Genomic DNA, 121639 nt, shown 5'->3' with positions numbered 1-121639 from the left:
TTATGAAACAGTGTACATCCAGCTGGGAAACAGTGAAAAATCAACCTCATTAATTATTCAAGGCCCAGTGCATGATGGGAACACCAGTATCAGAAAAGTTGATTAATTTTACTTAATTTTATAACGTTGATATTTACGCTTTCATTTCTACACGCTTGAATTGAGTACTAATATAGAATTTACTTCGTTTTAATTCTTGTCTGAACTAACTTCTTCATGTAAATTACATAGTTTTTTTCTGTAGTATTTACTTCACCACAATAAATCACTTTTATCAGTGTGGAGTAGTAGATACAAACCCATACTTCCTTGTCAAATTGTTCTCACTTTTAAAATGACTTCAAGCTTTATAATGTTTTACATGTAATTGTAAAAAGGTGATTATATAAGAGTAAAATATTAAAGTCCCGCTGTAGTTAATAATTGTATCTCATAAAACTCATCTTCAAAAAAAATAAAAATTCATGCCTTAAAGCTACACTGTGTAGGATTTTCTCCCATCTAGCGGTGAAATTGTTTATGACTACCAACTGAATATTACTTTCTAGCCCCTCCCATTCCGAGGGCGTTTTAAGTCCTACGGTGGCCGTATTATTTTAAATCTGCCTGCAGTCGCGAGTAATCTCCCCTTCGCATTCGCATTCCACCATGCGAAGGGTGAAGCTTGAATTTCCAGGTGTGTCCCTCTTTGGCACATGTATTTTCAATATGGATGCGCAACATGGCTTCCGCCATTCCAGCGACTCACTCGTATGTATTCTAAATTGCAGATTATACACTTACAAGAATACTTAATTAGTTGGTTGAAGTTATTACACATTAATGAGAATGTATAATTTTGAAAGAACAAAGTGTTTTTTGCTAAAAATCAACTTAAAATATTACACAGTGTAGCTTTAAAATAGCTTGAATGTAACTACACCCTTCCTTCATTTAATATACGAGGTTCTATTAATATGCAAATTAGCCCCGTCACACGTTGACCTGATTGGTTAAAAGGTAGTTTGTGAAGTCAGAACGTTTTTAGACTGTCTTTGATTCACTGCAGTTTTAAAGAGAAAATACTCAGCAATTGTATTGACTTATGAATTTACACATGGTTGGTCTTAAAGCATATTAAAAACACCACATAGACATAAAACAACATTAAAAGCTTGATTTTCAAACCGGGTGACTTTAAAGTGCCCCATTATGCTATTTTAAAGGTTCCTAATTTTATTTTGGAGGTCTCCTTCTACAACAGATTTGCATGCATCAAAGGTCAAAAAACGCTTTCATTTTCTCATAATTGTACATTGCACATCACCACATTTTTCAATGATTATCAAACGACTTGTCAATTCGTCTCTCAATTAATCCCTCCTTTCTGCGATCTATACTCTGCTCTGATTGGCCAGATGGCCCCATTCAATACAGTCAGAAAATAATATAAAAGAACTACTAAAACCTTAGTGACAGGATCTGAACAGCAGTGCCAAAGCTCACACAAATATTCCTCAGCTTGGGAAAATGCAGATTACTCACTGTGCTTTCTGAAAGGATCATTTCCATCTGCCGTAATATGATGTATTATAATATATCTTTGACATCAGCAGGATTTGTGCATATGATGGACTTCTTCAAAAAGGACCATTTGTCTTTTACAGCTTGTTAAACAGCCTTGTCTCTGATTGCAAAACTTTGTGTGAACTATGATGACACATTCTACATTTAATGAGTCAGTGAACGCCAGCTGCAATTTCATGATAATTATTGCAGTTTAGGAAATTGGACAAAAATCCAAGCTTCTGGCAAAGAAACTATAGCTAAAAGGGACATTCAATAAAAACATAAAAAGCATCTATTGACAGAATATAGCTACTTAAGAATTCATAGATGAAGCAATGTAACATAGGCTACTTTTACATCAACTTCTATTAAAAAAATGCTGGTACAAAATGTACAACTTTTACACACAGGTGTGGCAGCCATTTTTACGCTAATATCTCCCTTGATAATCACATTTCAAGTAAAGTGCCACACTAGATTATAAAGACAAACATTTTTATTTTTCCATGACATTTAATTTAGTGGAACCATCTGTTTTGTTGTCATTTGTCTTGATTTACTGTTGAATGATTCTCTGGCATGGTGTATGGAGAGCAGGCTAAACAATATTCTTGCTTTTCCCCTCATTCACAGAGTATGCTTTTTGGCACTGGCCATCCAAGTTATTATTATTCTAAATTTGGTCATCTTCAGAAAATAAGCATTCAAAGATGAAATGCCAAAATATAAATCCTTCAACAATCAACCAGCAAACAGAAAACAATTTCCTCTGTTTCATATAACAGAGCAATTTCTAAGAAGAGACCAAATAAAAAAAAAAAGTGTCTAATCTAACAATAAATAAATAGGCCTAAATAAATGTATATAGTGAATTAGTGTGAGAGGTAAGAGGCTTGTTACTGTATGACTGACGGAGACACCAAAGATAGGCCTATACTTGTGTGATGTGTTGCAGAAATTTGTGTCTGTGATCTGTCCTCTAGTGGTTGTGTTTTGCAAGTGATTTTTTTTTTTTCATCAAGGAATATATATAGACTTATACATATTTATTTATACAAGTCAAAATTAAGCCTACATGCATTAATGTGTTTTCAGCCTATTTTGGGGGAGAAAAAACATTAATATATTTTGGGTTTATTTGAACCTTATTTTCAGTATATTCTGGCAATACTGAATACTGAAGGTGACTGTGTCCAGGTCTACATTAATACATTGTGTTTAAAATCACGTACATACATCAATTGTATATTACGCAGGAATTAAACAAACTCTAAAGGTAAAAGCTATAATTAGCCTACATATTAAACATTTGCCTTGACATGTGTTTCCTGTAATATCATGAGTCACTGTCGTTACGGGATATGTTACGGGATATGTTGCGGTCTGCCCCACTGGGTGGTTATAGAGGAAACACAACAGCTCGCTCGGAGCGAGGCCCAAATCACCGATTGCTTCATTGAGACGCATTCAAATCTCAGGTCTTGTTTTGCACACTAAAACCTACAATTATTTAATTATTTAATTTTCAAAGATTTTGATGAAAAAAATTAAAGCATTAATCAATAAAATTCACCCCATCGGTCGATATAAGACGATTTAAAAATATATTTCTTGTAATCACAAACGGTTGTGATTGGTCCACCAAGATCAGCGTCGAGAAAAGTATTAGTTACCACGTGACAACGTTGTCAGGGATCTATTTCAGCAGCAGTATGGACAATAATCTACACCTCCATAATGATACTGAGAAATTGTGCATTGACCTAGAATTTAAAATAAGCATTTAAATTAGTCAAGTTAAAATAATTATTAATAAATAATATCTTATCCCCGCCCCTTTCAAAACATCTGTGTCGTGCTAATAGCCATTCTGCGTATTTATTCTGGTCTGTCCGGTTAAAGTAAAAGTGCAGCCCACTTGGGCGGATCTCAAGTTTATCTTTTAGCATACTTTCCCTGACATGTTCCATTTCCATAACGCGCAGTAACCATGCAGTGTTTTACCTTCACAGCTCATGTACTTTGCTGTCTTTGTCTTTGGGGTACGTACGCGATATTCTTTTAATTAAGTAGAAATCTGTTTTACTTCTTAATTCATGTAATTATAAAGCATATTTGCGCTGAAATATTTAACCGGGCGTTTTAGTCTATTTTAATAATTTATTAATGTAAAGGCAATTTACATTCATGCGAATGGGATACTTATAGTAATATAGCGTCTATATTGTATAGTGATGTAGGAACTTTTCTGTCCTTTAAGTTGATTTTAAAGAGTTTATTATCTTTATTCTTGTTGTTAGCAAATCCATTAATATTTTAGAATTTTTATTAGAAACTCTCAACTTATTATTTTTTTAACGTCATTTATCAAGGATGTTGTAAACTCTTGGATAGTGCATTTGTGAAACATTGAAATGAATTTTGATTCTTCATCAGGATGTGTTGCAGAGAGTATCCATACTTTACCTCACGTAGAGCAGTTTGATGTGGTGAGACCTAAAAGACTGAGCAAGGTAAGTAAGGTACATCCGTTTACCTGGTTCTTACAGTTACAGCAGCAAGAAATGCCTAAAAAAACAACAACCTGTTTAGTTCTTAGATTTTTGGAAAAGCAACAGTGGAGTTGTGCTGTTTATGTATGGATTAACATATCAATCCTATGCAGGTACAGTCTGATAAAAGTCCACAAAGCCATGAAATGTATCCTGATAGACTTACATACAAATTATTCTTTGGCGGGGAAAATCACATGATTCATTTGGAAAAGAACAGGTGAGTGTTGCTTTTGGGTGTATTATATTTCACTTGAAGTTTCTCTCTAAGATGTCTGTACATTTCATTTAGATGTTTAATAGTATGAAATACACCATTGTACTCTAAAGTCGGCCTAAACAAATGTTTACTGTGGTTTAGGCAACTCATTGGACATAATTATACTGAAATATACTATCAAGATGATGGATTGATTGTGAGCAGCAATCCAAATTTAAAGGTAACTTACTGTAATTGAACAATACCAGAACAGAATACTTTTCATACTATTTATGCAGTATATACTGTAGTATTTTCTAGATCCATACTGTAGATAAACCACTACCTTTACCAACATCTGCACTCAACTCCATTTCCCACGTGCTAAAAGAATTGGAATTAATTATGTATAGGATTTTAAACATCTGAATTTCTAAGATGATGATCAGAAATCGCTTGAAGAATTAAACATGCGAGGTCATGTTACAAGCAATGTAGCAAACTGTTGTTCACATTCTTTGTAAAATAGTATATACATTGCATAGTGTGTAGTTCCTGCTAGTATTCTATTATAAACATGTATTAAAGTCACATAGGATTGGATGAAGTGCCCTGATATAAGCTTAGGATATAAATATAACTTTTGTATCATTTGTATCAGGAAAATTGCTATTATCATGGCCATATTCAGGATTTGGAAGATTCCTCAGTCAGTGTGACAGTCTGTTCTGGAATCAGGTATCATGCACAACGCCATGCTCCTATTACATCATGTTCATTACAGGACGCTTTTCATACATTTCCTAATGGATAAGCAGTAGTATTAGATGCCATGTTTGTATGCTCTTGAACAGCAGCATTCTGTCTTCTGTCCGTAGAGGTTTTGTTAGGGTGAAAAAGCAATTATACCTGATTGAACCCCTGACCAACCACACTGATGGAGATCATGCGCTCTATAAGCACCAACATCTGAGGTGGAAGAGAAGCTCTTGTGGTGAACCAAACACCGCCATTTATGAGCATGAACCACCAGTGGCTGTCCCCTTAAAGTCCAGCAGACAGGTAATAACATCTTCTAGCACAATTCTAGCAAATGTTCTGCGTATAAAATAAATTATATATAGATTCTAAAACATTGATATATCCTCTTAGAAAGTGAAGCGTTTTCACACTCCAAGATTTGTGGAATTGTTTCTTGTGGTCGATAACACTGAGGTAAGAATTTTACCTTAAATTTTTAGTTTTTAAGTATATATCAACCGTTATGAGTTTTTCAATGACTGATGGTGGTGCAAATATGCAGGCAATAAAATCTTGCTGATATTTAAAAAATGCTGAAATGAAATAAACACCTTTTTTACAATTTACTCAAAAAAATGAGTAATGGCTGAAAAATGTATAGGCTAATGCCAATAATAAAAAAATGGTCAAATATTGTCTGTTTGATTGGCCTAGATAATATATTAGTGAATCACTAATATTTATGCCTTATAGATTTTGACATATTTCATACTGAGGCCAGTAGTGCTAGTCACGATACTTCAAGCAAAAGCTGAAAGTAAATTTTCCAAAAAAAGGCAAACAAATTATTGCTATTTTTTACTCTTATAGTACAAAACCTATGGTTCTAACATGGACATTATCCGAGCCAGGATGCTGGAGGTTGCAAATCATGTTGACAAGGTATATATTCATATATTTTATTCTAATATATATTCAAACCTACAAATATTAACTTTTTTTGATTTACAATATTTGAACATTTCTGGATTGTGTAATGCTGCTGTTACAAAGTCACTCCAAAGGGAGTTATTTATTCTTTATATCAGTAAGCACTGTTTCTGAATTTCCTGAAACGCCTCAATTGTAATCTTGAGTTTATTTCTGGAAATGTACAAGTCACAATATTCCTTATTTAAATAATTCCCAACCAAGGTATACGCAAAAAAGAGCCTGGTTGAGTTTCGTTAGTAGTGTGTTGAAACTTACTGTTAAGGTAAGGGGCGTGACATTTCCCAAACACGCTCAAAGAGCTTGACCAATCACAACACACAGGTTCAGCCGTCCAATCAGAGCACATTGCGCTTTTCGGAATGAGGGGCTTTACAAATACAGGAACTAAACAGAGCGTTACTGACAGCCTGGGAAGAGAGGAGCTGCAACAATATGAAAAATAATGTGTTTTTTTTATATTTTGAAAAAGGGCATAATTGGTCCCCTTTAATAAATGTCATAAAGAAATATAATAAGCACTTTATTCTTTTCTCAGTTGTATCGACCCCTTAATATCCGGATTATGCTAGTGGGACTTGAGGTTTGGACAACACAGGACCAGTTTGTAGTCAGTGTGAGTTCTGATGACACTCTTAGTCGGTTTATTAAGTGGAGAAAGAGCAATCTGCTTAAAAGGGTCAGGCATGACAACGCTCAGTTTGTGACGTGAGTATATGATCTAATTAACCATTTACTCAGCTGGATGACTAAGACCTTCACTACACTATAGCATAGCAGAACCTATAGCGTACTTTAATATAACGCTTACAATAAGGTTTCATTTGTTATCATTAGTTGATGACATTACATATCATGAATTAGCAATAAACAATACTTCTAAATAATTTATTAATAACATATTTAATGTTAATTTCAACATTTACAAATACATTAATATAATTATCTAACATTTGTATCTGTTAACATTAGTTAATACAATGTGAACTTACCTGAACAAACAATGAACAATTGTATTATTAACTAATATTATTAACAAAGATTTATAAATGCTGTAAAAAATATATTGCTTAGTTCATGTTAGCTAATGCATTAACTAATGTTAAGAAACAAGATCATAACGTAAAGTGCTACTGTTTTAGTTGTTGGTTTTCTTTTCTTCCAGTGGAATAGATTTTTTGGGGGACACAGTTGGTCTGGCAAACAAATTTGCAATGTGTGCGGAAAGCTCAGTGGGAGTCAATCAGGTATTCATGATCTGAGTTAGTAATGATTTTCTGGTAGTGAATTACTTCCTATATTTGAAAAAAAAATTCTTTAAAGACTTATAAAGAAGACTATATAAAGACTATAAAGATATTATAATTACATTTTATTCCTTAAATGGCTATATGCTGTTATTTTTCAGGATCATAATCAAAACTCACTGGGCTTGGCATCTACAATTGCCCATGAGATGGGTCATAACATGGGCATGTCCCACGATGTAGATCACTGCATGTGTGGTTCATCAACGTTCTGTATCATGACTGAGCGTGTGGGGTAAGCAGTATGTGTGTAATGTATTTTCAATGTACTGTTCATTTTTGCTTTATTTAGAAGTCAGATCTGTTAGTCTAGTAACTGCCTGCCATCTGTAGACCTACCAAACACTCACTACATAAGCAAATACTGATCAATGCCTAAGACCAAGAATTCCCTGGCAACCACTCATAACATCTTAGCAACCACATAAAAGCAAACTAGCGACAACCTACTATGCCCAAGCAACCACTCGGCAAACCCTTGTGAAAAAAGAAGTACACTTTATAACACTTTTGAAAAAACGACTTATTATGGAAGTAATATAATATACTAATATATTTAGAATATACTTAAGTGTAAATTAAATGTGATATTTTACAATTTGAAGGTTATTTACAGTTAAATTAAAATCTATTATAGTTTAAATATAAAATGCAATTAGTTGAACATAGGAGTGTTTTTTTTACCCACATTTAAGTAGAACTTAAGTACATCTTTATATATAATTTCATAATTAATTTTGTCTTTGAAATATGTTTTAAGTGTTCTGCTGACAAGCAATTATGATAAACCTAAATATACTTTAATGTAATTTCTTTTGAAACTTGTATGTCATGCATTTAAATATATTTGTAATTCCACATTTGTAATGATGAAGTTTAGTACAGTTAAAGCGCCATATTAACTTTAAATGTAACAGCAAACAAAAAATTACTGTTAAATTTATAATCAAGTATTTTATACTGTATGTGCTTTAGTATGTTAGTCAACGCGTAAAAAAGAAGTGGTTTTTTTTTTGGTTTTTTTTTTGGGAGCTGCTGTAATAAGTGAATTTCCCCGGTGTGGAATTAATAATGTCTACCTATCCTATCCTTAAAGTATGACAAAAGATTATTATTTAAAACACAATGATTTAAAATGTACTCTAAAGTAAAATGTTTAATTTGACAATTACGAAGTGCGCCTTTTAAAAGTGTACTTAAGTGTGTTAAGAAACTTCATGAAAACGTGAAACGTCATGTACTTCATTAATACATAATGCAGGCCTTTTATTTCATTAATATTATTTTATATGCAAGTAAATAAAAAAAACTTTAACACTACACCGTACACTACAAGCGCACATTCAGGACAGTTAAGCATACTTTTTACAAGGGTAGTTCTCGTACAAGTACAAGTGCATGAAACTCTATAAACCTTTAAGTTTCACCATGCTGAAAACACAATGTGAGGCTTCTGTTGGAGATAGATCGTAGTAAAAAACAACAATGTATGTGGACTGCTCTGCCTTGTAGCAGTTTAAAGTGTGCACTGTTTGAAAATGACATATTCTGAAATTGTCTATCTAGCACGCTGTTCCCGGAGATGTTTAGTGACTGTAGTCTAGAACAGCTGAGTGTGTTTCTAGACAACGCCAACCCCAGCTGCCTGCTGGACATCCCCAGCTCAGACAGACTCTACAGTGGGCCTGTCTGTGGTAATGCTTTCCTGGACCCTGGAGAGGAGTGTGACTGTGGAACAGTGGAGGTATTGCGCACACATCCTGTGTCTGTAGTGACTCAGTCAACCCTGGCCTTGAAATAATCTTCTTAAATTACATCATTAATGCATTAATGTAGGTTCACGTTTTGCCCACATCTGATATCTCATTGATGACTGTGATTTACCATCTTCTAAGGAATGTGAAAATCCATGCTGTGATCCCAAGACCTGCCGACTCACTGAAGGCTCACGTTGTGCTTACGGAGATTGCTGTGAGAATTGCCAGGTAATGTCCATGAGTGACTTTGTGTCTTTAATTTCACTGTAGAGCATTTTGGATAAAATGACTGGGATGAAGTAAGCTTGTGTGAGTAATGTAATACAATTATTCTGTGCTACTATAGAAAAGTTCTTCAAGCCCTTTTTATTACAAAATATCACTATGAACTTACACTATAGAATGACTTTATTAAAGGAATTATATGCACCTATGAAATTAGTCATGACTCTGATGAGACTCAAACCCACAACCTTTGAACTGCATCATTCTACACTCTAGAATTCCAATGTGCTATCCATTGAGTCTCAGCAGAACAAAAGCCAGGTTCAAAATTGGCCTTCTTTCGTAGAGTAAACCAAGAGAGAAAAGTATTTGGTAGAGAGGCACTGTTGGGATTTAAACTCAGCATCCATAAATCAGACTTGAGTGCTGCCTTTGACTTGTCATATAGTGTGTGGGAGGCATAATAATGTTTGCAAATGTCATGCAAGCTTTTGTTCTAAATGTTATTTTTGTTTTGGTGTGGGAGAAGGGGGGGAAATGCATTTTCCAAATTGCCAGAAGTTTAACTCCATAACCTTTGAAGGGCCTCATTGAACATTCATAGAGCCCACCTAAAATCCCCTTCATAGGTACCACTGAACCTAGAATCTCATGTTTACAAGACACACACTCCAACCAACTGAGCAATGGCACCAACTGTTGGAAAAAAAGGGTGACTCAGAAAAGCAAAGATCCAGGAAAGAGGTAAAAGTGTTGTTGAACAGTCGCTAGAGAGCTTAAAAGAGTTTGCAAATGTCAAACAGACTCTTTGCTAGATGTATTTTGGGTGGTGTAAGCGTGGTAAAATGCACTTATTTTTTTTTCAAAGTGACTCGAATGGACAACCTTTGAATGGCCTCTTTTTACAATCTAGGGAGCCAATGTGCTATACACAACTAAACACATAGCAAACACACTCTAAACAGAAACAAACCCAGACAATCCCTTATATTTCCCCCACCATCAAGAAGGTCCAACGGATGAGGGCGGGAGGGGGGCTAGAAGGCGCTGGATAGGCACAGGGGACAAATACAGAAGCCAGGGCGGAGCAAACGACAGGAGGAACCAGGACCCTAGCAGAAACCCCAGGACGAAAGCCCAAGCCAGAGTCGAGGGAGGGAGGCGCCATGGTGGAGTCCTGGCAGACAGAAACAGGGCAACGATCGTCCGATACGAAGCCGATGGTGATGGAGACCCACTAACACTGACAGTCCTGGAGACCAAGGCAGAGTCGTGGAGACAAGTGGCTGAGGCACTTCAGGGTGCCGGAGGACTGTGGCGGAGCCAGTGAACCTGAGGACTGAGGTGAAGTCAAAAGGAAGGTTGAGCTTGACGGAGCTGAAGGGGTGGAGGGACAAAGCACAGCTGAAGGCTCAAAAGTCCGTGACACAGGCAGAGCGACGACTGATCAAGGCGGAGTCGTAGGGATAAGGAAGCCCGGTGGAGCCGTAGGGACGATGATCCCAAGCGGAGCCGTAGAGGCGAGGAGCAACGGTGGAGCCAACTGGTTGACTGGCAGAGGTGGAGTGAAGGGGATGGAGGTTCTACAGTCGGGTCAACAGTCCAGGGCTGAGTTGGCGAACAAACAGTATAAGGCGGATCCACGATGCTTGCATCGGGCAAAGTAGGAGGAGACGAAGGGCTGGAGTAAGATGGACATGGCGGAATGGACAGACTTCTCAGAGACGGCCTTCTTGGCCGATACAATACAGATAGACGTCTCAACGTGGAACAGGCAGACATTTCAGGAATGGCTCTCTTGGCCGACTAGGAACATAATAAAAGAGCTGGATCTAATCACTTGCAGTGAACGTTTAATGCAAACAAACTCAAAATACACTTCTCAGGAAAACTAGATGCAAAAACACGGGAACAGAACAACCAAACTAATATTGACGAGATCACACAAAGAACAGAAGAAACACACAGCTTAGGGTGACCATACGTCCTGTTTAACCAGGACATATCTGGCCAGGATTTCGAGATCGCCCAAAATGCCCGGGATTCGGCTTTTGCTTTCTACAGTCACCATTCATTATGTTCACATTATTACGTTATTTGACACTGACACGTACGTGCCAGCTTTGCAGGTCATGCATTCTGATTCACACGGATCCCGATCGAGACGAAAACACAGGAATTTTCTTAGCAATGCTTACACGCACATCAACCGATCACTTGTTTAGCGTTCATGTAAACACTACATTCAGATTAACCAATCGGAATTAATTCAGTACTACTGAATCAAAAGGTGTACATGTAAACAAAATGAATGGCGACGAGAAAGCAAAAGCCGAATCGCGGATATTTTGGGCGATCTCGAAATCCCGGCCGGACATGACCTGGAATATGGTCACCCTAACACAGCTTAAATTGACAGACAAACCAATCAATGAAATCCACAGGTGTAACTGATAATCAAAACAATGAATAATCACCAAGTTAACCAACTGAAAAGAAAACAGATCTAAACACATAGCACCCTAAAAGAAACAAACCCAGAGTATTGATTCTTTGATCGCTGAATTTAATGCAAAATCAAGCAAACTCAAAGCAATATTAGGTAACATAAATCCATAAAGTGTCTTGCAGTAAATTTGGAATATGGAGCATCTGGTTAAATAGCATCTGGTTAACATCTGGTTAAATACAAGTGTTTTAAAAGGAAAGGTGAATTCCGGCCCATTTGAGTGAGGTACAGGGTAATATTTAATATTTTCGATTATCTTTTATTGTAACTAACTATTATTGTATTATTCTAACTTGTGCACTTTCAAAATGAGTGAGAGAGACATGGCTGCGCAAGTAATCCAATGCCTTTTTATATTTATTGTCAAGCGTGTGGGATGAAATGAACATTTCTAGAAGTTAATGATATGTGTTGTTAACATTAACTCTAGACAATGTGATAGTAGGCTGTGGTTCAAAGTTATTGTTATTTACAATTATTGTTATTTCTTTTCTCTCTTTCCATGCTAGATAAAAGATGCTGAAAGCTTGTGTCGAGCAGCTGTAAATGAGTGTGACGTTCCAGAGTATTGCACAGGGCTCTCAGAGCAGTGCCCAGAGAATGATTTTAAGATGAATGGCATACCTTGCAGCACTGGCCAGGGTTACTGCTACAATGGCCAATGCCCCACTCACCTCCAGCACTGCCAAAAACTTTGGGGAACAAGTAAGCATGAGTCCTAAACTTCTCCAACATCTATGTCATCTTTTAATAGACATTCCCTAGCACAGGGTTAGGGAACTAGGGAAATGCTGCTTACAGTTCACAGTAAATGCTGCTTCTCACAAACTCATGTGCATTGTGAGTTAACAAGCATTTGTGCACTAGGTTCATTTTTTTTTACTGTCACATTTGCATAATTGGCAACATTTTTGTGGACAGAAGTTTACAGCATTTCATCAATATTCTGCCAAAATAAAAGCTTAATGATTTGACGTTAAAAGCTCAAGGCTTTGAACTTTTAAAATTGAAGAATTTGAGAAATAAGTATTTGTATTGTAACTTGTAGTGTTTGTGTTGGTTCTTGTAAAGCGTAAACCCAATATGTACAGAAATTTCAAGAAAATGTTACAATTAATTACAAATAAACGGCAAGTAACACATTGAATTAAACAACATTTTTAAGGACAAAGACTGAAATAGTATTTTCTTGTAAAATGTACTTCATCGATCTTTATTTTATTCAGTACTTTGAAGAATAATTTTTAACACTGCAATAATGACGTGGTGTGATATGATACAAATGTCATGTATGATACGTACTGTATGAAATGTCATATCGCAGCTCAAATCGCAATATATGACCAAATATTTACAATATTAATTTGTGGCCAGGTCGAGCAGCCCTATATATAATAAAAATTATTTAATAAAAAAAAAAAAAACTTGCTAAAAAGATTAGATATTTTGTCTCCATGTCATATGACCATTCACCGACATCAGAAAACTGTGAACATGCAAATGTGTTGTAAAATTATTGAAGTAATAACTTCAAGTAATTTTAATAACCTTCCCTAAAGTAACCTAGGCCTAGTAAGTACTTTGTTCAGAAGCACAATCAGGGTTCAAATCTGGGTTGTAGGGTTGGGAGCTTAAGTAAGGAGGAGAGATTCCCTGATATGATTGTAAAGCACTTTGGGTGTACAGTAGTATATATGAAAGCGCTATATAAATGCCTCATTCATTCATTCATTCATTCAAAGTACTGTGCGCTGCACCACTGCTTCTAATTACCGTAGCAAAATAAATGCTTTTACAGTCTGAATTGAATGTGACAAAAGAAAGGTTGGCTATAATGAGCTGATTCTTTTACCAAATCTCCAAAAAGGACCAGTTATTCATTCTTCAAAACTAAAATAATTGATATTTGCTTCAATGATTTGTCTGATTTTTTCACTAGGTTCCAAAGTGGCTTCTGATGCATGCTTTTTTCTAAACACATTTGGAAAAAATGATTCTCACTGTGGAAAAACCAAAGATGGCTACAGAGCCTGTACAAAAGAGTATGTGATCTTTTATAATTTTCTATGTAAAATAGCTCACAAAATGACTTTTCCAGCATCAGTATTTGTAGCACCCGGTGTAGTCCAAACTGTACATTTTGACATGATTTACTTTTTTCCTTATATAGAAACATGCTTTGTGGAAAGATATTTTGTGATGGAGGAAACGAATACCCTGTTACCGGTCAGAAAGCTGTCATACAAAGATTCAGGAGCATTTGCAACATAGCTGGGGACCAATCAGAGGAGGACGCCCTCAGCATGGTTCCTACTGGCACAAAATGTGAACATAATAAGGTAAGCTTGTAAGATTTTTATCACAGCAGGTATTTCTGTCTTGTAGGAACAAATTCTATGAAATCACTCGGTTATGTTTCAACAGGTTTGCTATGATTATATGTGCCAAGACCTGAATGTTTACGGCAGTAATGAACACTGCTCACTGAAATGCAGTGGTAGAGGGGTGAGGTCAAACCTCCATTTCATTGAAACCAACAGGAAAATGCCATATTTATAATTCATAATATAAAAAGCCATACTTAGAGTGTTATTGTCTCTTATTTTACAGATGTGTAATCACAAACATCAATGCCACTGTGAGCCTGGTTGGGCACCTCCTTTCTGTGAAGTCAAATATTCTGAATTGCCATCCGGTAATCAAACTCAAACTCGCTCTTTTTTTCTGAAAAATTCATAAGTGCGTTTAAATGACCTGCAGTAATGTATCATTTTGACTAATTTTACTCTTGTTTGCAATTTCTTAGGACAAGCAAAGATCATTGGCATCTCAGTAGCAGTTGCAATCGCTCTGCTTCTACTAGTATGTGGAGTAGTGCTTTATCGTAAAAAAAGAAAAGGGATCATCAGCCACAAAACGTGAGTTGTTTAATTTGATTTGCTTTGCTAAATGTATCATGGTCATGGTCTTAAATGAACTCAAATTAACTTTTTTTCCCCAACCATTCGTATTTTTTAGTGGTCATAAAACCGTTCTGCATAGTTTTTTTGTTGACCTACTGACATCCTTCCAGGGTGTTTCCCTTCCTTTGGCCTAAAACTCTGGGATACGCTTCAGCATCCCCATGACCGTGATAAGTCAAGTCACATTTATTTATATAGCGCTTTATACAATACAGAAAAGCAGCTTCAAATTAATAAACAGAACAATAACAGTGTTAATGTTGACAAATTCATTAATTATGAAACAAATTAAATTTCACCTGTAAAGCAGCTCTACAGAATAAGATAATAGTGTCATTATTCAACTTAGTGACTGCGTTAGTTTTGCAAAGTTCATCAATTATGAAACAATTTGAATTCAGCTATAGCAGCTCTAGAGCCCACAATAGTGTCATTATTCATTACTAAGGCAGTTCAATGTTGGTTCAATAACTGTCAATGTTGCAAAGTTAGTGTTATTATCAAATGAGAACTAAATCTGAACCATACTGAGCTTGATAATGTCATTAGTTAAATCGATAATATTACAGAACATTAATAGTCTTTTAAACCCTAACTGAGCAAGGCAAAGGCGACAGTGACAAGGAGCCAAAAATGCCATCAGGTGACAGTAGGTGGAGAAAAAAACCTTGAGAGAAACTGCTCAGTCAAGGAGCCATTACTCTTCAAGCCTAAATGACAAGCGGTTTTGATAATAAATGGTTGGATGGATTTTTTTGGACCCTATGGCAGTGGGTATCATTTAGCTGTTTTTCTCTGGATATTTTAGACATCATCAAATGTGTGATAAAATAAGTATTGACTCATCATGATTTTGTTCCTCAAAATGTGTTGTGCCAGAGTTCTTAAAAAACTCTGAAAGTAACTGCTGTCAGATAACATGCAAGTTGCTGATTACAAGATTACTGAGTGTATCTTTAAAACATGTTATGTTAGTGTTACATCCAGCTGATTTCCTGGAAGTGCCTTGGAAACTCATTGGTCAGAATGTGTGGCTAGCTGTGAGTTTATGTAATTATAATCTGTCTGTTTATTTTACGTCTCTCTGTTTGTTTACAGAAAAGCTCCATCTTCAGGGCAGTTGAGCCTTCTTATTGAGAACAACAGTGCCAAGAAGGACCACCCTCAGATCAGCCAGCCCATATTCATGGGGACCACCGTAACTCAACCCTGCACCCCTCTAACTGCTAGAGTGGCTCCAGCCCGTCCATCACGTCCTGCCCCCCTAGTTAGTACAACCTTCATTATTATGCTGCCCATTCATTATTATCTTAAAGTAAAAAAATCTATTCTCACTGCATGAAATGTAGAAGTTTTTCCCCCATTTAAGACATTTGAATGTGAAATTAAGGAGGTAGGGTCAACAGTAATGTTACCATACTTATGGCTATTTGCATAATGTCTTGCATAAAGTGAGCCACATTGCAGCTTATTCTGGTCAGGAACCACCCATCTAGATGAAAATATACCTTCTGGCCAACATGTAATGCACCCAGTCACAGTTTTTTTTACATGCCATTTAGGGCTGGGTAAATCTAAAATTATTCATACAAGAATAATAGACTGCTGAAAAAAACTCTCCCAAAATCAAAAATTGTGTAAATTGTGAATGGACTTGGGATTTCTGTCTGTCCAAAAGTTTGAACTAGTACTGATTAAATCTTGAACAAGTTGAATATAAGTTCTGCTCATGGATATCTAGTTAATCACTACTTAATCAAACATAACTCAAGTATTGTTCAAAGATTTGAGTCCACAATTTTTACAGCAATGCTTTCCAGTTTTATACAACGGGCATATGGACAGACTAAAGGGTTAAATTTTTGTAGTTTCACATATCACGCCTTTCCGGGACAGGAAAGAGTCAAGCAGCCTTTTTGCTTTTCTCCAGAAAGATAAAAACAAATTTGTTCTCATTCTGCTTGCAGCCTCCAGAAAAACCAAAGCAGACTGCAGTTAAACAGGTAAGATGAACTGTTGATAGCAGAAATTCACCTTTGCTCTTCTGTTGAACATGAAAGGAGATGGAATATTCCCATTTAAATCTACTGTTAAAAAATAAATAAATAAAAAAACTTTACCCAAATTGTATTTTAAGATTAGAAATGCATTTCCTTGCACATTGTGTAAATTATTCTAGCATTTTTCTGTTTACAGCATATATTTAGCATATATTTAAAACTATATTTTAAATATAGGAATCTCCAAAATCATCACATGCACCATAAATGTATCATGAAAGTAGTATAGAGCAGTTACAGTAGAGTAGTACTTATTAAACACATTGTTAACATAGCAACATTTCCAAACTGTTGTAATCAGGGGTGTAAAATACTTGAGTGATTTTACTTCATTACCTAAGTGTTATTGCAGGGAATTTGTACTTTACTCAAGTAAAATTGAAACTGAATACTTGTACTCTTCCACAATTACTTTTCAGAAGAAAAAAGGATTCTTTTTACTCCTTTCATTTAGTCTTTCAAAGTAAAGACTGTCCATTTAGCCCTGTCTGTAGCTATGTTTCCATCACCCTGTAATGCGCATTTTGAAGTATCGCATCAGAAATGAGTGATGGAAACGCCGAATTTCGGGGGGAAAAATCCCTTAATACGCTCACTTGAAGTGGCTTTTGACTTAAGTTAAAGGGATAGTTCACTTTGAAATTAATTTTTGGTATGTTTTAGCTTACCTCAAGGGCATCCAAGATGTAGGTGTCTTTTTTTCCGCAGTAGTTTCAATTTTGATATTTTTAGGTCAAACCGTTCTTGTCTGTCAGTCAAATAATGCAGGTCTATGGTCACGGTCTCAAAACACAAGCACAGAGTCCAAATTAAAACAATTCCCCGTCGTCCAAATTAAACAATTCCCCATCGTAAGTACACATTGATGGCCTAAGACACGAAACGAGCGGTTTGTGTGAGAAAACGAACAGTATTTATATCGTTTTTACCTCTTATACGCAGACATGTCCGAGTGATCTGATCTGACGTGTACGCAGACTGTGCATAGATATATACACTAGATGTCGCCTTAAAGACATTTGTTCCAATGAACTGCCGTAGACAAGGCGACATCTAGTGTATATATCTATGCACCAGTCTGCGCACACGTCAGATCAGATCACTCGGACATGGCTGCGTATAAGTGGTAAAAACGATATAAATACTGTTCGTTTTCTCACACAAACCGCTCGTTTCGTGTCTTAGGCCATCAATGTGTACTTACGATGGGGAATTGTTTAATTTGGACGACGGGGAATTGTTTTAATTTGGACTCTGTGCTTGTGTTTTGAGACCGTGAGCATAGACCTGCATTATATGACTGACAGACAAGAACGGTTTGACCTAAAAATATCAAAATTGAAACTACTGCGGAAAAAAGACACCTACATCTTGGATGCCCTTGAGGTAAGCTAAAACATACCAAAAATGTATTTCAAAGTGAACTATCCCTTTAACGTGATTAATGGGAGATGACTAATTGGCTGTGTCCGCTGTTGGTGTTTTATTGACTGTTGGTTACTAGGTTTATAATACCACCATCGTCCTGAACAACTTGATGGAAACGCACCTAATTTGCATTTGTTTTTGTTTTTTTGCAAACTTTGAAAAGATTCGCTTCACGTTTGGATGGATTTTAGTACCTAGGTTTGAGTTTGGTTCTTTTTGCACTATTCCCAGTTCAGTTTCCTTTGTCTTTGTTCATCATTTGCCATGGTTTTTGATTTGCCCTCATGTGTCACACCCGTGTCTAGTTAATTATCTTGTTTAGTCCCTAGTATGTCCCTGTTTATTTATAGCCTTGTGTTTTCTTCCGCTTTTGTCAGATCTCGTCAGCTTTATGTGGTTGTTCTGTTCATCGTGTTTTGTTTCTTGAGCTCCTAAGAACTGTTAACCTGAATTTGTGTTCAGTAAAGATACTGCTTGCAAATAGACCCAGCTCTTTTATTTTCCACCTTTTTGCAACCCCTTGCTGACAGAAGATCTGACCTAACAAATGGATGTAGTTGCAGTTCAGAGCCTCCTCTCAAAGAGGGATCAGTCCCTCAAGGTGTACACACAGAGGTTTCTAGAACTGGTCCCCTTTGTGCAGCACAACAACATCAGCCTCTGCGTGTTTTTGAGAGATGGCCATAGAGGGACATTCCATCATTTCGTAGAGTGGGTGTTACATCAGTGTGGATTCCCCTACACAGAAGAGAGTGAGGAAGAGGAAGACCCAGCCGCACTTGTGCCCACAGCACACGCTGCATCAGCAGTCACGCCCCCAGTGGACCACACAACTGAGACCACTGCAGATTCAGAGTCCGAGCTTGCCATGGATAAGTGAACACCGTCTTGTGGTGCCATCTCAAAGAGGCACAATCTCTTTCTCTGACCTTTACCTTGACTGTTCCCTGCTGGTGGAATGATCTGCCTAACTCAACCAGAGCTGCTGAGTCCGTAGCCATTTTCAAGAAACGGCTGAGGACGCATCTTTTTCAGCTACACTTGATCAATTAATACTAACACTTTCTCTTCTATTCTATATCTATTTATAAAAAATAAAAGAAGTACATGTACTGCGTTAGATTAAACTGGAAAGGGTCATAGCACTTGCATATTGTTGTCCTATTATTAATTTAACTGCTTCTATTGTTCTCATTTGTCAGTCGCTTTGGATAAAAGCATCTGCTAAATGAATAAATGTAAAATGTAAATGGATAAAGAGACGAAACCCCGTGAGGAGGTGAAGTCAGAGCCCACCGTAAACCAAGAGCTTAAAGCCTAGTTTGACCAGGTTTGTGAGCTGTGGTCATTTCCATAAAGGAGCATACTGCAGAGGCCATGTTCGTCCCAGAGCCCGAGCCAGAAATGGAGTCTGACTAGGTGTGTGAGCCAGTCCCTGTGTCCGTTCCTGTGGGAGTTCTCATTAAATACAAGGGAATGGAATGGAGCCCCGCCCAAAGTATTAAGGACGATGTGGGACTTGAAAGGATTAGCACCAAGTCTGTTTCGTCACCCAGCACAATTCTGTGTCGTTGTGGATTCTCCCACTCTGCCTCCCACTCCCACCTCTTCTGCCTGTCCCGTATCAGCCAAGGAGGCAGTTTTTGAACTCACTGCCTGCTCTGTGATGGCCAAGGAGGCCGTCTTGTGACCCTCTGCCTGTGCTATTCAGTTTTTCGGACCTGTCTTCACTGGCTTCCTTTAGCCCTTTGACAACTCCTTCACTGGCTCCTATCAGCAGCTTGGATCCACCTTAGGTTTCCTGTTCGCCAGCTCCACCCTGGCGTGTCGTCCCTCTGGCTCCACCTTGAGCCTCCAAGCCTGTCACTCCACCTCAGCTCGTCGACCAGTCGGCTCCACCTGGGACCACCGTCCTTACGGGCTCCTCTGGGCTTCCACGTTGCTCCGGCTTTGTCTTGGTCAGTCTTCACTCTGTCTTTGCCATGAACTTTTGGGCCTTTGTCTACGCCTCAGCCTTCCAGCTCTTCGGTGTCGTCGGGCTCCTCCATCCCTATGGCTCCACCTCAGTCCTCAGTCACACCGACTCTGCCTCAGTCCTCCGGCACTCTGGCTCCACTTCAGCCTCTCGTCACCCCGACTCTGCTTTTGTCTCCAGGTGTCACCCGGTCTCTTCTGCTTTGCCGTTGTATTTATAGCCCTGTGTTTTGTTCAGTCTTTATCAGATCTTTTTGTTTAATGTGGTTGTTCTGTTCATCGTGTTTTGTTTCTTGAGATCCCGAGAGAAGCATTGTGCTGAGTTTGTGTTCATTAAAGATATTGCTTGCAAATAAATCAAGCTCTTTTATTTTCCACCTTTTTGCAACCCCTTTCCTGCATTCTGATATTGTTCAGACAAACGCATAGTCTTGTCAATTACCACTGAAAAGAATTTACTCATTCCCCAGTTTGTAAAAGCTAGTATTTTCGGTTTGATAATGTGACTTTTAATTGTGCAAAATTGACACATTATCCACCTTATGTAAAATTACAGTTAGGATATAGGATTTGTAACATATGTATAATGTTTGTGTAGTTGTTTATACATTTTCTCAGCTTGAAAATCCTCTGTGTAATTGTAGGGAATCAAGACGACTGCACCTCCTGTTCCACCATTTAAACCATCTTTAGCAACAGGATCCTGGAGAAAAGATCAAGTTAGTTACTTGCATTTACTCTGAAAGTGATTGTATTGTACGCTCAGTTTAAAACAGTTTATCCTGTAATGTTAATATAAGCTACACTAAAAATAAAGGTTCTTTACTGGCATCTATGGTTCCATGAAGAACCTTTAACACCCTGAATCTTTCCATTACACAAAAGGTTCTTTGTTGTGGAAAAAGGTTCTTTAGATTATTTATTTTCTAAATACTAAGAAAAAAATATTATTTTAAGAACTCTTCAATGATAGGTTCTTTGGGGAACCAAAATTGGTTATTCTATGGTATCACTGTGAAAACTCCCTTTTGGGATCTTTATTTTTAAGAGTGTAAAATAATTATTGCATTCACCTATTGGTAAACTAGACTTTTTACATTGCAGGTCACAGGTGATACAGTGAAGGTTGTGTTGAGACCACCCACTATTCCAAGAAGATGACCAGACGTGAAATCATCATGTGACTCATTTAAACAAATTACAGTCCTTCTTGTTCACTTTTATAGTGTGGGGGCGGCTGAATCACAAAGTGCTTTTTTAAACCATGCTTTTAAAAAACACATACACTGTTGTGCTTGGCCTTGAGTAAGAGCTGTTTTTTGTCTGTTAAAGTAGTATTTATGATGGTATATTTATGTAATACATCTTAATGTGTGGTTGGAGAAATGATCAACAGGTCAAAATGTTTTATACAGTAATTAATTTAATTGAGCATTTACAGACTGTTTTCACGTGTATGTATTTAATTCTGAATAAAAGTTATTTAACATATCCTGATCTGCCTTAAACTCAACTAAAGTATGAAACCAAAACAAGAAATATGTTCTACTGGTTTGGTCACTTGGGAAGTTTCAAAACTTAATCAGACATAACTTTGGTGTTCTGTTTCTAGTGTGCCACATGTTATAACTAGAGGCTACATTCCCTCTAGGTTTAATTGATTTTGTAAAAAAAAAAAAAATCTTACAATAACTTTTCTTAGCAAAATTGCAACCAAAAAAAGCGTAATTATCACTGTTAAAAGGTTAGAAACACACACACACACACACACACACACACACACACACACACACACACACACACACAATGAGCACCCATAATGCCCTCACAACCTTCTCTACAACTCCTGACCAGCCCAGATAATATTGTCCATGTCTGATCCTGTATTTATTTAGTGCAAGAATGTTTCCCTAACCTTTGAGATACGGGCTGTACACTGAATCACGTGTGCCTTTTTGATTCTTTGTGAAGTGTGATTCATTGTGATTCATAGGCGCAGCTGTTTAATTGTCCTGTGGGTGAAAATGGAAATACTGTACATCCCGGGCTCCTTTGGAAAGGATAAGTGATTCACTTGTCTGTGCTCGTCTTGATGTTGTGCTTAGATGCTTTTTATCTGAGTAAAAGCAAACATTTTTAAAGTTCATAAAACAGAAGTGTACAATACTTAAAGAAAAACAGTGGTATTATTTGTGGTTGTAAACTGTGCTGTTATCACAACTCTATCCTCATGTGATGCGATTCAGCTATTCTCTAATGTACAGTAACAAAGTCACTTGTATGTCAGCACTCAGCACTGAATTATAATTATCAGTACAAACACAGAAGATTTCATTACGACCAGTGACTCAAAAAAAAAAAAAACTTCTTCTGAACATTCATCAAAGAATCCTTAAAATGTTTTTTTATCGTGTTTCCACAAACATATGAAGCAGCAAAACTGTTTTCAACATTGATAATAATAATAAATGTTTCTTGAGCAGCAAATCAGCATATTGGAAATATTTCTGAAGGATCATGTGTCACTGAAGACTGAAGTAATAATGATTTTGCATCACAGGCTGAATCCGAAATCGCCCCCTATGGCATTATTTGAGGGGACAGCCATTTGTAGTGGTGTCCGAAACCGTAATGGACATTATCGAGTGCACTCATTCAATCCCACATTGCACCGCAATAACGAGTGCACAGCCGATGCACGCTCAACGGCTGTCCGAATTCGCTCACTTGTTTTCATTCACTCCTTCAAGTGAAGTGTGGACTAATGTAGGGAATACTGATTGAGGGTTAAGGGGGCGATTTTGGCCCCACGACCACAACGCATCCCTGAAGTGTCAGCAGAGGCTGTGTCAACTTGACTCTCCCCTGTGAAGGCCTCATCGACACGACAGCCATCGACACTGGTCCTCAACAAACCCGTCTCCATACCCGCGTGATGACTCCGATCTTTAACCAGATGGAACTGGATAATATTCGGAATGTTCCTGTAATGCTGCCTGAATCATAATCATTCACTGTTCGTTCGTTGGTCAGAGGAGAACTTGCCCCCCGAGGTTTTTTTTATCCATTCTGTCATCTGATGGAGTTTTGGCTCCTTGCCACTGTCGCCTTTTTTTCCTTTGGGTTTTGGCTTGCTCAATTGGGGACATTTAACTTAATATTCAACAATATTATTGATCTGCCTGCATTGACACCTTAATATGAGAACTGAACTGAGCTGGACGATGACATCACAGTTTTCTCCAGAGCGGCTATTTATAAATGAACTAAAATTACAACAATAATGAACCATCACTGAACTTACTTAAGCTGGACTGTGACGCTATTTTCTTCTAGAAACAAACTTTGTTGCATTATTTTCCTATTATCTATGTAAAGTTGCTTTGAAACAATCTGTATTGTAAAAAGCGCTATATAAATAAAGGTGACTTGACTTGACTTGTTCTCTGGCAACGATTACCTCATGTTACTCTCCTTCAATCTCTAGTGTCTCTCTCGTGTTCTCCAGCGTCTCCTTGGATCCTTCGCCATGTTGTAGTTGTTATTTAGCAATGGGGTAGGATAAGGGATGTAGAATATGGTCATGTAGAAGAAGGCATTAATATCTGCTTTATACACAGCCAATATGCTTGTAATATGCAAATAAGCAAAGTTAATAGTGAGAATTGGTCCCCCAAACTAAAGTGTTACCCATTTAAAAATGTTATATATTAAATGTTAAATACTAACCATAATACAGAACCAGATAAGCCCATGTTAAGAAACAATGTGCCTATTATTTAGGACAGGGTGACGAACAACAATTTACAGATTGCTTTTAGGCAGTGTGACCCTCCCCAGCCCAGTCGCAAACTGACAAGAAAAACAAGAGAAGGAAAAAAACAGGTTAATTAGGTGTGTTGCTTAAAAAGAGCATGGGAACTTGAAAAGGTTCATCTAGTTGTTTCCTGTAAGTTAGGTCACAAGCTTTTCTTGTTGTTGTGAAGCAGTGAGGAAACCATTTGTTGAGACATCATCAGCAAACAGAACAGTGTTTTGTAATCTGTGTAATTTGTAAGATGATGTAAAATTAACAACCGTACATTTAATCAAACACTGCTAATGCCGTAAATGGTTTCATTATTTCTCTGCTGAGTTCTCTCTTTGTTCACGTTTCAGTTTCAAGAGCAGAATCTGTGCTACTGGTCAAAAGTTTGGAATCATTACGATTTTTAAATGTGCTCACTGCATTTATCTGATCAAAAATACAATAAAAACAGTAATATTGTGGAATATTATTACAATTTAAAAAAGAACTGTTTTCTATGTGAATGTATTTGAAATGTTAGTTATTCCTCTAATTTGCTGAATAATGCAGTAAAAGAAATGCAGTCTTAGTGAGCATAAGATACTTTTTTTCATAAAAATAAAAATAAAAATCCAAACTTTTGAATGGTAGTTAAAGTAAATATATGCTGCACGATTTGAGTTTATTCTTACAAATAGTTTTAATACATTTATTTATGTATAAATGAACTTGTCATAAACATTTGTAAAGCATTTTTACAATATTACATTCCTTTTCTGTGTCTTTTATGACTTAGGTACCATAAAATAAAGATCCCAGTCCAGCAGTGTGAAAAAATCTTGAAGCACAATTGGGAAATATTTAACAGCACAGCATTTAAGCTTGTTTTGTTGGATTCAAAGTACTAGGGATCACAAGGTCTGTCCCTTTTCCTTAGTTGCAGTTTTCTGCTGACTGTAGTATGTGTATGTCCTGCCGGAGCACGGCTCTCCCTACACAACACACAGACTAACAGACATGTACGGCAGCAGTAGCAGTCTCAAGACTCCCACAAGTCCCCAAGAAGAGGACAAAGGAGAAGGAAAGGTCTATGGGAATGTTTTTGCAGAACTGGAATCAGTAGACCTGCCCCTAGGAACAAGTTTAAGGTAAAGAGTGTATTTTTATGGATGCATTGCATTACCATATGGAACGTTTATGATTTAACATTAATAGTGTTTTTTTATGGATGCATTTTCAAATTGGGGAAACCAAATTGTGAAGGTTTAAAGGGATAGTTCACCCCAAAATGAAAATTAGCCCATGATTTACTCACCCTCAAGCCACCCTAGGGGTATATGACATTCTTCTTTCAGACCAATACAATCAAAAAAAATTCCAGGCTCTCCCAAGCTTTATAATGGCAGTGAACGGCCATATATAAGTCCATCAAAGTCCATCCATCCATGATAAAAGTGCTCCACACGCTCTGGAGGGTTAATAAAGGCCTTCTGAAGCGAAGCATTCGTGTTGGAAAAATATCCATATTTAAAACTTTATCGACTAAAATAACTAGCTTCCGGCAGACGGCCGTACGCATCGATTTCCATAAAAAGTTACTTAGTAATGCAATTAGTTACTTTTTCTAAAGGGAATAACTCAGCAGTACTTTTAAAAGTATTGAAAAAAATGTCTTATTATTATCAATGTTGATTTTTTTTTTTGCTTCAATTTTTTTTTTTTATTTTTTTTTTTTTTAAATAATGATATTTTCATCAAGCAATGATGAGGTCTAATTTTATCTTTTCATTTCAAAATAATCCATTCATAAACTGTGTTGAGATTAGACTTTGTGACATCTACGGTCAAGAGAAAAGATAGTTGCACACATTTTTCTAAGGTTCCACTATTTTAGCTTGACCCTGCCAGACTGGCGCAGACTGGCTCCCCCTGTCGGCGGACTCGTGTTACTGCATCTCTCTCGGCATTGTCACAAATGAACACTGTGACGATTAGAGCCAACATGGCGGAGAGCGAGAGCTTGGAGACTATCACCGAACATGAACGAATATTACAGGAGATCGAGAGCACGGACACGGCGTGTGTGGGGCCGACGCTACGGTGAGAGATGTGCATCATCTGCTCTTATTTAAGGTTCAGATGGTGATGTGATGTTTTCTCATGTCTAATGGATGGAAAGCAGGCCTTTGTTTGCTAAAGATGCAGCTCAGCTGGACTTTGCCATTGCTGATAAAGCTATCAAATAAAGTGATGACCGATTCGATATGATTTTGTGTTTTTCCACATGAATGATTTGAATGGTCGCTGTATGCTGTCCTGACACTAATTCAAACACACACACACTCGTTCAATGACACAGGCTGTTGACCGCCGTTTTCCTGTCATTCAGCTAGTAATGAAGATGTTATGTGTGAAATATTTGTCATAATGTGCCATGACATATCTGTCTATCTATCTATATATCTATCTATCTGTCTGGTGTTGTTGTGATTTAATAATATGAGATGTAAACATCTGAGGTGAAGCAGCACAGGCCCAGTGACGGTCTCACTGCATTATGGATATGATGGAGCTGTTGACAGGTGGAAAGCTCGGAGCAAAATAGCTATAGTTTAAATAGGATAGTTTTTCCAAATGGACAGCTGTCAGATTAAATACTCCAGTATACACTCTATTTCCTTTTTCCAAACACATTTCAAGTACGGAAGAATGAAAGCTGACGAAATATGGGTGGGTGTGGCGTTAGCAAATGAGTCTGGGTTGAGCTGGATATTAATATTCAGCTCTTAGCTCAGCTGTAGCTGGATCATTTCAGTAGAAATTATGATGTCACTCACAATTTGATGATTTCAGCACAGTTGGATTTCATCATCAGATATTCGGCTTGACTATTTCAGTAGAAATCATGATTTCATGATGATGCTTTTTTTTATTCCAGTAGACATTTGCTACATGCTGTCTTGACATCTTTGGTTTCATGATTTCTTATGAAGTCTTGATTTCAGAAGCATTCAGCTACATCCCATAATGAGTTCTTTAGAGTTAAAATGATTTCTGATAAAATCTTGATTTTTTTAGCACTCAGATATATCCCATTATGACATCTTTGGCTTTATGATTAAAATAATAATAATAATAATAATTATGTTGGTAGCATTCAGCTATTTGATGGGCATGTCATTTTTGGCTTTATGATTTCGAAAAAAAATAAAAATAATCATGATTGTGGAAGTGCTTAACTATCCTGTCATGACATTTTTGGCTTCATAATTTTTGATAATATCATGATTTCGGTTGCGCTCAGCTGGATCAAATCATGTCATCTTTGGCTTTATGATTTACAAAACAACAACAACATGGTTTCAGTAGCGCTCAGCTGCCTTTCGTCATGACGTCTTTGGCTTTATGATTTCTTATGAAATCATGATGTCAGTAATGCTCAGCTGCGTTTTGTCATGATGTCTTTGTCTTTATGATTTCTGATAAAATCATGATTTCTGTAGTGTTCAGCTGGATTCCATCATGACAAAAGGCTTTATGAATTCTCAAAAAAAGTATTTCTTTATCGCTCAGCTGTTACCATTCATGAGATTTTTGGCTTTATGATTTCTGATAAAATCATGATTTCGGTAGCACTTCAGTTGTAAATCATGAATGATGACATCTTTGACTTGATTTTTATTTCATTAGCCTAGTATTTGTGATGTTGTGAATCATGATCTTGACATGAGCATGACATGAGACTTTGAGCATGGCTGTATACCATCATGAAATTGGTAGCTTTAGTCGTTATGATTTTTGATTTAAGTTTGGCTACATCACACCATGCATTTATGAAATTATAGATTTCAGTAGCACTCCGCTGCATCTCATTGTGAGACCTTTTGCTTGATCATTACAGTAGAAATTTTGATTTCAGCAGAATTCAGCTGACCTTTTTTTTCACTATGACTGGAAGCTCTTATCTATATCTGAATATGAATGTGAATATTGTCAGAAAACTCAGTAACCCTTTTGGCTATAACTTAAACTTCTGGAAGCCATAATTCACTTTGCAATTTGTTGTGGCAACAGAAGGTCTAGATGGCTCATATTACACAGTTGTGACGATAGTGAGAGATTCATTCATTTGAATGTTAACCAAACCAGCTGTTGAAAAAGGCCTCCAGAATGCAGATCTTCAGGACATGCAAATTTGTCGACATTCCAGCTTGTTTATCATGTCCTGAGGCCACACGTTCTGTACTGACATTCACACTGATCACTACCAGTACGACAGATGTATTTTCTCATTCCACAGATATGATCAAGTCTTTGAAGGAAAGCTTCACCTGCTGTTAATAATTTCACCTTGTAAGCTCAAAGGTGTGCAGGAAAAGTGCTTTATGATGTGCCTCAGCTTTTCCACTTGGTTGCAATTGTTTGGCAGTCAGTTTGATTAAAAAAGGGGGATTTTGGAGCAACTGATTTTACCCACTGAATCAGTCATATTAGATTAAAATGAATTCTTCATTTTTTTAAAATATCATGACTAAGAAGGTCAAGTGCCGACCATAACTATTATGTAAAAAGTTATGTAAAGACGTCATGTAAGTGATAATGTACATCCGTCCTGATCACCCTGTCAGGGTTTATTCTGAAATAACAACCGACTGGATGTACATTATCCCGCTTATTACACGGCTACTTGCCACATAAGTAAATAAAAACATGTCTCGAGACTTTTTAAAATAAAAAAGTATTTATTTTATTTTTATTCCACTGTATGTCATGTTTTTAAATGCAAAAGAAGTACTCTGTGATCGGTGCTTCGGCTCTTTGTATTAAACTATGCATAAATACATCATAATGCTGTTATGTTCATAATAATTGTTTATGTAATTTATGAAATTATATTTGATTTATGAACATAAGTTTATACTTTATGCACTTTTTTACAGACAGTTATTTCATTGAATAAACAAACAATTTAATGCAGTGCATTAATATTTTGCACATTGCACTCTCTTGTGGTCTCAGGAGACAAGCCAAAAGCTTTTTTTCCGCAAATTGAAATTATTCCATTTAAATTTGAATATAATTCGAATATTAACCATAAGTATACAGTTCGAATTTAGATTTTCAGCCATTTTGACAGCCCTAATATAAACTTACTATATGTATATGGATTTATTTTACGACAAACCTTTTTGAATATTTTCAGTTTTGGTTACATTGACGGATGGATAGAAACCTAGGTTTCATCTAAAATATCATAATTTGTGTTTTGAAGATTAATCAAAGTCTTGTGGATTTGAAATTTGGCTTGACGTGAGGGTGAATAAATGTAGACAGAGTAAAAATATTTGGGTGAACTAGCCTATCACTTTAACCCAAATATTTGTTTGCTGCCATAATCAAGCAGCTTTCTCCAAACTTTTCCATTACTTCAGCCATTTAATTTAAAGATTATCTATAGAAACCTGTAATAAATGTCACTTATGTGTTTATATGACCACATGTGCTGTGTTCTCTGTCAAAAACCTGGGTGTGGTAAACCATTTAGTCTTAAAGCAACACCAAAGATTATTTTGTACCTTAAAATAATGTTTCCAAAATCGTTTCAGTGGTTCATCAACTCGTAACAGGGTGAACGGCACTTCTGCATTCGCTTTGCGACCCTCTATCGGCTATAACCGCACTATGCAAGTTTGCCAGATCGGGTAGCGGATCTGTAGTTCTAATGAGACATGAGAAACTACAAATTTGACTTGCTTTACGGCAAGCGTTACAATAGCAAAAGCAAGCAATGTCATTATTTTGTTTTTCTTCGTTTCTGATGTTGCAACACATCATACCTTCATAAAGTCATGCAACATACTCTAACTTGTCTGTGGACATCGTTATTTCCAAAGCTGGTGCTGGATAAACAAATAGCGTGCGTGCGACGGTAGGCTTAATTATTTACGACAGCAGTAATGGACAATTTCGCTTCCAGCCTGTAGGGGGACCGAAGAGGAAAAGAGATTTGATGTTGCTTTAAACGAGAGCACTGTTCACGTTTACATGATGTTTCAGAATGATGCTTTTTGCAAAAACCCTGGAATAACTTTATTTCCTAAGCCTATATTGTTAAATGTAAACACAGTGAATGACACTCATTCAAGCTTGTGTTACAATAGGGGTTTAGTTCAGTTTCATTAACTACCCTGTGGCAGATGTATAATGTTCTATGTTTTGTGTTTGAGCCGTAAGTGAAGAGGCTTGACTTTTACTCGCTCTGTGTTTGTGTTTCCTTCAGTACCTCCTGGCAGTTGTCCGGAACTTGCCGCTCTTTGGTCTGTTGAATTCAATAACAGGAAGGAGGAAACTCATTGTGACCATGGTCCTGCTGATAGTAGTTCTGTGTGCGTGTGTGCAGATTCGCAGAAAGGATATCCCATTACGGGGTGTAATATGACCTTCTGAAAGGCAGTGGAAGTGGGTACCGATTTTAGAAAGCTTTGCGTGTTTTGAGTAGAAAATCGCCCTCAGCATTTTCCATCTGGGTGGCAGGAAAAGGCCGACAAGGTAACCGCACAGGGGATGCATGTAAAAAAAAAAAAAAAAAAAAAAAAAAAAAAATTAGGGCAAACTGTTTTGTAAAGCTGAAAACATCTTAGTTGGTCTACGCCTTACAATTCAAGCATAGTTTTCATTTCAGCGTTTGGGCCAGTAATTCCACCTAGCTAGGGTGATCAAATGTTTGCTTGCTATGCTGTCGAAATACTTACATTTGATATATAATAGGGGTGTAAGGGTACATGTATTCATCCTGAACTGTCACGGGACGCATACAGTCAGATGTCTGTATTCGTTGTCTGACTGTAGAGTTGTCAAAAGTACCGACTTCGGTACCAAGTGACACTCTTCACCAAGCGCTTACATGGATACTCGCGGGAGCATTTAAAAGCAGACGTCTATCAACGGATCCCTAATATATCCGCTGATAGACGGATCCGCTGTTAGACGCCGCTTTCAAGTGCTCCTGTGTGTATCTGTGTAAGCGTTCGATGAAGAGCGTCAAAGACATGTTTTTGAAATGTTGATCATTGTAACCAATCACAGACATATATGTTGAGCGTGTCGACGCAATGGCCAATCAGAGGTGTTTAAGAATCTGTTCAACAGAGCTCAAAAATGCTAAGGGGAAATGCTGGGTTTGTCACGTTTTTTTTCAATTTTAGTACTGACTCTACAGTCAGACAATGAATACACTCAGTCAAGCGATCCACACTCCAATCCAGAAGAAGCGCACACGGTAATATAACGCTGTTTGCTAACCGCCACAACAGGAAAAAGAGCAGAAGACAAAGTGATGTGCTGTGTTCGAAATCGCCCTCTATACCCTCATTCACCATTCCCTACATTACTCCACTAATATAGTCTACTTGAAGGAGTGAATGAAAATGAGTGAGTGAATTCGGACACTGAGTGCGCCGGAAGGGCTGTCGCTTTTGCATAGTTTGTGCTTGATGTTTAATAATGAATTGAAACGTTGCAAACTGGCAGCTCCAGTAGTAATGAAAAGATTGATCAATTAAAAAGGAATTTATACCTGTATGATATTACGCTGGACCAGCACAGTTTGTTTGGTCAGTTTGGAAAATGGATGGATGATTGATTCCGCTGCGGCGCCATATCCTGGCGAGATGCGGGAATTCATTCAGCGCTCGACTCTTACAGTTCATTATGGGGTATTCTATAGCCGATGGGCGTTCATCAGTTGTACATTTGTTATAGGCTCTATGCACGATCGCTTTCCGCGTTTTGTCTCAGCCCGCCCAGTTACATCGCGTGCTACGTCGAAAGTCGTTTTTGCATTCGGTGGAGATAATGGTGAATTACACTCGCTGTTTACAAGAACTTCCAGCGGTTAACGTGAATGATGTTAACACTATTGTGAGGCAGTTAGCTGTCACACATAAGAGTAAGAAAGAGATGGGCTTTAAATTATATATTTCGAGCTACATCGACAACTTTGAGGGTGAGTAATCTCTCATTTCATGCGAATTCCAACTAGCGAATCGTTTTCTAAAATCATTGTCTCCGTTTCTGAGAAAAATTATTTTATGAAAGTTTTGCCGCTAGTACATAGAACACGCTATGCAGAAGTAAAGACGCTGGCTGAGATTCTACCGGAAATACGTCAGCAGCATTCGCATTGGGATTGAATGAGTGCACTCAATAACATCCACTATGGTTTCGGACACCTCTACAAATGGCTGTCCCTCAAATAGTGCCCTATAGGGGGTGATTTCGGACACAGCCATGATCTATGCACCAACCCAAAACGAGTTCAGATGGCATGCAATGCAAGAGCTTGCTAGTAGCCTATACGCTGAGTTTCGATTCATTTTTGTGACGCGCTCCACAAACTTCATCGAAAGGAAACCGGAACGGCAGAAAGCGGCATCCTATTTGTTTTCTTTATTTTACAAAAGCACAATGTTTTGTTTTTATTTTGTTTTATTCAGTTACGAATGACTTAATCTTATCTGTATAACCATAAATGGAGTATTTTAAGTTTTATAATGAGACAAAATCATTTGAGATTGTGCCGATTTGTGTTGTGGAAGTCCAGTGATTAAATATGTGATTTTCTCTGCTTGCAGTGCGTCAGTCACGCTTGCCAGGCAAGTGAATGAGAACAAACACACAGCTTTATCGAATCATATGTCATCAATTAGTCAATCGAACACGGGTGCGCACCAAAAGTGCTAGTGTGAAAGCACCCTATGTCATTCCCAATACTTCATGGGATTGTTGTTCTTTCCCTCATAAATCCATGAAGTACACAGTCTTTTATCTTTGTCTTTTTGTTCCCATTTCAAATACTTTTTGCTAATAAGTTCAAATAAGTTTGTTAAAAGTCACCTCGTATCTGGTTGGTTTGGTTCATGACTTATAACGCTTTAATAAAGACTATTTTTAAATCTCAATGGGAAAAATGAATGGAAAAAGTTCTTAGTGGACGGGCTCTAATGCACTCTATTGACCAGTTTGAGCTGCATGAGCTGAAGCCGAAACAGTGAATGAACACCGGTAAACTAAAAGTAGGCCTACTTTACAGAAGGTTCATTGAGAACCAAACGCATCTTATATGAGATTAATTGGATATACACAACCTAAACTTAATCTTAAAGAATTCACATTGTTGAATATATTGTTTTCAAAACAAAGATAGTTTTCTTTTTTTTTTTTGGCACATGTAAATGTGTGTGTTTGTACAGTATATGGAGTACAGCTGACTAAAAATGAATGAATATGACTTAATTTAAAAGGCTAATTTCGTTAAACAACAAACATTGACAAAAACAAGAAATAAACACAAGCTGTTTGGTTTAAATTCTTTGCCCCCTTGTGGACCATTGGAAAAAAAAGATCTGGTGTTCACTCAGCATATCCTCTATTCAAATAGAAAATAGATTTTTGGAAAAATGTTGTGAACATGAAACTGGTTTCTCATCCCTGCTTGTAGCCACTCAGAACATCCGAGCAATTGCATCACATTGTGGTAAAATTCACTCAGAACTAGCAACATTGTGTAGTTGTGCCATTTTAAAGGTTGTTTAAATAGACCATTCACAGTCTAGACGTTGAGACTGTGTTGCCAATGGCAACCTGGATTTCATCCGAACCTTCTTCTTGGCATCAGATAGATAGAGCCAGCTGGCGGTTCTACTAGCCGTGAGCCGTCCAAGACTTAGCTAATGTGTAATTATGAATATCTTTATTTTTGTCTGTAGTTTTGGTTGAGATCATTTAATGCAGTTTGTTTCATATGACCCCATGCTAATTACTGCCACTGTTCAGATTCTTCATTTCCTATGTCATTTCCTACATTGTATGTCTCACGCAATAGTTTCAAAGCAAGTTGTACCTCTGACATAAACAAACCTGTGAACAGAGGAAGCACCTGCTTCTGCAGGCTGAGACTCACATCAGAGTCATAGAGAGACAAACCATTTAGCTTGTCTGGATCTTTGAACAAATGTTCAGTTTATTATTCTCATCATGATTCATAATGTTTTGTAATGAGTTCCTTTGTATTTTCAGTCACCTCTATAAAACAAGGAAGCAAATGAATAGCAGAACTTTGTTAGCCTCACACACCATGTCACCACACTTTGTTCTTCTTATTTATCTTGTATTTTAAAGTGCCCCCATTTAGCTTTTTCGGATATTACCTGTCATGTCCTTTGTACTATAGCTCTTTATGAATGTAAAAGGTCTGCAAAGTTTCGAAAATCAGAGAACTGTCTAATTCCAGTCTCACTTCCTGCACAAACCTACGTAGGTTTGCAACAAGTTTGCACAACGCCAGCTAGGGCTGCTCGATAATGGCAAATTATTTTTGGTATTAAAATATTGAAATCACAATTATTTAACACGATTATTGGTAGGCTATATGATCAAAGTCTCAGTGAAATTTCACAAATATCAATGCTTCAGCACAAATGAACACTGGGTTAACTAATGTAAGAAAAAGGTCCTCAAAATAATTACATTAGACAAGGTAACAGTCAGCAATACAATAAGAACAAAGAAAGTAATTACGAACAAAACAAACAAAACAGAATGAAATGACATTAACGTAACGTTAATGACAGAGTCAGAGCCCGTCTACGGAGAGCCGGGCCACTCCCTATTAAGTCCTAATGTACCGAATTTTGGTTGTAGTTCCACCAGAGTTCCACTGGGGGTGATCGCCCATGAGTGCAACATTTTCTGAAGGGGGGTCTATGGGGCTAGACGGCTAAATTTGTCTCTTTCACCCGATTGCCATTGAGAAATCTCAGGTTTGATTGTTGGTTTTGCAAGTTCAACATGGGTTATAGGTCGAAAGTTGAATGAACGAGTACTTAGCCTATGTCCTTTCGGTTTCTTACAGGTTGAGTTGTTGTTGCCCATAACATGCTAGCATTCTGCTAATGAACACTGATTGGTCAGTGAAGGACTGATTACGACCAGAGATACCGCTTGATGGCATCGTGGCATCCGAAGCGGGACCAGAAACAAACAAAACAAAAACTCTTCTAGCTGTGTTGTCGATGCCTCGAGAGAAAAGAAAGTGCAGAGCGCGAAAGCACCAAAGTGACTGAAGGATTGCCATAAAGCAGTATCTCTGGTCGTATGATGTGTATGACGTCATTGACATTTTAAAAGGCTTTTTAAAGCAAATAAGTGACTCTAAGAAATCTAACACCCAGCAATGTGTAATTTCTTTGCATCTCCTTTCGAATACAACATTCAAATTACTACACAAATTATATCCTGAGAAAAGTGGATTTTGAGGGGTATAGCGCCATAGACCTCCATTCATTCTGCACTCGTCCTGTGAGCGCCCTCATATGGAACCAGAGTGGAACTGCAACCAGTTCAGAAGCCGGAAGTTTACTGAGAGTGGAACTTCTCCCCTTATTAGACATTCTCTGACAGAGTGCAGCAGTTGTTAGGCTGCTGTCACTTTAAGAGCGAATGCACAGATTCAATATACTGTTAGACACGCGTTTTCTTTCTCAACTGTGTACGCTTATTTAAGATATAACCCACAGTGTTATATCTCTACTCGCGTATCCAAAGCCCATTTGCTTATCCGCGTTCGGCTCAGTGTCAGAGCGTTCGCACAGAAAGCCGCCTGGGGAACACTAGCAGTTTCCATTACAGATTTGCGGAAAAATTTTGCGATATTTTCTAAATGTTGAAAAAAAAAACTATTGTGAAATGAACTATTGGGTTTCCATGAAGTGCTGTTATGCAGCTAAAGCGTTTTTTTTTTTTTATCTCACGTGATAAGTCATACTAAAAATCATGGTAACGGATTTTAGTAGGTCTAAGTATATCGCAGCCACTGCACTAGCCATTATTTTTTATTGAAGGAGACGTAGGTGTGTTATCCAAGTGTTAATGACAAGGAAAGCACCTGATACTTGTGAGCGGCAACGTATGAGGTGTTTCTCCCTCCTATCTGTTCGAGGTCTTGATAAATTGTGGCATTTCTTTGTTTTTTAGAATCCAGTAGAAAGAAAGATCGACTTTTACATGGGTCAGGTGACCTGTAAATACGGGGGACATTTTTTTCCCATTGTAGTTTTGCGAAATATAGTTTTTTTTTAATTGTCTGGAAAACCACCTCATGTGAGCGTAAAACTTTTTTGCGATATATGGTAGTTTTACGAAATTGACGTGTTTCCTTTGGACGTATTTTCAATTCGCAACTTCAATTTGCGCAATTTGAAGGGTAATGGAAAAGCAGCTAGTGTCTCTTTTGTGGCTTAATGCGCTTTTAATACCACTGTTTAATATCAAACACATTCCATAGTCCGTAGCAACAGGAGACTGCGTTTTACAACACTCACTTATTTGGCAGGGCTTTTAGGGAGGAACGAAAGCGCTCCGCTTTGAAGGAAAGAAAGGTGTGCTGGATGGAATGTGGCAGCGACACAATAATCCTAAACATTTTTTAACAAAATGTATTCTTTACCTCAATGAGCTCATTGTTTCTGCCCGTAATTAATACGCTGTTAAATTAATACATTGTTAGCTAACTGTGTGATATGTACATTTCTGAAATGTATAACTTGGACACAATCATCTCTGATAACAGATCACTCTAAAATGTAATGCAGACCCATGCACTTTCTGTAAAGTCTCTTTGAAACGATGTGTATTATGAAAAGCGCAATACAAATAAATGTGAATTGAAAATTTAATTGAATGGGCGTTTGATAAAGACAAGAAAACTAATGTATTTTATTTTATGCACACATGATTATATACTGCTCCGAAGTATAAAAACACGTTCCCCTTCTGAATGTTGTTGGGACTGTCATATTGTTGGGTCTATTTAATGCATGGCAGTATATTAATGAATTTTAGTGTTTAAGGTCATCTTTATTATTTATTACATGTGTACATCACTTCTGTCACTTGTGATGAGTAACCGTGTCATGTTCAGTGCTGGTTTGTTTATGCATCGTTCCCTTGTTGCACACAGGGTGGCGCACTTGGAGAACTATTCATGCATCCACCATCCAGCCCCATCTCTAAAGGAAGCTACATTTTCTCATGTATAAAATATATGTCAAAATAAAAAATAAAACATTTAAATGGTGTTTAAAAAAAAGAAATGATCTATTGTAAAGACAAAGACGAAATTAAAAGAACGTGTTATTTTAGGATCATTTAAATACTATTATAGTTTATATGTATATTTAAAATTAATTTTTTAATTTTATTAAAACTAAGTTAGTTTTAGTCATTTTGTTGTCATTTTTATTAGTTTTTTTTTTAGGTCTATAACTTTTTATTGTTTTAGTTTATTTTAGTACATCGAGTTTAACTAAAAGAGAATGAGATGTTGCATTGGCAATTATCTCAAATAAATTAATTGTTGTTTTATTTTATATAACATTTTTTTTATTTCAGGTAACAAATGTTTTTTTTTATAGTTTTTGTTTTAGTTAACTGTAATATGTACCAATGTACCAAAGGAATTTGTTAAAATATTGTCTTTAACATATTTAATTAATGTCTTATATAGATAGAATATCTGATATACATTTATAGAAGAAATCATTTTTTCTCTCTCTCAGATTTTTCATGGATCCTCTAGTAATGTGTTACAGCCCCCTTTGGGTTATGAATCATGGTAATACCATGGCATTTTATACCACTTTTGTCACACAATCAATTATATTGTGTGAATATAATTATACACGCAAATTATACCACACAATCAATGACTAATGGGTAATAAGTCCCAAAAAACAGAACATTTTGAATGTGCATTTTGAACATTCTGTTTCGCTTTGAAACAAATAAAATGGTCTGTTCACTGTCTCACATTAATTGTAAATGAGAATTCATGCAGCACTTGTGCAATGTCAGATCCCTTCAAACTTCCCGTCTGTGTCAGGAAGTGAGAAGACCCTGAATCATTTTGGATTATTCTGTTCTTCTTCACTGAGAGAGACGGCTCTCTTGGCCATCTGGAGCAGTGAGGAGGGCAAAGCACTCTGTGATCTCACAGCACACTGAAGAAGCGGCCCATCTGTTGGCCTCACTTCGCCAGCTCTCCCTGCTGTACACAGACTACCACAGCTACTGATACACACATGCTCTGAGACTGAGAACACCACCTGCAGAGTACTGAAGGAGAAGTGCGTGTTATCTGAAGGGGAAACACAAGATATGGACATCAGCGCCAAGTGTATTTCTCCCCTTTAATCACATTAAAATAATAGGTGTTTTACATTTTCTGAAATGTTTTCTGAAATGTGTGTTGCCATTATCTTTAAAATCCTCGTCAAGCATGGATATTTTTACCGTTTGATTAGGTCTGAGAACTGTGAGTGATTGGTTGAATGATTTTCTTGGTGTCATGTTTTGATGTTATTTTATGTTTCTATGTATTTTAAGAGTTATTTACTATTTATGGACAGCACTTTGGTCCATTCAAATGGTTTTGAAAGTGCTTTATAAATAAAAGTTGGGTTGAGAAGTTGAGTGCTTCTCCATGAAAAACTGTAAAAGTGTATTCATGTTGATGACGCATCTCTCTTCATTCATGTAGAATTCTGGGACACTTCGGTGTATCTTTAATGAAGATTTCTTTGTTGTTTGAAATAGTTTAATGTATTAATTTGATGTTTGTTTTATAGATCCGTTTACGATGACCAGCCCAACGCACACAAAAGGTTTATGGAGAAACTTGATGCCAGAATACGCAACCATGACCGAGAGATTGAGAAAATGTGCAACTTCCATCATCAGGGATTCGTGGACGCCATCACAGAACTGCTGAAAGTCCGAGCGGATGCTGAGAAACTGATGGTAGGTGGAAATCATGATCAAATTTATATCAGGGATTAGAAATGATAAGATATTCATTATTATTGAGAAATAATACACATTTCCCTGTTATTTTTTGTGATAATACCATGGTATTATAATAGTTTCATATGGTAAAATCATGGTACTGGAAAATATACCATTATACTAAACAGAGCTGGTGATAGCTAGAATTTTCTGGCAAGTGAATGTTGCTCTGATTTTAAATCCTGTTGAAAAGCTTTTTATTAAGTTCCATAGAATCAGTTCAAAATGCTTTGTTAGTTCTTGTGGCATTTTTTACACACTAAAAATGTTGTAATAAGAAATATATGTAGATAATATTACTTATTATTACTTTGTATTTTTAAAATGGTACAAATACACCGCTGTTCAAAAGTTTGGGGTCGGTAAGAATTTTTAAATATTATTGAAATAAGTCTCTTAATGCTTAACAAGGATGCATTTTCTTTCATGAAAAATACAGTAAAACCTGGAATATTTTGAAATAATAAAATTTTTAATAAATGTATTTGAGGATATTTAGTATCATTACTCCAGTCTTGAGTGTCACATGATCTTTCAGAAATTATTCTAGTATGTTAATTCACTGCGATGCTTTGATGAATAAAGAGTTCAAAAGAATAGCTTTTATTTGAAATAGAAATCTTTTGTAAAATTATAAATGTCTTTACTGTCACTTTTTAATCAATTTAATGTGTCTTTGCTGAATAAGACTAAAAATATTGAAAAAAAAGTCTTACTGACCCCAAACTGTTGAACGCTAGTGTACTAAAGAAAATAATAGACTAATAAATTAAATATTATTCCTTATGTTCATTTAGTGAAAAACAATGTAAAAAAAAAACATAATGATTTTTACTGACATAAGGCAATTATTTTGCAATATTGTTTGTGCATAATGTTGTTATAAAGTACTTTTGGGTATTTTGCCCATAGAGAGGGGTATTTCATTTCAAATCCATGTTTAGACAGTATTAGCCTTTTAAAATGGCTGTTGCATGACAGAACATAAATTATTCTACAGTAGAGTATACAGTAGACAATTATGTTGAAATTGTATTAAGAAAGGTTAAGCACCAGAAGAAAGTTTGTTGCACAATTGAATTTTTATATTTATTGTGCTGTTTTTTGTTGGTTTCCACAATCTCCCATTGGATGCTGCGTCCCATTGGACGCCCATAGTGTCTAGCTTTCATCCACGACAAATCGGTCATTGCGCGTTTATGAGGTCCAGCAGCGCGCTCCAGACCCTCGCACTGGAATCGCACGCCAATTCTCTTTAGCTCCCTTTCCACTTCCCAGAGTGAAATATGGTGACCAAACGGCACAGGAGTGGCTCACCAATCCTTGTAATTAGACCCAAATTATATAAAGCATATTCAGATAACAAGAGAGCACATACGGCATCAATGAGGTCGTTGGCCCCCTTTGTTCGCGAATAAAAGAGATTTTAAATAAACTCAAAAAGCGGTTCCTTATTACGATGACCTAATGAGACTTAATATGTGGGAAAGTCTGCGGCCGTGCGGTCCCTGCACCTGGGGCACTATACTGGCTCAGTGGTGTGGAGGTCTTCACATTTGATGTTAATCAGCCACCCAGCGTTTGTGTTCAGCCGAAAAAAAGAAGAAGAAAAAAATGAATGTTTAATTACCAGAAAATGCTATCCGCATTTTGTCCCAGACAATGAATGGCACATAGAGCTCATTGAAGTTACCAACAAGGGACCAATGGTCAATTGGGTCATTGATTTGAATTGTTTGACAGAGCCAGAGGAACAACCAAAGTTCAAAAATCCCAAGTAAAATTGAGAAGTTTGTCACAGAATCTGTTAGAAAGGGCTGTCAGAAGTGATTACCGGCCATAAAAGCTCCCTACCGACCAAAAGTTCAAGTTCCCGCTGCACATTTAATTTGAATTTGCATGGCTTTGTTCTTGACTCCTCATGAAGTATGATCTGATTACAAGGGTGAGCAGTTACAACAGGGAATTGTGGGCTTATTTGTCTAACAAAAGTGATATTATGTTTTAAGGGCCAAGTGAGTGACACCAATCGAAGACTTCAAGACGCCGGACGGGAGGTATGGCACAGTCTGGCTTTGTTAGCATGTCTGCCGTTAGAAAAGAATGTCGATTATCAGACAATAGAGCAGAGAGAACTGTCTCGTTAATTGAGAGGGCTTCACACTCTTTGACCTTCCCTTATGTAAGGTGACGGCCCAAACGGAGGAGGTCATCCGCTGCCGGGTTCAGCAGAGGAACATGGCCACCACGGTGGAAAAGCTGCAGCTCTGCATTCCCGGTGAGACGGCGCGTTCGCGTAACCGAAAGGCGCTCGTTAAAATCTCGCCGTATGGCTTGCAAACACTCTAGAGATTTCATCAAAAGACGAGTAAAAACAATCAAGAAACTGTAAATGTGAATGTTCCCAGGTTTCTTATTACAGTAACGAGTCCAGGTCCTCATTAAACAGTGCTCTGTGTTTATGTCTTACTGTCTCTCCGACTTAAACATTTATAGAATAAACTGTTAGGACCGACAGAAAGAGAATTTGATGCTCTTTTGTTACAGTGGTTTTATCAAACTAACCTGTTTGATGATGCTGTAGATAAATTAAGTTAGGTTGTGGTTTGTTTAGTCCGTTTCTTTCGAAAAGCAATAAAAGAAACTTAGGAAGTGGTTTCAATTCACTGAATGAACAAAATGTTTCAGTTTGATTTCTTTTAATACAATGTTTTTTTTCCTCTATATTATCCTCTTTTATTTACATTTCTACAGTCCTGGAAATGTACAGCAAATTGAAGGAGCAGCTTGAATCAAAAAGGTAACCTATTACTAATTAATTTATATCTTTATTGCAAATAAGTCATAGTCATTAATGGTGATGAAATAGGTTTGAAACTCTTCAAAATGGAGTTCAGCAAAGGGGTTTTTCACCCACCTCATGATGTCCAACTAAATATATGAGCTTTTAAGTTTGAGGTTTGCAGTTTAAAACTATTATTTGAATGATTTGATGTTCTAGCATTAATATTTATACCATATAATTATACTCATGGCCTTGTAATATCTGTCATAATAACTGAATGAATGAGCTTGATGAATGTAGTCAAAACTACAATTAGTGTTAAATTTGAGAAAAATACATAATTAGAAATAGGGTGAAAGTCATGTGATGGTAGCACCTAAAGCAATGAAATAATATGTGATTTGGCTATTAAAATAACTAAAAAATTATTTCTATAATGAATTGAGCAGACATTTAAACTTCATTCATTGTTTAAGGGGATCTACTTTTCATGTTGTGTATATAATAAAAAAGTTATAATTTTATGTAAAATAGTAATTGATCTAAGATATCTAATAGTTTTCATTTCATAGAACATGATATTTGTGCCTTTGCTTTAAAAAGTAAAGGAGTTTGTGGAAAGTGCCAGTGTTCTCATGAAAAAAATCAATTGAACTATTATAATTCTGCTAAGAATGCATTCAAACCCCTTTCATGAAGAAGTGTTCGATCTTTTCTCCTGGAAAGAAGGGATGAATGTAAGGTCACATTGAACTTGAAAATAATGACCCTTTTTGTCCATTAATGTCTACTTAGTCAGTCATAACACATCATGAATAAATAAACTATTCAAACGCAAAGACAATTGACCTTGTGTGTGCCCTTCTTCACAGCACTGTCCTGTACCGGCAGGCCCATGACAGGCATCCTCCAAATTGAGGCAATTAGCGCAATGTTTTTTTCCATTAATCTGTGTGTCGCCACTGCGCGCTAATGACTAGGCTGGGACATGGTCTAATCAGGCAGGGATTCTTTCGCAGTTCACATGTAACACTCGCTGGGAAGGGCGCCACTTTGGCCTTCCACACGGACGCACGCGCACTTCAGAGCGGTGAGGTCAGGGAGCATTCAGAGGCACCGGCTGTACAAGTTAATAAACTTATTAATGCGTTGAATATGGACAGGCACATTCATACATTGTGTAAATTTTTTATATTTGAGTCCATGTTGCATATATTTAGAAAATAAATAGTTTGGTGTAGATGGAGATGGAATATTTGGCCTCCGCGCGAAATTAATACAAGTAAAAAATAAAGAAAGAAATGCATGTGGAGAGCACAGACTAGTAAGAACACAGGCTTTTAATAAACTTCTTTAGCATTTATAAGCTTTTTTCTGCAGCTATTTGATGCGACAGCTTCAGTTATTGGTCTAGTCTTCCCAAAGTTTGTTGTGGTAGTGTTGTTGTGCAATGCTGATAAATGCCCACCTGTGATACCCAGACACTTTATATTAATACAGCAAAGTTGCTAAATGGCTTAATAGCCATTAATGGTCTGTAGTTAACTATAAAAAATTTCATTTAAACTCTTGACAAATAATATTAAAGATTTTCTGGATTATGGGTTTCATCATGATATGATCTGACATTGATTCTCTCTTAGCCAGTGATACAATATTTACCAATACCTCAAACATTTCAATTTGATTAGATTCAGGGCCCTATTTTATATTCGTATTTTATATGAAGTTATGTGCTTATTTTACACAACCAGTTATGTGTATATATATGTATATATGTATATATGTATATATATATATATATATATAAATTAGCTGTTATCATATTGAAATATCATTGATTTTAAGGGGTTTTATGGACTAGTAAAGTGGTGACTGACATGACTTTTTTCCATTTCAGATACTACTCTGCATTGAAAACCATGGAGCAGCTAGAAAACATTTATATTCCCAGAGTGAGCAAGTACAGGTTCTGCCAAATTATGGCTGAGACACTTCCTAAACTCAGAGAGGAGATTAAGGACATCTCCATGTCCGACCTGAAAGACTTCTTGGAAAGTATCCGAAAACACTCAGACAAGATTGGTGAAACCGCAATGAGACAGGTGGGATTTAAAAAAATAATATATATATTTTAAATTTAATTTAATTTGCCTTCTTTATAAAAGCTGCACTATGTAACTTTTTTCCCCCAAATTAACAAAATTTAAATGACGAGTTAATACACCATTAACCTTTCTTCCAAAATGTGATTTGATTTGCCCTGATTCACTATGGTAAGCCTGTTATAAGTGTTTATATTTTAGACCTAGCGGGATGCTTTTTGTGCGAAATTGCATACTTGCGTCACTCGTCTGTGCGTGTCTCGTCATATCCGTAAATAGAGAAAAGTTGCTCCGACTACTTTAACGGGTTTATGGTGTGGGAGTGGCATAGGTTAGTTGTCACAATGAGTGAGAAATGTTGACCTGGAGCATGCTAAATCTCAAACCTCCGGGGAATCACCTGTTTAAAAAAGAAGCCAATCGGAGCTTCTGCTTGCAAAAAGAGAATGCAACAGAGATCATAATAAAACGTACAAAATAAGTGTATTCATATTCCTAAATTCCTATTCTGACAAAAAGGAACAGAATTCTGACTGGTTTTGACTGTTGAAGTTTTTCAAGGTTATCCTCTGGATCTTTCGGTTCTTTTTGATCTGTTCATTTCGAACTGGTTCTCGAGTGGTTACCGACTTAAGATTCTTTCAAGAATCGAACGTAACTACTGTACATCTACATATGTGCGTCTACATATCACGCAAAGTGCAGAGCAGATTAGACTTGATTGATTTCAGTAGAGCTTGACTTTAGCATGTTGATGCTGACTACCTCAGGAACAGCCTGAGCAAAACCGTGATGCTTTAAAATGCTGTCTATGTAGACACCTAACTAGGTTTTGAAACGTGTACTAAATTTGTTGCACATGTAGCTAATAGAAATCTAAAGTTGCGAGTCGTTAGTTCGATACATATGACGTTACTGGCATTGTAGGCTGTTGAAGTTACTGTTGGTCTTCTCTCCGTCACCCTGTTCTCACAGGCTCAGCAGCACCGTACGTTTAATAGTACGGTGCAGAAGCAGGACACTCTGAGCTGTGCCAAACCTCTGAACGGCCGAGCACCCCTCCATCACAACGGCCTGAGCCCGGAGGAAGAGGAGATGGATGAGGAGGTATGATGTACAGTCACATTTTGAGGAAGAGTAGCGTCATTGTGTCCCAAATGAACCTTCTTTTTTTACTTTAAGCACTATACCATGGCCCTGTTTAATATCTGGCATCAGCATCCAGGAAATGTCCAAATTTCATCACAAAAATGATACACTGCAAGGCCAAAAAAGAGAAAATCGCTGTTTGGATTTAAATAGGCAAATGCTATGGTTGCATCATTATTGCAGTGATTATTATGTTTCTAGCATGTTATATGTTTTGCAACAGTTCTTTTAAACCCTTATTGATGCTTTTCATTTCTTAAACAACCCCATGTAGGAAGAAACATCATGGCCATATTCCAGGATGGCAATGTCAAGATTCATCATGTTCAAATTGTGAAAGAATGGTTCAGAGGGAGCATGAAAAATCATTTTCACACATGAATTGGCACCTCTGAGTCCAGACCTTAAAATTAATTGACGATCTTGACTAAAAATGTATGCACCTCTTGATGGAAACAATTGCTGTGATGTTTTTCCATCATGGGGTGCATACATTTTTGGTCAAGATGTTGTATTGACAATGCAAGAGTCCTTGCCTTGCCTAACCTTTTACTGGAGAAACATTTATTTCAAGTCGTATGTTAATATGAGGTGTAAACTGCAATCTGTTTCATAAATGAACTGCTATGCCTTTAACAGGACCTGTTATTAAAGAAATATGTTGTTAAACTTGTATGTTGTTTGATCGATTTAAAACGTACTTGAAGCTTCATTGTTTAGTGTTATCTATTGCCAGCAAAGCCACTCAGGTCAAGAACTGTTCCTTGAACCTTGTTCGTTTTCTTTTTAAGGTCTTGACGGCGCAGGATCTGGTGGATTTTTCACCAGTCTACCGATGTCTTCACATCTACACTGTTTTGGTAATTCCCAGAGTCTCCTTCACTACCGACACTAGAGGTGGGAATCTTTAGTCACCTCAAGATCCGATCCGATTCCGATTCTGGAGGTCATGATCCGATTCCAGATCGATTCTTTATCTACTTCCCCCCCCCCCCTTATTAGTTCATTAGTTTACATAAGTAATTAAGTACTTAAAATTTTTAAAAAAAAATTAAAACAGTTGTATTTTAAGAATTTTAAACTTATATAACTTCAAACCATACAAGCAAGTAGCAAATAATAAAGAGGAGCATAGAAACATGACAAACAACAAACAAAGAGTGCTTTCAGTATTTAAGATTATCTGAACATTTTCCATTCAAGAACTGTGAGTGATTTTTCTTCATCGTACTTTTGTATTTTACTATGACATAGACTGCGGGAGATCTATTAGCTGCTAAGCTGCATTCACGCTCGGATCTCTTTTGAAATATAAGAAGTAATGTGGTTTGTCCTGTCCGTTTAATCCCTTAAGACATAACTGGCTGTGTTTACGTTCATTTTGCACAAGTATATTAAACCACTTACACGGAGTCGCACAGCCGTTTGCGCGAGCAGTCTCGTACACAAACAAAGCGCGCGTCAGCATTTAAAATTGAAAGCAGCCTTCTGTTAGTGAGATTCATATTTTAAATATATAAGTCCACTGCATTCCAAACCACATAAATGATGACTTCGTAGAGCATTTGTAAGGAAAATACAGACGGGCGAGACAGCACACTTTAAGTGTAACATCAAAACAAGCGCGCGTCTCTCACAGTCTCTCACATCCTGTGCAACGAAGTCTGTGCAATGTCCTTGTAATTCGCTTCAACCTTTCCAAACTTTATGAAAGATTATTTTACGGAAGGTTCGAGTTGTGTACGTGTGAGGAATTGTTAGCAAGCAGAAGACGGGTGTTTCTAAAGCAAACTCAGCGCCATCGCACATCTGGTAAAAAACTAAGCTCAGAATCGATTCTGAAATTCTCAGAATCGATCCAGAATCGTTGGAGAGAGAATCGCGATGCATCGATGGATCGATTTTTTTTTCTCCCACCACTAACAGACACACAGTGCACACAGTGAACAACCAATAAAACAACAGCCCATCTCATAACGTTATGAAATTAGAAACATTCCTGTTGATCTTTTTCTAATAGGCGCACAGCCTTTGAGTTGACTGTGCGTTTTCACTGAAATGCTTTCTCCCAAGTGGCTCCTCAAACATTAATGGCTTAAATAAGCAAAGGGATTTCCAGAGTTTTGACAGTCATGCCATCAATATTATTTTTGCCTTAAACCAAACGCAAACTATTGAGAGGTGAAATCGAGTTTGTTAGCGCTTGGTGCCATCGCTCATCTGGTCAGAACTAATCCAGAGTCCATCAGCACACCAACAAAAGGGGTCAGACTGCAGCATCTAATGGGATTGACCGAGCAGTAACCCCCTTTTCGCCATAAAAACAAAGCAGTGAAAAAGTTCTTCGCTTTGGCATTCAGATTGTGCACAAACTGTGGTGCATTCACTGGGCGTAGGATGAGTCGAGCGCTTTCCCCTCAATGGTTCAGTTAATGAGAACACGAGCGCTTTTGACCGCTGTGCTACCCGAGAGCTCACAAGTGCTGGCAGGGGCCGAGGGCCACTCTTCAGCCACACAGAGAGAGAAAGGGGGCACAGGTGCTTAACATTCAGAGGGGTTGCATGTTTAAACCAACCCATGCTCGTTGCATATATATTTGACTCTGCCTGATACATTTCTGATAAACCACAAAAACTTAACTATACATGAAATTTTAATCCAGTTTCCAGATAAAATGACCACTAGAGGCAGCAAAACAACTATTCCTTTTTCGCACAATTGACCTATTGGTAAGCCCCTCCCCTGGAACGCAGATGAGCCTATGGCAGTTGAATGTCAGTTGCACGGGGACCGGAAATCGGACATCTTTAGGTTTCAGCACCATATGGCGCTTTTCCACTGCATGGTACGGTACGGTTCGGTACGGCACGCTTTGGCGCTTTTCCACTGCATGGTACGGCACGCTTTGGCGCTTTTCCACTACATGGTACGGCACGGCTCGGTTCAGTACGGCTCACTTATGACGCATTTCCACTGCATGGTACGGTACGGTACGGTACGGCTCGCTTCGGCTCGCTTTAAATGGTACCACCTCGGTTGAGGTTCCAAGCGTACCTTACCGATACTAAAATGTGACGTGAAAACACTGCAGATCACTGATAGGTCAGACAGAATCATCACTACCAGCGTCATTGTTTTTACAACACGAGACACTAAACCCGCTAGATTTAAATAGCCAGTAGACAACAGCCAACGCTGTAGCGCCTGTTTTAAAAGTATTTGCTTAAAAAAAAAAAGAGTATAAACTTTAAAAAAAGAAATGGCTGAATCGTGGTCAGTGGACGAGGTGCAGACGTTCCTCTTGTTGGTTGCCGAGGAGCGGATGGGGGAACCCGGAATGAAAAATTCGCATTTAATATGATGATGTCATGGCAGTAGAGACGGCAACTATATAACGATCAGTCACACCCACTTTGAAGTGGTACTAACTGCAGTGGAAAAGCAACCGGGCTAAAGCGAACCGAACCGTGCCGTACCGAGTCGAGTCGTACCACGCAGTGGAAAAGCGAAGCAAGCCGAACCGTTCCGTGCCGAGTCGAACCGTACCGAGCCGAACCGAGCCGTACCATGCAGTGGAAAAGCGCCAATAGAGAAACATTGGAAGATCCGAAGCTCTCATCGGTTTTATGGTGTTTTTGCGACAAAAATTGGAAAACAATATGCCTGGGGTACTTGCAACACTGATTCCAGGTATCCTGAGAGGATGGGCATAGGTTGTATTGAATCACTGTACTTGGTCCGTGTTCACCAGCGCTTTTTAAAAGTGTGATAAGATTTGCGCGAACGGACCAATTATCTGCGCAATATGACTGAAGCCCGGTTTATTTATAAAATCAGTGATGTGAGTGCAGTAACCTGGTTCCCTAAGGATTCAACCCCAATCCCAATAAGGATGAAAACGTACATTTTATGGTTGTCATACTCTCATTAGGTTATAATTAAAGTTAGTGAGTCAATGCTAACGTACAAACCTAAATAGCTAACTGTTCTCACGTCATGTACAGTAGGTCAAAAACACCCGATGGCTCAAAAACAGCCATCTGCTACCATGACATGAGGCTTCTCCCGCTTGCGTTGTGATCTGTAAACCCTCGCCTCCAAATTAATCTCGTTACCTACCATATTTATTTAAAAATCTTTTATATAGCCTTCCATGGCATATTTAAGTCCCACTTGAATGCTCCTCGAAGAGAGATAGTCCTTCCATGTCCAAAATTGATCAAAAACATCTTGGGACAAGGTTTTCACACTGACAGCTGTCATTGTAAGACAGTTAGAAACTCTGTTTATTTGTCCGAGATAGCAACAATAACTAAGGGGGGCTGGGCTTACCGATAAATCAATTATGATTACTGGACAAATAATCGATAAATAAAGACTGATTTCAATGCAGTTCCTGTGTAATACTCTGTTATGACCTCAAATAACCTAACCATAGTGCATCATTTGTACACTAATACAGTTTGATATTTGCATCACATAACCAATTCCGTATGTATGGCTTTCCTTGCGCGGTAACTCACCTGGTACAGTATGGCATTTTCGATGCAGAGCGCTTAGGTACAAGTCCCATGAAACACGAGTCACATCACTCGAGAAAAAGCTCAAAGCCTTGTAGAAGCAAGCTAAAGTGGCATGATTGGTTCCGCAAATGTGTTTTTCACCCTCACGTTTGCTTTTGTTAACACTATCGGTCAGGTTTAGGGTAGGAATTGTATGTTCATTTTAAATATGATAAAGCACAATAAAAAAATTTGCACCACTCACTGGACATTTCATTTTCAAACTACCATGATATGTATAACAAACCAATGTTGCCGCAGTCACGTTTTAACTTTTTTTGAGATAACTGAACATGCTATTTAGCGCCAGTCACTGGACATTTCGCTTAGAAAGTGCCATGAAACGTGCTACAAGTAACGGGTAAAATGCACAATTACATGCTGTGCAAGTCAAAAGTTAAATGCTCTTGTATAAATGAAGTTAGATGGATAATAATTTGTTATTTAAACCCACTTTAATGCCATATTCTTTTTTTAGGGAGACAGAGAAACGTTTGAAAATTACTATAGGAAGCAAAGAAAAAAACAAGCAAGACTAGTACTGCAGCCTCAATCTAACATGGTTAGTATTCTTTGCTCTTTAAACAATCCCGTCAATTTTATTTGTTTTTATATGTTTTAATTGTACGTTTTTGTCCTCCAGCATGAAACAGTGGAGGGCTACAGAAAGTACTTTAATCAGATTGTTGGGTAAGTAAAATCTGGATTTATGTGTTAAGTGCAGGGCAGTGTGTTGATATAAAGTTGATTTACACCATGTAATGCCCACTCCCATCATGCTTTGCAGGTTCTTTGTGGTGGAAGATCACATTTTACACGCCACACAAGGTCTGGTGACCAGAGCCTTCACAGATGAGCTGTGGAACATGGCCCTGTCCAAAATCATCGCAGTGCTCCGCACACACTCTGTGAGTCCCGCACACACACTCGTCTCGACTATTGTCACGATACCAAAATTTCAGTAGTCGGTACCAATACCAGTAAGTTATTGGTATCAATTTCGGTACCATAGCAAAAACTATCGCAACTAAATAAATGAAAAATTTCTAAATGCAATTAGGAAATTATTAATACTAATAATTATAAGTAAATCATACATTATTGTAGCCTTCAAATATTGTTCAACTAAGACATCAAATGAAAAATTAATAAAATGAAAAACAAAGAGAAACACATTACAGGTAACAGAACACATGGCAGGTCTACTGCATTTACACTGCAAGACTTAAAGGGATAGTTCACCCAAAAATGAAAATTCAGTCACCCGTGAGACTTTCGTTCAACTTTAGAACACAAATGAAGATCTTTGTGATGAATTCTGACAGCTTTCTGTCCCTCCATTGACAGTCTGTGCAACTACCACTTTGACGCTTCAAAAAGTTCATAAAGACATTTGAGAACTGAGTGGTTTAATCCAAATTTTCTGAAGAGATTGAATTTTGGCTTTTATTCACATATAAACATTGATCAGCGAACATAAACAGAAGCACACCCGAAACGGTTTGACGCCCAAGAACAAACCTCATTAGTTCTTGCATAAGCTTAAACGTTGTGCGTAACACGATAATGAACCTCATTGGTTCTCGCACATCAAGTGAACATGCTTGAGCTTCCGTTTACCACAACTGATGTGTGAGTTGATGAATGTTTATATGTGAATAAAAGCCTAAATTCAACCTATTCATCATATTTCATTGATTCTCTTTAGAAAATTTGGACTAATCTGCTCAATTCATATGGATTAGTTTTATGTTCTCTTTATTAATTGTTTTAGATGTCAAAGTAGTTGTTTCGTGGACTGTCAACAGAGGGACAAAAATCGCTCAGATTTCATTAAAATAACTTAATTTGTGTTCAGAAGATGACCGAAAGTCTAATGGGTTTGGAACAACATGAGTGTAAGTAATTGATTAATTAAAATTTTAGGTTAAAATTGAAACTATCCCTTTAAGTATCAACTTGGTACCGAAGTACTGGTACTTCTGACAACACTAGTCTCGAATGAGTCTGAGTATGCGGGGGATGCACTAAGGAGTCTCATGTAAGGATTTGACACCCCCCACCCTCTCTCAATCTCTCTCTTTCTGCCGTACTCTGGCCAGAGTCTCTTTTTTTGTGATTGAAAGTTAGCTAGCAGTGGGAGAGAGCAGGCTTGACCCCTTTGTTCAGGCCACAGGACTCAGGCTGTGAGCTCCAGCCGCAGGGTATTTGCATAATCCCTCACTGATTTACAACTGACTGGCCCTCCAAACACACTCTCAGCCCCAGCAGTTTAGAATATTCACAGTTAATCTGCTGTTATTGTTGCAATCTGTCCTCATTAGGCCCAACTGACCTCTCCATTAGATCAGATTGAATGGATGGCCACTGAAAGGGCTCACCAGGAAATGCTTCCAATTATCATTCCAAATGACTTGTTTTGAAAATAAACTTCACTGAAAGACACGACTAAAGCCCTCTTAGCTCCTGAGCTGCCTAAAAGAAAAAATTGATCGTTTTTGGAGATGCTTGTACAGTCATTTAAATCTATTAATTCCAAGAATTGATCCTGCCATGCAAAATGAAAGCCCCAGAAACCTCTATAAAAATGTTTTAAAGTCATAATTAATGACTGGAAAGGTCTTAGAGTCATTGGTCAAATTGTGTGGGAACCTAGAGTGTGTAACTCACTGGTCAGGCTGCATTTATACAATCAAAAAGGCATTTTCTTTTTTTCTTTTTTTAAATTACAACAAAATTTGTAAGTTTAGAAAATATGGTTTCATGTTTAAAATGTGTATGTCATGAGGAAATGCCTGAATATGGTTGTTTTCTTGAAGCAACATTGTGTGACAATGGAGGAGATATAACTCTCTATAAAAACATTTGCTTGACTTTGTCCATTTCTAAGGTCTTTTGTTTAGTTCCTCTTTCAGGGACATATTTGCATGTGTGTGTTTTTGTGTTCATGTTCACATGCTTTGTCAATGAAGTACATCATGTCCTGAAGTGTGGAGTGACGCCGTGTGTTGCAGCTTGACCAGTGCTTATTTAACTGTGTGATTTACGCACTCACTCCCCACGTCTGAGAGGCAGGCCACTGCGCCCTATCTAAATGTTTAACAAGAGAATCACACTAGTGCAAGGGGCTGTAAATCAAACCTGCAGCTCCTGTACAACCACCCTCATTATCAAACCCCACCAACCTGGAAGAGACTCGTCTGGTTAAAAGCTCTGGAGATCTTTGCGAATGCTGAAGATGCCAGCCGTATGGTGTTTCTCATAGCGTTAGGACAAACTCACATCTGCAGTTTACTGTGAATCATTAACTACTTAAAAACACTCATCAGTAATTGGTTGTATGGAAGCTTTTTTTCCACCACAGGATATAAACTTTTGAGAAGAACTGTCAGAATTGCAACATAAACTTGCAATTGCGAGAAAAAAACCTCAGACTTCTGAGGAAAAAAATTTGAATTGTGAAATGTAAACTTAGAAGTCTGAGGGAAAAAAAGTCAGAATTGAGACATAAACTCAGAATTCTTAGGGGAATGTAAAATAAGACTTCTGAGGAAAAAAAGTGAGAATTGCAAGATGTAAACTTAGAATTCCAAGTCAAGTCGTCAAAATTGCAAGACATAAACTGAGAATTTTGTGGGGGGAAAAAGTCAGTTGCAAGATGTAAACACAGAATTCTGAGGAAAAAAAGTCAGGATTGTGAGATGTAAACTCAAAATTCCAAGACAAAAAGTCAAAATTGTGAGACGTAAACTCAGAATTCCAAGACAAAATTGCGAGACAAACTCAGAAATCTGAGGGAAAAATTTCAGAATTGCAAGATGTAAACATAGAATTCCAAAACAAACAGTCAGAGATGCAAACTCAGATTTCTGAGTAAAATGGCACAATTGCTACAGGTAACTTGCAGTTGTAACATAAACTTGCAGTTGTGAGAAAAAAAGTCAGAATTGTGAGATATAAACTCATATACATTTTTTATTGTGTGGTGGAATCAAACTTCCATGAACTGAGAACTGCGTTAGATTGGCAAAAACTGGGGCAGCAACACGTTTCTATGGTTATAGCTTGAATAGTTTTTTTTAATGATAATGAAATTTGTTTCATGAGTGTGAACACATGGAAAAATCCAAAAGCAGATTCTCAAGGATTTTTCCAGATCATCTGTGCTGCTGTTTTGGGGAATGGTGCTGCCCGGTGCCGTGTGGTTTCATACAGCAGTGGGTGGGCAGGGCTGTGTGCTCAGACATTCACTAACCCTGTCAGTCATCACTCCCCTGCCTGGGTCAAGTACTGCTCTCTCCTATTTAACCTCATGGACAGGCCTCCATCAGCGAAGGGGGGAGGGTCGGACGGCCTCATTTAGATGCTAATGTAACCTAAAAACTCATTAAGACACAAGTGTATTTGATCAATAAGTGACTGGCTGTGAGTTACCCATTTAGAGTGAAATGCTGAACCTAAACTAATCTGATCCACAGAAATGTGGTTCAGTGAGTATTGGTTCCTCTGTGTGAAGCAATGGATAACACATATTTTTATTGTGCAGTTGCAGCGAATCAAATAAAAGAAATGGCTCATATTTAATCCCAAAATTAAAATAGAAATAAATAAATACATTTAAGCTTGAATCTAAGACCATTAAGAAATTTGCCTTAAAGACCATTTTTATGATTAATTGATAATTCATTAAATATATTAGTGCTTTCAACTCGATTAATCGCGATTCTAACAAAGTTTTGTTTATATAATGTGTGTGAATATACTGTGTGTGTATGTATGTATATATATATATATATGTATGTATGTATGTATGTATGTATATATATATATATATATATATATATATAATTATCAATTAATTAATTCATTAAATGTCAATTAATTAAAATTAAAAATGTCATTTATTCCTGTGATATAAAAGCTGAATTTTCACATTTCCAGGATTATATATATTATAGGAATATATGACCTGCACACTTTGAGAGATTCAGCCAGAGATGCTTTATGTTCTAAACATATTTGTGAAGAATGTTAATGTGAAGTTGCACCATTTTGTTGTCATTCCTATCATTATTACTTTTTTAACCCAACAGTCCTACTGCAGTGATCCCGACCTGGTCCTAGAACTGAAGAACCTGATAGTTATATTTGCAGACACTTTACAGGTACATGTATTGGTTAAAGCATATCCATGTTGCTTTCCAATTACATTTCATTTTATCGATATTTATATTAATCTTAAATGTATCTATAAATTCTGGACAATTTTTTTCTAGATTTGGGCTGCTTACTCACTATTGTTATTTTTTGCTTTTGTAGGGTTATGGCTTCCCTGTGAACAGACTTTTTGACCTTTTGTTTGAGGTCCGAGATCAGTACAATGAAACATTGCTCAAGAAATGGGCCTTGGTGTTCAGGTGAGCTGAACTGAACTACAACTGCATTGTTTTTGATGTTTTGATGAATCAATGTGGTTATATTTGTGTTTTGCAATGACATCTGTGTTTCCTGTGCTGAAACAGGGATATTTTTGAGCAGGACAACTACAGCCCCATTCCAGTGGAGAATGAAGAAGAGTATAAGGCTGTGGTCAGTCGCTTCCCCTTCCATGATGCAGAGATAGAAAAGGTATGTCAAACACTCAGAAACGCCATTTTGGCCAATTAATTGAAGTAATTAGTGCCTTGTATAGTGTCAGAATAGTCTCAGAATGAATATATTTACCAAACATTTTTGATTCATAAAAGCACAAATGTATTATTTTTTTTTCTTCATTAAACAGCAACAATTTCCAAAGAAGCTGCCCATGTCCCAGTCAGTGCCTCAAATCTACTCTCAAGTAAAGGAGTTTATTTACGCCAGCTTGAAATTCTCAGAGTCACTCCATCGCAGGTGAGAAGACTCCACAATCTTCATCAGCAGACATTCAACACTTTTCAGTCTCATTCCATCCCAGCATGCTTGAAATTATTCTATATAAATTGCGGAGTTGCTCTTGTTAGCCAAACATCCCAGTAGAAAACACTTAGCAGCAGTTTCAGTCATTCAGTCCTTCACTCATCTCTTGTCAGTATGGGCTTGCAGAGCTGTTATCATGAAATGACTGTCTTCATGGGAAGCCCTCATTTATGGGTCTGTACTGTCTTTAAAACCACCACCCTCCCTTCCACCTCCAGCCATCACTTCTGACAATATTTGTTCTCTTTAAGCTCTGTGGCATTCGGCTGGCTGTTGTGAGGGGTCTGTGTTGTGCTTGTCACTGGCACCTCAAATTCTTTCCCAGAGGGTTAGAAGTGCACATAGCCGGTGGATTTTACCTCCCACCATCCCTTCCATGCGAGTAGCCCTGTTGCTCAGCAGTAGAGATTAAAGGAATAGTTCACTTAAAAATGAAAATACTGTCATCATTTACTCACCCTCAAATTGTTCCAAACCTGTATTCATTTCTTTCTTCTGCTGAACACAAAAGAAGATATTTTGAACAATGTCGGTAACCAAACAGTTGATGGACCCCATTGACTTCTGTAGTATTTTTTTCCTATTATTTTGTCCATCAACTGTCTGGTGAGTGGTGACCAACATTCTTCAAAATATCTTCAATTGTGTTCAGCAGAAGAAAGAAATTCATACAGGTTTGAAACAACTTGAGGGTGAGTAAATGATGACACAAATTTCATTTTCCTTTAAGGCCCACTCGCAGCGCAGTTCTTTTCTTTCTTTGCTTAGGGGGTAAAAGGAAGTTTGAAATACGTTTGCAGTGGTATACTGTTAGCGAACATCCCGACTCCGACATTTAGTGAATATGTAACAAAATGACAGTAGTGAGAAAACAGCAGTTCAGAAAGCATCTGTTCATATCGACACGGATATGTCTTTACAAGCTCTGTAATTTCGCAATCCAGTCAAGTCACTTTTATTAATGTAGCACTCTATGCAATAGATTGCTTTAAAGCAAGCAGCTTTACGGTATTAAACATGATAAAACTGTCAGTAACGATGTTTCCATCCAAAGTTGCGAATTTAACTTTAACTTTAACAAAGCAACTTTTCCATCCAGTGAGCCGAAGAGAACAAAATCCTTCCTGAAAACTGCCGCTAAATATCACTAAGAAAAACAAAGTTGGTGCAGTAGGAGAAGCCACTGTATATAATCATTTAGTATATAATAAATTGCTTGGGTCTCATAGCACTGAAAGCAATGAAGTTATCTTGTTTTTGGAGGCGGATGCTGCTGTTTGGTAACAGTCGTGTAAGACAGTTCTGGAAGGGAGTTATACCGAACCACTTTGACGACAGACTTTGCTCAGGCATTTCAGAACAGCCAAAAGAGCGTTTCAGATTCTGTGCAACGAGATCGCTCCGCTGGTTAGTCCAGCTAAGCCGTCACATCGTAAAGTCGCATGAATTGTTCTGATGCGCATCAAGGAATTTATTCTGTAAATGTGTTTCAATCGTAGTTTATGAGCATGTTTTCTTATCGGATAAAAAGTTTATCCGACTCAATTGAACGCATATGTTTTTTTAATGCGCATTTTTAGAATTTATGTGCATTTTGCCATTTCCATCCAGCAGTTTTTTATGCAGTATCCCAGAATGCACATAAAATTAGGTGGATGGAAACATAGCTAGTGTCTCTTTCAATTTGAATTACATCTTCATTTTATAAAGCAGCTCTCCGGTGTGTTAATGTTTTTACACTGAACAGAAGAAATTAACCCAAGAAGGTTTTTCGCATCAAGAAAGGCAGAGCCACACCTACCTATTACATAATTGCCACAGACCAATGGTAGTTCGAAGGTGTTTACTAGCTGGAGTAACTTTTCTGGAATGTTTGCTTTGGCAAGCTGTTCTGTATCGAACTCCAGAAACAAACTTAGTTTGGCCTGATTTTGTTCATAATTATGTCACACCAGTTTGTTCTTCAATTTCATGTAAGTACTAAATATCGGGGTCTTTAGTGGTTGACCAGTGCTTCGCCATGGCCAATATTTTGACCAATATTTGCACTAGGCATTTCCACAGACTATGAGCCAACAGATGAAACTTCTTTTGCTTTGAGCAGTGAGAAGAGTGTGAGGAGACCCACACAAGGCTGTCAGAACACTTATGGATTGATCTAACACAGTCTTTTTCCCTCCGCTAATCAATGCAAACGACTGCCGATTTCACACTCCTCTCTAATGGTTTCTTTGTTATTTAAGCAAGCGATAATGAGCGACCTCTGCACCTCTTCATGGAGCGTTTGCCACCTGATCACTCCTCCTAATCAACACCTCACACTGAGACACAGTCCCCAACTGTAAAATCAACACCAACCAGCAGTGTCCTGTAAACACTCACACCTTACAAGCGTTCTGGGCAGCAGTAGGGCTAGTTGTGGACCCGGTCAACACTGATGGGTGCAGACGGCAAGCATACTATGCTTGGTTAAAGATATTTCTTCTGTAGAACAGAAAAAGAACAAACATTTTTTGTCCATGCGATGAAAGTGAAAGGGGTCCAATGTTAAAAAAATATATATATATTTTGCTTTCCATAGAAGAAAGTCATTTTGGGGAGTAACTAACTCAGAGTAGCCATGCAAATAATTTTTTATTACATTTCTCAGTTGTTTTTAAAACAATATAGCTTTCAGTTAGCAGGATTTTTCTGGCAAGTAGCAGTACAGCACAACAGAACACTACATTGCTACTAATTTTTTTTTACTTGATTTAAATTTAATTAAAAAATGTTTTAACTTCTCTTGCAGAAGTACCATTGCGAAGCCATATTCCTTGTCTACTTGCCAAATAAATAAATAAACGGACATAAAATGTTGTTTTGAATATAAACGATTTCATTATGTTGGAAGAAAGAGTGTAAGTGTTGTGGTTGATTTAAAAACTAGCACAGTTATGTAGGAAATCAGTGGCCTGGTAAAACATTCAGTTTATTGTCATTATACAAAATTATTTGACAACAGAATGCAGCAACTGAACAATCTGAATAATTTATTCTAGAGAGCTATAATAAATTGAAATAATAGTCATTCTACAATTTATGGTACATTTTCATGTCCATTGATGATAATTTGATCATATTTTTAACAATTGTCTTCCTAAAAATCTAATTTATCAATTAAGGGAAAGCATATTATCTCACGCAAATATTAATATCAATTTGCTTGAAATTGCCTTGATGTACCCTAAATTACAGTTTTTGCAGTGTCTCAAGTTTAAAATAGTGAATAAAAAAAGTTATTCTACATTTTATTACTTTTATTTAATGTTCTTTACATTAAGAAAATGTTTCGCTCATTTTTTTCCACATTTTTATTGTTGTTTATATGTCTGTGTGGTGTTTTTAATATGCTTTAAGACAAACCATGTGCAAATTCATAAGTCAAGGGGGTGGAAAGGCGTAGTGTTAAACATCAGTCCCAAACTGATGAGTAATATCTTCTTGCGGTGCGTAGATCCAAAAGGACCTCAAAAATCTGAAAAGAGATCCGCACACGAATATAGGCCAATATTCCCCAGAAGGGGAAGAAAAAGTGGATACTCGACCCATGAGAAGGAAAAGGATGTACAAGACCAAAGTTTGGTGTTTAACACTATCCCTTTAGGTACTGATGAGGAGCAACTGCTGAACAAAGGTCTTATGTTCCTCCTACACACACCGATCCCTTTCAACTTAAAATCGAGATGTTTCAATTTTATAGATTTTTTTTTTTTCATAAGGACAGTTCTCAACGACAATACACGTCGGCCAATACTTAACAACCTTTACGACCACGCAGTATATTTTGTCCTGTGGTTAACAACTCAACAAATATATATATATATTATATATATATATATATAGAACAAGACATCATTTAAAAAAGTATCCTGTATCCACCTTATTCCTACGTCCTATGACGTTTTGCGCGAATTATGTGTGTAACTTCCGTTAAGCAGCAAACAATCCGTGAAAAGGCTCGCTCTATGAACGCAACAATACTTTTTTTTAAATCTTGGTACAATGATGACATTATTCTACTCCCCCTTAAACCATCGAACATTAAAAGGACATTTAAAAGTGTAAAAGCATTAACAAGGTACTTTCAACAGACCAACAAACAACATATGTTGCTTAATTAATCAAAAATGTTCATTAACTTCAGCATTACCTGATACTATTTCAAAGTGATTTTTGTCATTTTGACAGATAATAAATTGTATTTACCATTGAAAACAAAACTGGAAAGAGACTACAGGTGTAGTCTCTGGAAAGAGATTTGAGGAGAATAACAAGAGATTCTTTGTGCATTCCAGTGAATTATTAATGGGGGATATATCATATATTAAATCGGGAGAACAGACCACAAATGTGCAGTATGTTGTCCTTTTTCATACTATTACAACGGAATGCAAAGGGAAAAAAGAAAAGAATCATGATGAAAAGAATACAGCGACTTGCCAAAGATATTCTTGTTATAACATGTCACATTAAAATACCAAGTGTTACGTTATTCTGAATAATAAAAGACTCATGATGTCTGAAAATAAAACATGGAGAATTGACAGCTTATTCAGTCAAACTGACGGATCAGCTTTATTGTAGAACGGATCAGCTTTATGAATGGAAGTTCCCCAAAACGAAAGTGCCACCCATAATTCAAAACACTGTAGTCTCATCAGGAATAAGGTGGATAGAAAGCTTGCCAAAACCATGGACTAAGAGTGCAATGATTGAACATATTTCTTGGATAACTTGTGTTTCAGCTCAACCGAGATTGACGACATGCTCCGTAAATCCACCAATCTGCTGCTGACGAGGACGTTGAGCAGCTGCTTACAAAACCTCATCAAAAAGCCGCACATAGGATTAACGGAGGTAGTGTTGATGCAATGACTTATTTTCTCTATGCAAAGCCCAGTGTGAAAATAACTTGCGTCTTCCTTTCTGTTGTGTTTTGCAGCTAGTTCAAATTATCATCAACACCACCCACTTAGAGCACGCGTGTAAATACCTGGAGGATTTTATCACAAACATCACCAATGTTTCCCCGGAAACAGTTCACACCACAAGACTCTACGGGCTTTCCACCTTCAAGGTAAAGTCATTCACAGACATGTTCTTTAATTACACATTTCACTCACTCGTATTACCGCCGTGGGCACACTCTGATCAGAGATCAGCCGTCTGGAGCAGTGCGCTCAAAGTAAAGCTGTCATCGACAGCATGGGACAGGAGCCGCCTCGGGCTTCATGAACTTCATAAAGAGCTTGTTTTGATGCCAGTGTGTTAAATGTATTTAAACGGAGGTGTTATCAGGTGACCTCTTTTTGAGCCATTGAGCACGCAGCAGCATGTTGGCATTGCTTAAGTTAATGTGTTGCATAAGTATTCACCCCTCCCCCTCCCCCTTTCCCACATTTTGTTGTTGTACATCTTGGAGTTGCATTAGAATTTTTTTACCATTAAAGATCCACAAAATGTGGACCATTTGATATGCGTGAAAAATATGTTGGTAACACTTTATTTTGATGGTCCCTTTTGAACATTCTGTTGACTACAAGTAACTTTGTAACTACATGTCAACTAACTCTCATTAGAGTGTTAGTAGATTGTCTGCTTAATATCTGCAAAATCTTTATTGTGATGCTCCCCAACAGACATTCCACTGACTATAAGTAACTTTGCATCTACATTTCATCTTATTCTAACCCTAACCCTATCAGTCTACTAATACTCTACTAACACTCTAATGAGACTTGGTAGACATGTAGGTTCAACGTTACTTATAGTCAACAGAATGTGTTAAAGGGACCATCCAAGTGAAAAGTGAAACCAATATGCTTGATTGTAGCATGAAAAGTTAAAGTTTCTAACTTTAGTTAGTGTGTAATGTTGCTTTTTGAGCATGAACAACATCTGCAAAGTTACAACGCTCAAAGTTCAAAGCAAAAGGAGATATTTTCTTTTAAAGAAATCGCTTTTTAAGGACTACAACAAACGACTGGTAGGTACTACACACGCTTCTTCCCAGGTTAGTGACATCACAAACCCTAAAATTTACATAAACCCCACCCCCGGAACACGATTTATAGATGATCAAGACAAAATAAGCTAATCAATGACTAGAAGATAACTACACATAAGCTACATAAATTCATCCACTAACCATTCAGAAATGTTGTCTACATGATGTCACTTCTTAAGTCTCTCCATCTGTGTCTGACTCCGGTTTGAACATGAAAGGCTAAAAGTTTTTGAGATTTTCAGTGCATGTCTGTGAGGTAATCAAAGCTGCTAAGAAGGAGCTGTTGAAGCTCCGCCCTCTGTGCTGGGAGCAGCAGCTCATTTGCATTTAAAGGGTCATACACATAAACGGTGCATTTTTGCTTACCCTCAAAAAGTGACAATTTTAACATGCTATATAAAAATATCTGGGGGGTATTTTGAGCTAAAACTTCACATACACACTGGGGACATCAAAGACTTATCTTGTGAAAAGAGCATTATACCACCCCTTTAAACAAAAAAGCAGACATGTATTGGTTGCAAAATGAATCTTTCAATACTGTTTAAAAGCATTCCAGAATTCAATTGGTTGTGCCAGTGTTTGTTCACATCTGGATGAAGTTAAATGCATGGTTTCTTATTTTTAGGATGCCAGACACGCAGCTGAAGGAGAGATATACACTAAACTCAATCAGAAGATCGATGAGTTCATTCAGCTTGCTGATTACGAATGGGGCATGTCGGAGTCGGACGGCAGGGCCAGCGGATACCTCATGGACCTCATCAACTTCCTGCGCAGCACCTTCCAGGTCTTCACGCACCTTCCGGTGAGTTCCACGTCATCCTATTCACACACAGTCTCATCATTGTTCTGTGATCATTCTCCACCTGTGGGTTCATGTAATGTGTGTTATTGCATGTGTGGCGTTAAACAATATTGTGTTTTTAGCTTTTTAGATGGCCATAACTGGGCAGATGTTCTAGTAGCCCTCCAGAATGACACATTTTCTAGTTTCCACTGTTTGATTAGGTGTAAATCTTAACATAAGCGCACAGGAATGTCGTGTTTGGTGTTATAGGTGTCATTACACAAATATACTATTCAAAAAGACATCCATTCCCAAAACCAGTCTAATCTCTGTATATTCCTTCACATAATCAGCACGGATAACTCCCAACTCATCCATTAAAACAGAACGATACAGCTTGCTTGCGTTTCTCTTCAGCTGCACTGTCCTCTTAAACAAATTGCTTTAACCTCCAGTTTAAGTTGGTTATGCTTTGGTTTCTCAACAATGTAACATATTTCCTGTAAGTGAATGTATCCTTTGATTTATTTTCTGCCAGGCATGCTTGGTATTTCTGATTTTCCTTTGTCTGTCCATTTATTATCGCTATACTTTCTTTCCCTGTCCGTGTTTTATTTTCTTGGGGTTTCCGCTCAGAATAACAACAATGATCATGCTGCAATGTCGGTAAGTAGACCCTCTTCGAACTGTAGAGGAGGAACAGAAAAATTACAATTATTCAAAAGCAAAAAAAAAAAAAGAGACATTAAAACTGCATGTTCATGTCAGTTCTGTGGACTTGCTGCCAACCTTGTTTTGCTTCCCTTTTCACGTGTAATGCAGAATGTAAACCAGATCATTTGGCATGCTACCCCTGATCTGCTGCCCATGATTGTCTGAAGCTGATACCAGTATCTGCAGAACACACATGACATTCTTACTTGAGATTCACTAGTACCAGTATTTAAAGAGACAGTTCACCCAAAAATTCTGCCACCATTTTCTCAGCCTCATGCTGTTCCAAACCTGACTGACTTTCTTTCTTCGGAACGCAAAGGGAAATATTTTGAATAACGTTTTTCCCATAAAATGAATGTGAATGGGGTCCCGAACAACACTTGACCTCATTGACTTTCATTGTATGGACAAAAGCACAGTTTTCTAAATATCTTCTATTGTGTTTCGCACTGTATTTTACTTTTGTCTGATCTGTCCCTTTAAGATGATAGTCTCAACAATGAGTGTGTCTCAAATCAGAATGCTGCTTTATTAATGCTGCATAATGAAACATTATAACCTACTACACTATCAGGACAGCTGTATGTCATTACCTTTAACAAGTATACTTAGATGTTACATAATCTGTATGTTAGCGCAGCTAACTTGATTCACTCTAATTCACTAATATAAGCAATCTTAGTATAAATATAGGCCGTTAACGATTGCATTTGTGGTTGAAAGAGATGTGAGCACAGCATAAAGGGCTTTTAAAACAAGACAGCTGTCCAGCTCATGCTTAAATAAAACACTTAGCATTTTTCTAACACAATGGGATGCGACAAATGACAAGATATTTTGTTGATCGCTTGGTTTTTATATCTGGTGTTGTGATTGGTCCCAACCACAGGTATATCTCATTGGTCCAAAGGTCCACTTCACGTCAGTGTTATTCTAGTATTATTGAGATACATTTATAGTGTTTTTATATATATATATTTTGAAATCATGGTATGGTTTTTAGTTATCTATATTAACCCTGCTTCACATAACTCTATATTAAACAAAGTATGTTCTGGCATTATGCCATTCTGGTTAGGACACAATGTTTTTTTGGTTGTCAAAAATCATCTTTTCAAGGGTGAAATGTTATGTTTTATAGGGCCTGCTTTTATAGCCTCGATTTTCATTGTTTATATAAATCTCTAGAAATAAAAAGGAATGTACATGGATTTTTGAGGCTCGGAGCCTTCTGAAGTTTGGGGCTTTTTGTTTTTTAATTATGCATATGTTTGTTAAATGGGATTGGTTGTTCAATGTGGTGCTACATTTTTCTATGTTGCTTACACATTAAATAATACATATTTAGTCTTTTTTATAGCGATCTGTGATGTGTCTAATGGATATTAACATGTGATAACATGATAATGACAGGCTTGTTTTTTGCGGAGAGCTTTGTTTGCATTTTTTGCTTTGGGTAGAAAAACCAAATGGAATTGTTTATTAATTTCTTTGCTAGTTGTCAGCATGTACTGGTGGAGCAGCTGTTGCATGAGTTTTACGTGTGTTTGAGTGTTTGACGTCTGTTATTGCCGAGTTTGACTGGTCTTTCACCTCTTTCCTCTTTTCAACCCTGCTGATTATGAGCCGCGTCGGCTTGCATGAGCGACTGCTTCAGATATGAGACTTGTTACTGTGTGTTTTTGTGTGCGTTTCTGAATTGAAAATTGAGATTTTCAAGAGTTGGAAGGCCTGTGTCATCTCCATGTTGTGCCATTACGTCCACTGATTTTAGGTTGTTTTAGGATATTATGGTATATATTTGGAAATGAATCAACATACACTTATCGCTAATATGCTTACTTTCATACATTCACCCAAAAATAGTTCACCTTTTCTGTCAGTATTTACTCACCAAAATGTTGTTCCAAACCCAGATGATTGTCTGTCCTTAGTGGAACACAAAAGGTGAAATTTTTCACAATATCCAGGCCGATCTTTTAAAAATTCAATGAAAGAGGATGGTGACTAGAGCCGCCAAGTTTTATGTGACACAAAATGACACAAAAAAACAACAAAAATGTATAAAGGTTAAGGGCTTAAATCTGTTCATCATACAAAGCTATATTTTGACATAAGACTTGAAACAGAGTATGAATCATATGGACAACTTTTATGTTCTTTTTTGTCTTTTTAGTTCTTGACAGACCCATTCCCCATTCACTTTCATTATATGGAAATGAGCAGTCTACACACACACTACAAATCTAGAATAATCATTTATTAATGTTTTTTTGTAAGAAGTCTTATGATCAGCAAGGTTGCATTTATTTCTCATTAATTTATTAATTTATTTATTTATTAATACAGTTAAAACAGCAATACTGTAAAATATTTAAAAAAAAAATTAAATAACTGTTTTCTATCTGAATTTATTTTAAAATGTAATTTATTCCTGTGATGGCAAAGCTGAATTTTTATTCCTGTGATGGCAAAGACTAAACTAAAAAAAATATTCTGAAGCTGATCCTTCAAAAATCATTCTCTAGAAACATTTCTTCTTATTATCAATGTTGAAAAACAGCTGTGCTGCTTTGATATATTCAAACAGAAAACAGTTATTTGACAACATTACTGTTTTTAGTGTGTTTTTTATAAAAATCCAGCCGTGGTCAGCATAAGAGACTATTTTCAAAAACATAACAAATCTTACCGACCACAAACTTCTGAACGGTAGTCTAAGAAAAAGAAGAATACTTAAGAAAAAGGGTGAAACAGCTATTCAGAGACATTGCGACAAATTCATTAAGACATTGATCCCAACACTGTTGCCGTGTGTAGAAGAGGACACCTGTAGTAACGGTTTGTTGGTGTGTTTGTGTGCGGCTCCTCAGGGTAAGGTGGCGCAGACGGCGTGTATGTCTGCCTGTAAACACCTGGCCACATCGCTGATGCAGATGCTGCTGGATACTGAGCTCAAACAGATCAGCATGGGAGCCATTCAGCAGTTCAACCTGGACGTCATACAGTGTGAACGTGAGTAGTTAATAATTGCATATTTACAATGCCAGCACCACGTCATTTCAACAGTTAGCCCAATAATGAAGTTATTTACCCTCTTGTCATTCCCAGCCCTTGTCCACTATAAAAGAACCATAAAATATCTCCATATTAAATTTTCAGTCGTCTGAAGCCGTTTTGAATATATCTTCCCCTCTGCTGTAATTCATTAATTAATTATACAGACCCCCTACAAAATGTGTCCATTCTGAAATTGAAAGTTTGTGCTTCACCAGAAACCATTTTCAAAGCAGAGTTATGAGTTATTAATGGCTTATACATTAACAGCCAGGCAGGCATGCCGGTTTCTTGCTCTGTGAAGCGCAGCATGGCGGTAGATGCACTCATGCAGCAGCTATTATTGATATTATCAGCTGTTCTCAGAAGTAGTTATCTTAGTTATAAACTTTCAAGAGACATTCCTGATTACCCACACTCCATCTGCTCTTAGAAATCCACACCTGTTCTGATACGAACTGATTAGGAACCGTTTAGTGCAACATTAGTCATTTAGTCAACATTCATTCTTTTGCTGCATTTTCATGCAATACCCACCCATATTAGGAATAGTTCACCCAAAAAGAAAAACAGTTTACATCTTAATGCTGTTTCAAAGCCATATGACAAAACTGTAGTCTGTGGAACACAAAATTAGATGTTTTCTGAAAGAAATTAATACTTTAATTCAGCAAGGACGCATTAAATGTTTTTTTTTTTTTTTTTTTACGTGATATTAAGATGTTACATTTCAACATTGATAATAAGAAATTTCTTGTTTTTCAAGACGTTTCTTGAGCTCCAAATCATATTAGAATGATTTCTGAAGGATCATGTGACACTGAAGACTGGAGTAATGATGCTGAAAATTCAGCTTTGCATCACAGGAATAAATTATATATAATACCTTGCACACCCAAACCCAATTAAATGTACAACGTAAACCAAAAAATGTATAAAATCTCGCACACCACTTGAACTTGCTGAATCACTAACACACGACGTTTCGCTACTGTTGATGGAAACCAGTTGATGATTCTGGAAGTTCGAGTGGTGTGCGAGATTTTTTTCCATTTATTGCAAAATGTAATAAAATAGAAAACGTTTATTTAAAATTTTGAAAATATTTCTCAATATTTCCGTTTTTTGTTCCAGTAAATGCAGCCTTGGTGAGAATAAGACCATTGGCTATTTTGTAACGTAAATTCAGATATATATTACAAATATTTAAATTTTTGAATCCATTTTGAGTACACTCGACCACTAGTGGGGTTGACCTTAAAATGACACTGTCCCAAGTCCAAAGTCTCTATGGTATTCTCAATTTTTTTGTGAAATGCAGAACCTGATCTTGTTGAGGTTTCATCTCTTAAATATCTCCCTGGGGAAGCACATAAGCCTTTAGTTCTAAACGGCACAATAGAGATGTCAGAGCAAAGTGTTCATCAATAATGTTAATATGTAGACAGCTCTTTGGTTCTAGCATCGCATCTTCTGCTCTTCGACCATTTAAGGTTTCAGTCACGCTACATCACTGTCAGCTGAAGTGAAAAGGCGGTGTGTGCGTGCTCGTACCTGTGGCCTCGGGTCACAGATGTCTCAGGGTGAAGTAGAGTTTGTGAGGGTTCAACTGCACAGGTACGCCAGGGATCGCCTGACCCTTCTCTAAGGTCTGAATGGTGTTCATCCCATTAGCGGCAGTTCATCTTACACTAGTCAAAGCACAAGAGTTAAGATGCACCTACAGAAATACTTTTCCCATGTTGTGAGTGTACAGTTTGATTTTTATTTTTATTTTACTATATACTGACTCAGTGGATAGTTGACAGGAAAGTAGAGGAACGGAGAGGTGACTTGAGGTCATTTTGAGATGACCTAAATCCGACTCAAATCTGCGTCCTCTTGAGCATGATTTTGCACAGTTTTGCATCTTGTATACTTGGATAGACAGGTGAAGACTGCAGCTCAACTATGCAAAAACTTACTGAAGCTCAAGTGCATATGAACATACAATGATTGACTTGATTAATCTCAGTGCTCATAGTGTTAGCATAAAAACTTCTGAGGAAATGATCTATGCTAGCTGTGTACCTGTGTCGATCACTGTCTTGAACTGTTCATCTCATAATTTGATTGTTGATCCAGCATTCAGTGGTCAGAGATTCTCGCAGAAGTTCTCGTCTAATCTGAATAATTGACAGATCTTCAACATAGTTGTGCTAGTTTTGCTCGGTTGTCTTTTTTCTCATATAATTTTAATTGCATAAAAAAACTAGATAGTAAAGCCTTTAAACAAACTTTGATGTTAGTTCAAAAAGATAGTTAGTCAGTCAGTTAGTTTTGATCAATTGGTAAACCATATTTGTATATGTAATGTCAGTTAGTTAGTTAGTTAGTTAGTTTTTTATCTTTGATCATCTGTTTTTGATCATCCATGGTTTTCCAAAAACAGATGATCAAAGATAACAAACAAACCAACTAACTAACTAATATTGAAGAATTATGGTTTTCCAAAACCAGTTGATCAAATCTAACTGACTGACTAACTATCTTTTTGGACCAACATCAAAGTTTCCATCCGTCCATCCATCCATCCATCCATGGTTTTCCAAAAATGTATCATCATTCAATCGGAAATCAATCCAATCTTCAATTGGAAAACCTGAAGTCTGATCAGTTACAAATAGATACAGCAACACAAGTCTAAAAACAAGCTCAGTCTGAAGGTTTTACCTGAGTTTGGTGGATATTTGGATGCTTTACGATGAGTTAATGTTAGAAAATGTAGTCTCAGAAGTAATAACAACTAGAAGACGTTTAAATAGTAGATCAGTATGTTGGCTTTCTTTAGCCATATGGTTAACATTTTAGAGAAATAATAATGCTTTGTAAACATTGTTCAAGAGTTTGATTTGATGTATTTTCATGATGTGCTCCAACTGTTTAAATAACCCATATTAATATGTACTATTTTCGTATTCCATTTGCAGTGTTTGCCAGTTCAGAGCCCGTGCCAGGATTCCAGGGCGACACGCTGCAGTTGGCCTTCATTGACCTCCGACAGGTACAGACCTCTCTGCAGACATGACTATTCTTGATCAACAGTCCTTTTGAGTGGAGCTGAGGGGAAGGGTGGAGAATGTACAGCATTAACAGGCACTAATGGATTATCCCAACCTGAACACTCTTACCTTCAGGAGGGGAAATCACTAAGTCGCAGTGGGGTTCATTTTGCTTTTTCAACGTTTGCTCCGTGTTGCTTGGAGTTTGAACTTTTAATCTGGGCCTGAGGTGCTTAAGGTGTAAACCCGAGGTCATGTCAAGGTTTCTTCTACAAAGCTATGTCATAGAAGGAAGTATTATTAGGGTGTGGCTTTACTAATTGGAAAATCCCCTCTGATTTCGAATACCTCTTTTGACGTTATACGGCTTCTGAATGCTAAAGGCCAGTGTCTTCAAATCACACGCACAGTAGTCAAGAACATCCTGACCTACTCCATGTAGGACTGGGCGATATGGGCCAAAAATCTATTCTCTGTATATTTTGGCTGTATGGTGATATACAATATATCTTGGTATTTTCCATGATTTTCTATTTGGATTTTATCTTCTGTTAGGGATGTAACGATATACTCATGTCACGATACTGAAATCACGATACAATGTTATTGCGAGACTCCAAGACATATGGTAAAATGTTAACAAAAAATGTACTGTTGATTAAAATGTTAAATTTGGTATTACATTGGGTGTGGAAATGAATAGGCTTGGACTTGGTGCTGGTAACCCAATGCACAGGACAATAGTGACACCAGAATAAAAAAATTTAAATAATGTTGGCCACTTTTTACTGGTAACATGAGACATTTGGCATTATCAGGACCCACAAATATTCCCCCATTGCAATATTATACATTATATTGAACATTATATATTGTAGTTTAAAGGTATGGTTCGGAGTAATTTCAACCTAGTAGCACCATGACCTCGAGCCAAACACCCCCTCAGAAGCCTTTTTTTCCCCTTGGTCGAACATTATTAAAGTTAGAGCTTATTTAGAGATATCAGCCGAATGGCTGTGCAGGCGCTAATGGATCCTATGATGTATCTCGTAAATTACCCCACTAATAATGCCCAGAATGGTACCAAACTTATACAGTAGAACAAATAGATTCTGTGAGGTAATTTAGTGGTGTAATTTACGAGATACATCATAGGATCCATTAGCGCCTGCACTAAGCCATCCGGCTGATTTCCCTAAATAAGCTCTAACTTTAATAATGTTCAATGTTCAATAATGGGGGTGTTTGGCTCGAGGTCATGGTGCAAAGGACCCTAGGCTGATTTTACTCCGAACCATACCTTTAATGTAGTACTGACTCTGAAACTCTGTAAACTTGAATATTTTTCTCACACAGTATTTTTCATTTTGAGTGAACTACACCCAACACAGATTGTCACTATCCACCATACATATTGTTGCATTTTTGTATTGTGATATATTGTAACACGACATATTGTTACACCCTTATCTTCTGTATTTATTTAACAAAAATGTATTTCACATCCTGCCCACCATTGTCCTACAAACAATGTGCAAATTGAAGACTATGAAAACAATCATAGTGAATATGATTTTTCATATAACGGTCTGAAAAACAGACCTCCTTTCAGTTTCAAACCTCACTGTGAATCACATATACCACCTGTTCATGGGAAATAAAGAAACACGCAGCTTTGGTTTTATCTGCATCCCACGCTCTGGTCGGAGTGGCGTCTTTCAGCGTGTCACGACTGCGGCCACTCGCCAAGACCTCTCGATTACCATTAGCATGACGCCGCTTTGATCCTCGCCTGGTTTCTTGGAGGATTTGCTGACAGCTTCTCTCAAGTGCACTCAGTGAGCTCTGGCTCCAATTCGGACGGAGCGGAGCTCAAACGGGGTCAGAGATAAGGAGAGCAGAGCGCTGGCGATTTACCTATTCACCCCAACCCCCAGCGTAGATAACCTTCCCATCACACAATATGACGCAGATCTGCCCTAGAGCTCTTATCGCAGGCTGGCGTGGCGTAGCTAACGTTTTTTCCTTTGAGCATGTGCCGACACCGAATAGAGAGGTCACAGTGTTCCTGCCAATCACGCAGCGGCTAATGGAGACTCGTGTTTACTCTGTCATGTTTTAAACATTTCCTTAAGTCCTTGTTGTCTGTAAGGTGATACTGTGCAGGGCTGCAGATGCTTATGCTAATACTGGTAAAAAATTCACTTGTTCACATCACTTAACAGAGACTGAAATGTCTTAAGGCACATTTTTGAACATGCCTAGTGTTCTTCACTTTCACCGGGGTCACGAATAAGTAACTAAAAGTAGCGACGCTGCTCTTTTTTAGTAGTGTAACAATAGAGCAGTTGTTCTATTAGTCCAGCTTTTCCAGTAACTAGGTACTTTTTGCAACAATTGGCAATCAAAACACAACATTGAATCATTACAAAATCGCTGTAATAATAAATGCCCCCTTAATTATCTTCAACTAAAACATTCAGAAGTGAACTTTTCTCACACTCACTGTGAACTGTGTCAGATCATGTTGGGCTTGTGAATCTGTAGCGGTGAGATCATTTGAAGAAATAGACTTTACTGGGATTATAATGGTGCTAAATAAGGACGCAGAAGCAATGTATAGAATATTTGATAGAATATTATATTTTGCTTTTTTAATTTTTTTTATATATCCATTTAAATTTGATTTTGCATCCCAGATTTTGAGTGTGGTCCCGGACTTTGGGATTCCACTGTTTATCGGATACTCTCAAAGGGCTGAAAAACATCAAGATCTAATTTATAACAGTCCAAGCTTGGTTTGATATCCAGGGAATGCATGAGCTCGTATCACGTATACCTTGATGGACGTATAAGTCTCCTTGGACAAAAGCGTCTACAAAAAAGTTTAAGTTCAATTGATTTAGCTATATCACCCAGCCCAGGGTCTGCATATATTGACACTTACTAGCAGATAGTCTTGTTGCCCGTGATGCTCCACAGGGTCTTAGTGTGTTTAGCAGCAATATTGTCACAGCCCAGCAGGAGCAGCAAACAGCACTAAATAACGGTCCGAAAAACAGACCTCCTCAATACGGACCACATAGTAGGTGTGAAGTGCTATTAGCCCCCTGAACCCTCCTCTCCCAGCCCTCCATAATGAACGAGCCATCCAGGAATTGTCCCCCATTGATTGATATTGATTTGCATACATAGAGGTGAGTGATCTGGCCCTTCTCCAGCAAATTAAGTTCAATGTGTCCAGAGCCTTGCTTTGAATCCGAGTTGCAAAGTGGCAGGGAGCCCACTGACCAGAGCACCGTGGAGCCAGGATTAGCTCCTCTGTGGGTTATCTAGAGGTCACGGAGGGATTTCTCTTCCTTTTGCATTTAAAGTGCTCCCAGCTCCCCAATAAGTTCCCTAGTACTAACCCCCACCATTAGTGTATGACCTCACACACTTCTCTTTGGACAACTTCTGGCTCTTTTTTTAAGCACTGTATTAAAAGATGACTTCACTAAAAACAATTTAGGAAACTTCACAACTGAAAACATAAAGCTTTTTAGCAAGTAAAAGTATAATAAAATAAAAAAAAATAAAAAACTTCAGGTTGTCGTACATTTTTTACTTTTTGCTGTAAAATCAAAAATCTATGGACTTATTGGACTGAAGCAACTTATCAACTTGATTATCCATACAGATTTTTTTTTTTTTTAAACAATAAAATGTAAGTATTAAGTATGATAAATTGGGCCATATAAATTAGGAACGTTTATTTGTTAATATCTCAATCATCACTATATTGCATTGCTTTATATGTTTTGCCCCCACGATTCAAACTTGATCATAAATCTAGACATTTGAATATCATCTTAATTAGACATTATTGGGAGAGTGACAGCGTGTTATATTTTATGTAAATAGTTGCTTTACTGTTAGAAAAGTTTTCATTGATTTATATTACAAGCTATCTTTTTTTTTTTTGCCATTTAAATATCAGCAACTGCACCAAATTGCATGTTTTTGCTCAGTTTGGGCCTCTGAATAAAGTTGGGAGGTGATCTTTTCTTCCTTAAATATGAACTCAATATTCTCATCCTATTATACTATATGATCCTAAACCTGATGTATCTGATATGTAATACTTAACAAAACAAAAGTACATGCAAAATTGTTAGCAAAATGTTTAGAGTATTCTTATTCAGAAAACACAAAATAATAGACTCAGTTCAAGCTACTTTTTTATACATTTGTTGTTTGTTGTTTTTGCAAGTTTTTTTTTATTTTTATAGTGCACTTCTAATATTGTTAGTTTCTTGTGATCAGGCTTGAATTCTCTATGCAATCTCTATAAAATAATTAATAATTTTATGTGTGACAGCCATGATTATTAATATGCTTAATGAAAACAAATGCAAATGACATTTATTCATCTTCAGTATTGTTTTACAACCTATTCTATTGGTTCACACTAAGTTCTGTTCTCGACTCTGTTGTTGATTTGTTTTAAATCATTGCTAATATGGAACATCTGTTTCCTGTGTTGAAGCTTCTAGATCTGTTTATGGTGTGGGATTGGTCCACGTACCTGGCAGACTACGGACAACCCACCTCAAAGTACCTGCGGGTTAACCCCTCCACTGCACTTGCACTTTTGGAGAAGTACGTATTGTTTTCTACTCTTTCCTTCAGCTCAGTGAAGACATGCTAAAATCAAACTCCATTGATCTTCACAGAGTACTTAACCATTATGGTTATCATGCTGCCTTAGGGTGTGTTCACACTTGTAGTTCACTTCTCTTGGTTCTTTTGATCCAAACCAAAAAAGATATCAGGAGCGTTTATGCTGGGATGTGTAGGCTGTGCGGTGACATGTAACTTTCATGGAAATCTGTTATTTGTGTTTTTAATGGAAAAGCACATCTCCTTTGCTTTATCCTGAAGTTGGTTCACCCTCCGCCTATGAAAATGATACATTTAGTTCTGGTTTGAAAAATGGCTTTTATGGCATATTTTGCTACGGGACTGCTGGACTAAATGCGCTCATCCTTTTTTGGTCGCATCATGTGACATCACGTCCTGTCTTTGGTCCATGTTGCGTTCATATTTCAGTCAAACCACATCGTTTAGAACTGAAAAGATGGGTCTTGGTCCCCTTATTTGTTGCACACCAGGGTTCAGATTGCAGCGTTCACATTTATTCAAATGAAACCGCACTAACAGAGCAATCACACCAGAGTTTGTTTTAAAAGAACCAAACATGCCAAGTGTGAACACACCCTTAGAAGGCAGCTGGCAGCTCACTAGTTTTGGAACAGAACCTCATACATCAGTGAACAAAAGATGGAGTGATCTGAACAATGGAGCTGTGCTTTGTCCTTTCAATCTAAAATATAATCCTCGTCCTCTTTCTTTCTATCTTTCTTTTTTACTAACCAATGCCAGAGTCAACAGGGGGTACGTAGATCCAACATGGATTTCTCTCTCTCTCTCTCCATAGTAATGTGATATGCTGCATGAATATCATTCTTAGAATAAAAATCATTTATTTCACCATCATTTATTCATCCCACACCCATTTCAGCATACATACTGTACAGAGTGGCTGAATAATAATATAATATGAATAAATCACATATCATGATACATAAGTCATGCATCACTATATCTTAACTAAATCATTACTAATGATTCTAACCGCTCTGAATATTCAGCATTTGATGTAGCATATATATCACAAAACATGCATTTACTTTTAATCATTTACATATGACTGTATGTATCTATGTATGTATGTATGTATGTATATGTGTATATATATATATATATATATATATATATACATACAGTATCTCACGAAAGTGAGTACTCCCCTCACATTTCAGCAAACATTTTAGTATATCTTCACAAGGGACAACACTATAGAAATGAAACTTGGATATATTTTAGAGTAGTCAATGCTTGTATAGCAGTATATATTTACCTTCCTCTGAAATTAACTCAACATACAGCAATTATTGTCAAAATAGCTGGCAACAAAAGTTAGTACACCCTAAGTGTTAATAGTACGTTGTTTAACCATGCAAAGCCACATGTCCTATTCATCATGTTCATGGTTTCTCTGCTTGACAGGACCATACAAATTTGTGTATCTTGTATTATTATTATGTGTATCTTGCAGTTAAAATCTGTGCTTTGAGCACAATTCTCTCATACTGACCACTGGATGTTCAACATTGCACCTCATGACAAAGAAAAAAAAGGATTTGAGAATTAGAATTGTTGCTCTCCACAAAGTTGACCTAGGCTATAAGAAGATTGGTAACACCCTGAAACTGAGTTACAGTGCAGGCCAGGGTCATACAGAGGTTTTCCAAGACGGTTTCCACTCGGAACAGGCCTCGCAAGGGTCAGTCAAAGTCGTCGGGTCCTCGTGCTGTACGTCAGATGCAGAAGCTGGCTTCAAAAAACAGACGCATGAGTCCTGCCAGCATTGCTTTAGAGGTTGCAGAAGTGGAAGGTCAGCTTGTCAGTGCTCAGACCATGCGCCGCACACTGCAACAAGTCGGTTTGCATGGCCGTCGTCCCAGAAGGAAGCCTCTTCTGAAGCTGGCTCACAAGAAAGCCCGCAAACAGTTTGCTGAAGACAACCTGTCCATGAATTACTGGAACCATGTCCTGTGGTCTGATGAGACTAAGATAAACTTGTTTGGCTCAGATGGTGTCCAGCATGCATGAGGAGTACCAAGAAAATTGTGTATTGCCTACAGTCAAGCATGGTGGTGGTAGCATCATGGTCTGGGGCTGCATGAGTGCTGCTGGTACTGGGGAGCTGCGGTTCGTGGAGGGAAACATGGATTCCAATATGTACTGTGACATTTTGAAGCTGAACATGATGCCCTCCCTTCAGAAACTGGGCCAAACGGCATGAGAATGACCCCAAACACACCGCCAAGATGACAACTGTCTTGCTGAGGAAGCTGAAGGTGAAGGTGATGGAGTGTCCAAGTATTTCTCCAGACCTGAACCCTATTGAGCACCTGTGAGGCGTCCTCAAGCGGAAGGTGAAGTGCCGCCATGTGTCTAACATCCAGCAGCTCCGTGATGTCATTATGGAGGAGTGGAAGAGCATCAACCTGTGCAGCTCTGGTGAACTCCATGCCCAGGAGGATTAAGGCAGTGCTAGATAACAATGGTGCTCACACAACATATTGACACTTTGGACACAGTTTTGACATGTTCACTTAGGGTGTACTCACTTTTGTTGCCAGCTATTTTGACAATAATGGCTGTATGTTGAGTTATTTTCAGAGGAAAGTAAATATATACTGCTATACAAGCAGCACACTGACTACTCTCAAATATATCCACGTTTCATGTCTATAGCATTGTCCCTTCAGAAGATATACTAAAATGTTTGCTGAAATGTGAGGGGTGTACTCACTTTTGTGAGATACTGTGTGTGTGTGTGTGTGTGTGTGTATATATATATATATATATATATATATATATATATACACACAGTATAGGCAACATTTGAAGTGGATCAAAACCTTTCATCAAAGTTATACATTAATTTTTAATAATACCCGTTCATGTCTTAGGACAACTTTTTTTATCCACTTCAAATGTTAACTACTATATATATATATATATATATATATATATATATATATATATATATAGTATAGTATACTATATTTATTTATTTATTTATTTATTTATTTATAAAGAGCTATTTTCTGAACTGTTCATGTCTTCATCATAAGCTCGAATGCTGTTAAAAACTGTCATATTTTCGTCTCATATTGCTTTTCTAGGATGAAAGACACAAGTAAAAAGAACAACATCTTCTCCCAGTTCAGAAAGAACGACCGTGACAAGCAGAAATTGATCGAGACGGTGGTGAAGCAGCTGAGAAGTCTGGTGAATGGAATGTCCCAGCATTCCTAGAGTCGTTCACATGAACTCCAAACACTGGGCTGGTTTTGACAACGTAACTTATAAACTATATTATTCTTCTTGCTTTGGCCCTTTTTTTAAGTCGCTGTAAGGTAACAACTCTCAAAGTACTGTGGTATATTTTGACTGCATCCTCCATGTCTTCTGCCAAAATATTCACCACTGTAGGCTAATAATGTAAATTGATGAAGAGAAAAAAACAGAAGTTATGCAGTAATTTTTTTGTAATGTATTTTTAAAGGTTGAGAATTATGTTTTGTACGTTGTGAAAGTGCAATGACTGTAACACTACACTTGAGAGAGCGGAGGTGTGTGTGACTGCTGATGCTGATGGTCATATTGCAACCTGTATGAAATTCTCCCTAGTGTAACAAGGATGAAGTTTTTATTGTAAATATTTTTAAATGTATTTAACACTGCAATGGAATCATGCTTCCCATCTGTTTGCCTTGAGTTGAATTTGACTCAGATTAGGTGACTTATAAATGATAAAAAACGTTCGCATGAGAATGCTTCATTTTTTTTCTTTTTAAATTGGCGGACTTTGTTCAAACTTGTGTGCACAAAAAGCACTTCATGTAAAAGAATCTCAAATGGTCAGCTACATTTCACTGAATGATGATGTACAGATGCGCCACAGAATTATATTTAATTTTTATTTTCTCAGGGTGAATAGAAAGCTTTGGGTTCAAATGCTTTACAATCTCATTTTAAGGTGAAAATAAATAAGCAATAATTGGTCTGTGCAAAGTTGCATTGGAAAAAAAATCACAATATTTCGTTATCCACTTATGGTTTTATTTTGTTTCTTTAAATTTATTTTTAACATGCATTTTGCACTGAAAATTATTTAAGTTTTAAAAAGCAACTGTATGCTTATGTATTTAGAGTACCATTGTATATACCACAATATTTTGTTAAAATTGGGGGATGGAATGTAAAGATAAAACATTTGTCATTAGCTCTGAGAGTGTTTCCATATTTCCATTTCATGGCTGTAACAACACTAATATTGGTTTCGCTTTAAAATAACTCTCATAATTTAAAAGACTTCCTTAACAAATCAGTAGTTCCATAATATTTAAATATCAAAACAGATGAATCATGGTTTCAAGACTTTGAATGTACATTAACCAATGATCCGTTGAGCATTATATAATGTTTGTTAATGAAAGTTATTATAAAGTGTCACCCTGATATTCAACATTTCAATAAGGCAGACAGAATCACAATATCCATAAATCTCTCTCTGGCATTACCTGGAGTCACACAAACCCAAGTGACTTCAGTTGTTTTCAAAGCCCACTCATTTTTATTTGTGTGCTTTAATAAAATATTATCACAAAAATACATTTGATCAATTTTTTTGCTTCTTAATATCTATCGCTCTGTACAGAGAAATGTAAACATACAGATTTCACGTCAAATAAATGTGTGTGTGTGTGTGTATATATATATATATATATATATATATATATATATATATATAAAGTGTATTTTAACATACTGTGAATTATTATATTACAAGAATAGTTTTATTATATTTATTTTATTAATTTATTTGTTTTAGAAGAATGCATTTGAAGTAATATATATATACAAATTATTAACCCCCTCATTGAAGTCACTATGGTTGCCTAATCCTAACCCCACCCCTAATCCTAAACCTACTGGGGACTCGGGGGTAATAATGGGGCGGGGGTCAGAATTCGGCACAACACCGGCAGCTCTGGGCCCTGGGCTGGGCCATCGCACGGGACTCACTCGAGCCGTCTGCCCTTCCCCGGGGGCTCTGTGGGCTGGCCGCTCAGTGGAGAGATGCTGCACTGGCTCTGATAGGTAGGGTGAATTCAGGGGGATTGGGACACTTTTAGCCATTGAGATGACTGTCCCGAAAAGTGTCCTCCTTTCGGCGTCTCATGCATCTTTGCTTTATTCAGTAGTCTACACCAGAAAATAATAGCTTGTTGAGCAGTGCTTTATACAAATTGTTTAGGGTATTTCATCAACAACTTTGGGTGTTTTTATTTAGGTTTAGGATTTTTTCAGCTCTCCATTTTTCATTTTTGATGTATGAAAGTTCCCATATAAGTGACTTGAAAACTTTTTTCCATGCCCTCATCCTGTATTTTCGTTACTTTTCAAGTGCCTTTATATTTAGATGTTTTATTGTTGTACCCTTGTCACTCACCCAGACAATAAAGCTATAGCCTATTTGTAATATAAAAGAAAATATTACGTACACTGTAAAAAGTGATCAGTTGACCTAACTTCAAAAAAGTGAGGAAACCTGTTGCCTTATGATTAAGTAAATAAACTGTGTAATTGAAAAAAAAAATGTATGTGAACTTGACAATTCCACATAATTTTTTTCATTTACGCATCTAGTTTATAACATTTAGCCTACTTAATAATTTTAAGGCAACGGGTTTCCTCACTTTTTTAAGTTACTTCAATGTATCACTTTGTACAGTGTATAGGCCTGGTTTCACAAACAGCGCTCAGATTAAGACAGGATTAGGTTTTAGTTCAATTAGGACATTTAAATTACTTTTATTAACATGCCTTAGAAAAAAAATCAAGGAACTCCCGCACAATATCAGTATCAACATTTTATCAGCAATGTTTCGGTCTCACGACCTTCATCAGTCATAAAAAAAAAAAAAGTACTGAGAAATGTAAGGTAATACATGGGTTAAGGTTAGGTTTAGGGGTATGTTCAGGGTTATTAGTTATAGTGTCATTACTATAATAAGTACATAGTATGTAGCCTACATGTGAAACAGGGACTGTAACAAAAAGTACAGAATTACAACACTATTACAGAAGTTGGTCATTTTAAACTTAAATAAAAATGATCAAAATGAACTTCAAGTTGACACACCTAAAGTAAACTTTCTCACTGAGCAATGAGCAAGGCTAACCTCAGCTCAGCCATTTTATAATTGATCAAGGTATAGCTAATAATTACATTTTTAAGTGCCTAAAATCTTGTCAGGAGCATATTTCTAATGTTTTAATCCGCTATACTCTTTTATAGAAATAATTCTTTAAATTACACCTCAGTGACATTCGTTTTTATACAAAAGCAAGAGCATTCAAAGCCACTGCAGAACAGGAATTCCCATATAAGGTCTTTTCACCCATTAGTGACACAGTTAAGAACGTTTTATATATTCTGCCATCTAATCGTTTTGTTTTGTTTGGCAGGGAAAGAGCCTTTAATAGCAGCAGTATTTTTAAATGCAAATAAAAGACAGAATGAGGCTCCAGAGGCTGGAGGTTAGCTTAAAGTCAGTCTTCAGTCTGACCCTTTAGTGAACTGTTTGGCTGTGCTCTCGTGACCCCCTCCTGCGGTGCTCACGGTTCAAACAGCGTTCGCTGGTCTATATGTCATGTAAACTCATAAATCAAAGACAAATTCACTACCTATGCTGTGCCACGTGTCACTAATGCGAGTCATTTTATGCGAGGAAACAACAACAACAACAACCAGTAGCTCAAAAAAAAAAAAAAAAAAAAAAAACTCCAGCAGGACGCGTACACGTCATCCAATGTAGAGAAATGCCGGTTGTATCATATACGCTGAAATATCTGACAATGAATAATTTTATATGATCTAGGGACTAGGGTAGGCTATATAAAGTAATTTCGACCGAGCGTAAATATATTATACGTGGTAATAGAAAACGATTTATTTTCATCACGGTCCGAATTATGTGGGGATGGGGGAATCTGACGCCTCTAATTAAAGGGATAGTTCACCCAAAAATGAAAATTCTGGAATCATTTACTCACCCTCAAGTTATTCCAAATCTGTATGAGTATGTCTGTTGAAGACAAAAGAAGGTATTTTGAGGAATGTTTGTAGCTAAACAGTTGTGGGGCACCATTGACTTCCATAGTATGGGGAGAACAAATAAAAATGGTGTCCCACAACTGTTTGGGTTACCCATATTCTTCAAAATATCTTCTGTTGTGTTCAGCAGAAGAAAGAAACTCTTACAGGTTTGGAAAAACTTGAGGGTGAGTACAATTATGACAGAATTGTACTTTTTGGGTGAACTTTCCCTTAAAGGCTTGGTACTACTTTTTGCTTATATGCAGCCAACATTTTCCAACATTTTTAGTCAACACAAAAGTTAGATTACAAGTCAGGGCGCACAAAAGTGTTTTGTTTAAAACATATTTCAAATGGTTGGCGTTTAACAAAATACGAGTTGTTAATGCTCATTTGTTACGAACCCACATCTTGTGCCCCGAAAATTCCTGTCAGAAATTAATTTACAAAATTCTTCCCCTTCTTAAAGTCATTATATAATTTGCAGACTCGTTTTCACCACCATTTTTTAAAACGGCCTATTCCTTGTGCTAAATATAGGCGGCGGACCTCTGTGATGAAGGGGGTGAAACTGTGATAAAGGCGACGACCAACATCCAAGGCTCCAATTAAAACTCTCTCTCGCACACCAGTGAAAGGCTGTTTATCTCTTGACCCAATTAGAACATTACTGTAAGTGGCTTTAATGATGCCCTTGATTTGATTTTTGTGATGGACAGCACAGAATAGATGGCAGTGTGGATAATTACTGGTGCTCAGGCTGTGTATCTCGTTATTTGATGGACAGTGAACTTGGCGAGCTTTGTGGCCAGAGTTCACAGAGATGTCAGGGTCCGCGCTGCAGGGTCACCGGCGGGTCACCAGCACCCGGGAAGGAGCACTGAGATCAACACACACTCAGTGTTGAAGATTACAGCTCATACGAGACACGTATCGATAGCGATGACTCAGATTACTCTCAAGATCGCTGAATAAACATCGAAATGAGAAATAAATAGAGGGGGGAATAGCATTGAGGCAACTCCCTTTGGAGTCTTTTTAGTAATGAAAATGTATACTGTGTGTTTTAGCATCAGTTTATATTGAAAACATCTGAATGCAAAATTAAAGTGATTTTTTACACTAAAATGTTGAAGAATAGAACATTTGGCATGTAAAATTCAATTCAGTTCACTGGATTGTCAGGACTATTAGATGGTTCATAATCCCAAGTGTTTCCAGCTATATCACATGCACTGTAAAAAAAAAATGGTTGCCTTAAATTTTTAAGTACAATCACTTGAATTACATTAAACTGACTAAAAAAAAAAGAAGAAGAAGAAGCTGAATATTATGTAACATAAAAAAAGTTGAAAATTGCTTAACTTATTTTGATGACATTATTTGTCATGAAAGTCTATTTGGGACTTTGGATAGCTCAATGAAGCCAACTGCAGATTTTTACACACACACACACACACACACGTTGGGTTTTCATGTTTTGTGGGGACCGTAATGGTTAGATGTAATGTTTTTTATAATGTACTAACTGTATATTCTTTCCCCCTACACTAACCCTACCCCTAAACCTACCCATCACAGGACACTTTATGCTATTTTAGAATTTCAAAATAGAGGATTATGTATGATTTGTAAGATTATTTCCTCATGGGGACCAAAACATTGTCCCCACAAGGTGAACATTTACTGGTATACAGCTTGTAATTATATTGGGGCATTTGGTCCCCATAACGTAGGGAATACCAGGGGCCACACACACACACACACACACACACACACACGTTGTGTTTTCATGTTTTATGGGGACTTTCCATAGACATAATGATTTTCATACCGTACAAACTGTATATTATATCCCCTTACACTAACCCAACCCCTAAACCTACCCATCACACAAAACTTTCTGCATTTTTACATTTTCAAAAAAGAATCACTTAGTATGATTTATAAGCTGTTTTCCTCATGGGGACCTGAAAATGACATTTTGTCCCCATAATGTAGAGTTTACCAGGTTTACCAGGACACAGGATATGCATACATTTATGGATCTATGACATATATCACATCTTCTTCCCAAGGGCAAAAATGGAATTAAACAGCTTTATAAATTCATATAAAATCCATTTTCAAACTCAATGGTAAAGTTTGGTTACAAATGTTACCAGTGGATTAAATGGGTTAAAGTAGAGCACTTGAGAGTATATCACAGTTTACATATAATTGTAATAGAAAGAAGCTATAGGAAGAATTTATACAAGCTTTCTTTAGGGAACTATCCTTGAACTTCAGGTTGCATTGCTCTTGGCGCCGGTTGAAAGAGTTTATTAGGTTCATCAAAGCATTTCACACACTTCTATGACTCTTACGAGGGAAAACAGGACTCATAATTGCACAAATTCACAAATAAGGCCAAGTTTGAAGGTTCGCTTAGGGCATTTGGCACGGTCGGGTCATGTCGAAGAATAAATATGGCAACGGTCGTGTAATGGGGTAACATATGAATGAGTTGCTTACATAGACACATACCTAAAATACCGGCTTAACATAGATATGTCATGCGTGAGTTTTCCCCATCCCATCACACAGGATGAAAGGTGAAATGCAGGGCAGACACACATCAAAGAATGAAGAGAGGGAAAAATTTGGAGCCATCCTGTCTCTTTAATTGACTGCCTTCCCAGCTTGTTTTTTCCACGTTATGGCTGTCGTAAAAACAGTAATTCAGACTGCTGTGGGTGTTTGCTCTTCATGTACCGTAACCTTGCTCTGCTCCGTCACTTTTTAAGCTGACCCGGGTTTGAACCCGCAATGAGACAATGTTCATATTTATGATATTACTTCACACTCTGCTCCACATGAAAACAGCATAACATCTATGGCACTGTTCCAGGTTAAAGTCTAATATGAGATCAGATCCAGTTCACCACAGTACTGACAACACATATATCTGTCATAACTTATTTCAAATACTGATCTCAGTGATGTCTAGATAAACAGACAGAAGTACATTATTATATTGCAATGTATATTGATATTGTTCTCAGATCTAGCAGCAAATACCAGAGAATAACGACCTGAATCAACTCTGTATCAATGTTTTTTTTTTTAAGGCAAATCAACTGTACATGTTTATATTATTAGAAACAGGACATATTTTTGGGTGGAAATGTCACTAAAATAAAAAGACAAATTTTTTTATATATAGAAAAAAAAAAATCCCAGTGATTAAATGTTTTAATATGAAAAAAAAAATCTATATAATAAATAAATACCACCATTTAACTTTACAGGTAAGCTGTCTAACCTGTGTAATGGCCTATTAAGTGCCCCCACGCCAAAGAAGGACAAAAAGAGGGCCATTTAAGGGATTTAAAATGTAAAAGTAGAGCTTCACAGTTTAAGCTCCCCAATTAAATCCTCTGCGGCATTTCTGATGGCACACAAGCCCAGAGTAATGAGTGTAAACGACGGGAATATTGGCAACAAAAGAGCCTCGGATGCTTCCTTTTGTGTCGGGGGAATTAACACCTTTTCAAAGTGAAATCTCAGGATTGTCTGCCTTCTACGGGAGGTGGTATTAAAATGCGCCTATAACAAATGGTTCAGAGTTTGGAGCAGCTTCTGCCCTGTGGGCGGGGCGAGATGACACCACAATTAAAGATGAACTTTGTGTGAACTAATTTATCTGAGGAAGGTAACAGGAGGAGACCTGCGCGCAATAGATATATAAGGGCGCACAAGCGAGAACGCTCTCAGTCTGCGCGTAAAGACGCGTCTCCTCTCCAGAAGCTCTTTTGCGATTGTTGCGCGCTTCATCATGGGTCTGTACATTCTCATAGTCACCTTTCTCTGCACCATCGTGCTTCCCGTTTTGCTCTTTCTCGCCGCGGTTAAGTTGTGGGAGATGTTATTGATTCGACGGGTCGATCCGAGCTGTGGTAGACCACTGCCGCCAGGTACAATGGGCTTACCCTTCATTGGAGAAACTCTCCAGCTGATCCTCCAGGTACGCGTGCACTTTTATTGCAATTTGCACAAGTTCAGCTGATTGTACTTAATTGGTAAATGCGATGCTCACAAATGTTTTGTTGTGTTTAATGTCGGATACATGTGGATCAAAACATGCGTTTGGAATCTTTGCGCCAATAACACGTTGTCCTTTTACACAGAGAAGGAAGTTCCTCCGGATGAAACGCCAGAAATACGGATGCATCTACAAAACGCACCTCTTTGGGAACCCGACTGTCAGGGTGATGGGAGCTGAGAACGTGAGGCAGATTCTGTTGGGCGAACACAAGCTGGTCTCTGTTCAGTGGCCAGCATCAGTGAGAACGATACTGGGTTCTGACACCCTCTCCAATGTTCATGGCACTCAACACAAAAACAAGAAAAAGGTAAGGATGTAAATCAGTGCTTTAAATTGTATTAATATTGGAAGTACTTTACATAAAATCTTTCTACTACACTGTTATCTGGGGAACTGATGAGATCAAACTCATGCAAGAACTCTGTAGTATCAGTCATTGGTTGCTCCTGTAAATCTGCTATATTTGAAAGGTTTTGAGGAACTTGATATATTCAATACTCCTTGTTTAAATAATATAGAATATTTAAGCCATCATCAAAGGAGCCTAGAAGCGCTGCAAATGTTCTGAGGATCCTCATGTTTTTTTGTTTTCAATGTAAATCTTAAACCTCAATCTTTGTATTGAAAAATAAAAATGATGCATTGATTTTTATTTTTTAATGTCCTGTTTAGGCCATTATGAGAGCTTTCTCAAGAGATGCTCTAGAGCACTACATCCCAGTGATCCAGCAGGAGGTGAAGAGTGCCATACAAGACTGGCTGCAAAGAGATGCATGTGTGCTGGTTTACCCGGAGATGAAACGCCTCATGTTCCGCATAGCCATGAGAATCCTGCTTGGTTTCGAGCCGGAGCAAATCAAGACGGACGAGCAGGAACTGGTGGAAGCTTTTGAGGAGATGATCAAAAACTTGTTCTCCTTGCCTATTGATGTTCCCTTCAGTGGCTTGTACAGGGTAAGTTATTGTATAATAACAGTCTAAACATGCATTGTAGTATGTGAAATAAATTTCATGTAATAACAATCTGTAATTTGTTTGGCAGGGTTTGAGAGCACGCAATTTCATTCATTCCAAAATTGAGGAGAACATCAGGAAGAAAATTCAAGATGATGACAATGAAAATGAGCAAAAACACAAAGATGCTCTTCAGCTGTTGATTGAGAACAGCAGGAGAAGTGAAGAGCCATTCAGTCTGCAGGTAATTATTTCCCATTAGACTTAGTCAGATATTGTTTTAGGCTCAAAAGTGAAGTAGGATCCAGTCTGCAAACATCATTAATGAAGTGTTTTTTTTCCTCAGGCAATGAAAGAAGCAGCTACTGAGCTTCTGTTTGGAGGTCATGAGACCACCGCCAGCACTGCAACCTCACTGGTGATGTTCCTCGGTCTGAATTCAGAGGTGGTGCAGAAAGTTAGAGAGGAGATTCATGAGAAGGTATGATCCAAAAAGTTCTTCTCAATCTGATTGCATTACTTAACCTAATGTGTGGGCTAACATACTTTTTTTTATTTCTTTTTTTTTTTTTATCAGCAGGTTGAATTGGGCATCTACTCATCTGGAAACTCCTTAAGTATGGAGCTTTTGGAACAACTGAAGTACACTGGATGTGTGATTAAAGAAACTCTCAGAATCAACCCTCCTGTACCAGGAGGCTTCAGAGTGGCTCTCAAAACCTTTGAATTGAATGTGAGTTAAACTTCAGGGCTGGTGACTTTAATATTACAGTTGACAGCTTTAAAATGTCCTCTATTTAAATGCTCTCCCATTTGTTTAACACTGAATTCTTTTATTTTCTCTTCAGGGTTACCAGATACCTAAAGGATGGAATGTCATTTACAGCATCTGTGACACGCATGATGTCGCCGAGGTGTTTCCTAACAAAGATGAGTTCCAGCCAGAGAGATTCATGAGCAAAGGTCTGGAGGACGGCTCCAGGTTTAACTACATCCCCTTCGGAGGCGGTTCCAGGATGTGTGTCGGCAAAGAATTCGCCAAAGTGTTACTCAAGATCTTTTTAGTTGAGCTAACACAGCAATGCAACTGGGTTCTTTCTAACGGACCCCCGACAATGAAAACGGGCCCAACAGTGTACCCTGTGGACAATCTCCCCACCAAGTTCAGTAGTTACGTCAGAAATTAGTCTGGAAATGAGTCCTGAACTAACATGAGCTTTGTACATATGTTTTTTAGATGCGCTGTGATGTATTGAATATTTTATATTTTGTTTATATAAAAGATGTGTATATAAGTCTATACAAGAAAGCAAAAACGAGGGCACTACTTTTCATGGATCACTGTAATTCTACAGAGTGTCTGTGATGTATATTTATAATGTAGTTGTGTTATATAGCTTTTGTACTGTATGCAACTTATTTAACTTGCTCTTTATCATATGGGTTTTATTTAATAAAACAAGTTGTTTCAAGTTTTTCATTGCTGGCATTATGTTTTAAGAATTGAAGCACATTCAAGATAAAATGTTCGGATAAAAAAGGAATCGGTATGTTTTCTGAAAAGGCTTTAAATCTGCAAACCGGAACGTTGAGATCTCAGACATCTAAAGCATTATGAAATGGAAAGTACCTGGAGTTAAACCGTTAATATAAGGATAATGGTTTTGAATTGAACACGTAGTCAAACTGTTTGCATGCAGAGAACTTCATCACAGTAAATAATCAGTGGTAATTAGATTAAACATCCAAACTGCTCTCTGTCTGGAAGTAGATGAAGTGGAGCTATAACACCCCCTGTTTGTAATCGTACTTAACCCTATAAAGTCTACTGTTTCATATTTGATATGTGAATTTCTAATTTATAAAAAGAATAACACTGGAATCCATACATTTTTTTTAAACTCATGTAAAATATGTGTATCAAATATGATACATTAGGCTTTTGAGGAATGTTTATTTGTTCATCTCTAAATGATCGTTGTATTGCATTGCTTTAATATTTTCTGCCTCCACAATAAATACTAAAATATTATTTAAATATCTTCTTACTAAGATATATTATTGGGAGATGTAGAGTGACAATTGATATTTATATGTAAGTGGTCTGCTATACTTTTATAAAGATCTGATTGATTTACTATACAAGCTATCAGAATTTCTTTTTTGTTTTTGGTAATATAAAAATCAGCAACTGCATCAAATTGCAGTTTTTGCTCAGTTTGGGCCTCTGAATATTTTTTTCCAACTCCTTGAGTATGAGCTCCATATTCTCATATATCATATAGGTGAGCCATAAAAGCCTGATCTATTAAATATTATACTTTTTTTATATCTTAAAATATAAAAAAGTTTTTTTTTATATCTTAATATATTTTGTCTAAAGGTTCAATAAACTCTTCCATTAAGAGAAAAATAGACTTTTCTGACTATTATTTCATATGTCAGGCTTACCAGGTTAACTCTTAACACACTTACAAATGTTCTTGCCTTAACATTTTTACTAAAAGTTTTGAAAAATAACTTAATTCTTAAATTTCAGTCCAAATGTTTGTAGTTAAACAGAAATCAAGTCATCAAGTACTTTGGGAGAGATACATGTTATTTATTTATTTATTTATTTAAATTTATTAAATTAAATTAAATTAAATTAAATTTTTATTTGTTTGTTTGTTTGTTTGTTTGTTTGTTTATTTATTAAATTTTATTTAATTAAATTAAATTAAATTAAATTAAATTAAATTAAATTTAATTTAATTTAATTTTATTACTGTTACTGTGCTTTTCTGTCGCTTCTTTTTGAGTAATAATGTTTTGTTAAGTATACTTGCAAAGGACAAATGTTACAGTACAGTCATCATCATTGCTCGTTTCAAAAGCTCATTACGCTGCCGTACGGTTATTGTAACGACCCCCAAAGGCAAATTTGCACAAACGCATTACCCCCGGAGGGGGCGCGTCTCCCAGCGCACAGGGGTCATGTGGAAGGGACGTGTCCTTGTGTGACACGGCGAGGGAGACAGAGAAGGCGGTGAGATGCTGGCAGATGCCTCTCTCAGCCGTTTCTGGGCTTTTCTCTGCTGCTGATTTACACGCGTCCCGCCGCAGGGCTGACACCTTTATGTTCAGCCACCCTATCGCTGCAGGTCCAGGCCTGGGGAGAGATGCAGCTGAACTTTTCCTCCTATCACCTTGTAAAGAACGCCTGTCCGGCCTATTGTTTGACATCTAGGGGCGACAACAAAACTTTTTATTCCCAGAGCCATTTTTTCTCTAAATTTGTGAGTAAATACAGAATTTATAGCAAGCAAATGAAAGAGGCCTGTTTTTATTCACTCCCCTGAACTGGACACAGTGTAAATCAGTGTAATTGCAGGTTTTTTTCCCCCCACACACTGAATTGCTTGTTATTTAGCATAAGGGAAGGGGACAAAATAAGTATTTTCAGCTGAAAAGCCTGTTGTTTTTTTTACATTTTCTGCACAAAATATAAGTGATGCCAGTGCAAAAGTCATGGTACTGTAGCCAGAGCTATTGCAAAGCATTGCAATTCAGAAATATTGTCGAATTGACTGCACTCACAATATCGGAAATGAACCCTAACATCAACATTGTTACAGAACTGAATTGAACCAACATTAAACAGAGCTTAATGACACTATTGCCTTCTACAGAGCTGAATTTTACAACATTTTATTACTGTGAAGTTGTTTTGACACAATCTGTACTGTATAAAGTGCTATATGAATAAATGTGAATCGACTTCGCTTATTAGCACAACAAGCTGCATTATAACATATACTTAGTGTTAGTGATTCATTCAAAAACTTAAATGTCAGCTAAACTTACTCCACAGGGGAAGTGTTAAAGATGTCTGAGTGATATGGCTCTCCAACACTGAAGTGAAAATGACTTTTTCATTAGCACAAGGGTCAATGAGAACGTTTCTAAAAGCATTTACACGTCTGCTGCCCTCTTGGCCTCCTGCTGAATCATATCAGACTTTTCCAGCTCTCAATCGGATTAACTATTAGCAGCCCATTGCTATTATTTATAATCAAGAGGGGGCTTTTCACGGGTTTGCAGGGTCAGGAAAAGTTCAGTCATTTACAAAAAGAGGCATGACCTCACAGAGACATTAATTTATCCATTTCTCGTGAGCTGGAAGTTTTGCAGGTCTGTTTTAGTACTATTGATGGGGAAAACGAGTTTAAAATTTTGCAAGAAAGAGTGAAAAATGTGACCTACTTCATGTGTGATGTACACATCATTCAGACACATTTACACACTTATTTTTAGATCATTTTTAGATCAACAGTTTTGCAGGTTTTTTTTTTATTGGTGTATACTTTTGGCTTAATGATTTGTGCAAACTTCTAACAATATTTATTAAACTTTAGTCAAGTCACGTTTATTTATATAGCGCTTTATACAATACAGATGTTTTAAAGCAGCTTCACATATTGTAAAATTCATTAATTCAATATCAAATGTAAGCAGTTGAAGATATTAGTGTCATTATTCAACTAAATTTTGCTCAATGTTGTTTCAATTCAGTTCAGTAACTGTAAATGTTGCAAAGATCATCAGTAATGAAACTAGTCCAATTCAGCTATAAGCAGCTCTAGAGCCAACAATAGAGGCTTTATTCAGCTTAAGTCAGTTCAATGGTGGTTCAATTCAGTTAAATAACAGTGTCTATGTTGCAAAGTTAGAGTCATTAATCATCTTTTAAACCACAACTAAGCAAGCCAAAAGTAACAATGGCAAGAAGCCAAAAACCATCAGGTGACATTAGTGGAGGGGGAAAAAAGCTTGGGAGAAGTTTTAGTGCAGGGGTGTCCAATCCTGCTAATGGAGTTCTCCCTTACAAAAAAATAAGTATACTTCAATTAATTTTATCAAGTATACTTGAGTAAATTTCTAGATTGTGTCCGAAATCACCCCCTAAACCCTTAAATAGTGTACTATTTGAGGGGACAGCCATTTGTAGAGGTGTCCAAAACTATCGTGCATGATTTCAATTCTACTCATTCAATCCCACGATGCACTGCAACGAGTGTAAAACCGATGGACACTCAGAGCCTAAAGAATACCCATAATGCACTGTTAGAGTCACGCATCGAATTAACACCCACATTTCGTCAGAAGATCCATCCATCCATTTTCCAAACTGCCGATCCAATGTGGCTACAGCGGAATATCATACAGGTATAAATTCCTTTTAAATGATTATTAGAGATAGATATTAATAGATATTATATTAGATAGTTTTCATGTCAGAGTTCAAGATAAATCTTTTCATTACTATTGGAGCTGCCAGTTTACTTAGTTTCAAATAATTATTAAACAGCAAGCACAAACTATGCAAAAGCTGCAGCCCTTCCGGCGCACTAAGTGTCCGAATTCACTCACTTGTTTTCATTCACTCCTTCAAGTGGACTATATTAGTGGAGTAATGTAGGGAAAAGTGAATGAGGGTATGGGGGCGATTTCGGACACAGCCCAAGTAAACCAGAACACCCTGTGCATAGCAACAATTTCCCACCGTCATCTCGATGCAAACCCTATTCACATTTCCTCCAGCAATCATCAAAATATGCATAGTTATGATCAAATACAAAGTTCTGTCATGAACCTCTACATGGCGCAGGCTGATAGGCTCTTAACTCAATCTTCTTGCAATCACACCATTCTCTATAGGGCACCACCTGATTGGTTCCTGTTGTATCAGTAGCCAATGAGCTCGCTGCTCAACCTTCAAATACTGGTCAGCATTTTCCGTAGCAGTTGCAGCATGCTTTCAGAAACCCTCCACCTTCCCCAGCTCCACCTGTATTGATCTACTATGGGTAATCAACAACAGCAGCAGAAGCGTAGCAGGTCTATTCCCGCCAAGACAGAACATATCAACATTGTCAAATCCATTACCATGCCAAACACTGAGAGAGTTGCCATGACAGAAATATATGCATAAATATATGCATAATATAAGTTTTACACCACTTAACTCTCTCTTTGGTGAGATCATTCTATCACGCATGAGCTTTTGTCAAACAAGGTATCTCAGTGAGAATATGTGGTCAAAGCGAATGACAAATGATTTCTCTGTTTGAGCGTGTATACGTCCACACCCGACACAGCTCAAGAGGCGGCTTTACTCTGGTCGAGCGACGCAGCTCAGGTTTCTGACTCGACCAGGAGCATAAACAGTAAGCATGCACCATTTAGTCCTTAGAATAACAGCAATGCTAGCATCCAACAAGTGAAAACAAATTCCCCAAATCTCCTGGAAGACCTCGTTCCAGTCTAGGCAGATAAATATCAGGTGCCTATTGAAAGTGAAGATAATTTATTGCTTTTACCTGTGGCTTTCAGGTTAAGTTGCATGACTATAACCATTAGTGAGGTTGTTTTGACTCTATATCCAGTGGGGATATAAAGCTATGGTTTAAAATAGTAACTTCCCACTTTATATTAAGTGTCTTTAACTATGTACAAACATTTATATGAATCGATTGATACAACCCACTTATTGTGTGAAAACATGTTTTTACATTGTACTTATATTTAAAGAATACCTGCATGTAAAAGAAAGAAAGAAAGCTGTAATTCATTTATGTATTTTTTTCTTTAATTACAATGTTGACTCTTTAATTACAATGTTGACCCTTACTCATTAAACCACTGTTAAAGGGATATTTCATACAAAAATGAAGATTTTATCATCACTTACTCACTCTTAAGGTGTTCCAAACCTGTATGGGTTTCTTTCTTCTGTTGAAGATATTTTAAAGAATGTTGGTATCAAACAGTTGACGGTAGCCATTGACTTCCACGGTAGGAAAATACTATGGAAGTCAATGGCTACCGTCAACTTTCTGGTTACCAACATTCTTTAAAAAAAATGTCTTTTGTGTTCAGCAGAATAAATAAACTCATACAGGTTTGGTGTGGTAAAAAAAAACTAAACCTCCCTTTAAACCTACCCATACCACTAAACTTGTCCCTAGTCTAACCCGGTCACCATGATTTTGCCAAATAAGATGTTCCCCGGATCAATATATTTTGTTGATCCTTGAACAACAATCCTGTCCAAAAATGTTGTCCCAACCCAATCAATACCCCTAAACCAAACTAGAGGGAAATGATAGGTGAATAACACTGATGTAGAAGCGCCTAACCCTGGTTGTAAGCCAAAACTTCACATAAACTCGAAACTTTAGTGTAAAACTGTCAAATCAAAACAAATCTGATTGGTTGCTTGAAATGTTGTTCCAGGATCAACAAATATGTTGATGCAGGAACATGTTGTACGTGAAATCACGTTCACCAACCTTACCCGTATCTCACATTAACAAATGTAACATGAACACAATAATTGTACCTAACATTTTTTTTTTCTGATGTAAGTTATTAAAGACACCTAGTATAAAGTGTGACCCGAGACGCTCAAAATTTGAAGTATAAGCTACCTTGCAAAAAAGTAGTTTACTACACTAAAAGTTATTAAGAAAAGGAAGCTACGTGTATTTAAGGGGACAGTATTTCAAATTTCAAACATATAACCTTCAAATTATATCATTTATGCAATCAGAGCAGTATTTATTGGAGTTAGGGTCACATTACACATGAATTACACTAAATTAGCAATCATTTAATGAATGATGACTGAATTTAATGAATTTGTTTAATTAATGATACTTCAATCATTCATAATGTTGAAAAGATAAACAATTATGCAAACATTATAAATGAAATAAAATAAATGAATTCATTATTGAATCATTTGTGGACTTGTGAATCCTTGAAACAAGGCTTGAAAATTAGAATATTCAAATCCTTTATCAACTATAAGACGAAAACAGCAATTATCCTGACATCGAATCCACTTGCCTCCCAAGTATATTTGTTTTTGACAGAACCTTAAAACACCTCAAGACATCCAGACAAGACGTAAGACAACCAATTACTGTGCGATCCGCTGAGGTGGGAACTAATGATTGACTTTCTGAGACAACATCTGCTATTATGGCCTTCTGACGCACTTTTAAGGCAAGTTCAAACAGTCCTCAGAGTTCAAGCCTCACAGTGGCCTCAAGCTGCTCATTCTGAGGTTTGCGGCGTCTCTGTGTCCTACACATAAACCTGAACAAACGTACGTTAGTGCCTTCGTTTCTCTTTACAACACATCTCAGTTACTGAAAAAACCCGTAAAAACATGAAAAGACTTCTTTTCCCTGCCTTTTTTTTTTTGTTGTTGGTTAAAAAGCCGTTTAAAATGTCAGTTGCTTAAGGATTTGTAGCAAACAAATACAAAGAAGAATGTATGGAAGCCAAAGAATAAAAGAGATAATTAACTTTAATCTCACAATTCTGAATTTTTTTTGTTGTTGTTGCAAATGGAAGTGCACAATCTCACAACTCTGAGAAAAAAGAATTCTAAACTCAAAACTGTATGAAATAAAGTCAGAATTGTGAGATATAATCTTGCAATTGCTAGAAAAAAACTGAATCTGAATTGTGAGATACATTTATTTTTTTTATTGCAAGTTTATATCTTACATTTCTGTATTTTTTCCTTCGTAATTCTAAGAAAAAAGTCAGAATTGTGAGATATAAACTCGGAATTGTAAGATTTAGGCCTGGTTTCAGAGACAGGGCTTAGATTAAGCCAGTATTAGGCCTTAGTTCAATTAGGACATTATAGCTTTTATAAACATGCCTTAGAAAAAAACCCATTATTGGTGTGCATGTAGAGACAAAACAATGGCACTGAAATATTTTAAGATATGTCAGTGTAAGTTGCTTTCAATTAAAACAGCTCAAACATGCATTTTAGTCTGGGATTAGTTTAAGCCTGGTCTGTGAAACCGGGGAATAAAATTTAAAACTTGCAATTGCGAGTTTTTCTCACAATGATGTCTTTTTTCTTGCAATTGTGAGATATAAACTCCGAAAAAAGTCAGAATTGTGAGATTAAGACGTGGCAATCATTGGCGGAAACATGCTTACATATAGAAAACCTAGAAAAAAGATGCCGGACTTGAGAATTTGACTGGAAAATGTGCTTAACTATCATGAAAAAAAAAGTCAAAACTCAAAATGTATTGTAATCTAATGAATGGCTCAATAATTGGGTTTCGGGGTTCTAAGTAAAGGTTTATGTGTTGAGCTCAGCTCTGATGAATAACAGCAATACATCTTTAGAGAGTTTTGCTGATGTTTAGCCCGGTGCACTTGACTTTCAGTGGCAAATCAAAGGCAGATAACCTGCGAGATCCATGTGAGACCTGAGCAAATCTACTACTGCATCTTTATGCTACATGTTTGATTTGGACTCCAGCACAAAGCCACATACCATCGAAAGTTCAATAGTTCAGTCTAGCCATGAACTTTGTCAGGACTCAAGTTGTTCTGCAGTCGCAGTGTTTTCACCCACGCTCTGTCCTGAGTAACACAGATTTCTGTGGACAACAGCAAAATAAAATTATTGTGAAAGTAATTAAGCGGCTTACATTCCATTTCATCTAAATGCCTATTTGCTTGCTTCTCTGAAAAAAACAAATCCATTTAGCACATTCTGTGAAGAATGGCCAAACAAACAGTAGGGAATTAAAAACAACAATAAATGTGTCATACTGTTTTATCTTCTAGAGTTTTATTACTCTGCACACTTCAGAAGTGGATCAGGTAGGGTTGCTCCGAGGTCATACGAGCCATAACCGGGCCGAACTTCATCCAGATAAGACGTGGAAACCTCTCCCTTGTCATATAGTTGTGAATGAATATGTGAAAATATCTTATTTATCATAAGAAGACTTCACAAGGTCAATGTGAGAAATGTGTCAACCGATAACAGCTTCCGTGTTCATGGTTATTTCAAATCACACGTGTATAGGATATATAAAATCATCTATGACTAATCAGTGGCCTCAAACAAGACATACTTTTTTTGGGATCGCTTGTGAAGAAGAAGTTGAATTTTGTATACTTTTAAAAAGAGTATAATTATCATATTCTACTTAAAAAGAATATACTTAAGTGCAAACTGAATTTAATATTTGAAGTCATATTGAAGTTTAATATTTGAATAAAATGAATAAATGTAAATGTAAGTCTTCAGATGCAAAAACCTCTACGTCCGCCTGACATTTTTCTTTTAAATTAGGATTTTTATGTTTTTACTATTTTACTCTTTTCAGTGATTTTTTTTTGGGGTGAAAATAAGGCATTTCAATAATTGACTAATAACCTTTTCATTGCCATGAAAGTGAAATTTCTGAACCTAAGCCCATTCACACCAAGGACAGATAACGATAGAAATATAGTTCTAAAAATCGTTCTCAATATTAAAGAATAGCAAAGTTCGCACCAGCTATAACCATAACGGCACAGAGAAACGATATCGTTGGAATCCATTTCAAAACGATTTTTTCCACCTGATGAACGATAAAACATTGACAGCCAATCAGAATCAATCCTGCGAGCTCGATCATTTAAAGTGACAGACAAGAACGCGCTAAGAATAAACAGAACGATTTCGTCATGGTGTGGACGCTAATATAGTTATCTTTATAGTTATCATTCTCGGTGTGAACAGGCCTTGTCATTTTTGAAAATAAGGCATTTCAATAACCTTTTCATTGCCATTAAAGTGAACCTAAACATATGTGGAGCCTGATAAAATCCCCATTTAAAAGAAATGTCAATCTGAAGTCTTCATTTTCAGACACTTAATTGCATGTTATTTACATTTAAATAAAACATATATTGTAGTTTAAAAATATAAAATACAATTAGCTGAACTTGAGTGTGTTTTTGACCCACTTAAATTGGACTTGAGTATCTTTATAATTTCATACTTACTTCAATTGTCTTCGAAATACGGTTAAATAATGTGCTACCATAATTAAGCATTTATGGTAAACTAAAATCTACTTTAAGGTCCTTTCTATTGAAACTTGATTGTCATATTTGTAATTGCATATTTGTAATTATGATGCAGCAATTTAGTAGATTTACAATTTATTAACTTTAAATGTAATATCAAATAACTACATTTCAAATTATAATCAAGTAGGCCTACTTTACATGTGCATACTCAACACATTAAAATAAGTACTTATTTTGATAAAGGAATGATTTTGGCCATTATCACAAAAAGTGCACTTTTTAAAAGATGTTAAGAAACGTATAGTCATGAAAGTATACTCTCCTTTTATTTCATTAATAGGCTATGATGTTATATTCATGTACAATTGTTGTTTTTTCAAATGTACACTACAAGTGCATGTTCAACACTATAAAGCGCACTTCCTTTTAAATAAATGTAAATGTCAGATTTGTATATTTCTTTATCCCTGCACTCTTCCCATCATTCTACTCTGAATGACAAAAGCATTGCAGGTTCATTTACACATCAGTGTACACATTTACACATCTTCCCTTCCAACGCATTCAGTCTGATCCCTTCAGGCCTCCTCTGAGAGCAGACGGAGAGCGTCTTCAACACTGCTGATAAAAACAGACTCTGTGTCGACTGTCATCTCACCCTGGATCTCACCAACCCTCTGTCAGACTGAGTTTATTGTGCTGAGGTGAGCCAAACCATGTCAGTTCATGTATCTCCTAATGACATCATGCCTTTATCAAACATCTCTTAACACCATCAATAAAGAATTTGGAAATGCATGTAGATGCAGGGACATCAGATGAATATGTTTTGATGGTGATGCTTTTATATTCATATTTTACCACAATTAAGTAAATACAAATGTTGGTGTCTATTTAAGAAAGTTTACATTAGGCCTACATTAAGTCATTCACAATAGAGCAAGCAGTGAATGTGAAATATGGGAACCCATGGGAAAGATTCCTATTGCTCAGTGGTTGTAGCTGCTTTCGAATCTCATAAGATTTCATTGACCTTTCAACATTTGTCTCAGTACAGAATAAATAAAGATGACATTTAAGACGATTGAAAGACAGGAAAGAACTGAGTTGGAGGAAATGAATGTGGATCAAATGGCTCAGAACATTTGGTCTGGCAAGAATTCCATGGGAATTGTTCATATCGAAAACTCAGACATACGATTGCAGACTGTGGCATCTTGGAAAATCTGCACATTGTGAGACGTTATGCAAATTTGCGTTTTCATGCACTATAGTGTAAGTGTGTCCACGGTCAAAATTCCAACAAGAAAAAGTGCACTTTAAATATACTTAACCGAAATCATTAATTGTGGGAAGCTCTTCAATTCCTGTATTAGACAGTTAACAGCATTATAGTACGTCATTTGGGACACAACTCTGAAACTCTTTTTCTCAGGAGAAACATCAGAGAAGCAGGAGCTTTTCTATTTCATCTCATTCCTTTTGCCGTTTCACTGAAATGCGAAACACCTGATGCTCATGGTTTCTACCTCTTCATTTTGTCATGTCATTCCCTCCCCCATCCGCACTCATTTGGCCTGTACATGAACCCTTGCTGACTTTTTACCCTTCACTCCCTACCTGCTCACACACAGGCAGCTGTTTTTCTCTCTCCTCATACGGATTCCTTGTGATAAAGAAGAACATTATAGCATACTTTTAAAAAGAGTACTTGTTACAGAAATGATGTATCATTAAGGGTGAAGTCTGTCAATTTTTTTGGACACTTACTTGCATGTTATTTAAAATTAAAATTAAAATGTATTACAGTTTAAATTGATATTAAATGCAATTAGTTGAACTTTTATGTAATTTAATTTCATATTTCTGTTGTCTTTGAAATTATGGCAAACTAAAATAATGTCATTTCTGTTGAAACTTGTATGTCATGTATTTAAATATATTTGTAATTACACATTGTAATGTTTGTTCAAATTTAGTACATGCAAAAACTTTAAATGTAATATCAAATAACACAACAGTTAAAATTATAATCAAGTACTTTATATGTGCTTTTTTAGTCAACACGTCACTTTTTAAAAGTCTACTTAAGTGTATTATGAAGCACAATATTATATAGTCTTATCAATAATTAATAATATTAATAAAATGCACAAACACGTTTACGTTTGTTTTGTGTAAAATGTACAGTTTGTTTCATTATCCCACTAGGTGCAAAATAAAAAATAAATGGCTGTTAAAGCTGAAATGATTTTATTATGTGAGAAGAAAGAGATGATTTAGAGGTGATTAAATTAGAATAACTCGGATGTCTGTAACAACAGTCAGTTACACACAAACTATGCTGACCAGTCAAAATCAAGTGTTCATGGTGGAATTTGAATAAACATTATCATTATGATGATTCCATTATCATTCAGAAAGTGAATGACTTTTTAGTGCCATTAGACACACAATGCTCCATGAGCAAATAGTTTTCTGAAGGCTGAACATTGCTCAGTGTGGCTCATAATGAGTTAAAGAGCACAACATCACAGGTAGAGGTATGTTAAGTCGTTTCGGTATGAGGAAACAGATAACGGTGGAGTTAAAATGATTAATTTGCTGTTCCCATCAGAAGGACGGTCTATGAACAGCTGCTATGGACTCTGAAAGCAAGTGAGGAAGACTGGCCCAGTTCATTGGGAGGGCAGAGGCGATATAGAGTGGTGTGTCTGTGACATTTGTGCGCACACACACACACATATGCTGAAAGAGTTACCTCTGTATCTCCCATTACCTCCTTCACGAGAGGAACGCTTTGCAACATTTCACCCTCATCCAACCTGCCATTATCTTCTCTTCGGGTTCATTCCCATGCCAGACCGGGCAAGCAGCGTCATTTATTTTCAACATCCGTCGTTTCAAAAAGAAAACACAGTTTGGCTCTTCTGGGGAGGCTTTCTAGTGCCAGCTTCTGCCTCAATGATCAAAAACGATGAGCTATTACTTGAACGTGACACGAAGCGGTGGGGGCCAGTGAACTGTTTTTGGAGCTGCTTTGGAAGTGTAACTTATCAGCTGGGGAAAACTCTAATGGTGGATAGCTTTAATGGCTCCTCCGCCACCTCATCCCTCATTCCAGCCATCCGTCAAGAGCCACCTTTGTCTCTCCATTTCAGTCCTGTCTTTGATTCAACAAAGTTCAGTGCTGAGTCTTTCTTTACACTATCACTGCCTGGAGAACGTGTGTCAGCAGCTTGAGCCAGACTTTTAACCTCATGCTTCAAGTCATGAATTCCCCTATACAGTCCTGATTATGCTGGAGTCAGATTAAGAATAAATAGATACTTAATATTTATGAAATCTGTATTTAAAGGGTTAATGCGTCAAGCATATCTGTCAAATTAGTTTTGGTTACTTCATTTTAGGATTTGAAGGGAGAAAACTTCATCATGCTGACATCTTTGGGGTCTTTGAGAGGCCAAACATAAAGACATTTAAATCAGTCTCAGAAGAACATAGATGTAAACATTGCGGCAATTTAGTTTGTGTGCTGTTGTTATTTATAGTGTAGCTATATACAGTTGTGGTCTGGCACCCCAGGTAAATATCAAAAATGTTTATCCTTTTGATCTTTCATTAAAAAAATTCACAAAAATCTATCCTTTCATTGAAGTAAAAGATTTGAAAGTGGGGGGTATATCACACATTATAAAATAAATGGTTTTCTCCAAAAGACACTGGCCATTACTGGCTCCCTGTTATTAAATACTTTTTGCAACCTCCTTTTGCCAAGATAACAGATCTGAGTTTTCTTCTATAATGCCTGATGAATTTGGAGAATAACTGACAAGAGATCAGAGACCATTCCTCCATACAGAATCTCTCCAGATCCTTCAGATTCACAAGTTCATGTTGGTGCTTCTCCTCTTCAGTTCACCCCACTCATTTTCTATAGGGTCCAGTTTAGGGGACTGGGACGGTTATGGCAGAAGCTTCATTTTGTACTCAGTTACCCATTTTTGTGTTGATTTTGATGTTTGTTTTGGACCGTTGTCCTGATCGAAGATCCAACCACGGCCCATTATAAGATTTCTAGCAGAGGCCGTCAGGTTTAGATTTTTTTATCTGTTGGTATTTGCTAGAATCCATAATACCATGTGTCTGAACAAAGATGTCCAGGACCTCCAGCAAAGAAATTGTCCCACAACATATAAGATCCAGCAGTATATTTAACCGTAGGCATGGGGTACTCTTCATCCCTGTTTGCACCAAACACATCTGCTGGGTTTGCTGCCAAAAAGCCCTTTTTTTGTTTCATTTGACCATAGAATCCAGTCCCTTTTGAAGATCCAGTCGTGTCTGACAACTGAATATACTGGAGTTTATTTTTGGAGGAGCGAGGAGGATTTTTCTTGAAACCCTCCCAAACAACATGTGGGGATGTAGGGGTTGTTTGATACATTTTTTTTAGGCAATTCTCCATCTGTGATCCTTGGAGAGTCTTTGGCCACTCAAACTTTCCTCCTCACCATCCATTAAGACAATATAGACACACGTCCTCTTCCAGGCAGATTCGTAACATCTTTAGTTGATTGGAACTTCTTAATTATTGCCCCGATGGTCAAAATGGGGATTTTCAATTCTTTAGCTATTTTCTTACAGCCACTTTCTATTTTGTGATGCTCAACAATCTTTCGCTGCACATCAGAACTATATTCTTTGGTTTTACTCATTGTAATGGATGATTAAGGGAATTTGGCCTTTGTGTTTCCTCATATTTATACTCCTGTGAAACAAGAAGTCATAGCTGGACAATTTCATGTTCCTAGTCACCCTGGTGTGCTAAATAAAGGTAAATATTAATGGGAATATACTTCAGAGATATTTTACTCGTAAAAAATTCTAGGGGTGCCAATAATTGTGGCCAGCGTGTTTTGGTGAATAACATTTATTTCATAATGTGATTTCTTCCCCACTTTCAATTATTTTACTTCAGTGAAAGGTTAGATTTTTGCAAATATTTTGAATGAAAGATCAAAAGGATAAACAATGCAGATTAATTTTTTACAGCCATTTTTGATCATATTTACCAGGGGTGCCATTAATTCTGACCACCACTGTATTTTGCTATTTTGACTTGGTTTAATCTCCTCTGTAGCATATTTGCTCCACTAATTATAATCACAGAGATTGTCTCTTAAAGTTCGTTCATAATAATAATAATAATAATAATAATTCATTATATTTATATAGTGCTTTTCTGGGTACTCAAAGCGCTTTACATGGAAGGGGGAATCTCCTCAACCACCACCAATGTGCAGCATCCACCTGGATGATGCGACGGCAGCCATATTGTGCCAGAACGTCCACCACACACCAGCTTATTCGTGGAGAGGAGACAGTGATGAAGCCAATCAGTATATGGGGATGATTAGGAGGCCATGATGGATAGAGGCCAATGGGCAAATTTGGCCAGGATGCCGGGGTTACACCCCCTACTCTTTTTCGAAGGACATATATATATATATGTTTATGTGCTGTCAAATCAATTAATAGTGATTAATCACATCTAACACACACACACACACACACACACACACACGTGTGTGTGTGTGTGTGTGTGTGTGTATATATATATGTATGTATATATATATGTATGTATATATTTATATATGTATATATTTATAAATGATGTCAAAAGACTTGTTTTAAAAATGTTTATGTATATATATGATTTCAATAGTCAATATATAAAAGACTTGTTTTAAAAATATTTAAAAATATTTAACAACCCAATAGTGTACACTCAAACATTCCATTTTTCTTCTACTTTTCTATTTTCTCCATATTTTCTGCAATTACTTCAGCTCATTTATTAGCATTTTTATTACATTTTTGTTCATGCCAACTTTATACTTTTAAAGAAATTAAGTTTGAATTAAAATTGTATTCCTATTTGAGAAATAAATTTTGAGATGTAAGTTACAATGCATACAATTCAACATGCATCAACAGCAATGATGCCATCATTAAATCTACATAATGAATTCCAGTGGTCTTTTCTTTCTAATATCTAGTAAACCTTTTACTTGCCACATTATGTGTTGATTCTCATGCACAGCTGACACAAAACAAGACGCACAATGAGTGTCATGACATCCTAAAATTGACATTTTTAAAATGAGTAGATGTCACCTGTTCATGTTTACTCTCTCTCTCTCTCTCTCTCTCTGTGTGTGTCCTTACAAATCCCGTCTGCGGTGCAACTAAAGAATAATTGGCGTGTGGAGACAGCAGGGTAAGATGTGAACGGTGTGGATGTTGAGTGTGGTAGGTGAGGTGGGGAACATTGAGATGAGCTCCTGCTGAGACAGACAGGGACAGATGAGGGCCGCTGGCGTTCACAGCTGGGAATCCAGTCAGGGCCAGAGAGTCTATCAGTGAACTCCACAGCCCTGCTCAGACCCTTCCTGACCTGAACATAACCCCACTGATGCTAATCCTTATTTATTGCCTATTAAAGAGCAATGCTTCATCCTCTCAAGCCATAGTGTGATTTAGCACTCCTCAAGTCCAGTGTCTCACCTTTCTTCTGCTTCATCATGTTAGCACTCTGCGAGCAGGCCAATGCTCACTTTGGGGGCTTTTCAACAACTCCCTTTGAAACATTTGGAAAATTTTACACATTAATGAAAATGTGGTACTACAAGCTGTACCTTTAGGTTTACTGGGGCAGCACCCTTAAAATGTTTACTTTGTCTACCCCTAAAAGGTGCATAAGGTACCTAAGAGTATTAATATGCACCCTTAAGAAAAAAAAGTGCTTAATCGTATTGAATGCGCACCTCAAATCGTAAAAGCATATTTTTTAAAAACTGTACTTGAATATAACATACAGTATTAATGAAATAAATGGTCACTTTGATGACCGTAAGTAATACTTGCAATAATGTCAAATTGAAAGTTTTACTTTACTACATTTTAAATGATTGTCTAATAACTTTTTGTAGTGGTTTAAAGAAGTGCACTTATTTTGATGCGTCGACTAACATACTAAAGCACATGTAAAGTACTTGATTGTAATTATTAACTGCACTGTGTTATTTAATATTACATTTAAAATGAAAGTATTTGTATTTATATAAAGCTGCAACTTCATCATTACAAACGTGTAATTAAAAATACATTTAAATACATGACATACACGTTTCAACAGAAATGATATTAAAGTATATTTCAGTTTACCTTGAATGCTTGCCTGTATATTCGGCAGTAAACTTTAACCATATTTCATAATTATGAAATTACGTATAAAGATGCACTTTAAGTCCGGGTGAATAACAATCTTAAGTTCAACTATTTGCTTTTAATATAAATTTGAACTATAATGCATTTTCATTCAATTGTAATTAACATGGAATTAAGAGTCCAAAACATTACATTCAGTTTGCACTTAAGTATATTATTTCCAGAAGTAAAGTATGCTACAGTGTACTTCTTTTTCACAAGGGAAGGTATCATTTCGGGTTAAATGGGGATGAGTGTTTCTTCTCAGGTCATAGTATGTGTTACAGCTACTGCAAAGAGAAATAGCTGGAAAAGTGGTATAAATGGAGGAATGCCTCTGTATGAAAAGAGTGTCGTTTACAGCACTTGGCACAGGGCCGTCTGAAGAGGTACCTGCTAAGTGCCGTCATTAAAGCTGGAGTCAAAGTGTCTACAGGACTTCATTGTGCACCACGGCCCTTGTTTCCTGTCAGACCTGGAGATGTGAATTGTCCCGGGGCCCTCCAGGTTGAACCAGGGCTGGGGGCAGAGACGGGACAGAAGAACACAAAGGAATGAGAGAGGTGACGGTGCGAGTCTAGTCATCCAGTCTGACCCTCCCACCCGACCCTCTCTTATCTGGTTTGTGACTGGCATTAGGTCTACAGTAGCAAGCATTTCACACTTTTAGTTAGGGTTGCATTATGTCGCGTGACACCTCACCTGCTTGTGAAAAGCGGAGACACATTATCACGACGGGCCCCCGTTTCTTTGAACTGAGGCCCCCGCCCCGGTGAGTTCGTTTGCATTTTATGCCTGTGTCAAAGCAGTCTGATACACGCTGACGTCGTAATGACGCTCTGAACGTGGTGTGAGACGCCGTCCTCAGATCTTCAGGAGCCTCGGGGACTATTTAGGTGGTGCAATCAAAGAGGTTCTCCTCCATAAATTGGCTTTCATACTCAACTTTATAGGCCCTGATTTGTCAGAAGGAGTGAAAGGAGCCGTGGTCAGGGGTTAACTACAGTCCACCTCGGGGAAGTGCTGGGACAGATACAGATTCTGTGGCACAGTTTCAGACAGCTCACAAATGTATGCGATTGTCTCACTGAGGCCACAGCCCATATGTCATTTGTGCTTTTTTTCTTCTATGCTAAACTGTCACCTCTCCGAACTTTGAATAACAGTGGACCAGAAAGTTTCGGTTGTCATATTTGATATTAATTGATCTCAAATTAAATGGCCTCCATTTTGCGTGCATTATTCTTTATAGCCACTGATTCACATGGTCTCTATATGAAGTGTTTAGCTATGTAGAAGTTTGTTCATTTTGAATATGTCTTCAAACACAGGAACATGGTGTAGGTTTGAGTATGATGACATGATATACTTATGCAAATATATACAAATATAATAACAATTAACATACATAATTTTATTATATATTTTACCTATAAATCACATTGAAATAATTATTATCAATTATTAATACAATTGTGCAAATAAATGTTCTTTCATATACTGTATATAATACATCCATGCAATTTTAAATAAAATAAATAATATATATTTTTATGTAATTGTGTTTAACTTTATATAAATTACATTAAAATATTTTAATTATTATATTTTTTAATACAATGATGCAAATAAAAAAAACTATTTGTATACTTTGATATAATGTATATAATATCATGTGAAATTATATAAAATATATATTATCATATATTTAAATGTAATTATATATTTAACTACATTACATTAAAATATTTAATGTATCTAAATGAATAATATGATTATGCAAATAAATAAAACATCTATTAATACTTTCATATACCAAATATAATACATCCATTTATATAAAATATATATTACTATATATTTAAATTTAATTATATATTTAACTATTTAAAAAAATATTATAGATTATTAATAATTGTAAAATAAAGAGAAAACTCAATTAACATACTTTCAAATTCTGTATATATCCATGAATTTATGAATAATTTATGAACAAATAAGTAAAAATATATAAATTAAATACTTTCATATACTGTAAATAATACAACCATGTGACTATGATTTATATATATAGAATATAATATTATATATATATATATATATATATATATATATATATATATATGAAGAGTTCAGATGCAAAAGCCTCTAAGTGCCATCTGAAATTTTCTTCTTGAATGCTCATTTTTATCAAGCTTGTATATTTAAGTTCAGTAATGTCACTTAAATAGCAATGAAAATGACCTATTAATTGTCATTTAAGTGAAACTACTGAACTTAAATATACGAGCTTGATAAAAATGATCATTAGAAGAAAATTTCAGATGGCACTTAGAGGCTTTTGCATCTGAACTCTTCATATATATATATATATATATATATATATATATAGAATATTTATATATAGAATATAAAATATATATATTATTTATATATATGTGTATATAAATTAATATTATTAATCATACTTAAAACAAATTACTGTATGCATAAATTACTGCTGCCATGTTTATTACGAAAATAAATGTGATTTGGTTATAATGCATATGTTATGTGACTCATCATGATAATCCCTTTGTAACGGTCTCGTATTGCATGCTTTATACCCATTAATAACTGTACAGAAACCATACCTTAGGTGAATTAGGCAGAGTAAAAATGCTGGGCCCTCCTTTTCACATGTCTTATTTAGCCAAATTTCAATTTCTTGTGAGGTCCAGTTTTCAGAGCACTGTTAAAACTGGATCATTCCCCTGAACTGCACGAAGTACTTCCAAGTTTGTTGCCCTCATTATAGTTCAATATTTCTCCATGTGCTAGTCACAATGGCTTGGGCAAATTCTAAGCAAGACAATTAAAGGTGAAGTGTGTAATTTCTGTACCACGAGCATCAACAAACAGAATTGCAAAAACAATAATTTTCAAACAGGTTTCACGAACACTCCCACATATGCTTATGCTTATCTATATGCTTAAAGTCGTGATGAAACAGAAGTAGCAAAAGGTATTTTCTTCTGTATTGTCACACATCTGAGGGTAATTGATTATCAAAAAAGAAAAAATGTAGGGCAGGTACTCGGTTCTATTCATCAGTTGTTAACTGGATTTTGAGAAGTGGCCGTTCCACTCAAAAGTGAAGGGAGATGAATGTAGAAGACAATACTTCGACAGTGCAGTTAATCGGAAAAAAATCATTATCCCTAACCCTCTTTACATAAACTTGTGTAAATAACTATGCTAGTGTGCATTCAATTTTCAATAATCCAGCAGTTCATCATTAGGTATTTCTTATATTAATGGCACTTGCATATTGTCTCTGAGCATGTTTAATGATCCTTTCAGGCTGGCACACGTCTGTCCAGCAGCAGTTTGAGATGCTTTTACAAACACATTGCTGCAGTACTTCCATTAGCTTCTTCTTTTCACGTGTAAGTCCTCTACCCCCGTGTGCTTGCTGGTGCATTTATCATCCATTTTCACTTTTGTTGAGGCCATGCATCAAATGATCAATCATAGCCGAGTGTTTTCCTTAGCATTGGCCATCTTTCATTGTCACCATCAAAGGACTGTCTCGTCTCCTTTGTGGGAGTGAGAAAGAAAGAGAGGGGGTTAAAGGACAGGAGCGCAGGGTCTCATCCTTACACGACACCAAGAGAAGCCGAGGTGTACAGTCGGTAGCAGCGAGGTATCTCTCTCTCCGTGCTCGCTTCGAGCAATGGGTTTTTCACTGGCCTGCCCTCCGATTCACCTTGAGCCGTTGCCGAGACCTCCATCCCTCTCCATCTGTCACCAGCAGAGAAGCTCTGTTTTACTGCGGCTGGAACCGCGAACAGCAGATCTGGGTTCAGCCAAGATTCACTAGGAATGCGTTTTAACCACATACACTGCATGTGACCCTTTAACACTTATGAGCTTTTATTTATAGATTAGTCAATCAGAGAGAGAAGGAGTTCAGAAGTTTATAACATTCACAGTGAGCACTGGAATAGTCCTACCCTGTGGAAGATCAGCCTTGATACCATTACAGTTGTCCTCTGGAGCTTTTACTGTGCATGTTACAGAAACAACACAAATGTGGTCGTTTAGGTGACATGTTTAAACAAGCAAACTGAGTCACATTTAATATATTTCACATCTATGGGTTTAGTAAGGCTGCACGATTTGCAATCTAATTACAATTTTTCAGAAAATAAATATTAAATAAGAACAAAATAATATTGTAATATCTGTAATATTTTACTGTAAAAAGAATCAAGTATTCAAGAAAATAATATGATAATCATCATATTGCAATTTTAGTTAAATATTATTATAATAAAAATGATTATTATTTATTTTACATTACAACTGTAAAATTGCAATACGACTCACCGGCACATTCTCCATCACCAGCAGCCATCTCTGCCTGTTCCAGACAGGACTTATCGTCCCAGCCCAGAGTCCCTGGAAGGCATGAGACATCTTCTGCTGTGGACCTGATTTTGATGCCTAAGCCTACAATGGAAACAGAGCCAGAATCAATGCCAGCCACGGACCACGTGCTAGAGCCACCTAAGAGCCAACCAAGTAGCCAGACTGCCAACAAGTCCATCCCGGAGCTAGCGCCAAAAGCCATTTCCATCCTGAGGAGCCAGAGCCCACCATCAGGTCCATCCCGGAGTCCGCACCACGGGGACAGTCCTCTCCTGAGGAGGGCTCATTAACTTCTCAATGGATCCAGCTCCGACCCTTATCCCTGCACCTGAGCTCGCTTCAAGGAATCCGTTAGATGATCCAGTCCCACCCTGTCACCTGCTCAGCCCGATGTCTCCGTCATCACAGCTGGCTCCATCCAGTTCCATGGATTCACCTGCTCTGCTTCATCGGCTTAGCCCTCTACGCTGACTCCCTCCAGCCCTCCGGTTTCGGCTTGGGCCTCCTCTCCACCAGCTCGGCTCTGTGAGATGGATCCTCTGGCTGCACCTTGGGCCTCCAAGCCCATATCTCCACCTCGCCCTGTCAACCTTTCAGCTCCACCTTGGTTCTGCACTCCCTCAGCTCCATTGTGGTCTGACATCACTCAAGCTCCTTGTCCGTCCAGTTCCAGCTTGGACTTTCGTCATCCTGGTTCCACTGCTGAATTCTGGGCCTCTGGCTGCGTCTAAGGCCCTTCACCCCTTCGGTTCCACCGGGTTCCTTCTTCCCTCCGGCTCTGCCTTGGTCCTCACTCCCTCCGATGTCACCCCATTCTGCCAGGCCCCCTTCTTCGCCTCGGTCCCTCAAACTGGCAGCATCGCCTTGGACTTTCTGGACTCCAATGTCACTCCGGTCCATCATCCATTCCGTTTTGTTGGGGTCTCCACCTTGACCAGCTCCACCTCCGTCGGTTGGCCCACCAAGCTCCATCCAAGAGACCATCAGACTCCATCAGTTCCGCCGTGGTGTTCCCCTCTTCCGGCTCCTCCTGTTTCCTGTACTTCGCCAGCTCCTCATTCTCCTCCAAAGCCCCCTCCCTCCATTGCTGGACTAAAGTGCATGCCAAGAGGACACGCCTTTTGGAAGGAGGATGTCTGTCTTGGATTATGTTTGTTTCATGAATATCCTTTTAGTTTAGCATTCTTTGTGACCTTAATGACTCTGTGTTAGTTTTATTAGTTACTTGGTTACTTGTTTCTTGTTTAGTTCACTCATCAACTCTGAGGTTGATGAACAACATCAAGTTCTGTTCAGTTCATTGTCAGTTCACGTCTTGAGTTAAGTGCGGTTAGTAATGCAATTCTCTGTGTATTTTCCTAGTTATTCTCTCCGTATCATTGTTATTTATTCTGCGTCACGCATCTCCTTACGACCACCATTTACGTGACAACAACAGTGCAAGTATTTTATTTGGAATTACTCATTCATAGCTCAGGAGACTAATGTGCTATTCAAGTGGAGTTGAATATATTGTTATTATGAGTTACGAGCACATGAATAGCCCTGCAATTTGAAGTTGTAGGCAAAGTGAATGAATTCTAGATGATACACAAGTTGCGTCATTGGATAGGGCCTGCCAGTTTGAAACATTGTAGCTCTGATCTATAAAATAGATAATTTCATATAATATGTCTAAAATATATAAATATCAGTAAGTGGAAAGCAAATTTGTAGTGAATTATAATGAATGCTTTTGCGAGTAATATATGATAATAATACTTTTGTTTTCTTTAGGATACTTCCGTGTTATGTATCCGACTTGAATGCTTGCCATGACGTAGTAACGAACGAGGTACAAGTTTCCCAACGCATTTGTTGAGAAATGTTTGAGTACATATTGTTTTAGATCTCATCTGAAACTCAACAGAATACAAATGTGAGAATACTAGGATCTTTTTTTAAGGAGAAAAGGTCTCAGTTTGCTCTTCATTAAATCCCATCGCTGTCTGAGAGAAGCAACTGAGATGTTAAAGAGATCTAATTTGTGGAAATACTCACATCGCACTGATGCAGATCATACTATCTCCATCATATGAAAGAATTGGAGTCCAAGGATGTATTTTGATTGTGACAGCATATTATTTACAGGAAACCTGGAAATGCTTTGAGACAGCTTAAACAGGTTATCTTCTCAGAATCAGCTGTTATCAGCAATTGCTTTGTGTTTTACCTTTCAAAGAGAGGCATTTCCCTGACCCAAGTCAAGCCAATCAAGCGGCAATGACTGCATCTCAGTGTCAAAGCTAATTGGTAGCCGATCAAAATAAAGGCTTGAATGGGAGTTGTCTCTGCACCCAGAATTACCCTGAACTATGGGTGAACCCAGTGCTGCCCATCAAAGAGTTCACTGGAATTGTCCATGTGCCTGAAATCATCTCACATCGACCTCAAATTAAACAGGGAAGTGCTGTGTTTCACAACTGCCCATTCAGCAGAGGAGATGAGGAGATGATTGCATGAGTGACTGTAAAATCCTGCCTTGATGGTGCCTTGATTAACACCCCTTGAAAGAGACCTAAGTTCAAAAGACAGCTGACGTGACAGTGGAGCAAAAAAGACGATTGTACAATGGTGTCCAAAAAATTTACACAAAACTGATGCGATCAGTTATGAATACAAACATAATTGCTATACTCCAATGGTATGAACTTTGAGTTTGTTTTAAAAAATAGTTAATTTTTATAGTGTTTGAGAATGAGATCAACACATATCCGCCTTCATCTGTGTAAGATTACATCATCAGTAACAGTCTAGCAGCCAGCCACATACAGGCACCATCTGCATCCTTTGTTTTTCAACATAAAATGATGAGGTGTTGATTTAAGTTGGCTGACTAAATGGGGAAATGAACATTCATAGATAAAAGATAATAAATTATACCATAATGAATTTCAGAGAAATGAACTTGGACTTATTGAACTTACTGTGACAATTGCATCTTTGGTTCCAGCTATAAAACACGTGCACCAAGTCAACAACAAATATTGCAATCAACGTTTTTAGTGTTGTCTGATAAGGCATATATTACTAGTGCTCATTGACTCAGTTCCCACCTGGTATTAAAATACATTTTCAGAGATCCGATTTTAGTATCATAGAGATACTATACTATTGTGACAATATTTCTATACAGTTTTTATACAATTTTATTTCAGTTTTAGTTGTTTTAGTACATCAAGTTAAACTAAATGAAAATTAAAAATGTTGCAATAAAATAAGGTTACTTTTTTATTTTATTTCAGTTAACATCTATTTTATTTCATAGTATTTTATTTTATAGTAACCCTTGTTGAGATACATTTCGACCAGGTATTAACAAGCATTTCCAATGTGTCTTTTGTGTCCACATGTTTTCAGATTTTGTTGAGACACTTATTTTGCCACATTCTACATCACAGACCCTGTTTACACCTGGTTTTAAGACGCGCGCTGGTCGATCGGATCACAAGTAGACAAGGGAGAAACATTCCCATTTACACCTGGTGTTTTAATCCGTCTCTTTTGCCCAATTTCAACCACTCCTGTCCTGATTTCTTCGAGGGGAGGCACTATGGGCAGGTAAATGTATGTTTTCTTCCAATCTTTCGATCTAATGGACAAAGTAAGCTCACGCAATTTCGTTTCTGCTATGACAGCTGCTAGACCACACCGGACGTGTTGTGTGTGTTAGAAATCAGGAATGGTGAGAGAACATTGTGCTTGGTACGTTTTTGTGTTCAAACCAAGTCTTCAGCCGACAAAGTTCAAATCCCATCTGGCTGGCGCACCTCCCATAATGTTTACACATTAGGTCTGTAGGTGGAGAGTAGACGGTCTTTTGCGGCTGTTCAAACACATCCGACCACATGAGCGTCTACACTACGAAAGCAATCCGGTCGAATGCGTTTTCGACAACCTCTGGAATTGGTCGAAAGTGGACCAACTAAAATCTTTTTAGACCCTCTTTGCACCTGTATTTAGCGACATCCACTTGTGAACCAATCGACCAAAACACATCTTAATACCAGGTGTAAACAGGCCCACATTCGAGGGAACGGCGAGGGAGTGGCGAATGGTGCACGAATACTTTTCAGCTTATGAGCTAATGAGCTAATTGGATCGCTTGGGGTTCTAATGGAGACCCAATTTCAAGAGAGGACCCGATATCTCACGAGACCAGGGCGTATTCCTCCATATGTTTTCAGTGATCCGATCACAAATCATTTAAGACCCGGTTTCCACCTTTATTTAGTGCTGCCCGGAACGGAAAACTCATCTTAATTCCAAGTGGAAACAGAACCAAACTTAGTTAGTGTTTTAAACAGATTTTGAAGTTATCTCATCCCATTGGTGCTACTTACACGAGATCATGGGAACAATAATACCTCATATCATTCAATTTGTTGAGGAAAGGTGTGCTTTTACTTTTCTAGATTTACGATATTTGCTGGGCAGATTACAAAAACCGAGCCCCATCTGGAGACTAGGAAATCATAGAGACTTGAAGGTGGGCTCTTTTGACTTTGGCCAGTAAGCAACCACCTAGCAGTGAGAACATCCTTGCAATGCTCCAGAAAACACCCAGAACTCCTTAACAACTGCATAGCAACACTGTAGCAATCACCCAGGGGTGCGTTTCCCACAAGCATCATTAGCCAACTATGGTCGCAAGTTCCATTGAACTCTGTTGGTAACGACAGAACTTGCGACCATAGTTGGCTTTGGGAAACGCACCCCAGAATAGCAATGCCCTGGCAACCACCCAGAACACCCGAGCATTGTGGTTTACTTGGTTGCTACTATACATAATAGCCATGCTAATGTTCTCATTTGAACAATTAAAAAAAATTGTTCTTGCACCTGCAGCAGCAGGCAAAACGCCACCTGCCAAATGGGCAACACTCAGAGCAGTTGTCTGGCTGCCCCTCTCTCTGCGCAACTGTCCTGGCAGATCTCTATCGTGAGCCCCGGCAGATGCTTAGCCAGAGAGATAAGGGCCCAGCGGCGTTTGAGACATGCTGACAGGATGCTCCATTACACGGTGTAATTACAACCAGAAGCGGCACCAAGTGTGAAAGCGACTGATAACATCAGGTCAACCAGTGAGCAGGGAGTTCAGCGGGAGGTGGAGGGGAAAGATGCATCCCTGACGGGTTATGTTTCCAGAGCCCTCAATTCGGTGAGCACACACCCGACAACCCACAATCGCGCCTCCCTGTGTGTCCAGTAGTGCTGTTGACTCTGCCAGGACACTGAATATGCTAAAGAATATTCCAATATTACTTGGTCATATTCTGCAAGTATCATATGAACGCATAAGCCCTATTGTCATGATTAACATGTAAAAATGTTTGGGTTTTATAGATATTTTAAATACCTTATACAGAATATGTTCAACATTTTGATGAACATTTGAAAAAACTGGAAAATTATTATGTAATTTATATTAAATACAGACAGTTTTGGTATAGAAGTTCAGCAATTCAGCAGTTCAGCAGTTATTTTTTTTCAACATACTTTTCAAAGTATCATGACCAACATTTAGCAATTTCCGCAAAATTATTTGCAGTATTTCTAGCAGCCCAAGCTTATTGGAAATACATGCCTGTGGTGAAATTACTGCAAACTATTACATTGCTTCTCGCACATTTTGCTACAAAATGTCCAGTAAGCGGTGTTAAAAGCGTGATCAGTTTTATCCAAAACAAACATGAATCTTGCAACATTTTATTACGTTGGTTGTTGCAGCAGTTAATAATTTGGTTAAAGGGTTAATGCTATATCGCATTTGAAAATAACATACCACCTTCTTTAAACCATCCCCCAAAACTAACTAATAGTTTTAACAAAAGCAAACGTGAGGGAAAAAATGCATTTACATTGCGTCACAAGTGCAATATTGTACCAGGTGAGCTACCGAGCTTTACTACATCATAAATGCCATATGTGCTGATTAATTGCTGATTATGTGATGCAAACTTCAAAATTTCTTAGTTTTCAAATTTGGCACTATGGTAAAAGTGTTTCAAAGGTCATCATAACATAGTACTGTGCAAAGAAGTTGTTGATATTTTACTACCACTAGTGGTCATTTCAGCTGAAAACCGTATTGAATTGTATGTATAGGGTTGTTTTTTGATTTTTGCAAAAAATGTAGGCACATTTTTCCAACGAGTTTAGGTTATTTTTTATAATAGAACAGCGAGGACAAGTGTGCATGTCTTTGTTCCTATTATGCAGATTGTTGGACTAGAACAATATTCTGATCACTGTATAGCATAATCACAATATGGGCCTTAATGGGTAAAGAAAACATGCTGTGGTCACTCTTTAAGAACAACAGCACTTGCTGTACTGGTGTATAGATGTGAGAAACCACAACATAGGTGAAGCATCCCAGTGCCACAAGGTCGGCGAGGGGACAAACACAGGAAAGCTCTCATAAACTCAAACACAGAGGGCAGCAGTATTGCCCTCTCTCTCTCTCGCTCGCTCGCCTCTGTCCTCGACTTACCCTTACCCCCCTCCAACCCCGGCCTGGCGACACGTGCTGATTCCACAATCAGATTTGTCCGTTTTATTTTGAGGTCCTGACCCCGCCGCCTTTGGGAATGTGAACTTTTCTTGTTTATTGGTGGCCATCAGGCCAAGAACAGCTGTGTGTGTGTGTGCATGTGTGTTAAAGAGAGGGAATGAGAAGGGGAAGTGTGCAAAATGCCTCCATTTGGCTGGACGTGGATTGCTCCTATTAAGCAACAAAACCAGTCCAGATTTCACGCTTGCTGTGGGACGTGTAGCATCCAACAATTTGCCACCACAGCATCCTTATCAGCATCATAAAAGCCGGCTTTGGATGGATGGACTGAACCCCAGAGAAAATGAACAAGCACAAAAATCAGGAAGGGTGCACTTGGTTCCTTCACCTGTGCTCAGTCCTGCTGGGATATTAGTTAGGCTGCTGCTGGGCTGCTTGTATGGAGAATGGGTGAGGCGGAGCAGAGGTTTGCAGGAGCTGAGGAGGAACACCGTCTCCTGTCGCCAGGCTGGATTTATGATGCTTCCTCTCACTTTGAAGGGCAGCTCTGTTTGCTTAGTCCCCGCTAACTACTTTGCATGGCCTGCCCCAGTGCATGTTCATTCACAATAACGCTCCAGTGCCGCCAACCCCCAGGAATAGGCTGACGTGCTTGAAATAAGCAACATAGGTCCTTTGTTTTTCTCCTTTATCATTTCTAATGCTTTTAAGGCAAACCCTCAAGGCAAAAGCCTGTCAGGAATATGTCCAGGTCATATTTCACACCAAAAACAAAATAAAAAAATGTGTAATTATATTTTGCATAAAGAAAATGACACCTATTTATCCTTTTATTTTTATTATTTTTCACAACATTTAAGAACATTTACTCCCACAAATGATCACTAATGAAATGTGGGAAAGTTTTTATTACATGTCATCTCATATGAAGAAAAATACATCATGACATAAATTAAAGTTTTTATACATCATGATAGAATTTGTTGCTTTTCAAATTTGTTGTCTAATAAAATTGTTTTTAAATGATCTTTTTATTACTTTCAAAGTAATACGAATTTGAGACTCCACCACTGAGAATGCAAACAAAGAGTAAAAAATCCAAACACATAGAAATCTAGGCCAAAATTGTGTCACAATGCAATTTATTTAATTTTATTAATGATCCTTTTTTATTTCAATCAAGCACATTCACATTCCTCTAATTCGCATTACTGTAATGTGTTAAAAAATATTGGGTCACACTTTAGTTTAGGGTCGTATTATTACTATTAATATGACTCAATAAACTAGATTACTACTTATTAATAGTTTGTAAGGTAGTTGTTGAGTTTAGGTATTGAGAAGGATTAAGGGACATAGAATATGGTCATGCAGACTAAGGCATTAATATGTGCTTTATAAGAATTAATAAACAGCCAATATCCAAGTAATATTCAAGCAACTAGTTAAAAGTGAAAAAGTGTTACCAAATATTCAAATATTATTTACATTTTAAAGTATTTATACATCATGGTAGTATTTGTTAAATTGCCTTTCATTTCAATTCATTTTGATTTGAATAAAAAATCATTACAGCATAACCATTAACAATACTGAGAATTACAAGCAAATGTAAAAGTAAAATGCCCAGATGCATTGTGGTAATGAGTGTTTTTTAGTTTTTTTTTACCTATATGATCATAAAACATGCTTTATTTCTTTCTGCAAAATCTAATTTCATATATGACCTGGATATTATCTAATGAAATTCACCCCTTGAAGCCTCATCTTGCACTAATCCATTTACACTAATATCGCCACAATAAAAGGTTTTTAGGAAAAACAACACATCCTGACTGTTTGCAGCACTGACATATTCAACCCAAACAAATAAGTGCAAAACCAGGGGCTGATAATAACAGCAAATCTGATCATACGGAGCGAACTAATGGAGTTTCAAAGCGAGGGAACGGGAGGATAGATCGTGCCATCTGCACCTCTCCACGGCACAACACACTGTCTACAGCAGCAACAGGAAATCTCTGCAAAGTTCAGCCATGGGTCAGTGTAGACATCGCTCCTCCCTCTGCCCTCCCTCCACCACACACACACACACACACACACACACACACATCCACCTGAGCAGCCTTTGAGGGGTCATGAGGATTAGCGACGGGGCGGGGGCAGGGGAAAAGGGGACACAACTACCATATAATTCAAACAATTAAGGAAACATTTAGTTAATGGTGCAGTGTGTGTTAAGTGTGCGACTGACCTTTTCCTGAACCCATTTATGAACTTCTGTTTTGGTGTGTGTGCATGAGCGTCGCACAAATCTCTGCGTGTCCAAACTCCATTTCCCCCCAGAGAGCGTAAACTTTAGCCAAATATTGTTTGTCTTGTGTAACCGAGTGGCATACGTCTTCAGATAACCGCTGATGGGAGGTAAACTAAACTGCTGTCAGTTTGCTGAACGCTGATATGCCAGCAAAGTTTGCACGCCGCCAGCAATCACTAATGTCTCTCCACACAAGTGCTTGTGAGATATTATCGTGCAACTGGTCATTCCCGTGCAGATCTCTTGCTGGGCACGATAAGGTTACCATTATGACTAAACCGGCACACGCGATTCCTCAGATGACGGAGAAATTACCCATGCTGCCTGTTATCTCTATAGAGCAGCGCTCTATGATTCCATAGCTGAACATGAAGAGCCAGCAGGGGCTGCCTGACCTCTCTCTAATCGTGAAGTCAAATCCTGGTCAAACCCTGAGGGACAGCCGTGACGGAGGAGGCCGTCCTGACTCCATACATGTGTTTGGAGCCGTGATTAAGCATTCCAGGAATGTGGTATGAAAATAAGCAGCTTTGATTGAAAACAAACAAACAAACAAAAGATTATTCATGTAATCTGACCAGGACGTTCAGTCACATGGAAAACATTCATGTGTCTTTAATGGTGTTTGCTGTCAAGAAGGCTTGAATATGAGCTGTTCTTCATATTTTTGTAGGCAAAAACCCTGGAAACACAGTTAGCATTTTAGCACTTCCAGCTCCATCATCCTGAAGTCATTGGGCTTTTTGAATGAGTTTTAATTTAAATGGCTGAAATACGGGCTGTGGTTAACACAAGCACAAGATATTTTCATGTTTTTATAAAAAAGATCAAATACCCCCTTGTGATTTTTCTAAGCTTTTACTTGTCTTGAAAAATGTGGTTGCTAACAAGTAACTAAATGGGACTACAGAGTTTGTTGGGGATATTAAACATCATCACGGCATACAGGTTCATTCATCTACTCACTAGTCTGCTTTCACAGCCTCGTTGTGTTTATAATCACTCTCTTGCAGACCATTCTAACTCAAATTTGCAGGGATAATGTTTTTAAATAAAGAATGAAAGAGTTGTCGGAAGCTGACGTTGAAGTCTTGCAACCGTGGTGTAGTTCGTTTACAGCCTACATTGAGCTTTTTACTTCTGGTGATTGTATTTAGGCTTCAAAACTCATAAAAGCTGTGTTCATTTGTTCGTTTATTATCATAATGAACAAAATGCAAGCCCGCAGAGCTTATGTTCTGCAATAATCCAAAAGCCAATGGAAAATCCTATTGAGTTTTTGTCAATGGAACCAGGGTGATGCTAACTTATAGGATGGCCTACAAAAATACATCATCACCAGCACTCTGTTGACCCTGCATGGGGGATATTTAATAATACTTATGTTAAGACTTTTTATAGAAAAACTATTAGATCACAATGTCCTCCCAAACTCCTAAGAATTCCTTCAGCGGCTATCCAGCTCAAAAAGACAAAAAAAGTACCACAAAAGTGGTTCATATGACTTCGGAAATCATTTGATGGATTTTGTGATTGAAATTAAAGCTGTTGTTTAGTGAAAATCCCTCGTGCTTCTACAATCTCAAATGCAGTTGTGCATATTCAGAATTAGCACGTTGTGACTGCATGACATGAGAGAACCAATTAACGTTATAGACATCAAAAAGGCGCGCCTTCACGCGGCATATTTATTCAAAATCATAATATTTGAAAAGCAGTAAAATCTTCAAAAACTCACCTTTTGTGTTCCACTGGAGAAAGACAGTCATTTCATTTACTTTAGAACGACATGAGTGTGCGTAATTTATGACAAAACTGACATTTTGGGTCTTGAGACCTGTCACACTGAGACAAGCACATTAAATACATACAGTTATAGCGCCCTCTAATGGACATCTAATATAGTGCAAATGCAGTCTGTGGGTCTGTTATCACAGTTCTAGCAGTGTAGTAAAATGGACAACATTTGACATCTCTAGACTAGAGCCGCTGTTAACTGGTGAAAAGCACTTAAAAAGTGAAGCAAAAAGGTCAAAATGTGCCAAATGACTAGTAAATTTGTTCCCAGAGCTCTTTACTGCTCTTAACTTAATTTCTGTCAGTTTGATTGGAAAGCTCACTGCTGCCTCAACATTCACTATTGAACTATCGATTTAAATATCAAAATTCAATCAAACGTGGTGGTTACTGATACATTTAATTTACTATAAATTACAGATTTATTATTATTATTAGATTTTACTTGCAATAACTCTGGTAACAGGGTTAAATTGTTGATGAATGTAGTCAAATAATAAAATTTGGAACATTGGAACTATTCGTGGAAAGTTTTTAAACGTATCTTAACAAAGTCTGTCATCTAGTGGACAATACGCGTAATAACAATCTACATTGTAAATATTGCATGCAAGCAAGCTCAAATTTCCGTTTACCCTTTGAAATCGTCAATTGTATTGTATTATGCATTTTATTAGACTAAATCAGAGTCTGGAAACTTAAAACATTAAACATTAATTAAATGAGAGTTACTGTATGAAAGAAATGTTAGAAGCTGTCCTATACTTGAATGATGCGTGTCTGATGAGAGTTTCAGTCATCTTCACTCCTCTCCTGTCTTCCACTGAGTGAAGCTCAAAGCTCAGGTTCTGTTCTGTCCATCCTATATCTATTTTTCTTTCCATAAGAACAGCACAGTCCTAAACTAGTGGCAGTGGTGCTTGATGATATACAAGCCAAATATCTGTACACCCCTAGCCATTCATTATTATTACTGACTTCTAAAAGATAAGTCATCAACCAGCATTATCAAAATCATCCTCAAGAGTTTACATGTATGCTGGACATTATTTGTAATTCATATATGAACCTTTTTTAAGATTAACAAATGTATTTATGTATTTCCGATGTTATGAGATCTATCTATCTATCTATCTATCTATCTATCTATCTATCTATCTATCTATCTATCTATCTATCTATCTATCTATCTATCTATCTATCTATCTATCTATCTATCTATCTATCTATCCACACAGATCTACAGTGAGGAAAATAAGTATTTGAACACCCTTCTATTTTGCAAGTTCTCCCACTTAGAAATGATGGAGGGGTCTGAAATTGTCATCGTAGGTGCATGTCCACTGTGAGAGACATAAAAAAAAAAATTAAAAATCCAGAAATCACAATGTATGATTTTTTAACTATTTATTTGTATGATACAGCTGCAAATAAGTATTTGAACACCTGAGAAAATCAATGTTAATATTTGGTACAGTAGCCTTTGTTTGCAATTACAGAGGTCAAACGTTTCCTGTAGTTTTTCACCAGGTTTGCACACACTGCAGGAGGGATTTTGGCCCACTCCTCCACACAGATCTTCTCTAGATCAGTCAGGTTTCTGGGCTGTCGCTGAGAAACACGGAGTTTGAGCTCCCTCCAAAGATTCTCTATTGGGTTTAGGTCTGGAGACTGGCTAGGCCACGCCAGAACCTTGATATGCTTCTTACAGAGCCACTCCTTGGTTATCCTGGCTGTGTGCTTCGGGTCATTGTCATGTTGGAAGACCCAGCCTCGACCCATCTTCAATGCTCTAACTGAGGGAAGGAGGTTGTTCCCCAAAATCTTGCAATACATGGCCCGGTCATCCTCTCCTTAATACAGTGCAGTCGCCCTGTCCCATGTGCAGAAAAATACCCCTAAAGCATGATGCTACCACCCCCATGCTTCACAGTAGGGATGGTGTTCTTGGGATGGTACTCATCATTCTTCTTCCTCCAAACACGTTTAGTGGAATTATGACCAAAAAGTTCTATTTTGGTCTCATCTGACCACATGACTTTCTCCCATGACTCCTCTGGATCATCCAAATGGTCATTGGCAAACTTAAGACAGGCCTTGACATGTGCTGGTTTAAGCAGGGGAACCTTCCGTGCCATGCATGATTTCAAACCATGACGTCTTAGTGTATCCTTGGAAACGGTGGTCCCAGCTCTTTTCGGGTCATTGACCAGCTCCTCCCGTGTAGTTCTGGGCTGATTTCTCACCTTTCTTAGGATCATTGAGACCCCACGAGGTGAGATCTTGCATGGAGCCCCAGTCCGAGGGAGATTGACAGTCATGTTTAGCTTCTTCCATTTTCTAATGATTGCTCCAACAGTGGACCTTTTTTCACCAAGGTGCTTGGCAATTTCCCTGTAGCCCTTTCCAGCCT

At 37.3% G+C, this 121639-nt stretch overlaps 4 protein-coding genes and 1 long non-coding RNA gene across 12 annotated transcripts; 3 read left to right on the top strand and 2 right to left on the bottom strand.

Annotated features, from left to right (window-relative positions):
* Window positions 1-3431: 3431 nt before the first annotated feature.
* adam8b (ADAM metallopeptidase domain 8b) lies at window positions 3432-23691 on the top strand. Its single transcript, XM_082151501.1, has 23 exons — window positions 3432-3590; window positions 3985-4061; window positions 4214-4320; window positions 4462-4540; window positions 4961-5037; window positions 5178-5361; window positions 5452-5514; window positions 5911-5982; window positions 6569-6738; window positions 7196-7277; window positions 7439-7572; window positions 8904-9081; window positions 9233-9322; window positions 12338-12533; window positions 13768-13870; window positions 13999-14167; window positions 14253-14333; window positions 14439-14523; window positions 14635-14746; window positions 15890-16058; window positions 16759-16794; window positions 20898-20972; window positions 21358-23691. Exons 1-23 carry the CDS (start codon window positions 3539-3541, stop codon window positions 21412-21414), a joined length of 2448 nt encoding a protein of 815 aa, XP_082007627.1. The 5' UTR covers window positions 3432-3538; the 3' UTR covers window positions 21415-23691.
* A 1300-nt stretch (window positions 23692-24991) lies between these two features.
* Window positions 24992-78446, top strand: exoc6 (exocyst complex component 6). 8 transcript variants are annotated; one of them, XM_082151493.1, is made up of 24 exons: window positions 24992-25188; window positions 38725-38896; window positions 40951-40998; window positions 41129-41219; window positions 41696-41741; window positions 43627-43831; window positions 44807-44938; window positions 45772-45840; window positions 50022-50105; window positions 50187-50233; window positions 50331-50451; window positions 54637-54708; window positions 54863-54960; window positions 55066-55171; window positions 55326-55435; window positions 60289-60400; window positions 60486-60620; window positions 62179-62358; window positions 62977-63006; window positions 65931-66072; window positions 69084-69157; window positions 73684-73796; window positions 74580-74591; window positions 76955-78446. In XM_082151493.1, the coding sequence occupies exons 1-24, from the start codon at window positions 25058-25060 to the stop codon at window positions 77085-77087; spliced, it is 2463 nt and encodes an 820-aa protein (XP_082007619.1). In that variant the 5' UTR covers window positions 24992-25057; the 3' UTR covers window positions 77088-78446. The 8 variants fall into 8 exon arrangements, with proteins under 8 accessions (XP_082007619.1, XP_082007621.1, XP_082007622.1 ...); XM_082151494.1 differs by lacking the exon at window positions 24992-25188 and adding an exon at window positions 25850-26140; XM_082151498.1 differs by lacking the exon at window positions 24992-25188 and adding an exon at window positions 28789-30589.
* On the bottom strand, window positions 74913-76751 carry LOC309485008. Its single transcript, XR_014201020.1, has 2 exons — window positions 75903-76751; window positions 74913-75747 (listed from the first exon to the last, which is right to left on the bottom strand). It is a non-coding gene; the product is annotated as an uncharacterized lncRNA (long non-coding RNA).
* A 6024-nt stretch (window positions 78447-84470) lies between the features above and the next one.
* On the top strand, window positions 84471-87666 carry cyp26a1 (cytochrome P450, family 26, subfamily A, polypeptide 1). Its single transcript, XM_082152362.1, has 7 exons — window positions 84471-84943; window positions 85107-85331; window positions 85697-85978; window positions 86067-86222; window positions 86325-86459; window positions 86559-86711; window positions 86827-87666. Exons 1-7 carry the CDS (start codon window positions 84755-84757, stop codon window positions 87163-87165), a joined length of 1479 nt encoding a protein of 492 aa, XP_082008488.1. The 5' UTR covers window positions 84471-84754; the 3' UTR covers window positions 87166-87666.
* Window positions 87667-106658: 18992 nt separating this feature from the next.
* LOC309485490 (uncharacterized protein) lies at window positions 106659-117790 on the bottom strand. The gene is made up of 3 exons (XM_082152352.1): window positions 117367-117790; window positions 108515-108637; window positions 106659-107960 (listed from the first exon to the last, which is right to left on the bottom strand). Exons 1-3 carry the CDS (start codon window positions 117380-117382, stop codon window positions 107782-107784), a joined length of 318 nt encoding a protein of 105 aa, XP_082008478.1. The 5' UTR covers window positions 117383-117790; the 3' UTR covers window positions 106659-107781.
* Between the last annotated feature and the right edge of the window lie 3849 nt (window positions 117791-121639).

This window comes from Leuciscus leuciscus, assembly GCF_965113295.1.
Source record: "Leuciscus leuciscus genome assembly, chromosome: 21".
Classification (NCBI taxonomy): Eukaryota; Metazoa; Chordata; class Actinopteri; order Cypriniformes; family Leuciscidae; genus Leuciscus; species Leuciscus leuciscus.
The sequence above is the reverse complement of the archived record's forward strand: the minus strand, read 5'-3'. Positions and strand labels throughout refer to the sequence as shown.

Coding starts and splice junctions, on each gene's coding strand:
- adam8b (XM_082151501.1), top strand. CDS start 3,539: ATGCAGTGTTTTACCTTCACAGCTCATGTACTTTGCTGTCTTTGTCTT. Junction 6,739..7,195: donor GACAACGCTCAGTTTGTGAC/GTGAGTATATGA, acceptor CTTTTCTTCCAG/TGGAATAGATTTTTTGGGGG. Junction 20,973..21,357: donor GATCCTGGAGAAAAGATCAA/GTTAGTTACTTG, acceptor TTTACATTGCAG/GTCACAGGTGATACAGTGAA.
- LOC309485490 (XM_082152352.1), bottom strand. Junction 107,961..108,514: donor TGGTGATGGAGAATGTGCCG/GTGAGTCGTATT, acceptor TCGCGGTTCCAG/CCGCAGTAAAACAGAGCTTC.
- exoc6 (XM_082151493.1), top strand. CDS start 25,058: ATGTACGGCAGCAGTAGCAGTCTCAAGACTCCCACAAGTCCCCAAGAA. Junction 40,999..41,128: donor TTCAAGACGCCGGACGGGAG/GTATGGCACAGT, acceptor CCCTTATGTAAG/GTGACGGCCCAAACGGAGGA. Junction 55,172..55,325: donor ATGATGCAGAGATAGAAAAG/GTATGTCAAACA, acceptor TTCATTAAACAG/CAACAATTTCCAAAGAAGCT.
- cyp26a1 (XM_082152362.1), top strand. CDS start 84,755: ATGGGTCTGTACATTCTCATAGTCACCTTTCTCTGCACCATCGTGCTT. Junction 85,979..86,066: donor CCTTCAGTGGCTTGTACAGG/GTAAGTTATTGT, acceptor TTTGTTTGGCAG/GGTTTGAGAGCACGCAATTT. Junction 86,712..86,826: donor TCAAAACCTTTGAATTGAAT/GTGAGTTAAACT, acceptor TTTTCTCTTCAG/GGTTACCAGATACCTAAAGG.